The sequence below is a fragment of the Lissotriton vulgaris genome, chromosome 8 (assembly GCF_964263255.1).
Source record: "Lissotriton vulgaris chromosome 8, aLisVul1.2, whole genome shotgun sequence".
In the NCBI taxonomy this organism is placed as follows: Eukaryota; Metazoa; Chordata; class Amphibia; order Caudata; family Salamandridae; genus Lissotriton; species Lissotriton vulgaris.
In genome coordinates, this window is record NC_141696.1 from 80,526,326 (window position 1) to 80,670,504 (window position 144,179).

Here is a 144,179-nt window from a genome sequence, read left to right on the forward strand (position 1 = left end):
CAGACCTCCGTTGCACCGTGAGGATGAATGCAAGTCAAGATCTACTGTTGCACTGACTTGCCATGCTATGAAAATGTTGCTTTTGCTTGTGCAGTCACGTTGCTCAAATGGGTGTAATTTCAGTTATTTGTTTCCCTCCTTCTTTGTTTGATTTTGCTCGTGAGAAAAGTGTCACTCATAGTCGGTTAAATGTCACTCATAATTACTCTAAAATTATGAAAAGGTCACACCTAGCAATCTGAAAACTTGGCAGCTATGCACTTCCTACATTTTAATGAACTTGTTTCAGGAAGTTTAGGCGTTAATCAGTTTTGTTTTTCACTTTTTGAATGATCACTGATTTGGCGTGCGTGGGTTATATTTGGCAATTCCGTTTGATGAAGTGGGATGGACGAACTATTTGAATGAGGTTAAGTCAAGTAGCTCCCTGTTGCGCCCTATGAATATTTGGCGCCCTTGGCCTGGGTCCAACTGGCCCATGCCCAAAGCTGGTCGTGGGCGTTACCTTCTAGTGCACATTAATTTCCAAATGGTTAAAACCTAAACGTCGGAGGTATGTAACGACAATAAAGCCCGGGTTAACGTCCAATATGCAATAAGAAGCCTGGCTAGATAGCACAGTTAACAGCCTTGCTAGTTTGCGAGTATTGACGTTAGGTAAACCTGCTCCTGACCACTGACACATCTGCCAACTGTACCATCTGCTTCATTTTCCTGCTACAGACACTTACATGAAATTAACATCAAAAATTAATCCTTGTAATTGATTGAATCAATCACAACGTCACATAATGAAGAAAGTAAATAACACACATTGACAAAACAAGTAGGCATCGCCTGTGAAACCAGTTGGAAATGGCAATGCTTTTCCCTGCCCACCCCAGCGCCCCAAAAGTCTGCTTGCTGTCTACGTTTGGATGGATGTTTTTACGGTTTAAGGAAATCTATTAAAAAACACCAACATGGGTGTGCATGCATCTGTGGAGTCCATTCTTAAATGGATTTCCTTAAAGCATAAACTAGTGTGCTTACGTCCACAGAGAATGTCTTGAAATACTTAAATATTTTAAAATGTTTACTTGTTGTTGCATGACAGTGCATTAACCAGCCACAATTCAATGTATTCCTTTCACAGCTGTTGTTGTGAACAAAGGCCTCATGGAGCGGGGTGGGGGGGGGGATCATCATTTTGTAAAGGATGTTTTTTTTATTTGATTAAAGTGAGGATTTAAACTTTACAAGAAGAGGTGTCGACTACTGCGCTACATGTATCAATCGACCTCAGCTATTCCTGCTCCCATACCCTCCCCCCTTGGCAATCACGAGGCCCCTCTCAATGGGAATAAAGAATTGGTGCACTCCTTCACACTGTGTATCTCTCTCCGTTTTAGAAGCTATCCCCCTGGCACCATTTACGCGCCGATGCCCCTACCTTGCCACCTCCCGCATTTTAGGAGACGTTGCCTCATCCCCATGCTCTCCTTTCCTCCCCTGGATTACTGACCCACCACGATCAATGACCCTTCGAGCTTCCCTACAGGGATCACTTTCTTTTCCTCTCGGGAATATCTGTCGCTCCTGTCCACTTTGAATTCGTCCCTCATTTGCAAAATATAAGTGGCAAGATACACGCAAAGGACATGGGACATGTGGATTAATTAGTGATCACATGACCTGCCACAGAATGTGTTGCTGTAGAATATGCAATTCGCTGATTTCCATGCTTTAACAGCTGTTTTTTGCTTTGCATGTTTATGGCCCGGAGTTGTGCTGTCCTGGAGCTATGTTTTCTCACAGTGTGTGGGGGGGCTCGCAGTGTGTGGGGGGGGCTCTGTGTGGGTGTGTGTTGGGGGGGCTCTCTGTAGGTGTTTGTGGGTGTCATTTGCGAAAGATAAAGCTAGTGGCATTGCAAATAACATGCCATTTATTTATGTTAAAAAAAAAAAAATAATAATAATGTCAAGAGCATTGCCAATAGCTCAAACTTTAACAAAGGCAAAACCATTGCATTGTAAATGCTTGTTAAAAACTGCTAGCGCTCAGACACAGTGAGACCCGGCCCACTTAAAGCCGTGGCTGCGCTTCACAAATCCATGATTGATTAATTGACATAGCTCACTAACATAACTGCAAATAATCTCTATCACACCCTCCCATTTCTCGATGTTGCGTGGTTTATCTGGGCTGTGTTGGGTGGGTATTAGGAGTCGACTTTAACCTGCTGTAGTGGTCGGACGAGGTTCCCCTCGTGCCTTCTGCACACTAGCTGGAATCGAGGCGCTATATCATTAACAATGATCAACAAAACATGGCTATCTCATTTGCTTGCGACATATTCGGGATGCAACTTTTGTTCTCGCTACATTCAGGATATTTACTTGCTTAGTGACTAATCGCACCCTTTTTCTGATGTACAGCGCTACGATACCCTGGTAATGCTAGTGCTTTATAACACTTTTCAAATAAATAAATACACAGTAAAAAATCGAAAGACATTGGTAGCAGCACTATAGAAACTAACATAACTGCAGAAGAAGAAGAAGGCGCACACGCACCCCTGCCCGCCCCTCCTGCGCTGCGCAGCGCCTTGAAGCGAAACCCAAGCGCCTGCTGTGCCAGCTCCTCGTGGGTCCGCGTGTGTCGGTGAAATTAAAGATACCACTTCCTGCTAAACACCGCCCTCTTCTCGGGTGTGTGCCACCGGGAGCCGGTGCCACCTGGCTGGACGGGCAGAGGCGGGCGCAGGTGGGGGTGGTACCTGGAGAGCACGTGTGGGCGTGGGCGTGCGCACCTGGCAGGAGGAAGCCGTCCTGGTTGTCTGTGGCAACCACAGGCACATCCTGGACGAGGGAGGAACAGGTGTAAACAGAGACCGTGCCCTGTCTGCCTCTGCGCCCGGAGCGGGAGAGCGCTGCGGCGCCTTGATGCCCTCAGCCTGGCAGAGGAGCTACATGCAGGTAAGATCTCCACTCACGCTGAGAGAGAGAGAGAGGAGCGGGCAGGCTTGGGGGTAACAGGGCCCTGACTCTGTCGCCTCCCTGTCTGAGTGCGCCCGGAGCGGGAGAGGGCTGCAGCGCCTTGATGCCCTCAGCCTGGCAGAGGAGCTACATGCAGGTGAGACCTCCACTCACGCTGAGAGAGAGAGAGGAGCGGGCAGGCTTAGGGGTAACAGAGTCCTGACTGTCTCCTCCCTGTCTGAGTACGCCCGGAGCGGGAGAGCGCTGCGGCGCCTTGATGCCCTCAGCCTGGCAGAGGAGCTACATGCAGGTGAGACCTACACTCACGCTGAGAGAGAGAGAGGGGGAGCGGGCAGGCTTGGGGGTAACAGGGCCCTGACTCTGTCTCCTCCCTGTCTGTGCGCGCATGGAGAGAGCGAAGAGCAGCAGGTGCCTTGATGCCCTCCCCCTGGCAGAGGAGCTACATACAGGTGAGACCTCCACGCACGCTGAGAGAGAGAGAGACGGGAGCGGGCAGGCTTGGGGGTAACAGGGCCCTGACTCTGTCTCCTCCCTGCACAGAGAGAGCGTCCGTCCGTTGTCTGCAAGGATCCCTTTTACGGGCGCCTTTTGTCCCTAATTTTGGCCTTTCAGGGGAACAGAGCTGTTCCCTGCAAAAGGCTTCAGCTCCCTGATGGGGCACCTCATCACACTCCCTGAGCACAAGAGCAGCCCCGCCCGCCCTTTGTCATTCTGTGTGCCGGCTGATTGCCACATACAGAATGACAATGGGTCAGCATGTGGTGGCCTCCTCGGTCTGGGGCAGGGCTTTCTGTCACCTGCTGGAAGTGCAACAACGCCCCGGCTGCTGGTGGGCGAGAATCCAGTGCATCTAAGGAAGGGGTAAAGAAGTCCAAAGGAAATAATTAACAGTCTCTCAGAGGCTTAACCTTTAGAACTGACCCATTTTCAATATTATATTCAACAAAATCATGGTTGATGCTTTTTTATTTTATGCAAACAACAACCATTGACCAAGCCAATAGTTCTGGCTTGTGGTAGGTGTAACTTTACTTGTTCTAGGTGTAACGTTTCTTGTTGTATTATATATCTGGATGCAAACAAAAATACTAGTCGAGCACATTATACTAAGCACAAATTGTTAGCTCATGTGTTTTAAGCCACACCCTTAATTACATCGAACACCCTTTTGAGAGACCTCCTAATTTTTTCATCCCACTTAAAGCTCTGGAAACAACACCATGTCACAGTCACCCCATGTCCAGGCACTGTGCATCATGCATGACTCATGCCTTCCACTTTTTCAGATTTGCGGAGGACAATGAACCCCCCCCCACACCCCACCCCTTGCTTTAGGAACTACAGTGAGGGTGGAGTTCTTGATGGGCCTCTTCTGTCCACAACTCTGCAGACAAAGGCACAACTCATAATGTGAAAAGGTGGGCAAGTGAGTAAGTGAAGGGATGGGTGGATGGATGGCTGGATGGATGAGTGAAATGATGGATGGATGGATGGATGGATGGATGGATGGATGGATGGACGAGTGAAAGGGTGGATGATGGGGGAGTGAATGGGTGGATGGATGGAAGGGTGGATGATGGGGGAGTAAATGGGTGGATGGGTGGATGGATGATTGAAATGATGGATGGATTGATGAATTGTTAAGTGAAAGGGTGAATGGATGATGTGTGAAAGGGTGGATGTAATGATGGGTGAGTGAGCAAAAGGGCTGGTAGATGGACAAAAGGATGGATAGATGAGTGAAGGAGTGAAAGGGTGGATGGATGAGCGAAAGGATGGATGGGTGAGTGAAACGGTGGATTATCGGTGAGTGAATGGATGGATGGATGAGTGATAGGTTCAATGGATGGATTCATGAGTGGATGAGTAGATGAGTATGCCCTCGTCACCAGCCGTCTGGACTACGGGAACGCCCTCTACGCTGGGACCACCGCCAAACTACAGAAAAGACTCCAGCGCATCCAGAACGCCTCAGCACGACTCGTCTTGGACATCCCTCAACACAGCCACATCTCCGCCCACCTGAGGGACCTGCACTGGCTCCCCGTCAGCAAAAGGATCACGTTCAGACTCCTCACCCACCCACACAAGGCTCTCCACGACTTGGGCCCCGAATACCTCAACAACCGCCTCACGTTCTACACGCCAACCCCGCCAGCTCCGCTCCGCCAGCCTAGCTCTCGCCACCGTCCCACAGATCCGCAGAACCCCCACCGGAGGAAGATCCTTCACCCACCTGGCGGCCAAGACCTGGAACACCCTCCCCACCCACCTACGACTCACCCAGGACCATCTCTCCTTCAGGAAGCAACTCAAGACCTGGCTTTTCCTGCAGAAGCAGCCCCCCCGCGCCTTGAGACCCTAGCGGGTGAGTAGCGCTCTTTACAAATACTCTTGATTGATTGATTGATAGATGGATGGGTGAATGGAAGGATGGATGGCTAAGTGAAAGCGGAATTGAGAGAGAAAGGGAGGATGGGTGAGTGAAACAGTGGATTATCGGTGAGTGAATGGATGGATGGATGAGTGATAGGTTCAATGGATGGATTCATGAGTGGATGAGTAGATGAGTATGCCCTCGTCACCAGCCGTCTGGACTACGGGAACGCCCTCTATGCTGGGACCACCGCCAAACTACAGAAAAGACTCCAGCGCATCCAGAACGCCTGGATGACTGAATGGGTGGAAGGATGAGTGACTGGGTGGATGAATGAGTAAGTTAAAGGATGGCTGGATAGGTAAATGGCTGGATGTATGAGTGAATGGATGGATGGGTGGAAGAGTGGATGGATGAGTATTCGGATAGATAGGGTGAAAGGGTGGATGGACGGATAATGGATGGATGAGTAAAAGGGTGGATGGAGGGATGGATGAGTGAAGTGATAGATGGACGGATAGGTGACGAATAGGTTTGTAAGTGGTTTATTATAGACATGGATGGGCACACAGATGGAAGGACAGAATGAATGGTGAAATAATGTATAATGGATGACAGTATGATTACACATTGTAAGCCCCATTATCTTAAGCAACATTTCCTATACATTGACTTTCATGTTTATATGAGTGAGTGTCTCTATATATAGGCCCACATGCATCAAGCATTTTTGGAATCGCAAACGGTGCGATTCCTTAAAATCGGCCGTTTGCGATTCCAAAAATGCTTTTTGGAATGCATCAAGCATTTTTTGAAATCGCAACATTTTTGCGATTTCCAAAAATGCGATTGCTTTTAAGAAATCGCAAATTTGCGATTTCTTAAAAGCAATGCATGAATACTTTTGAAATTGCGAATTCGCAATTAGAGGGACAAATTTACCGAGTAGTTGAACTACTCGGTAAATTTGCAAAAAGTGTTAATAACACAGAAAACCCATTTTAAAAGCATTCATGATACGGACACACATGTCCTTAGGACATGTGTGTGTGTGCAACATGATGCGAAAAATACATTTCAGGGGTGCAGGGGGGGTTCATTTGAACCCCCCTCACCACCCTTGAAATGCAATCAGGATTTGCAATTTTGAAATTGCGAATTCGCAATTCCTATTCATTCCTATGGGCCTTTTGGCCCATAGGAATGAATGGGAATTGCGAATTCGCAATTTCAAAATCGCATTTTTTATGCGATTCGGTAGAAATAGCGATTTCTACCGAATTGGATAAATATTTAAAAAATAATCATGCATAGGCTTTTGCGATTTCTAAATTGCGAATCGCTTTTTATCGCAATTTAGAAATCGCAAAAGCCGAGATTGATGCATGTGGGCCAATATGTGTTAATTGTAACACACTCCAACACTCTGCCCCACACACTTGGGATGAGTAGCACTATGGAACAAATTACATACACATGAGAGAGGGTCTATGTGAAGATGAGGGGCGCCGTTGGAGGGTGGTAGCAAGGCTAGACTGGCCAGACCGGGCATCGGACGTTTTCTCTGGGAGCTGGAAAGGTGGGGGCGGTTTTATTACCACTAAAAAGACCTGCACATTTGCTTTAAGCTGCGCACATACTGAAAAACCATGAAGTGCACAATTGTCTCAACCGAATATAAACTTATTTTTACTTGTACTTAAGTGATTGTCTATTTACTTACTTATATACTATTGCGCAACCTCATCTGATGTGTCTGTAAAACTTACCTTTTGTCCTGAATTTTGGCCTTTTGTCCTGAATTTTTACACTTACTGTCCTGAATTTGCACCCATGCCAGTTGGTCACCCTACCTGGGAGAGGAGCTACATGCAGGTGCGTTATCGACACGCACCAGGTAGAGGTGTGGACAGGTGTGTTCTGAACTCCGCTTCAGCAGACACGGGAACTGAGGTGGATGTGGTGGGAGAGGCATAGAAAGGTGAGCCCAGGATCACACAATGTTTGGTTAAGTGGAAATGTCGGTACGGGATCACAACCTACTTCAAAAGGTAGCAAGGTATCTCTCTGCCTCGTCTCACTGAGGGGACGGGATTGGGAGGGATTAGACATTCTGGGCAGAATTCCTTGAGACCTGGGCGGACCTCTGATCCCGAAGGGTCAGGGACACTTGGTAATAATGACATGCCCTGTATTCATAGCTGCCCCAGCCTTGCATTCCCCCACTGTAAATGGCGGATGTTGCTGTTACCCTAGTCATTGCTAGTCCCCTCAGAAGGATGAAAGGCTGAGTCAGTCCGGCCGAGCTCCAAGCATGCAGTCTATGGGTTGCACACAGATCTATTTGACAGGCGCAATCTTACCAGCCTTGATCCTTCAGTCTGGAACCATCAACAGCAACGTTTTCCATACATTTCTTATATGTGACATACATCCTACTATATCAGTTCTACCTTTTCACGTGCCCTAAAGCCAGGTCTGGGTATATGACTTCTTAATTGTGTTTTTGTGCCACACCAATGTGTCGCCTTTCAGCAGCCTATAGAGCTGTTCTGATTAATGGGACACTCTTTGGTTTCCCCAAAAATCTGTTGGCTGAAGAAACATTTCCAAGTTGTATCACTCCCAGTTGAGCTCTCGCTTTGGCATAATGAGGCCGCTGCACGTCATAGACACGCCCACATGAAATCCCCTCAGTATAAAAACCCCTCCCAGCCTCCCCAGCTCTTGTTTAGTTTTCTCGAGCCCTCTCGTACGCAGCTGGCCTCGTGCCAGGAGGGCGAGTGGGAGGGGCTAATTATGCAAAGCGAGCTAGACTGGAGTATTGCAATTACTGGTAAGTAATTGGAGCAGTACCTCCGTGTCGCTCTCGCTTTGTTTAATTAGATAATGAGATACAAGAAAAAACGAGAGAGAACCGGACACCTGAATTTCCACGCTCAACTCAGTTGTGTGTGTGTGGAGTTGGTTCGTCCCGGATGAAAGAACCCTTGACCCCAAAACATCCTTTAGGTCTGTCCCCTGCATCACCGTGTAATGCTCAGTGAAAGTAGAAGGGGCTGCCCATGTTGCCGCCCTGTGAATGCCTTCCAAAGATGCTGCTTGTGACTCTGCCAGAGAAGTTGACATGGCCCTGGTAGGTCTAGCTCCCACCCCTTCTTGGAAGGGTATGGCCACTTCTCTGTATGCAAGAGACATCAAAGAGTACACCCATTTTCCCTGGAGCGATGGCTCGAGTCCCCTCCAAGTTGGGCCAAAATTTAGAAAGAGAGAGGAAGAAACTCTAAACTCAGTGCTCGAAATGGAAGAATATAAGTGCATGTATTCTGAGAAGTGCCTGAACTCTCCAATTAAAAGTATGGTATTTCTCTTGAGAAGTGCCGGTACTCTCCCTCTCAAAATAAAAAAGTGCCGGTACTCCGTACTGGACAGTACCGCCCATTTAAAGCACTGTCTAAACTCCAAGACGAGGTCCAAGTAAATGAGAATCGAGCGCCTCACAACTACAGTGAGCAGGTCTTTATCCCCGGGAGTCTGAGGGTTCGGACAAATACTGGTAGAAGCACCTCCTGGTCAATACGAAAAGCTGAATTTACCTTGAGGACCAAAGATGGGCCTCAGGGTGGTGCAACCCCGCCCACCCCGTCCTGAAACATCCAAAAGAAGGGGTGTCTAACAGAAAAGGAGCCGAGCTCCCCCAATATTTCATCAGTGGTGATTGCCAACAGAAAAAAAAAGTTTTCAAATATAGGCATAGATGCATCAAGGTAAAATCTGCTCGCAAAGGGGCAGATTCTCAGAATCTGCCCCTTTGCGACCGGTATTTTTGCATTTGGGATGCATCATCCCAAATGCAAAAATTGCAAATTAAAAAATCCCAAAATTGCGATTACTTGCATTTAAGGATTCTCAAATTGAGATTCCTTATATGCAATGCATTAAAGTTTAAAAAATAGCGATTTCGCTAATAGGGCTCGCAAATTACCATGAAGTTGAACTTCATGGTAATTTGTAAAAACTTTGAAAAATGCACTAAAGTGCATTTTTCAAAGTTTCATGTTGCGCACACACATGCCCTAAGGGCATGTGTGTGCGCAGCATATGTGCACAGATCAATTTCAGGGGTGCAACAGGGTGTCCTTTGGACACCCCTGCACCCTTGAAATCGTATTCTCAATTTGCGATTCGCTAATTGCGATTCGCAAATTGAGAATGTCTTCCCATTCATTCCTATGGGCCTCTAGGCCCATGGGAATGAATGGGGAGGTATTCCTTAATTGCGACCCGCAATTTGCAAGTCGCAATTAAGGAAATTTAAGAAATCGCAATTTTTTTAGTGATTTCTTCATGCATTGCATTTTGCTATTCCTTAATAGCGAATCGTTATTTTTCACTATTAAGGAACAGCAAAATGGGTTCTTGATGCATCTGGGGGATAGAATTTTCCGCCTCGCTAAATCGAGAGGCTCAAAAGGAGACTTCTTTAAGAGATAAGGATCGGGATGAAGTCCCAAGAAGAATAAATGGGTCATGCGATGACCTGATGGTAATAAAATAACCACATAACCACCCTTTGAGACCGCCTTGTCCAAAAGTGTCCCCCAGGAGGATCTAATGGCCTCCACTGAATGTTAGACGAGACACTTTAAGGCCCAAGGCAAACCCATCTGCAGAAATTCCATAAGTTGTATCAACTCAAAGAGGGGGCCCAACAACAGTCACAGGCTTCAATGCCTCCCGGGCGCGCAGGTGCAGCACCACTAGCTCGTCAGCTAGGGAGGCTCGCGGGAGCCCTTAAACAGTAAACAGGATTGGGCGCACGCTGCTCCACCTCTCAGCTGGATTAGTAATGAAGCCTACTCATCGGCCTCATTACTTATCTCTACTGATGAAGGATATTGATCCAGAAACACAAGTCAAGTCTCGTGTCTAGAGATGCCTGGAGATACCAAGTACCTACTTGCACCAAACTTGGTGAAACACTTACAACCCCTTTCTTTTTCATTTGCGAAGACACACGAACTGCATGACCCAGAATGCACAGGGGCAATCCAGCTGAGAGGTGGAGCAGCGTGTGCCCAATCCTGTTAACTGCCTAAAGATTTGGGGACCCCAAAAGAGTTGAGAGCTTCCCTGAACTGCCTGAGCTATGTCCCTGGGCCCACACTGGAGCCATCAGGATTACTTTTGAGTTCTCTTGTCTCAATCTGATCAGAAACCTTAGAATTAAGAGAAGACCGTAGGTGAGACCATTCGGACAAGGATGTGACAGCTCATCCACTCTCATCGTCGAGCAGAGGATTGGAAGTAGAGCATTCTGTGTCGAGGCAAACGTGCAAGAGTGGGCGATCCCACCGCTAGCAGATTAAAGTGAAAGTTTTTTGACTCATGAAAAATTCGCTGGTGGTAGGGATTTGTTTAGTTAGCCTGTTTCATCTCATATCCTCTGTCCCCTGGATAGACTGCTGTTAAAAAGGTGATTCTGCTCTGGCCTCAAAGAAAAATCTGATCTGAAACCTCTGGCAGGACTGAGAGCTCATGCCCCCTTTAATGTTGATGTAAGCCACCATCATGGTACTTTAAACCATCTTCTGGACATACTGCAACTTTGTTTTGAACAAGCATCTCATTATAACTCTGAGAAAGTATCATGAAGGGCGTAGCGATGGGAAACCCATTGCGGGTAGCTGTGCGCTTTATAAAACCCCAATAATAATAATATGTTTTTGTGGTATAGTTGACCGTTCTGACAACTGCAGCACGGCCAAACAGAAGATGGTAAAAGGCAAGGACTGTCAGCCAAACAGCCCCCAACTCTCTCCAGTCGGGGATCTCATCTGCTGGAACCCTTGATCAGTGACCCTGGATCTGCTGGGAACCCATCCAAGCTCCTCACTCGGTTGCACGGGCATCAGTTGTCCGTATTGCTGGTTACTGAGGGGATAACTGGACCCTTTTCAGAATGTCTGAAGACTCCATCCATCCTGAATGTTCTCCTCTCATGTCTTGTTTCATTAGGATGGTCAGAGCTAAGTTGTGGTCGACAGAGACCAGTGGCTCAATATGTGTCCTACCAGTTAGTTTAAGTGACATCAGGCACATGGTTCTAAGCTAGTCGCTGCTAAGTGACCCTGAACCCAGTGTTTAATTTGAGCCGGCTGTTTCAGGTGCTCGGCACCTGCAATTAATTGTCAACACCGGCTCTTGTGACAGTCTGCCACAAGGTGACACTATCTGACTAATTTAGAGATTACCACAACAAGAGTTAATTATTAATTCAATATACATTAAAAATAACTATCACCTGCTGCCCAAGCCATTCTTATAGCTTTGGGGTCCTGGAATAGTCCGAATTGTCATACTTGTAGGAGAGTGATAATTAGTAGTTGTGTTGTTATTAACATTGGCAGCATAGCAGGGGCAATGTATGGTGCAAGCTGCCCTGGTCTCCTGACAAGAGGCCTGGCACTTATGTTTGTTTTTTATAAATTGAGCACTGCCTGCACCTGTTACCAGGCAGACACCGTTGGATTGTCCATGTACATGAGCTCTGTCACATGACAAATTTTCTTGCGCTTCTTATTGGGCAAGGGAACTAGAACCTTGCTGATCCGGAACCTGGCCCTGGTGAAACTCTGGTCCTGGGGTCAGATGAGATTTATTCAGGCTAACTTGTATTCCATGTTGCTTTCGCAGGTGAAATTACTCTTGTCACCTGGAGCTCTGTGCTGTCTCTTGATGGCAGCGACACTAGAAAATCGTCTGGGTACGGAAGATTGGAGATGCCCTCCTGATGCAGAATGGCCATCAAGAGTGCCGGCCTTGGTAAAACCTCGGAGCGCTGATTTTAGCTCAAAGGGCCGAACCCTGATCTGGGTTCCCACACAACTCAGATGGTTTTTGACGCATTCCAGAGTTACAAGACCACGTAAACCTAGGAATGCACCAAAAAGATACGCCTCCCACGGAAGGCGTAAAGAGGAGAAATATTTTTATTTTGTCCTCGTTTGTTCCTCTTTCTCTGTGAGGAAAAAGCCTCTCGGAATTGTTTTTGTACAGGTAGGTGCACCTTCCTGCTTAAAAAGAATTCTGCCTGCAACTGAGGTACCCTTTCACCATGGTGCAGGGTGTCTGCGTTGGCACAAGGCTGCCGAAACAGTGCCAGCACACGGGAAAAGGACAAGAACGGCACATTCCTGCCCCGTCCCTGTGACTCTGTGTGCTGATTTTAGCCCGAAGGGCCGAACCCTGAACTGGAGATGACAAGGACCAACTGCGAAGAGCAGAAGCTTCTGCTGTCTCCTAGAAGCCAGGCGTCTTGGAGGTCTATGGTGGCAAGAAAATCCTTTTCCAGAATTAACGGAATGACCCGCTGTGGCGACATCATCGTGAGGTGAACGGTCTTCACCCAAGAGTTTACCCACCCCCCTCAGATCGAGGAATGTTCTTTTTTGTTGTCCATAAAACACATTCTCCATTGGAATTAATTTCCTTCCTACGCACATCTTGTGACAATGTAAATATAGGGGCTAATTTACAAGCTCCTTGCGCCACCGGTGCGTCACTTTTAATATGGGAAAAAGACCTGTAAATAAGTCAAACCGCTGCACTTCTCACCCTTACTGCTCTGTTTACGTCTGTATCATTCAGGTGTAAGACAGAAGTGCATAGCAGTGTGTGAAATATATTGCATAATGGTTGTGAATACAAACATACCACTGTGTAGGAGATCACCTCACAGGCACTGTTCTTCCTTGGCCACGTTACAATCCCTGAGAAACGCCCACTTCTACCCACCAAACAGGAACATGAATGTTTAATTTATGCATAGTTTACGCATACATCAGTAACACCTCCGCGTGGGCAACTTAGATGTGTGCTGTTTTTGGACTCTGCAATAAATTATGCAAGTGGAAAGACTTTTTCCTGGCATAAGTCACACCTACATCTGAGAACTCCCAGAATGTTTTTGTGAAACATTTTTTCTGTAGCGCTGCACAGGTGGGTTAGTCTCAGAGTTTTCTTAAGTTTCTTCAGGATGGTTGACATTTTGTCTTACTTATTTATTTACGCAATTTTATTTAACGCATAATTTACCCAGAGGAGTCAGAGCGCTTCACAATAGAATGAAGTACATTAGATCATCACAGTTAACATTGTAGAGGTGACAAGACGTATAACTACTAGAGTTACGCAGAGTGAAGGTTACATATTTACAAAATATAGAGTCACTAAAAAATTACACATTGCAATCTAAAGTTTGAGCGATTAGGGTTTCAAAAGTACATAAGCAGAAGGAAGAACTAGTTCACCAGTGAGGAACATGAAACAGTCAGAGTCAGAGAATTACTGGTAACAGTGTCTTTGGAAGAGAAAGGTTTTAAGGTAGGCGTGGGCGGAAAATCCGTTCCGCTCGCGGATTTTGCGGATTTTCGGGAAATCCGCAATCCGCGAGATTTGCGAATTTCCCGCAAAATCCGCAAATCCGCGAGCAGCGGATTTTGCTCGCACTGCTCGCACTGTTCGCGTGAGTTCGCGCCCCGCGAATAAGTGCAAAATTGCAGAAATACGATCTTGGCAAAACTGAAAGTTCAGGCACATCATTAGTAGCCATTTCCTGTAGTGCTTCCTGAGGGGCCCCTCCAGAGTTCAGTTGCCAGTTGAAACTATTATGTGACCCTGCTCTGAACCTCAGAATAGTTACACATATGCCACAAAGGTCCTGAATTACAGCTAAGGGAGACAAGCAGGAGCCAGGCTGGAAGTTAAAATCCATTAATCAGCCCCTAATTCATTATTGTCAGTTGGGGCAGGGCAGGTGTTGTAACTAATTTTGCAACAATGAAAGCACTTAGCAAGTGCAAAAGATCACTAATCAGGGCGCACTAAGGAAGCAGGTGCCAGCTAAAAAAATATTCTGTGACACATTAATCAGCCCCAAATTAATTCAGGTCACTTGAGGCAGGGAAGGTGTGCTTTGCTTTGCCGAAAATAATGTACACTGGACAACCAGAGGGTGTAGTGATGAAACAGAGGGTGGCATGGGTGGGCCAGAGGGTGGCATGAGTAGTCAGAGAGTGGCAGTGGTGACAGAGAGTGGCAGTGATGAAGAAGAGTGTCCCAAACAGGCTGGACACGTAGAAACAACAAGTTCGCAAAACTTGCGACCCGACAGGTAAGTTCGCAAATTGCGAAATTGTAAAAACCCTCGCGAACTGGCAGAAACACGGGCGAACACAAAAAAAAAAAATCCGCAAATTCGCGGGAATTCGCGGATTTTGCGGATTGCGAATCCGCAAATCCGCAAAATTCGCGGATTGCCAATCCGCAAAATCCGCTCATGCTTATTTTAAGGTCCTTTTTGAAGATGCAGAAAGAGGTGGTAGTGCAGAGGTATGGAGAAGTAAATTCCAAATTCTGGGCACTACCTTGTGTAATAAGCTGTGGTTGCAAACAAAATCACATATTTTAGTTTTTTTGGGGGTCTACTTGGAGAGATATGGTTAGCCAAGAGTAGCAAACTCGATAAGTAGGGTTTTGGAACTTTTAATTTTGTTAATTATTCTTTAAGTTTGAATGTGGAAAAACGGCGGATGCTAAAACACTGTACAATTAAAAATAATGTAAACACAATCATATAAAAGCATCATAAAGATAAACCAATATATCAAAGAAAAAATGATAAATCCAATCAAAAATCCGCCGAAAAACCCAACTGTAATGAGCTTAGTGAAAGATCAAGGCGGGCTTGGTGGTCTGTTCTGCAGAGCACAGAGGTGCCCTGTTGGAGCAGCAAAGAGCAACTGACTCAGCGTTCCACTAGAAATAGATGACAGACTCCTTTCAGCTGCCCATACCCTGGCTGCCCAATTGGCTCAAGACGCTACCCTTGTTGGACTAAAGTTGGGAAGGGACACCAAAAATGGCCAACCAAAGGTATGGCTGTCAGAAGCTCTTGTGAGTCCAGGGGCAAACTCTTTTGTGAGGTCACTCTAGGCAGCATCTCGTAATTAAAAATAACAGGAGGGAAGAGAAAATGCAGAGTTTAGAGGCACGAGATGGTGTGGCTGTATTAGCGCGTCTCAAGGAATAGGCAAGGCCTGTTTTATTATAGCTTTATAGCCCGCCGGAGAGGGATATAGCAGCTTATCGATCTTTCTGAGTCTCTGTTCCCCCTTTTTTTTCCCAGATCCACTCTATCGATCAGGGGGTTCCCCATGGTTCGGCCTTGAGCCCATCGCTCTTCAACCTTTATGTCCAGTCTCTAGCTGCGGTCACAGAGCAATGGGACCTCACAATGGTCTCCTATGCTGACGACACGTAGCTTGTGATCACCTTGGCTGAAGGCTCTTCCCCTTCTGCCTCTAGATTCAAAGAAGGCATGGCTGCGGTAGCTGATTGGATGGCCGCGAACTGCCTGCAATTAAATGCTGGTAAAACGGAGATTCTGCTGGTGGGAAATAACGTCAAACTGTGGAATGACCAGTGGTTGTTAAAAAGGGTTCCAAAGACAACCGGTAACCAAAAACCCTTTTATGTTGCCCGGCGGTATCGCCTCTATGACCCACCAATATTAATCAATGAAGAAGCAGGCGCTGGAGACTGGAAGGCGGGAAACGAGGATTTTATTCTCTCCGGAGGAGAACACATCAATTCAGACAGCAAGTATCGTCACGAGGTGCTCTACCCGCATCTCTGAGGCCTGGCCTCTTATACACAGGTTTACGAACTTTATTGTATGTAACACATTCTTGCAATGCTTTGAAGTATGAAAGGACATCCTCGGAATCTCCCCTTCAGGCCCGTTCCCACACACATTTACAGTTGGATTCCCCACCCCGGTCACAACAGGTGATAGTTGTCACACAGCAGGGCATTCCGCCGATTCACGGAATGCATGGGGTTGATCGGATCTCATGGGGTGGGGGCTTTGATCGGTTCGGGGGTCTTTTGATGGGGAGGGGAGGCTTCCTACTGTACGGGGTAATAAACAGTATCCGCAGAGCCAGGTGGCGGTCTGGGAACAGGGAAGACAAACGGGGATACAGGAAAAGGGGGTTTGCATCAAAAGGGTTTGAGGCCATGAAAGGAATGAGGGGAGGTGTTGCGCTGGGAACAGGATGAGATTCAGTGGTGAAACTGCGCTGGAGAGGGGTTTATGACCCAAGACATGAGAGAGCGGGGGTTGTCAGTGTGCGGGGGACTGCTTGTGAGGTTAAGAGAGAGAGAGAGACGCGCTGGCTATCAGCGAGGGGCAGGGAGGCCATGGCATTCAAAATGGCTGCCGCTTACGCGCACGACTGGGCTCGAAAAGGGGCAAGATGGCGCAGATAATGTTCACCAAGATTGTATTCATTTTTCACAGTCCTCCCTTTAACATTTCCAAGACATCTTGCTGGCCTATTTCCTATCTACACCTATATGCAGCAATCACAAGTAAGGGAGAGGGGACTTAGGCAAAGGAACTGCGCATATACATCATTTCATAAACATCACATTGAAAAATCTCATCATCTAGTAAGCGGGTTCATTGTTAAGTTGGTTGCAGGAAAAATCATCATAATGCAATATCAGACTAGAATTACACAGTGAGGGCGTCGGGTACAGATCATAGAATAAGAACTGGTGAGTTATCATATAAGTAAGTCCTTTGTATACAGCGGGTGCATAGTCAGTCCAATGGCGATTGGGAGAGAAAGGAGATACAGTGAAAATGTCAGAGTTCTCGTTGTCCTTTGTCGTCTTCTGTCAGCACTGTTGAGCATCTGGATTACCTATCAACAGAAATGTTCATGTGGATTGAGTCGTTGGAGGTCTGCGGGCAGGGGTACCTTTTGTTTTGTTTCGCCAGGCCCCATAGGAGCAATGCGTTACGGTTTTGGAACAGGTGCACTTTCTTTTGTAGCGCAGAGCATTGATTTGCAATAAAAATGCGATTGTTCCAGAATTGTGAGATCTGTTCGTGTCTTGAGTCTCTGTGATGGGCATTTCCTGTTGCTTCCATCATCTTCAGGGTGTTTGGTAGCGGGCAGAACCACAGACTTTGTTTATTCTTTTCTTCGGGGGCGACCCTTGGTGGAGTTCTAGGTCACCGTTCTGGGGTTTAACATAGTTCGTGGTCTATTTAGTCGGAGCTCCCTCCCTTCTGACGTAGGGAGTACTCTTCTCTGGGTAGTTCAGTAGGATTTGGAGGAACTTGGGAGTTCGGATGGAAAGGTGCGGGTGTGAACAGTCCTTATGGTAGGTCGGAGGAGGAGGGGATGGAGCAAGGCCAGGTCGGGAACAGATCAGGGGGAGGCGGAGAGTTTTCGACAGGCGAGTCCGTAACCATGTTCAGAGAGCGGGGGCTTTTGGCACACGTTGATCATATAGCAGGGGCTTCAGGTCAGCCCTTTCCGTAGCTTTGTCTGAGACCATGCCCCGTCCGGCGTCTCCTTACTGCTGTGGTCTCGCCTCGGCCTCCGTCGCTGATGTTCCTCAATCCGCTGTCAGGCCGCGTGCTCCCACATCCGGTCTCTTCCTCCTCCGACAGTGATACCCTTAAATGAGTTTTGAAAAGACAGTCTTTAGAGATATTGCAGAAGAAGGTAATTACATAAGTCTAATTCTCTCCCAACACCAAGCAACTGGGGTAAGCACTCGCTACATTGGAGATTCTTGCGGCTAGCGTATAAGCAATTGATGATGGGTTTGCTGGATTCCTTACAACTTCCCTTTGTGGCTAATTCTTTGGCGCTATGATGGTCATTACGTTCATTTGTAATAGGTACGAGGTCTGGTACTCATGTATTGCATAAGTCTATTATAGTAGATGTCAGTTCTTCTGGTAGAGACCTATTTCCCTAGTACGAGTCTTGCAAGGCTAGGCTGGTCTTCAGGGCCTTGTATTTTACGAAAAAAGTGTAACGTGCTATTCACCATAGTCTGATAGGCATCCTTCTGAGGGGTGAACATAGGCTAAACAAGTTTGCATTACATAAAAACATTTTATTATCAACCAGGCTTACTGCAACAAGTTCTTTCGATTTTCAATCTAATTTTCAACTTTGCACACATCCTTCTAACTTTCTATATAAATCCTCGCAACCTGGTTACTACAAAAAAACTCGGGAGGGGTGGTTTGAAACAATAATTATTAAACTTATCCTCCGGGAAGGAGGGATCTTATGGAAAACGATGAGGAACACAGCGAATCGGAGCAAGGGGCATTCTTCAAGTCCTCGTTCAGGGTGGCTGATACCAAACTGGGGGCATTTTGGGCAGATGGGGGTGTTTCAATCATTTCTTACAGCTCGGGGTACGGAGACAATTTTCAATGGGAATGGTCGCATTACCACAGACACATTTTATCATAGAGGCCACTGACAAATAGTTCCCTGAGGGTGGGTCAAATTTAGGGAACCTTAGTCGTCTTACCTGTCCCTTTCCTATCGGTCAATTTAATTTTTCATCCATATTTTAGCAGAAAGGGAGAGGTAGTAACGTGGTGCCGATACAATTTTATTTAGGACAAATTTGTGCAAATACTTGTAGTATTTGGGGCCAATCAGGAGGCGCACCAGGTTCGCCAATTAGGTGCCAGTTGCTAGGAAAAGGGAAAGCGTGGAGGGGTGGAAGAGTGAGTGAGAGACAGACAGAGACAGAGAGAGAGATAGAGTAAGAGATAGAGAGAGAGAGACAATAGGCAAAACAGTACACATGGGACATAGAGAATGACCGTGTATTGTTTGGGCTATTCAGTGCGTTACCCGACGTTTAGGCGTTTCGGGTCTGTGTTAGGAGGTAGAAGGCATGCAGTTTCGGGACAGAAGAGCATTAGACCAGGTAAAAAGGCCGTGAGAGCGTCCTCACTGCGCCGTTTTGCAGCGCTAGTCCGTCTTCATGCATCGGGGGTGACGTGGTTCCAGATTCCTTAGGATACTCTAATCGGGATTCTATCGTAACCTGCAGAGGGAAAAAGGAGGGAAAAAGGGGGGAGTGGGAGGACAACATTCAAACACATCAAATGTATGGGCACGAAAGTCCTTTACTTACTGCATACTCGTATTCATCTCTTCGGGATATAATCCCTTAGGGTTCTGGTTTCCTAAAGTCATGGGGGCAGGTAATGTGATAGGTTGTTCATGGGGAGGTTCGAGGAAGGCATTAAGGATCGTGTGTAGTGAAACGTTAAAAAGAGAGAATCAGAGGTGCCTAGCGTGAGGTACCCGGGTTTGTAGATGTATCCGGCCTTCGGGATCCCTAAATCATCCCCAAAGCTGTGACGTTCTAAGGCATATCAGTTCGTCGTTCAACCCTATACCTTAGTACCTTCGATCCCCATATCTTTATAACATTTTATCAATCACCCCGCTTTTCTTTACCCATTTCTCAGAAGTCGAGGTCCTTCTTCATACGTTAGTTCCTGGGCTTAGTCGCATATTTTGGAGGCAGCGTATCATACCTTTGAGTCGATCATTAATCCAGGGCCGAACAACCGTTTCTTCAGATAACCTTAAAAAGAGGAGCAGAATGGTTGTGCACAGAAAAACCCTCCCACCGATACCCATATTTACAAAAGTATGCGATGCTTATTCATAGTTGTAAAAAAAACCTTTATTTGCAGAATTATTCAGTACGTGAAATGTGAGAACGCAATTCATATTTTGACCTGATATGTCGTCGATGGAAGCACATACAGTAGGGGGTTATTTTGGAGCACAAGAACATGTAAAAAAAGGTCTAATTAATTATTTGCAAGTAACCAAAAACATTTCATTGCGTGACGAAGGTATCAGGGGCATTTCAGTTCATAGATGGAAACACAGTCAAGCTCATCGTAATCACATTTCCTAAATGCAAACCGCGGGCGTGCATCATGAGCGACGTTAGGTATCAGTTACAACAAATATCAAAAATAAATTGTTCATTGAAATCAACATTTTTACAGAACCTCTTCTTAAATGTCTGCCAAGTGAACCCTCCTCCCTTTAACATCGAGTGCGCAATGGTTCGTATATATATATATATATATATATATCTTAGTACATCAAGTTTCATTAGCTAAGGAACACCACGAGGCACCCGTAAGTTCCATTGATACCAGCGCCATTTTGGGCGAGGCCGGTTTAGTCCGGAAGTAGCATCAGGGGCAAAATATCCCCGACAATTGGCGGTTTGGACCAGAGTCCCTTTCGGCAGTTCAAAAGAAAGCTGTGCTAACAGAGGGGCTGGTGGTGTGGACTGTCAATCAAGAGAGGGAGGGAGTAGAGTCTTTCTTACCGGGTCATGTTGATGTTCAGCCGGAACTTACTCAAGTTCGTTAGCCCATAATGTTCCTGGGTGGTTCAGACGGAAGCTGATGCAGACACGAGAGCACCGCCATCTTGTTGCTGTGCCGTGGTTATTTCATTTGAGATCAATGCAACTGTTCCTCACCGGAAGCCTGAAGGGGTCGAGGGCCCTTGGGACTTTGGTAGAATCTTCAAAGTCGAGGGGATGTTTGTCGATGGTGGGGGCTTGCGCCCAGGTGGGCAAGTGCCCGAGTTGCAACTTTGGACAAAAGTTATTCCAGCGGCCTAGACCCGCCTTTTCGAGGGCCCAGACGCCATTTTGAGATCCTTGTGGCAGCCACCTTTGCCGTATCCATCAGGAGTGGAAGGAACTTCTTGTGATGGCGGAGGACAGAGCATCATGCTGCTGGAGCTGGACATTCTTGGTTCGGGGCGCCAGGGTGCAGCAGTGGAGCCTTCGTCTGGGGAGGTGAGAAAGGCTCGTCTGTGCCGCCTTCCTTTCCCGGCGCATCCTACGCCGTCCCTTGGAATCAGGGGCGCACATGATGACCACCCTACACCCCTGATTCCAACTCTTGGGGGACCACTGTACATCCGGTGCTCCGCAAATATGCCCGTCGGACATTGTATGTCCTGTGCTACGCAGGTATACCAGCCGGGTCTTGTATGTCCTGTTCTGAGAAAATATACGAGGCGGGCATTGTATGTCCTGTATTACGGAAATATACCAGCCGGACATTATAAGTCCTGTGCAGCGCAGGTATATGGCTGCCGTCCGGCTGGAGGACATCGGCGCCGGACCAGGGCAGGGAAGCCTCCTACCTGTGGGGGTGGAAGAGGCTCGTCCGCGTCGCCTCTTCCTCCCTGCCCACCCTGCATCCGTTCGATGGAGGAATTCGTGATGGCCGGACCAGAAGATACGAGGGAGGGGGTCATTTGCAGCCGCCCCCTCCCTACCTGCGGCCCGGGGGACGCCATCCCTGGAAGGGCAGTATGGGAAGACCATTTCATTTGCCTGCTTGGTGGAGCCTCCAGGACCTTCTCGCCAGCAATCTCCTTTTTGGCCCATGGTTGCTGGCAGGCCCCGCCCCACACGTGCTAGGTGTTCCGGATGGGCGGGACCATCGAACTGTTACATTGGAGGACTTCCGGAGTGAGCATAACACGTTTTGTATTTTTCCTATCAGTAAAGTTTGTTTTAGAAAGTTCTACTAGTTATTCTATTTACCGTTGGTTGTGTGTTTCCTTTACCGTGATTAAATCCTAAGTTTTTGTACAATAGACGCTTGGCTTCCTTGAGTCTTTTCTTTAACGGGGGGTTGTTCACACTGACCTGCAGTTGTGTTTGTTTTTCAGAGTGGGGGAGCAACAGAGAGCAATCAGTCCCAGAACTCTAACATGTCGTTAAAATTGGCCTGACGAAATCTGTGCCACCGAGCATAATCAAACGGGGTGGTCCTGTCTGTTCTGTCTGCACTAGTCTGATTGGTTTTTATCTCACGTCTTTTTCCTTTCTGTCGGTCCGTCCTTCCCGTCAACCCTCCATTCTTACCTATGCTTTGCAGAATCGGGCATTGGACTTTCCAGTGTCCAAGACGTTTACAGAAAGCACATTGGTTTTGTTTTAAATCTGTCCGTCCTGTGCGTAATGTCGGGGGATTTCCTTCAGGTCGTTGTGTTCCGGGGTTGGCTTGTCGGCACATCCCCTTACACCATTCGCTTTTCATGTCTACTCCTCGGGGCTGTGCCATCGCTGGCCCTTCCCTTTGCCTACTAGACGTTTGGAGGTTTGTCCGTCGTGTCCCTTCACCTTTTCTAAATTCGTCGCTTTCCCTTCGTTGCGTGGCTTCTTTGCGCCACATACCGAGGCTATCGAGCATAATAGGTGTTGTTTTATTCCTACGAAGGGCTATTTCTACTGTTTCTATTTTGTCGAGATCAAAGGATCCTCTCAGTGGCCACTGTCTTTCTCGATCCCTTTTTGTATATTTATGCCACAGCTCACTATAGGCTATAGCAATTAATCCATGCTTCATGAACATGTCCTTATTAGGGGTGCCTTCCAGCGGAGCCGGATGGTTCATCTCTAATAAGCGGTCCGGGTTAAACAGGCTACTGACCAGTGGGGAGAAGACAGGCATGACGGATCACAATGGGATAATAGTCAGCACTACCTATCTTATCACTGCGCGCAAAGACTAGACAGAATATTTCTATTCTACGTTGTTTGCACGTAGTGAATACCTCATGAACCAATTCTGAGCAATCAATCAATGTTAGGTCAAAAATAAAAAATCAATATGGTCAATGGGGAGAATAAGTAGGCTCGCAAAGGTTCGCGTCACCTACCCTTTCACTATCTGTAAAGAGGGGACCTAATCTTCCCTGTTTTCAGACAGAGAATCTCCAGAAAACAATCTATAACAGTTAATCAATGGGGCAAAGGGGCAATTGTTCAGTGGGGGAGAAAAATAGGTCCGACGGGTGCGTACCTATCCTTCGCTGTTTATAAAGGGAGAGCCTGTTGTTTTCTCCGTTTGCAAACAGTGAATCTCCAATAAATTAACAAAGAGTAATACTAGTATTTTCACAACAATTATCAATTTCTTTCAATTATCTATCACTTTCGCAATTCGTCGTGTTTACACGACCTTACCCGGACCGCATGGACAGTTTCTCGTCTTCCGAATCCAGCGCCCGATCGTCCTCTTCTCTCCGTACTTCTCGTGGCACTCCTGATGGTTCCCAGTCAGGACCGCAGATCACTCGAGAGAGGTCTGTTCGGAACCAGTGAAGTTCGGATGATCGGCTGTCAGACGAGGGTCTATCGGACAGGGTACCTTCCGATCGTTGCAGTCGTTCACTCTGTCGTCAGGACCTCTCCCACTGGATCCACGAGTCGCTGATGGGCCCCACGTTTGGGACGCCAATTGTTAAAAAGGGTTCCAAAGACAACCGGTAACCAAAAACCCTTTTATGTTGCCCGGCGGTATCGCCTCTATGACCCACCAATATTAATCAATGAAGAAGCAGGCGCTGGAGACTGGAAGGCGGGAAACGAGGATTTTATTCTCTCCGGAGGAGAACACATCAATTCAGACAGCAAGTATCGTCACGAGGTGCTCTACCCGCATCTCTGAGGCCTGGCCTCTTATACACAGGTTTACGAACTTTATTGTATGTAACACATTCTTGCAATGCTTTGAAGTATGAAAGGACATCCTCGGAATCTCCCCTTCAGGCCCGTTCCCACACACATTTACAGTTGGATTCCCCACCCCGGTCACAACAGGTGATAGTTGTCACACAGCAGGGCATTCCGCCGATTCACGGAATGCATGGGGTTGATCGGATCTCATGGGGTGGGGGCTTTGATCGGTTCGGGGGTCTTTTGATGGGGAGGGGAGGCTTCCTACTGTACGGGGTAATAAACAGTATCCGCAGAGCCAGGTGGCGGTCTGGGAACAGGGAAGACAAACGGGGATACAGGAAAAGGGGGTTTGCATCAAAAGGGTTTGAGGCCATGAAAGGAATGAGGGGAGGTGTTGCGCTGGGAACAGGATGAGATTCAGTGGTGAAACTGCGCTGGAGAGGGGTTTATGACCCAAGACATGAGAGAGCGGGGGTTGTCAGTGTGCGGGGGACTGCTTGTGAGGTTAAGAGAGAGAGAGAGACGCGCTGGCTATCAGCGAGGGGCAGGGAGGCCATGGCATTCAAAATGGCTGCCGCTTACGCGCACGACTGGGCTCGAAAAGGGGCAAGATGGCGCAGATAATGTTCACCAAGATTGTATTCATTTTTCACAGTGGTGGCCTACTGCCTTGGGGGCAATACCAACGCCCAAGAGAGTGGTAAAAAATCTCGGAGTCCTGATGGACTCATCTCTCTCTTTTCAAGCTCATACAAAGCAAGTAGCCGCCATGTGCTTCGGCATTCTGCGAGGCCTTCGACCCATTCTGAAGTATTTTGATCCACCTATACGACAACTCATCGTTCAGGCTACCATCCTTTCTCGCCTGGACTATGCAAGCTCCCTTCTTCTGGGGGCAAACAAGGCGGAAATACTTAGAATGGAGCGAGTCCAAAATGCCGCGGCCAGAGCGCGGGTGGGTTACCGCGCTTCTGCTCTGCCACTAGCACTATACGGAGGCTGCATTGGCTCCCCATTGGAAAGCGTATTTATTTAAAGACACTTTGTCTATCCTTTAAGATCTTGAAATCCTCGAGTCCTGCCCTGTTGAACAATCTGCTTACCCCTTACGTTCCATCTCGTCCACTCCGCTCTGCCGAGCAACATCTGGCGGTTGTGCCTAGAGTCATGCTTTCCCGGATGGGTGGACGCTCTTTTGGATACCACGCGCCCAAGCTTTGGAACTCTCTGCCTGCACATATTTGTGCTATTGACTGCCTACTTGCCTTTAGGAAAGCTATCAAGACCTTTCTGTTCACTTCACTATAATCGGGATAGGTTCTATTGATATTTTTCAGTCTGGTATATGTTGTTTGTGCCCTCTTCGTGGCCAGCGCCGGGACGCCCCTTTGCTGGGGCAGCTGTGCGCTCTATAAAACGGTTAACATAACATAACATAACATATTAAAGGCCCTCTCCAGCGTTAAAGGCCCGAGCCGCAGTCAAGGGCTTTTAACAAAGGCGAGGGACTTTAATAGCCGGTATAGCCCAGCTATGAAGGGCTATAAGGCTATTAGGACATTCTGCCACTAGAGGGCAGAATGTTCTAACAAAAAAGAACAAAGCCTTTTGAGAGCGTGAGGGGATTGGAATCCCCTCAGGCTCCCTGAAGCCTTTGTTCACAGCCAGAGCTGTGAGCAAAGAAACATTGGAATGTTGGAGATCCAGGCTTATTCCAGCCATTATAAGCCCGGGGCACTCCATTGTTTTCAATGGAGCTCCCAACATTCCAATGTTTTAATTACTGTTAAAATACATTTTGCAAATTGGAACTCTGGACCTCAAAAAAGCACAGGACCTGGAGTAAGAGCATGACCGGGCCTCCTCTTGCATGGCCCTGCTGCACATGGAGACGCAGCTTTTCTGGACCAGAAATCCAGTTAAGGATGTCCAATGTTGCTGCAGGAGGACAGGAGCCAGGCCAGAAACTTGGGATTTCCACTTAAGACAAAGCTACAAACAGTGGGGCAGATTTATGGTGACTGGCACATCCCTACAAACCAGCAGAGATGCACCAGATAAGGTGCGTCATGCTAGTCTACCCTTGCACCACCACAGATGCTGGTGCAAGGATAAACAGATGTGTGACGCATCTTCCGTCAGAAGGGTGGCGCATTGCTGGAGTCGCGTCACAAGCGCGCGCAACTCCAGCAATGCTCGTTGCCTGCCCATACACAACTTGGTGCGTCAAGCCTTACGCCTGCTTCATGCAGGTGCAAGGTTTTGACGCAGCAGTGTTGGAGAAGTGACTGAGTGAAATCTTGTAGATTTCACTCAGGCACTTTTCCGAGACGTTCCTGCGCCGGAACGCCCACATGAAACCTGATGCAGGTTTCATGTGGCGTAGGGCTTTACAACGTGACGCATCTCCCTAGATGCGTCACGTTGTAAATCCGTCGCAGCATGGCGCTAGCTTTTTGCCGCCGCTGCATCACAGAAGTGACTCAGTTTCGGCGCAAAAGTGGCGCACGGGGCATGCAAATCTGCCCCAGTGAATCTAAATGTGACTCATTTACATAGTCAATGGTCTTCCTGAAAGTGTGGCATGGAAATTACACCGCTGGTCCTATGGGGGGGGGACACCTGAGTGAGAGTATTGCATTGCTGCCATCTGAAGAATAAGGGCCGTATTTATGACCCAGTTTGTGTCACTCTCACACCATGAAATGTGGTGCGAGAGTAACGCAAACCTTAAGACATATTTTTGAAGCCACGCAAAGCCACTTTGAGTGGCTCCAAAGTTATGGATTAACGCAATACAGTACACATCGCTGCGTTGTGTTACTCTGCCCTGGGTAGGCATTCCATGGGTGTTGTGCCGGTGTACCCATGCAACACTAATGGTTTTAGACACATTCCCAGATTTACAAGACCCTGTAATTCTAGGAATGTGCCAAAAAGATACACCTCCCCAGGAGAGGAGCAACAAGGAGAATTATGTTTATTTCTCCTCTTTTTTTCCTCTTTCTGTATGTGCTGCAGCAGCACACATAGAAAGAAGAAAAAATCTCAGGAAGCTGCCCTTTCCGAAAAAACAATCCTGTTGACAACATAGGGACCCTAACACCAGGGTGCAAGGTGCCTGTGTTGGAACTAGGCTGCCAAAAGGGCGCCAGCGCATGAGAAAAGGCAGAAGTTCGCTGTATTAGATATATACGGCACATTCCTCTCCTTTCCCTGTGACACAGGGCAGTGAATCAAGGTGACCTGCTGCACTGTACCTTTAAAGTCGTAAAGATGGCCTTAAGTGTGGTACGTGAATGTCTACACATTGGATCATCTTCTCTGAGGGCCCGATTTACAGAATGAACTTAAGACTCAATCCTAAACTTACTACTCTTTTGGTATTCACAGAATGAACTTACTACTTTTGGTATTTACAGAAGTTAGGATTTTGTCTTAAGTCTGTCTTAAGTCTGTCTTAAGTCTGTCTTAAGTCTGTCTTAAGTTTGTCTTAAGACAAACTTAAGACAAAATCCTAACTTCTGTGAATACCAAAAGTAGTAAGTTCATTCTGTGAATGCCAAAAATAGTAGTACGTTTAGGATTGAGTCTTAAGTTCTTTCTGTGAATCGGGCCCAATGAGTTTCAGTTTGCCCAAGAATCCAGGAGTGTTGACATATTTCCCTGAAACTAAAGTGCGAGCTTGGAGTTTCTCATTTGTTTTTCCCAGTGTGAGGCATCTGGGACCCATGCCAACAAACCATATGCAATGCCAGCCAGGGAGTGGTTCATCACGGGCTAGTAAAATCTGCTCTTTCACCACACCCAGAGTAATCAGGGTCCGGTTGTGTAATAGAGAAAACCCTCAAAGAGCCTCACAAAGGGAAGTTTGTGAAAGTAGGATGTGGGAGTAAACAAATATGGAAATGTGCTTTGTGAAAAGAAAGGGCACATGAACCGCTGGGCTAGAGCGGCTTTGAAGCTGGGGAGCCAGGTTCGAGTCAGGCGGGAGGCTCTAACGTCCTGTGATTCTGGGCAAATCACTTAATCTCCCTATACCTAAAAATGAATGTGTCTGTCTGTAACGCAACTGGTGTTCATGTAAAGCGCTCTGATACCTTCGAGTTGAGTTAGTGCTACATAAAACTGCAAAAAAGAAAAAAAAAGTTATATAACCATTTGTCACCTACATAACTTAACAGAGCAGGTATATTTTGCTCTGCGTGTCAATTGTGAAAGATAGGTCAAAGTTTGTGGCAACACCAGTTCTAGTACTTATCACAGTGGTACGTTCCTTTGGAGTTTATTTGAGAAAAATCCCTTCTTGGTGTAGGGCAATAGATGCATGCATGCTCCTCTCTAAATGTGCAATGTTGTTATGGATAAACTGAATTAAATGCAGCAACATATGAAAGTATGACTATTGTTATTTAGTGCAGCACTTTCAGTCAGTTTGACAGCGTTGCTATGGTGATTAACCAGAGTGAAGGCGCTGTGCTTGTGAGTAGTGTGAGTGAAACACACAAATCCAATTGTTTCTAGCTGGAATGGGGAAGGAAAGTCCTGATTTTATTAAAGATAAAGAGGCAAATACTTTTTCTTAACTTGCTACTTTTATTACAGCAGGCAAGAATCAAAATAAATAAACTACATTTCCCATGAACCAGGGATCACAAACTGCAGGCTGAGGAGAATGACATCCCCAATCAGTCGTGAGCTTTGTGTATTTATAGCAGTCACCAGGAAGTGAGTCTCTTTTCTTGATGTGAAGACAAATTAAAGTCCATGAATAATACTGAAGCTGTAGGAAGAACCAGAAGTGGTAGCAAATAAAGTGTAAAGGAAGAATCCAGAACATTTAGGGGCTTATTTTGAGCCCCTGCGTCACTTTTGTGCCGCCGGTGCGCCAGGTATAATGTATGCAGGGTGGGCGTGCCGACGCAAGTAAGCCTCGTAGAAGTGACACCGTGAAATCTATAAGATTTCACTGCACCACTTCTCGGACACAAATGCGTCAATATTTTACGCCTGCCTCACAGTAGGCATAAGACTGAGGCAAGCACATTTGAAATGGGACTTGCCCATGTGTAATTACCCATTGCTGGAGTTGCGTCACTTTCGTGACACACTCCAGCATTGCATCATTTTTGAGCCTATAAATACGTCAGAAATACTAACGTATCTATAACTCCTTATGACATGATGGGTCATACAGTAAATATGATGCATCTAGCATGTCGCAAGGAGGGTGCAATGAAAAGTGACGCATCACTGTTTTCACGCAGCGACGCGTCACTTTTCATAAATGAGGCCCTTATAGTATAGAACGATTAATGGGAGGGAAACAAAAAGCATCTGGCAAGATATAATAGACAGTGGAGGTGTAATACTTGCATCTGTGTCTTTAATAAAACCAGGATTTTCCTTCACTATTCTAACTAGGAAAATCTGCATTTTATTACGAGACCGGCTGCTCATAATATGCTTGTTTAGAGCCTATTCACTACTACAACAGAGGTGTGATAAACGAGGAGAGAACAGTCTTAAATTAGTAGTCTTTAATTCACTTCAGCAGCATAAAAACAGGAGAAAGGCTGTGCGCTGGACCAGCGCAGCCTTTCATCATGTGGCCACACAGTTTCCTGAAGCACAGAACATTTCGCTGTTGATGTTCATTGATACATCAGTGGTGACTGGCAACTCGGAAGAGTGGGGTTGGTAAATGAGGGGTGGCTGGGTGGGTGCATGCATGCAAGGGGAGTGGCAACTATAAATAAAAAGAAATAGCCACTTACCTTGCTTGCGGCATGACATACAATGTCCTCCTCACTCCAGTCCGTCTTCTGTCTCCTCCAGCTCCAGCCAATTCCCCTAATTAGTCTTGGTGCAGCTCTCATACTGGTAACCAGCATGAGAGAAGAGTTAGGATTGGCGCAAGCGGCCTCTCTACGGTTCTCAAGAGCACTTTCAAAGACAGCTGGGTTGGACATGACGCTGCTGCCACCAGCATGACAGAAGCATCGTGATTGGTCTGAGAGGCCTGGTTCAGCGCTCAGACAGGGAGTGGGAGCCTGTGCATGTTTTCCACCCAGGCTGTGCAATACAGCCGGGTGAAGAACATGTTAAATGCATATGACTGTTTGGCCGGCCCAAGACGGCTGGCTAAACCGTCATGCATACTTAAGTGCACATATTTCCTCCTCCCCCTGCTCGGACAGCACAGCCCACCCATACCTGGCTCGTACTGAAAAATAAAATGGGAATAACATCATGTTCTCATCATTTTCGTTTTCCTTTTTTGCACTGCTGAAAAGCAGTGCGGCGATGCTCCTCTGCCTTAGCGGCAGTGGCGGCCGGCGTGGCTCGTGGGTGGAAGGGCGGGCGCGGGGTGTGGGGTGTCATGGGGAGGGTCACGTGCGGCTGGGGGATAAAAATTAATAAATAACCTTACCTTGAGGCCGAGTCCTGTGTCTCTGCTCCTGCTCTCCTGTCACCTACTCCAGGAACAGAAACCAGGATCGCAGGCTCCATCCCCAAAGCTAATCACAACGCTGCAATGCAGCATTGTGATTGGTCTGGGCACCATAACACAGCACTCAGCCAGGGCCTGGAGGGGTGGGCGAGCATGACTGGTTTGGGCAGCCCAAGAGGGCCGACCAAACAGTCATGCACACTTAGGAGTGGACAAACCACTCCTCCCCTGCTCCGAGAACAGAGCAGCCCCGCTCACCCACTTGCCTGCCCGCAAAGCAGCAGGACACGAAGCAAAAAATGATAATGTTACCACAACTTATAAAGCGCAACAGCTGCCCCAGCAAAGGGGCGTCCCGGCGCTTCCTAACCTCAAGTTATTATCACTTTATGATTCAACTTTGCATTGCTTAAAAGCAGTGGGGCAACACTCATCCCCCATAGCGGAGGAGTCGCCACTGCTTAGCGGAGGATCTGCCGCTGATTGTAGCTATATTAAACCCGCACCCGTTCCGCAAAGGCCTTTACCACCAGCTTTTAGGTGTGAGAAAGTGGCCATGCAAAACAATGGCAAATCGGCCTGCAGAATTGAAGCAAAAATCGTTTTTTCCACACTATTAACATATAGGCTGTGCCACCGGAATCATGCGATTTAGCAGCCACATCATTTTTCACATAATTATGAATTTGTCTCATTTGCCACATAATCCATCACCTGCTACACAATCTGCAGATAAAAAAGATGAGTTGCTTGCTCAATCGGATCAAAATTTACTAAAAATGTGGCTACATGGGCTGCCGCGAAGTGTAAGGACCTTGTCAAAGGGTGACTAGTCACCTTTCTGTTGCTTATTGCTGTATTTGGATGGTAAACATGTACTTACGAGGGAAAAGCTTTGCCCAGACCGTGTTAGTATGTGTAAAAATAACAAAACGATAAAATAATGTTGTTGTAAAATGTACATCATTGCAACCATACCTTAACTTTTTTTGCTGGATTATTTAGTCAACCCCGCCGCATAATTTGCTCATCTTCTGCTGCATAATTCAAGTGAGCCTGCATATATGTGTTAGTTGGACACAAAAAACATGCCTAGGATCCTATCACATGTCGAATGTTCTTTGCAGATCTGTAGCGCAGAAAGCTCTTAATTGGGTGTGCCCAATGCAGACTGGAATTGTGCGCCTAATTACAACAAGCATTTGCAATGCAATAGGTCTCGCATTAGGAAAGTTTGAGCTATTGGTCTTGTAAATGACAAATGTTTTATTTATGTGTTGGTTTTGAAAATAGCGAAATTAATAGCTTTGTCATTTGCAATGCCAATAGTTATAACTTTCGCAAATGTGACACCTATAGCATTTGTAATGCAATATGTGTTGTATTTACGTGACTTAGATGTATTGATATTACAAATAACAATGGCTTTTAATGTTATTTTTTTGGGATCATGTTTATTTTTATTGAGCTCAGCAGCACCACTCAATACAATAATTGGACAGTCATAGCATTGTACATGCCCCCCTCCCTTCGGCTCCCTTCCTTCTTTAAACATCATATCATTGGGGAGGGAGCTTTTCATTTTTTTAAATAATTAATACTTAAATAAAAGTTCTTGTAATTTATAATGGGCATAGCTTAAACTTTTGTAAATAACTTTTTTGAATATTATGTTCAGTGTATTTTATTGTGACGAAAATCCAAGAACAGAAGTGAAATATTAACATATTTTTGTGACATTTGTAACAAAGCTTGAAACATTGATAGAACATATTTGAATCAGTTGTTGAATCGTTTCACAGATTGATGCTGTGGTAGAGCATAGTGATGCTGTGGTGCCCCTGAGTGATGCTGTGGTGATGCGATAGATAGAGTGCGATAGATAGAGTGAGGGCGATAGATAGAGGGCGATAGATAGATAGATGTAGTGAGGGCGATTGAAAGAGTGAGGGCGGGTGGGCAGTAGATAGAGGGAGGGCGATAGAGTGAGGGCGATAGATATATAGATATAGTGAGGGCGATAGATAGAGTGAGGGGGATAGATAGATAGACAGATAGATAGAGTGAGGGCGATCGATAGATAGAGTGAGGGCGATAGATAGAGTAAGTGCGATAGATAGACAGAGTGAGGGCGATAGATAGACAGAGTGAGGGTGATAGATAGAGGCCGATAGATAGATAAAGGGCGATAGATAGAGTGAGGGTTTTAGAGTGAGGGCGATATATAGATAGATTGATAGAGTGAGGGTATAGATAGAGTGAGGGCATAGATAGAGGGAGGGAGATAGATAGAGCGAGGGCCATAGATAGAGTGAGGGCGATAGATAGAGTGAGGGCGATAGATAGATAGAGTGAGTGTGATAGATAGATAGATAGATAGATAGATAGATAGATAGATAGATAGATAGATAGATAGATAGATAGATGGATAGAATAATTATGTGGCGTGTAATTTTGTGGCACTGAGTGGTATTTGGAGTGTATGTTGCATTGAGTGCATAGTAATTATGTGGTGTGTAACTATGCGGCAATGAGTGGTATTTGGAGTGTATGTTGCATTGAGTGCAGTGTAATTATGTGGCGTGTAACTATGTGTCACTGAGTGGTAGTTGGAGTGTATGTTGCGTTGAGTGCAGTGTAATTATATGGCGTGTCATTATATGGCACTGAGTGTTATTTGGAGTGTATGTTGCATTGAGTGCAGTGTAATTGTGTGGCGTGTAATTATGTGGCACTGAGTGTTATTTGGAGTGTATGTTGCATTGAGGGTGCAGAGTGTGTGAGGGTGCAGTGTGTGTGAGGGTGCAGAGTGTGTGAGGTGCAGAGTGTGTGAGGTGCAGAGTGTGTGGCCTAAAGTAGTGTGTGTGTGCAGTGTGCGTGGCCTAAAGTAGTGTGTGGGCGCAGTGTGCGTGGCCTAAAGTAGTGTGTGGGCACAGTGTGCGTGGCCTAAAGTAGTGTGTGGGTGCAGTGTGTGTGGCCTAAAGTAGTGTGTGGGCGCCGTGTGTGTGGCCTAAAGTAGTGTGTGGGCGCAGTGTGTGTGGCCTAAAGTAGTGTGTGGGCAGCACAGATATAATCAGGCCCATTACATTTTCTGGACAGTAGGCAGTTCATTGTAGGAAGTGAACTGTGGTGAAAACGTGATGTCTGTGACTGTTTGTTTCAGGAATTTTGAAGCGGGACCACAAAATGTGGTGGTGAAGTGTTGGTGGTACCACATGGATGGTACAGCAAGTGGAGGAGGGTGAAGGACTGGGTGGGTGTGAGGGCTAAACAAGTAGCGAAGCCTTCGAAACAGTTAGCAGAGTAGGACTATTTTGAGTCATGTGGTGTACCTGTGTTCAGCAGGGAGGCTGCAACGTGTGTGTACGTGTGTGTGTGTGTACGTGTGTGTGTGTACGTGTGTGTGTGTGTGTGTACGTGTATGTGTGTGTACATGCGGGTGTGCGTTTTTATGTAATTATATGGGACGAGTTCAAGAATGGTAGAGGTCCAAGGGAACCCGAGTATTGTGATAAACAATATACCGGACTTTACAAAAAAGACAAGGTACTCAATGTAAGCTACAAGCCTGTGGGCAGAACGTGCACTGATTAGCATGAGTAAGAGTGGAGAGAGGATGATAGTAAGGGAAAAGGGAATTATCACAACAGTTGAGGGGATTACAAACATCTGCTGGGTACAAGCACAGCGTAGTAACGATCCATCTAGAAAAACAAGCATTGGCCGTGAAAGACACGCGGCCATGAAAGTGAAAGCTCGGCTGTGAGACGCGCTCTGTGGTGGGGGAGGGGGAGGTGCAGGGGCCGTTATGAGAGGTGCAACACGTTTTTCCATGCACATTTAACGAGGCGCTTCTTTGCAGAAAGTGCAGAGAGAAAAAAATGGTGAGTTTGCGAAATTAGCACAACCGTCTGGAAACTGGGACATGAGGCATGGAGAAAGGTTAGGTAGATAAAGCTGAGTGATGGGGCACAAACCACAGAAAACCAAAGGCACAAAAAATACAAAGAGGGCACGGAGTTCAGAGACAAGTTTTTTTATTTTATTTTATAAAGTTTTATATAGCGCGAACCAGATCCCGAGGGATATCAGAGCACGCTACGAAAGGATGAAAGGGCAAATCGTGCAGGGTTGAAAGTATATCATAGGGAAATGTGTACATTCATAGGTGAGCAAACATCAGGGCTGAGCCATAATGACTTTGGACATATTTAATGCAAAGTAGCCATCTAAAGCCACTAAATTATAGCTTTTATGGACACCGGAGCACAGTTAATGATATAGAAATTGAGAAATTCAGTCATCTACAGCCAAACCAAAGCTCATCCAGACCTTATCGAATATGTATGAATATGGGGTGCAGTACCTTACCACTCAGGCCACATTCAAAGACAAAAGAAAGCATTGCATCAACAAAATGTGAGTGAAAATATTTCTAACATAGGCAGTGACTAGCACACAACTATACTGTAACAACTGAGACGCTGCAGCTTATCTACATTTGGTTAAGTACGCAAACGTGAACTGAAGGACATACTTGGCACCAGCCACTATTTAAAGGTGTGGGGGGTCCTCAAGAGAAATAAGTTCAGTGCTCACAGATAACTGCAACTTGTAGACATGTTCATTTACCACTGACAGATCATTCTTCCTCCTAAGCAGATAAAGACTGCAGGACAGCACTAAGATCAAGGGTCACACCTAACGTGTGACCATGATCAAGGCATCTAAGAAGCAAGTATGGATGGATGCCTTGTCATTCCTCTCCCTTCACTGGGATGGATAGCAAAGGCATCGTTATGCCTGAGGAATTGTTACCAATACCAGGAATGTCATTATTCAAAAAAATCAATGGAAGGGAAGAATGTGAGCCTGAAAAACAAATGCCTCATAAGACATTTGTCTGACACTCAATGGGACCTTAGAGATACCACTTTAGCATCCATGGCAGTAAACTCCACAGCCAGGAGTTCAAGCCCCAGACTTCTACAAAACTTTGAAGAAGACAACACTGAAAGATGCTGAGAGTAAGTACTAACTTACAGAGGATACCCAGGACTCAATATCATTTATGACACCCACCCCCATTCAACTGTGGGGTTGAAGGACTGTGCTACTTCAATCACACAAGACTTCACGCACCCAAATTTAAAATAGGACTTTTTTTCCAGAATTATTATTTGGGAGGATGATAGCTGGAGAAATATGTGTCTCTGCTATCTGCTCTTCATTGAAGTAAAGAGCCAGCGCTGCGCTGACAGGTTCTAAAAGAGCTCTGTTAGCGCAGCTTTGGAATGACTTTATCACATGCCAACACTGCTGCTGGCACATCATAGCAGTAAATAAGCCAAGCGCCACTTGGAATGCATTTAGAACAGAGAAAAAGAGGCAAACACATTTTGTTTCCAACTTCTCCTACAATTTAACAGTGAATAGCCGGATTTAGAATACGACATTCACGTTGTTTGTGCTCTGAGAGAGTCGTACATAACATATAGACTTGTAGACCTGGGTGAGTGTGAATAACGAGAATGCTTTTCACTAAGACTCGGACGTTAGAAAACTGTCAGCTGTCCGCGTTTCTCAACGTTCCCCACAGTCTCATCACGCCACACTACAAAACGGCGTTTCACAAGAACAAATCCCACGTGACGCACTATTGTTCCGGTGTCTAATCATTTCGACAGCACTGTAAATTTCACCAATGTTTAAAAGTTGAGTTAGAGTTGAGTTACATGCAGTTGAGGGGATTACAAACGTCTGCTGGGTACGAGCACAACGTGCGAGGTACTTTGAGCCTGAGGCTGCTCTGTGGTGGGGGAGAGGGAGGGGCAGGTGTGGGAGGCATGAAAAGCAGATGGCCACAAAGGAATGCAGGAAAAGCAGATGGCCGCGCGTGCACGCACACATTACCTAAAAAACAAGCTCTCGGCATTGCTGGGGCGGGGGAGCGCATTCCTTTGAAGTCTATCAGAGCAGCCGTGATCGCTTTGATGTTCTTGTCTTACTTTGTGGGAGGGGTAGGGGGAGCGAATACCTGTGCACGCGCCTGGTTCACATGAACTGTATGCGATCCGCAGTGGGTAGACTTTTTGAACCGCTTACTATAATCTCGCCTATTCACCCCTGTGGGATATAATAGGCGAGACCTAAAAATGTGTTGCAGCCCATTAGAGAAAGATGAACATGCTGTTTGAAAGCCCTGGCCTGCCTTTCACTGCAGGCAGCAGACTCAACCTCTGTTTCAAGGAGCTCAGGATTCGTCCTGCAGGCGGTTACAGTATGTGCCTGCAGCCGGCTGTGGTGCAATGCCTAGCAGGTTGCTGGGACCTCAAAGCCCCCATCCCATAGGGCGCCATAAATAAATGCATCAACTATGTTTTGGCTTTCCTGTTTTCAGTTTCTATTTCTTGCCAATTAGGGTGAACGTTTTTCAGTGTTTTCCAATGTTTTAAAAAACTGTAAAAATCAGTGATTATCAGTTTCCACTATTTTGACCCCTTTCTTGCTAGAGAATTTGGCTTTATGTCCTTCCTTTCCTTATTCAGTCCTTCGTTGTTTTCATGCTCGCAATTGCCCTCTTTACCTTGTTCATGAATTTGCTCTTACAAGTAACCTTTGATTAGTTGCCCCACCTCCTTGCCTGTCTCGTTTCCCAACGCTCAGGCTCCTCCAGCCAGTCGTTGAGTCCCACCCCAAGCTGAGGATGTGTTTTTTTCTCATTAAGATTTGATTGCAGCACAAAAGTGTTAATGGTGAGCTGCATTTAGCGCCCCCTTGCTGCTGGTCTTCAGACAAATGAGAAAGATTGACTGAATTAAGATTTCTACTGAGGTCTTAAGACATGAGCTCTGTATTGTGGCTGTCCTGTTATTTCAAGCCTGTGGCACACCACTGAAGCCTTTGTCTCGAGGCACCAAGAGATGCCTGGGCTAATGCATGTGGTGTCTGTTCTGGGCCTATTTCTGATCTACTTGCTGACAGGGGAGCAGCTTGCAAAGGAATTAAAATGCATACTGTTATTTTGGGTGTCTTAAGGTTATTTAATATGCAGGGGTCTTGAGGTATTCATCACCGAAAGGTGGGAGCAATTGACCTGTTTTACAAGCTCTGTAATAACTGCCCTTTTGCCCCGTGAAATTCCCGACACACCACCTCACACTGTATCCCACATGGTTCCAGATTACATAGATTATGGTACAATTTTGCACCAATAGGTTTAGGATACATGTCACTGGGGCAAAATGCACTGACATTTGGCCCAACCAACCACTAAAAATGCTCTTGCACTGATAAATTGGTGAAAATGCTATTTTTGCTCTTTAAAGCAGTGAAACTGTAAGAACAACATAGCCCTCGGCTCGTGATGCCCAGCATGGCAGCCAGGGGGCACAGGCTCGGTGCTGGGGACACCTGAGCTGCTGTTGGCTTCCACTGGCATAACATCTGGTGGTGCAGGTGTGGACTTGAATTCCCTCCCAGAGCATCACTGGTCACATTGATGGACGCCCAGGGCCTCACTGATCTCGTGCAAGGGTTTTCACCATTCCCTTTTTACCCCCTTGAAGCACAACCATAGTCTGTGTGTATATGATGGGGTCGCGGCGGGAGGTGTGGGGATGTCCACACCAGGAAATTCTTAAGGTGCTGAGCCAAACCCGAGCAAGGGTCTTTCTTGGCTCTAGAGCCGAGGCATGGTACGAGCCATCAAAAGATGTCTTGTAAATTGGAGAGAACACGTCATGTAAACATATGAAAATAGGGTATTTCTTTAATGCTTGTGTTTCGCTTCAGTATATTATATTAATCTCCGAATTGACATCTGTTAAAAGCAATAGTTTTTAAACATGAACTTTTCCCTACACCAGCACCCTGACAATACTCCCATAAGTGAATCAACAGATGTCTGTTTGTTATGTGCACAACATATGCACCCAGTATTGTTGAATATGGAGCAAGATTGTGTTATACCGGAAGTTAGATCTTTTCATCGCTCGCACCCTAAACTGAATTTTCTCATGGTGGTACCCAATCTGAAGCTGTAGTAAAATAAGGCACAGTGAAGTAAAGTGATTGTGTAGGATCACAGAATTTGGTCAAGTGTGAAAGATGGGATTTGACCTCTAGTGTTCTGGTTGCACATTGTGCAATTCAGTCGCTGGAAGAATGCCTCCTTCCTTGTACCAAAAGAGGACAATGCTCTGTGTTCAATTATTTCATGGCCCACATTGTGCTCAGTTCAATAAACACAATTTTAGCAGGTGAATTCAATTTTACACTATGTATGTATAAAATATCTGAGGGCCCGATTCACAGAACTAACTTAAGACAAAATCCTAAACTTACTACTTTTGGTATTCACAGAAGTTAGGATTTTGTCTTAAGTTTGTCTTAAGACAGACTTAAGACAAACTTAAGACAGACTTAAGTTAGGATTTTGTCTTAAGTCTGTCTTAAATCTGCCTTAAGACAAACTTAAGACAAAATTCTAACTTCTGTGAATACCAAAAGTAGTAAGTTTAGGATTTTGTCTTAAGTTAGTTCTGTGAATCGGGCCCTAAGTGTCTTAAACACATTCAAAGTTATGCAGAAGGGAATGGATGGGTCTGTGTTGATGTCAATAACACTGCATCCCCTGACTTAACAATCAGGAATAAGGAAGAGGGTTCAGCCCCAGTGACGACAGAGACATCGATTCAAAGGGCCCGATTCACAGAATGAACTTAAGACTCAATCCTAAATTTACTACTATTTTGGCATTCACAGAATGCACTTACTACTTTAGGCATTCACAGAAGTTAGGATTTTGTCTTAAATTTCTCTTAAGACAAACTTAAGACAGACTTAAGACAGACTTAAGACAGACTTAAGTTAGAATTTTGTCTTAAGCCTGTCTTAAGTCTGTCATAAGTCAAACTTAAGACAAAATTCTAACTTCTGTGAACACCAAAAGTAGTAAGTTCATTCTGTGAATACCAAAACAGTAGTAAGTTTAGGATTGAGCCTTAAGTTCATTCTGTGAATCGGGCCCAAAGAGAGGAGGGCAAAGGCTTGCTGCAGGTTCTCTGGAGATCCATGTACATTGCAGCTCAACTCGACTGCAGAGACACACAGCATATTTACAGATATCAGGCCCTGATCTTTAATGCTATTGGGCTTTTTGTCTTTTAAAACTACAGTTAGGACTGAAGAAGATAGCGCCTGGGATGCTTGACTTGTCCCTATTTTGGCTCACAGCCCCCACGGGGGTAGGAGCTCCACAGAGCTAGACATTCAGCTCAAGACTTGCTCACCTCTTGTGTGTGTGCATGTGACATAAAAGGCATGCTCTACACAATGGGGGGTGGAGTCCCACAGAGATGCAGGCGCCCCATGGGATGATGTACAGTGCAGATAATGGTACTGGGGCGAGGCCTGCGCGCAGAGCTGTGGGTGTGAAAGAGGGAGTGGTGTGTCACAGAGTGGGTGTGGAGATCCTTCAAGGAGGTCCACCATCTCGGTTGTGCCCTAGCTGTTCAACCACCCCTGGCATCTCCCCTCTAGCACCCCTGGATCAAATGTGTGGTATGATCAGATGGACGCCCCCCCCCCCCATCATCTACAGAAAGCATCTACGTGAATTTCTAAAGGAGTCTTGTCTCCTTTGTCCTCACGTCGCCGTCTAGGTCTCCTCTCTGCTGCATCCTGATGCAATTCCACTGTCTGGGAAAACAACTTCACCCCCTCCCTGTGCCCAGAAATACGTCTGGGTTGTATAAAAAGGAACCCACAGAGCTACATCACTCTGTTTCTCTTATACATATACTGCATATGCTACAATAGTGTCACACACACACAACATACACTTGAATGAGATTAGGTGACAAAACAGGGTATAAATCTGTTTGTGCATTGGTCAGACACTCTCAGCCAGTGCCAAATAACACATTTTTAGTGAGTGAAATAATAGTGAGGCAAGAATAAGAACTTTTCTGTGCCAACTCCACTTGTGAAGAGTACAGACCCTGTACCACGGTTGGCACACTCCAGACTATGCCTAAAAGGGCAGTCTTTAACTTGGCATGCAACAAGTTAGGTCTCTTAATATTTAAATGATGTATACACTCAGAATAATATGTTCAATCTGTCTGCCCCGGATATGGAACACAATGCATAATGTTTCTCTCTACAGGCTACATTCTCCGACTGCTTGTTGACTCAGAAAGCCTTTTCCCACTATACTCCTAAACCCTGCATGATAAATTGACCATCACCTACTTCCTCTCTTTCTCAGAGTGACCCTCTGCTTACCTTCCATCCTCTGCATGCCTTCTATTTCTGGGAGTACCCTCCTCTCAATCTCCTGCCTGTCTGCCTCAGTCCTTCTTATTGTAATTCTGCAATTGGCTGATTCTTCATTTCATAGATCACGACCTCTCCTCTTCAAAACCCTATCCCTCTATCTAACATTACTTTACCTCCATCAGCCTTTCTATGCCCCCAACCATTCACCCGACACCACATAGCCCCACAGATGATCACACCTGGTATTAATATATCAGAAGAAATGGAGTAAAAGCATGCACTTTTTCATGACAGCACATTACTAACCACAATAACCACTGGACTAAGCACTAACCTTGGGCGCCGGAGTAGCGTGCTACTCTCCGTAAGGTAGTTCAATGTCTCATCAGGGGTAGAAAGCGCTATATGAATCCAATTACAATAGCAGGATATGATTACAATATGATAAATATGATACAATATATCAGGGATTCTTCACCTTTTGACTTCTGTAGACCCCCACTTAATCATTAATTGAACCTGTGGACCCCCCACTAAATCATTATTTTAAACTAGGGACCCCCCACTGTGTCATTACTGGAGTCCCGGGGCCACAACCTAAGCATTTGTGATGATTTAAACCACACAAAAAAAATAATAAAAGATACAGAAACAAACATTCATCAAACAAATACACAAATGATTAAATATTGTATTTAGTTCACAAATGTAAAAAAAATATATATATCATTTTAATGGGAAGGTTCGAGCTTTTGAAAATTGAATCTTGGCCATACTTTAATCTGTTTGATGCACTTGCACTGTTCCCACTAATCAATTTGAGGATACAGAAATTAATTTTTAGCCTTACATTACAAATTCCAATCACATTTACATAACATTTTGATTTTAATTTTGATTTTAATTTTCAACTTTACACTTTGTTCCTTTATTTATATACACTGTTTTCATGTATTAGTATGCTTATTTTTCCAAGCAGTCGGAGACCCCCTGAGTAGGCATCGCAGACCGCCAGGGGCCCCCGGACTACAGGTTCAGAACCACTGCAATATACGACTTGATACATGTTTATATGATATGAAATTTGATATGATAATTTTCCTTGAAGCATGGTATGATATTTGATGTGACATCATATGATGTAACCTTTTAATATGATTCATACCACATTTCAGATATGTTTTAGCTCTGTTGATAACATGTTACCAATGGGATAGATTATGATAAATGTTAAAAGATATGATGCAAGATGTGTGTCAAAATCTGGGTTATTAATGTAGGCAGGGTTAGTCCCACCAATGTAATAAACACAATCAGATTAGGTTACAACATCATTTTAAGAGAATTTCTGCTCAAACTTTGGGAGTTACTGTGGGCATTTTCCCATAGAGAGGTGTCTTGAGTTCTATCAGTTCCAAATCATTTTTAAGTCAATAGCGCACTGCAATGAAGTTCCCAATCCAATTTAGAAAACATCAAGAAAAATGTATTATGCAAAAATGTACATTGAGGCAAATTCACAATTATTCTGGAGTATCTAAAAAAAAGCTTCCGTAGAACCCTTTTATGTACTATTATGTGGCATTGTGAATTGGGCCAAAACATCTAAAATGGGAATATTCATATAGAATTAGTACAAATAGAAAGAACAGGGCCCCTTATATACCTTTTTTAAAAGGGAGTGGGCCATTTCAGGTCGATTTGCAAAGACATGTAAAAATACATAAGAGTACTCCCGTAGTGCTGTTTCCAAAACTCATAAATGCTTTTGTGAATCACCCCAAAATGGTTACATTGGGGAATGTACTGCACCCAATGCTGGCTACTTTCTCTTCAAATTCCCACCACCTTTTTCTGCATTTTCTTTCTCCGTTGACTCAAAAACCTTCTCAGTGTCCTTCACCCAAAATGGTCCCAGCCTTCCTTCACCTGCAGGACCTCTGCTCCTCCATCTCTATCCGCTCTGTCAAAGCTTGCACCATCTTGTTGGCAGAAAGTCGTGGTTAACTTTGGAATCTGTGATTACTTCTGACAGAGCTGTGAAAGCTGCCCTGTGTTCTGCCAGATGGCTAATACTTGCTAAGTCATCCCTTGTTGACACCACCACTGCCTTCCTGATACCAGAGGCCAAGCCATTGTTTTCCAGAAGGGTTATTAACCCCTTCGATGCTGATGACGGCCCCCAGCCGTCATGCACTACGGTGGGCGTTTGCTGATGACGGCTGGGGGCCATCATAAACCCGCCCACGCGTGATTCTGCCGCACAGGCCCAGAATCGCGGCCACGCCCATGGGGTTAACTACCCAGAGAAGGATGTGTGTCCACGGTCTGGAGCAAAGCTGAGAGGTAGACCGATTCTAAGCAAGTTTACTCTCAGGAAGCATGTAGAACACTTTCTTAAAGTTACTTTTGTATAACATGTATTTTTTTTTTTACTACTTCCACCCATAAATTTTGGTTTAATAATAGAAAATATATTTTAATGGTAGCTCTAGTATTTTCCCATGCTTAGATATAAAAAGACAACTGTATTGATCGCTAGGAGAATGCAGTTTTATCTACACAGTGAAAACAGCCATTTATACTTGTTCTATGTGAATTAGTATTTTCCTAATATGTGGTATGCCCTATTTCTTTATATAAAGCACCCAGACCTGTGGTCTTAAAAGGCGTTTTTGGGGGGGGGGGGGGGTAATGTAGCAGCTTATAATTGAAAATAGATTGCATTCATGGTAAAGGCACTACTCCTTTCCCAGTGGCCCTGCAGTGCTTTTAAGCAGCAGAGCAGGAAGAACACAATAGTGCCTCTGGAACCAAATGTTTTTGTAATATGTGGGGTGGTGTAAACACGCATTACAGCCCACATATGTTGCTTCGCGCCACACTTTTGCTATTTGCAAGTGCTGTAAGTGATAGGTGTTACTGGCATGACAGATAATGTAGCTGTCCTTGTGTTCCATTAATATGCTGCCAATAGAGGCCACTGCAGGGCTCTTGTATATGTGGTTTTGCAGTCCCCCTGTCCCTGTTTTAAGATCTGTTGTAGAAGGCCCAACAAGTTCTCAAGGCGTCTAAACCCTACTGCTCTCTAAATGGTGGAAATGTTGAGCCAATGTGCATTGAATTGTCAGATTTATGTAGTGCCTCATGTCCTGACAAAGTCAGGAAGCACTTTGATTTGCAGAGGTCCAGGCCACCCTCTCTGAATACATGTCGGTAATTTGGTCTACATGAGATGTGTCGAGTGAGGTGTGTTTGGGTTTAAACACGGTGAGGCCGTCTGGTGGTTCTGCTTAATCACGAGGTAGAGCAGAAAAATGTTCGAAGATGTGTGGTCACTCATGAGGATACTACAACTTTTTCCTCCTCTTTTTGTATTAAGAGTGGTCTGTGTCACACAGTTTGATGAGTCAGAAGGACTACGGGGTTGATTCTGACTTTGGCCAATGGGATACGCCGTTGCAAACGTGACGGAAGTCCCACCTGCCGTATTAAAAGTCTTTACATCCTATGGCACTTGTGATACGGCGGACGGGATATCCGTTAGGCAACAAAGTCTAACTCGGGCCCGGGGTTTTCAATGCAAGGTAACTGTTCAAGCCACGGCATGAGTGCAGCCAGTCATGCAGTGCACACTGCTTTTATCCTGTGAGTGGACAAAATATTTAACAACAAGGGGTGGTGATGGACAGAGTTTCTGAATTAAGCAGAATACTCTCACCCAGTCAAGAGATCAGGGCTAGATCCAACACAATTTTTTAGCTCACTGCACCATCCCAGCTCAGAACCTGGCTATATGCAAATTAGCCTGTTCCTGTCCCAGTGCATGATGGGAACAGGGCAAACCAAACTACCAAGCCAATTCTTACACTGGGAAGGAAACAAGCTTCCGGGGACCGGTTTCTGGCATTTCAGCTGTCGTCGGCCCGGCTTGCTTGAATCCTGATGGTGCAATGAGCAAGGGACTCACATCTGAGTATACCCTTCCACGCCCTTTTCTCTAACGTTTATCCTGTGAGAGCACCAGCTTAAGCCAGTTGTGTCATTTTATGTTACTTGGCATTTGAACACCACACTCCCACCATTGCTATGACCTTGTAGCGCTATCATTATGCCTTAGCCGCTGTTTTGCACGTAGCCTCAGAGGATGAGAGGTAGTTGGTGACACCCATGCCTTCCTCCTCAATTTGTGAACCCACCAGCACCGAACAGGAACCACAACTTACCAGTTCCAAATTGCCGAAGGTGTATATGTGATGTGAACCACCATGTGGCATCAGAGATGGCTGTTGAGGTTGGTGGGTGGCAGAGGCAAGAGTAACAAAGCATGCACAAAGTATCGATTGAGAAGACGCTATTCCAAGCTGTGTTCCGCGAGTGTAGCGTACCCAGAGTCATTGATGTCCGATCTAAAATCATTACACCACAAAGCCTAGGGTCTCATCACAAGTGGTGCTGTAATTCAGATGGGGCTGGTAACAGGGCGTACCAGCTCTATTGGAATTACAAGATCCAATGTAACCCCACAGGTCTTGTGCTCTTCACCCAGACATTTTGGATCCTTGTTGCGGCTAAAATATCTAATTGAAAGATCAAAAAGAAATTAGGAATAACCGCCACCGAATCAGTGAGGCATTTTTGAACCCACTAATAATTCTTCTTTTCTTAGGGAACTCCCATATAACACCTCATAATACCCAGTAATTCCCCGTCCCTTGCAATTAGCAATGCTCCTGTTATAAGTAAATCATGCGGGGGAAGCACTGGGCCTAATACTGGAACGATCATAGTTAGGCTCCTAAGGGTAGCCAGAGTGCAGCCATTGAAAATGTCTGTCCTCTTTGCTGAAAAATACCACCCTCCGGATTCAGTGATGTTTTTTCCTCCACCTGATGGAAAGGGATTAATCAATGAATCAGGTCGTACTTGTAGAGCTCGACTTGTCACCGGTTGGGTGTTCGGACCTGTAGACAGGCAATTATCACCTCTCTGTGCCCAGAAAACATAGCTCTAAACTTTGCCTTTACAATATATATTCGGGATGCACACCGCATCTTTACAGCAAAGGCGGAAGGAGGAGTAACCCCCCGCTCTGTCTTGTCCAGTGGTCTAACTTAAGCTGTATTTTAGCCCTATGTTTTAAGACAAAAAAGAAGAAAAAATATATATATATATAGGTTTATAACTAGTCGCATTTTATTTTATCAGTGTCACCGATTAGCGACCTATCTTCATGGACTGCGCTTTGGCATCAGTGGCCAATTTCTTAAAATTGTTGGGTTTTATAAGTTTTAGCCGTCAAATGTCAGTATATCAAATCCTCCTGCTCCTTTCTTAAGTGTTACTGTTGTCTATTACATAATTGTTTTAATTTTTAAGGTGCAACATAAATTGAGTAAGAGGTGTCGGTCGATTTTACTGATCAACTGTGGTAAAATATGTTTCGAAATTTTTCAATTACAATGTATCGACTTGAGGATTTACTGTGAAATGCTTTTAAGGATATTTGTTTTTATCCAAATAAAGATTTTCTATCGACTTGTCACCCGAAAGGGTACCCAGGCTCTTGTTGCATGTTTCAGTCGAAGAGCCAGGTCCTGATCCCCTTCCTGAAGTAGTTCAGCGAGGATGCAGTGCGGATATGGAGGGGGAGGGTTTTCAGGCTTTGGCAGCGAGATGGGAGGAGCATCCTCCAGTGCGGCAGCACCGTATATGAGGGATCTGTGCGAGGGCGAGTTGTGCGGAGCTGAGGTTCCTGGGGGGAGTTGGTGGAAGTGCAGGCGGTGGTTCATGTAGGCTGGTCCTTGATCATGGAGGGCTTTGTAGGCGTGGGTCAGGAGTATGATAATTTAAGATTACGCAAAACAACCTGAAACACGCTAAGAGTGACTCCAATTGCACACTTATTCAATCACTCACAAGGATTTGTGACAACTAGGGCCACATTTACAAAGAAGCCATGCAGTGCAGCGCAGTATATGAAGTTGCTGCACAGTGTTGCATGAAAAACAGGGACGATAAGTTTTGTACTTAGAGATTTGCGTCACAGCCCATGGGTGATAGCATGGGAACGCCCATGCACCACTCCTGGAACGTCCCCTCGACACATAGAAATGCAAGGCAGCTCATTGTGCTGTATTGGGTTGCTTTGCGTTACAATCCAACATAAATCGTGATTTGCGCTGGATTGTAAATACGAGGCCAACAGTTTGCATCGGGTCTGCATTAAAAAAGTAGCGCAAATCCGACGCAAAGTCTTTGTAAATCTGGGCCACAGTCCCCTGTACGGAATGTGTGTGCAGATTTTCTTTTAAAGAAAACATTACTTTTGTGGCTGAATTGTGATGGTTGGCCATCGCTGACCTAACTAAATGGGGAGCTTCACACAGAATGGCATTTGGCACACAAACAAGAAGCCTATCTTAGAACATGATTAAATTAAACATAAAACAAAATTCATTGACAAACGCACCTGTGCACATATTGCTTCTTACAAATCCATAATTATAATATACTTGCCACCATCCCATGTAATCCCTCTCTAAACGACGCAATTATGTTCCCCAAACTGGGCTGCGTCTGATCCCGAAAGCGCTTTGGAGCTACACAAATAGTGTGAAAGCGCTATTTGAGAACACTTAACAATTAACATGACATAGTTACTTTGCTAGAGGATGTGCAGTTGAAATATGTACAGAGATCTCGCCACATCTAGTTCTCACAACATTCTACAAAGCATGGACGTGCTGTATGTATGTACATATATTGTATTTCTGTAGCGCAAACATAGCCAAAAGGCATTGGAGAGCTGTACATGGTCAACGGCGGGCTAAGCGTCTGCGAGTTATACGAGAGAGGGAGATGAATTGGAGGCAGTTAATACACTGTGCTGTAGTGTTCCTTAAAGAGATGAGTCTTCAACTCTTTCCTAAATTTGAGCAGCTTTGGCGCGGTCCTGAGGGATGCAGGGATGTTGTTCCCTATCCTGAGTGCATGATGACAAAGGCATGTTGTCTGCAGTCTGATGGTGGCCAAGGCCCACCAGTGATTGTGAGCTTGTTTGCAAAATAAGTGTTGGTGGAGGCTGTGATGGCTTTATAAATGTTGCAGCTGGGTTTGAAGATGGTGCGGGCTGGCAAGGAGAGCCAATGGAGTTCCATCAGGATGGAAGTGATGTGATCATATTTCTTCAGGCCCTGAATGAGACCTGCTGCAGTGTTTAGGATGCTCCTAAGAGATTACTAGTGTGGAGTCTAGGAGGTCATGGAGAAGGGCATTACCGCCTTCCGGGAAACAACCTTTACAACGCAACTTTTACAAAGCACTACCATTACAATGAAACTTTTACAACGCAACATCCATTACAACGCATGCCATTACAACGCAACCATTACAACGCATGACACTACATCGCATACCACTACAACGCATGTCATTACAACGCATACCATTACAGCTATCCAACACTTACCCGACTGTTGCACCCCCTGGAGTTAGAATAGTAATTTTTACCCCTACACTATCCAACACTTACCCTACTGTTGCACCCCCTGGAGTTAGAATAGTAATTTTGACCCCTACACTATCCAACACTTACCCTACTTTTGCACCCCCCTGGAGTTAGAATACTAATTTTTACCCCTACACTATCCAATATTTACCTTACATGCAATGTACTGTTATGCGTTGTAATGGTATGCGTTGTAAAGGTAGTATGCATTGTAATGGAATGCGTTGTAAAGGTAGTTTTTAAAAATTCATTGTAATGGTATGCGTTGTAATGGAATGCGTTGTAATGGATGTTGCGTTGTAAAAAATGCGTTGTAAAGGTATGCGTTGTAAAAGTATGCGTTGTAACGTCATACATCCCCGCCATCCAGTATTTATGCGTGAATATATATGCTGTATACACAAAAGTTATAAAATAACACACTATTCCGCATTCCCACCCTCGCTCACACTTCATGACATAGCAAACAGCCGTTGCCTAGAATATATATATTTGCTTGCTTGTTTAGTGTCAATCAAACATGAAACAAAAATGTGGTGAGATTAAAAGCATAATCCTTCCTTACACAAAGCAGCCCTTGTGCACAGGTGGATAGAAAAGGTTTGACAAAGCAGAAACTTGCCAGGCTATTTTCAGTGGGTGGCTGCTAGTGAAAATGTTTCCACTTGCTGCAACATGGCCTTGTATTTTGCTTCCTTGTCCAGAGTCTGCGGACCTCTGGAGACAGACGGGTGCTCCCAGCTATCACCACCTAGCTATGAAATATAGATTTGGGAACATATTTATCAAGGGTTGTGTTGCTTTTGTACCACGTTGCGTGGTGTGGGGCAAAAGCAACGCAGCCCTTGAAATGCCATTTATCAAGAAGCGCAAGGACCCTTGCATGCCCTCTGTGGCTTGATAAATCCAGAGTATCGCAACGCATTGCAAATTGCTGTGTGGCGTTACTCTGCCACAGGGAGCCGTTCCGTGGGTGGTGGTGAATGTTCCCACGCAAAACCCATGGATGTTGACGCTTTCCCAAATTTACCATGACTGATAGACCTGGGAATGTGCCAACATGCTACGCCTCCCCAGGGGAGGCATAACGAGGAGACATATCTTTATTTCTCCTCATTTGTTCCTCTTTCTGTGTGAGCCGCATTCTGCAGCACACACAGTGAGAGGAGAATGTCTCAGGAGATAGTTTCTGTGCAAGAAGGTAGCCCTTCCTGCAGAAAAATCCTGCTTATAATGCAATCACCCTTGCACCATGGTGCAAGAGTGCCTGCATTGGCACTAGGCAGCACATTGTGCGCAAGCGCAGGATAAAGGCAGGGGTGAGCCGTATTGGGATAAATCTGCCACATTCCTGCCCTTTCCCTGTACCGCAGTGCATCAATGTGTCTTGCTTCTCGGCGCAGCATTACAATTTGATAACTATGGCCCTTGGTCTGTGGAGCTGGTGTTGTACAGGCAAGAGAATCCCACATGCAGATCTGTTCACCCCTGCTCGCCCACAGGCTGCCAGCGAGGGGTGTGCTGCCTTACTGCTTGCGGAGAGCCCCAAGTTATTGTAATGAGGCGGATTCCTCTGGCCCACTGTGTAACAGAGCAAACCATGTTAAAAATTGTATTACGCTGTGTTGTTTTACACTAGCTTATTTGGAAAGTGAAACATCAACCTTGTAAGTGGCCACCCGGTAGTAAGTAGTCATTCAGTGCACAATCTCTGGGTTAAAGGTCATTTCTTTCTCGTCGTCCTAAGCGCCTGATGAACTCTGTAGGACTTACGCTATGTGAGTTATAAGTCATTGGTCCATCTATGTATCTATGCTTAGGTAATTAGTGTGAGTCCCCTCATAATCGCAAATGCACCCCATACGTCTTCCTATCTGCCCAGGTTGTTCTACCCTAAAACCCATCGCGCCACCTTTTCTTTATTACAATCAACATCAACATCAAATGTGAAACAGACTTATGGTATGACATCACAAGACTGGAAAGGAATAGAAGTAATGATGACGACAAACAAATCCATAAAAATCAAGAAAAACCACCAGGGCCACTACTGGAAATTCTTTAAATATATATAGACCAATGCCTGGCTCCACTAATGAGACAATTACCATATATTCTTAAAGAAGGTTACTATATTCTTTTAACATATTCAAAACATACCTTTGCACCCTAATTATTAATTAATTATGATGGACCCGATTATATTACACAATATTTAGTTTATAGGACTGCAAATACTCTGCCCCGGTGAGGTGTTCCATGGGAGTTGCGTGGGAACACCCACGCAATGCCCATGGATTTTGATGCATTCCAAGATTTACCATCACTAGTGGACCTAGGAATAAGCCGAAATGATACGCCTTCCCAGGGGAGGCCTAACGAGGAGAAATATCTTTATTTCTCCTTGATACTTTCTCAAGAACCGCAACACCGCCGCCCTGCTGGACAACCTCGCCAACCTCGGACTCAAGCAACTGGTCAACACCCCCACCCACTACGCCGGACACACGTTTGATCCCGTCTTCTCATCCAGCAACCACATCACCTTCAGCCACTCCACCAGACTTCACTGGACCGACCACAGCTGCGTCCACTTCAGCTTCAGAAGAGCCACGACCCATCACCACCCGCAACAGGTGCCTCACAGGAGCTGGAGCAAGATCACCGCCGAGCAGCTCACCACTTCCCTCAGCCAGAACCCACCCGCCAGCACAACGGACCCCAACGAAGCAGCCCGCTACTTCACACAGTGGCTGACCGCCTGCGCAGACGACCTCGCGCCACTGAAGAACCCTCCCAGCAGACCCAGAACCAAGAAGGCCCCCTGGTTCACAGACGAACTCAAGGACTCCAAGAAGACCTGCCACACCCTCGAGAAAGCCTGGCTCCTCGACCGGACCACTGACAACATGACCGCCCTCAAACAAGCCACCCGCAAGCACCACCATCTTATCCGCACCACCAAGAAGAGATCACTGAAGGAACGACTGGACAACAACGCCCACGACAGCAAGGAACTCTTCAACATTGTCAAGGAGTTCTCCAACCCTAGCACCGGCAACAACGACATCACCCCTTCACAAGACCTCTGCAACTCTCTCGCCTCGTTCTTCCACCGCAAGACCGCCGACATCCACAACAGCTTCGGTGCACCATCCACGCACCCAACCACCGAACCAGTGCACCCAACCGCCACCCTCCGCACCTGGACCACGGTGACCACCGAAGACACATCCCGCACGATGAACACCATCCACTCCGGATCTCCAACCGACCCCTGCCCCCATCACGTCTTCAACAAGGCCGACTCCATCATCGCACCCCAACTCCGGGACATCATCAACATCTCCTTCAACACTGCCACCTTCCCGGAGAGCTGGAAGCATGCAGAGCTCAGCGCCCTACTAAAGAAGCCAACAGCGGACCCCACCGACCTCAAGAACTTCTGCGCCATCTCGCTCCTCCCTTTCCCTGCCAAAGTCATCGAGAAGACCGTCAACAGACAGCTTGCCGCCTTCCTCGAGACGAATGGATCCCTCGACCCTTCGCAGTCCGGTTTCCGAGCCAACCACAGCACCGAGACCGCCCTCATCGCAGCCACCAACGACATCAGAAACCTGCTCGACAGTGGGGAAACGGCGGCCCTCATCCTCCTGGACCTCTCTGCAGCATTCAACACTGTCTGCCACCGCACCCTAGTTCAACGCCTCAGCAACACAGGTATCCAAGAGAAGGCACTGGAGTGGATCATCTCGTTCCTCGCCGGAAGAACACAGAAAGTCCGCCTCCCCCCGTTCCGCTCCAAGGCCACGGAAGTCACCTGCGGCGTTCCGCAAGGATCATCACTCAGCCCCACCCTCTTCAACGTCTACAGGAGACCTCTTGCAGCCATCGCACGCCAACACAACCTCAACAGCATCTCCTACGCCGACAACACCCAACTGATCCTCTCCCTCACCAGAGACCCCGCCACCGCCAGAACTAGCCTACACGAAGGGATGAAAGACGTCGCCGAGTGGATGAAGAACAGCCGCCTGAAACTGAACTCAGACAAGAGGGAAGTCCTCATCCTGGGACCATCGCCCTCCGCCTGGGACGACTCCTGGTGGCCCCCCGCCTTGGGCACCACTCCCAAACCAACAGAACACACACGCAACCTGGGCTTCATCCTGGACTCCTCCCTCTCCATGACCAGACAAGTCAACGCCGTCTCCTCATCATGCTTCAACACCCTACGCATGCTCCGCAAGATCTTCCGATGGATCCCGACCGAAACCAGGAAGACGGTCACCCAGGCACTCGTCACAAGCCGACTGGACTACGGGAACACCCTCTACGCCGGAACCACAGCCAAGCTACAGAAAAGACTCCAACGCATCCAGAACGCCTCCGCCCGACTCATCCTGGACCTCCCCCGACGCAGCCACATCTCCGGCCACCTGAGGGACCTACACTGGCTTCCTGTCAGCAAGAGAATCACGTTCAGACTCCTCACCCACGCACACAAATCTCTCCACGACCTGGGCCCCAAGTACCTCAACAACCGCCTGACCTTCTACACGCCCACCCGCCAGCTACGTTCCACAAGCCTCGCCCTCGCCGCCGTTCCACGCATCCGAAGAGCCACCGCCAGAGGAAGATCCTTTTCCTACCTGGCGGCCAAGACATGGAACTCCCTCCCCACCCACCTTCGACTGACCCAGGACCATCTCGCCTTCAGGAGACAACTCAAGACCTGGCTGTTCGAGCAATAGCGGACCCCTTCCCCCAAGCGCCTTGAGACCCTTCCAGGTGAGTAGTGCGCTATACAAATGTTATGATTGATTGATTGATTCTGTGTGCACTGCATTCTGCAGCACACATAGAGCCTAATTTATGAGGTTTTGGCACAAGACAGCGCCATAAGGAATCTTGCTTCACTGTCCTACGTCAAAACAAAAAGGCAGGAATGCGCTGTATCCATGCGATATGGTGCATTCCTGTCCTTTTCCCCTGCGCCGACAAAGAATGGGCTGCTATCCGCCAACGCTGGCACCCTTGGTGCAAGGGTGCCTCCATTGAAGGGCTGACTGATTTTGTGCAGGAAGAGACACTTTCCTGCACAAAATCAATCAATTCAGGTAATTTCCTCTTTCTATGTGTGCTTCAGAGTGCAGAACACATAGAAAAGAGAAAAAAACAAGGAGACATCAACATATTTCTCCTCGTTGTACCTGCCTAACGCCATCCGTGGGGTGGTGTTAGATCCTGATGGATTTCTAGGTTTACGATTCCTCGTAAATCTGTGAATGTTTCAGTTTCCATGGGGTTTGTGTGGGAACACCCACAGCAACCCCAATGGAATGCCCCTTTCATATAGTGTTCTGCATGAAAGGGGCACATATTTGCAAGTCCATGAAAAGCCACGCAAAGTGGTTTAATGTGGCCTTTTAAATATGCCGAGGCACATTGCGCTACCAGAGTGTCAATAAAGTGCTTTGACTGTGTCACAAAGGGGCTTCAAATATGAGGCCCATAAAAAGAGGAATATGTCTCAGGGGATTGTTTTTGTGCAGGAAAGTGCCCCTTCTTACATAAAACAATCCTCCTTACAACGCAGGTGCCTGCATTGGCGCTAGGCAGCCAAGCCGGCCCCCAGCTCAGGGACAAAAGCAGGAATGCTCCATATTTTTTTTAATACAGCACATACCTGCCCTTTCCTTGAGACGCTGCCCAGACGGCTGGCTTGCTGCACTGCGTGATGTTTTTTATAAATAGGCCCCACAGTATCTAGCTACAAGTTTTTGAGGATTATCATTAGTTTGCATATATAATAACAGGTTAGTAAAAAGTAAATGTGATGAACCGAAGGTGAGTAAACAAGTGTGAAGAAGGAAATTTGAAATGCCAAATGGGAAGGTGGCACTAATCATGATGGAAAAAATAAAGGCATAGAGGCAGCTGTAGAGGAAGGACCATATCTAAAGAAGAGACAAAATTCAACAGAGTCATCCAAGGGAAGCCAGATACCATCAGCCGGCTGTGTAGAACTGGAATAAAACAACACCAGATCCATACACCTAGGAGCTAGAAGGCGATAAGTATTAAACCTCGCCCCGGAAGCCCATTGATCTTGATATGTCACACCTGATAAGGAGGTAGGGCTGGTACCACTCCCTTGCTGCACTCTGAACATCTGGTCGGTGCGCCGCAGAAGGCGGCAGTCAGCGTCAAACATCTGGGCTTACTGCTTAATACTAGATCTCTCGGCCGGCATGCTCTCGATATCTTCGATCTGTTGGAGTCAGAAAAACCACTGTTTCTGATGCTCACCGAGACGTGGCTCGGTGAGGCGTCCAACCCAGATATTGCCACTGCTATCCCGCCCGAGTATAACATCTTCAGGCAGGACAGGCCGAAGGGGCGCGGAGGTGGGGTTGCACTGATAGTAAACAAAAGTGCCACCTGTACCATCATTCCCTCTGACGGGATTAAGGATTGCGAATCCCTTGCCTTTGTTATTGTCCTTTCACCACATCAATCGGTGAAAGGTCTTCTTGTTTATCGTCCGCCAGGGCCCACAGGCTCTTTTTTTGAAGAGTTCCAGTCGGTGACCTCATCCCTGTTACTCACGTCAGAGCATTGTATCGTCGCCGGGGACTTTAATGTCCATATGGACGTCGAAATGGATGCCGACGCAATTAAAATGATGGATGTCACAGCCCCTCTGGGCCTGGTACCCTATCACGTTGGTCCGACCCATGAGAAGGGACATACCCTAGACCTTACTTTCTCTACGACCCCCATAGAGATGTTGGCTCCTATCCAGGTGCTTTGGTCGGATCACAGGCTGGTGAAATTTTATCTCTCTGAAGTCAGGAAGCCTTCTGGTGCCCCCCGGCAGGCTTCCGCGGGATTCAGGGCTCTCCACCGGGTCACCCCGGAACTGCTGGCACAGTCTTGCGCGGACCATCCCTGTGTTTTGACTGGGGACCTAGAGGAGGATGTTGAGCGACTGCAGGCCTGGCTCTTAGAAAGGTTAAATGATCTTGCTCCTCTGAGACCCCCCCGCAAACTTGACAAGGGTGCATCCGCCCCTTGGTTTACGGATGCATTGGCGGCTTCACGTCGGCAATGCAAGATAGCGGAAAGAGCATGGCGCGTGAAATATGACTCGACAGCGAAACTCGCCTACAGATCTTTGGCGAAAGCTTATCATCGGGATATCCTTTCGGAGAAGAAGGCTTATTTCGCGAGAAAAATTGAAGCTGCCTCCAATTCCTGTAAGGAGCTTTTCGCCATTGTGCGGGAGTTTACAACTTCACGCGCGGCACCAACTCAGACCCCCCCCCCCCCCCCCCTCCTGCGCCTTGGGTCAGGGCGATCGCGGACTTTTTTACCTCTAAGATCCAACGGATCCAGGACTCTTTCCCTGTGCAGGAGCCTGTGACGCCCGGTCGGGCGGAGAATGCCGCTGTTACCCTGCCCAGTGCAGGTGTGGACTTGGCAGTTTTTCCTCCTCTCTCCATGACCGCTTCATTCGATCTGTTGGCTTGTCTTAAATCAGGTTCCCCCCGGGATGCCTGCCCCGCAAAATTTCTGGCAAAAATGGCAGCCACCATTAATCGTTATGTGAACCCCCTGCTGAATTGTTCGCTTGCAAAGGGTGTGGTTCCCCAGTCCTGGAAGCAGGCGATGATTATCCCCTTGCTCAAAAAGCCCGGTTTGGATGCGGAGGTGTTGGCGAATTATAGGCCTATCTCGCTCCTGCCTGCTTTTGCGAAGGTCATTGAAAAGCATGTACACAAGGTGCTTGCCGATTACCTGGAGTCCCACGACCTACTGCACCCCACCCAATCGGGTTTCCGCTCCAATCTTAGCACAGAAACAGCTCTCCTGGAAGTCTCGGAGGCGATTAAGGTGGTGCTGGATTCGGGTGGCAGGGCGATGCTGGTGATGTTAGATCTGTCGGCGGCCTTCGACACCGTCCCCCATGAGGGTCTTCTTGCAAGACTCTCAGAGATTGGTCTCCGGGGGACGGTGCTCCAGTGGTTTCGTTCGTTCCTGGCAGGCCGTCGACAAACAGTCTGGGCTTCTGCTTGCTCCGCCGAGATGTCGCCATTGGGTGTCGGAGTTCCTCAGGGCTCAGTATTGAGCCCAACTCTATTTAACATCTTCATGACCCCTCTGGCGGCTCTGGCGGAGTCTTTCGGGGCTCAGATCGTTTCCTACGCCGATGACACCCAGCTCCTCTTCACCTGTGAGAGGGGTGCGGATTTCGATGGAGGTAGGATCCAGGGTTGCCTTGAGGCTGTGTTTTAGTGGTTCCAACATAACAGCCTCAAGTGCAACTCGGATAAATCCGAGGTCCTCTTTTTCGGATGCAGTTCGGATCCGGACTGGAAAGTGTGGTGGCCGGAGAACATGTTTCCACCAGCAAGTTCGTCCCAGGTGGCAAAAAACCTTGGGATTAAGATCGACAATGGCCTCACACTACGCTCACAGGTAATCGGTCTCACTGGCACCTGCTTTGGCCTCCTCCGGATGTTGCGTAAGTTTCTCCCCCTGTTATCGGAGGAACACAGGAAGATCACGGTGCAGGCGATCATAGGTTCGAGAATTGACTACTCTAACATTCTTTATCTCGGCCTGCCAGAATACCTGCTTCAACGGTTACAGGTGGTCCAGAATTCGGCAGCACGGGCCATCTTTGGATTATCTCGCCGTGCCAGAGCCTCGGGCCTCCTGGAGGCACTGCACTGGCTCCCTGTCCGGAAGCGGATAATCTTTAAGACCCTTACTCTGGCACACAAAGCCTTGCACGCCTCCGGAGCGAAATACCTCCAAAAAAGGCTGACCTTCTACCATCCAGCCAGGTCGCTGAGGTCAGAATCCTTGTTTCTTGCTGCGGTGCCTCGTGTGAAGAGAGCACGTATTGGAGGCCGCTCTTTCAAATTATTGGCGCCCCAGTTGTGGAATAAGCTGCCTGTGGCCCTGCGCAGCACTCCAAACCTGTTGGCTTTCAGGAAGGGGCTCAAAACCTGGCTTTTTACTTCTTAGTTTTTCTGGCCTTGTCTGGTTTCCTTCTCTCTGCCTTTTATTTGTTTTTTCCTGTTATGTTATGAGTTTGGTGCGCAATGCAAAGCGTCGGGACACTCTTTCGAGTAGCCGTACGCTATATAAAACCCCGGTATAACATATAACATAACATCTCAGGATCTCAACACATAGTTTTCCTGTGATGCAGGTCTGGGAACCGAACAGTGAAGTTCAAACATGCGAATGCTTATTGGGTAGAACTTTGCATGCGGCCCAGAGACTCTGAAGGGACTCACATCCTAAGTGGAACAACTTGGGAACAAAACAAGGAGCAGCATCCCAGGGTAGGGGAAGTATTTCTTCAGCCAGGTGATCATGTGATCCTCCCATCCAAACATTGACACATGCATTAGCAGTGCATTGTAGCTACGCGATTTATAAATCCGCATAGCATGGTGTGTTCCGCCTAGTTTACAACCATAGAGAAACGCAATAGAAATATAGACGCGTTAAGGGAGAAGTGAGTAGAGTGAATGGACCACACAATATCGAGATATAGAGGATGCTGATTCTACCGATTGTTTAATTGTCACAGGGTGCAGCACTAGTAAAAGGTCCCCGATTAACGCAATTATGTGTACTCTATATGAAGTCACGGTCCGTGCAGGTAACAGCGGTGAGGCGGTGGGGCCGCATGGGGGGATTTTGAGGAACGATCCAAAGGGAAAATTATTTATTTATTTAATTTTCCCTCAGCATCGTCCCTCGAATTGCCTCCCCCATAAAGCCCCACCGCTGTTACCTGCATGGACCGCGACTGTCTATATGTCAACTAATCTCAAAAGGTATCATCTCCTGACATTCGTCATGTGTTGGATATAGCTCGCCGCTACTGTCAGCACTGTAGCCATCCATCCCTTCCTTTGGTTTGTGCCTATATGCCGGACTGCCATTTCATACATCTTACGAAGATGGTTGTAATAGGGTGGAGAGTTCTATGAGAGCCAAAGAAGGTGTTTGGGAGGGGGGATACCTTCCCCACGTGGAGTTTAGAAAAGGATTCCTCCTTGTGTTAGGATTCAATAAGGGAATTTATTTTCTGCTTTTTCTAATTTTAACTATGATCTGGAAATATCTTTTGGCCTGATTACAAGTGTAAGTGGTATTTATCGCACATGAGAAATAACGATAACACGGTATGTTGTTTATCGAGTGCAATAAATACCACCTATTACAAGTTGTTGGGGAATAACATGCAAATGTTGGTGTTTAACGCACCATAATCCTCATGATTTGGTAAATACCATATGGTTTTGCCCTGTTAAATTTCAGTAGGTTTGACCTGCCGAAATTTAACAATGGCCAATAATTATCGGATGCGTTAAATAACTAACAAGTCTTACTATCAACCCGTTCGAAAACATAATTATGTTATCATTGTAAAGAGGGTTTGCTGTCTCTGGTGATTTAAATATAAAGGTATGTTGCTGGAAATGCTATGTTAATCTTTTTTATTTTCAAAACCATTTTTATTAGACGTTCAATCAAGTACAGGCACAGTCCTCCAAAAACAGGAGGAGGCTGTCAACAGTAAGCATGAAAAGGCACATTTATGGCATAGCATCGAACCCCTCGGAAATAGCAATAGTCAAAACAAAAGATACATAACCACCCACCAACCCCCCAAAAACCCCCCCCAATCCCGACTACTGCCCACCCCTTATCCCTCCCTAACCCCGTGCACGTGATCATTAGTCAACCAGAGTAGAAGATGTACATAGGTGGGGCCGGCCAACGGCCTAATGTGCAGGGTCCACATCCTGAAGCAAGGCATCGTCCATGTCCATAGGAGGGTCGAGGGGGAGGCCCCTATAGTCCGCCCACCGTTTCCATATCTTGAAATGTTTGCGGGGACACCCCCGAGCCTCAAAAACAGGCTGTTCGAGTCCCATGATAAAGTCCAGGCCCGCCTTCCAGGCACTAAGGGGAGGGGCTCGCTCGCTTTTCCAGGCCTGTGCCAGGTCCCTCTTTGCCACCACCAGTCCCAGCAGCAGTAGGTGGCGCTTGTACATGTTGCCCCCAACATTTTCTAACACATGCAGAAGGCCCAACCGGGGCGTACGGGGCAGATCCCAACCCAGCACCTCAGATAGGCAATCCCAAACCCCGGCCCAAAACCGAGTCAACCGCTCACAAGACCACACAGTATGAAGGAGGGTGCCCCTCTCTGAACCACACCGCAGACATTCCGGGTTTGCAATTAGGCCCGCCCGCCACAGCCGCTCCCTCGTAAAATAGGCTTGATGCAGATATTTGAATTGGATAAAGCGGAGGCGGACTGCAATGGCAGCCCCCCGGGGGGATTCAAGGGCTTCGCGCCAATCGTCTTCGTCTAAGGGGCCGACATCGGCTTCCCATAGGGCCTTCAGTGTCGAGAGTGAGGGGGAGCAGTGCGTGACCAGGGATCGGTAGATCTGGGAGACTTTTTTGTCACCCAAGTCACCCATAAACAGCTTTGCTTCTATGGGACTGAAATCTGGGAGCTGCTCCAGCCCTACTAGGCTAGGAGTAAGGGCGTGGCGAAGTTGGAGGTAGCGAAAGAACTGGGACCTGGGCATGTTAAATTCGGTGCTGAGCTCCTGAAAGGATTTAAGAGCCGTGCCGGAGAGGACATGCCCCAAGGACGAAACCCCAATTGCGTCCCAGCCGTCAAAGCCCTGCAGCGACGCCAGCGCCGGCAGCAGGCCATTACGCCACAGCGGAGTCTCCGCCGTCAGTTTGCCCCACCACCCCATGCGGTGTAGGGCCCTCCGCCAAACGGCAAACACTACCTGGGTAACACGTGGGAGCGACCGTCTCCTCCTGGCCGAGTACAGCAGAGTGTGCAGGGAGGCGTCGCCCATCAGAGCGTGCTCCAGGGCGTAGGTCGGGTCACTGCGGTCCCCATACCACCACTCATTGAGCACCAGGAGATGGGAGGCCTGATAGTAGGACAGCATATCCGCGGTGGCCAAGCCACCGCAGTAGGTAGAAAGGAAGCACGTGCGGAGCGCCACTCTAGAGGTACCTCCAGCCCATAAGAATCTGCCTAACACGGAGTCAACACTGCGAAACCACTGCGGGTCAATCGGGTAGGGATGATTCTGCAGCTGGTAAAGGAGACGGGGCAAGGCCACCATTTTGAAAATGGCCGACCGGCCGTAGATGTTAAGGGGCATACGTGTCCACGTTTTGATGTCCAGCTGGACCCGGTCCCAGACCGGCTGAACGTTCCGGCCCCACGCCTCTATAGGCGAGGCAGAGAGGAAGACTCCCAAGTATTTCACCCCCTCCACTGCCATCCGAAGGGAGGCTGCCCACTGAAGGTCCACCACGCCATCACCCAGCACCCAGAGAGTCGATTTGCGTGGGTTAAGATAGAGTCCCGACGCCCGGCCGAAATCCTGCATCAACTCCAACACCCGGGGGCCCGTATTCCGAAGGTCGGACATAAAGAATAACACGTCGTCCGCATACAATGCGATGCGGTCCGTGAGGTCCGTATTCCAGACGAAACCCCGATACAGCGCGTCAGCGCGGACCCTAGCAGCCAGCGGCTCCATGGCCAGCGCGAATAGGTAGGGGGAGAGTGGACACCCCTGACGTGTGCCCCGGGTGACCGGGAATCGTGCCGAGGCCGCCCCCGAGATCCGCACCGAGGCAGTAACCTCCGTGTAGAGCAAGCGGACGTAGGAGATGAAGACCGGGCCAAGGTTCAATAGCGGTAGAAGAGTGAACAGGAAGGTCCAGCTGACTGAGTCGAAGGCGCTGTCGATGTCGGCCAGCAACAACGCCGCCTGGTCCTCTGAAGCACCGATAGCATCAATCGCCGCCTGCGCCCGCCGTATGTTGTGCCGAGTCGCCCGATGCGGCATAAAGCCAGCCTGATCAGGGTGAACAAGGGCAGTGATGTGGGGGAGCAGGCGGTTCGCGAGCGCTTTGGCCAAGAGCTTGGCCTCGAAATTAATAAGGGAGATAGGTCGGTAGGAATCGTGACGGTCCGGGGGTCGCCCCGGCTTCTGGAACACAACGATCTCGGCATGCCGCCAGTCCGATGGGAGGCGGCCCTGCCCGCGCGCCGTCTCCAATGCACGTAGATAATGTGGCCCGAGCTGCAGATGGAATTTTCTATAGAACTCACTGGGGAAGCCGCTCGGTCCAGGTGCTTTGCCCACATTCAACTGACCCAGCGCGTCTCCGAGTTCCTCTGCCGTCAGGGGGAGGTCAAGAGCATCCCGCACCTCATCAGACACCGCAGCGGGGGGGACCGAGGCAAGATAGTCAGCGACGGCAGCGGGAGCGAGAGCCTCCCGGGAGGCATATTGACACCTATAGTAATTCGCAAAGCTTGCGGCCAGAGTGGCCGGGTCCGTAATAGCCACACCCGCAGCGTCCACAAGGCCTGGGAGCGTGAGGGGCCGCAGGGTTTGTTGACACAACCGATGAAGCATCGTGCATGATTTGTCGCCCCACTGATATACCCGGCTACGGGTGGCTAGCCACGCTTGTCGGGCCTCATTCAATAAGACCGAAGAGTGTGTTTGCTGCGCCTGCAGGAGTCGTCGCAGGGTGACATCATCCGCCGCAGCTCTGTAGCGAGCTTCTAGTTCTTCCACTCGCTCCGCCGCCGCAGCAATGCCCTCCAACCGTGCCCGGCGAGCCGACGCGCACCAAGCCAGATCGATACCCCGCAATGTGGGTTTCATGGCTTCCCAGACCGTCACCGCGTCTACCCCTACATTCAGATTATCCTGCCAGTACTGGGCAATAGCGCCACGAATATGCTGGGAGTAGTCGGGTCGCTGCAGATGCCATGTGGACATCCGCCAACGGAAGGGCTGGCGTGGTCTGTGCAGGTCTATCTGGACCGCCACCGGGGAATGGTCGGAGAGCCCTCGAGGCCGTATCGCCGCCCCCTTCACTCTGGCGAGGTAGGCCCGTGGGACGAAGACATAATCTAAGCGCGAAAGGGAGCCATGAACCGCTGAGACGTATCTGTACTCGCGGCGCTCTGCATGCAAATGCCTCCATACATCAACCCAACCCAGCACATCCAACATAGCACCCAACCGCGTAGGAGGGGGGACAGGCGCCACCCCGAGCCTCCGCTGACGGTCCACAGCCACATTCACAACATCATTCCAATCGCCGCCAATCACCGCCAGGGAATCAGGGAGTTCGGCCCATAATGCGAATAGCCGTTCAGCCAAAGCCCACTGCAGAGGGGGGGGAGCATACACACATCCAAACACCACCGGCTCCACACCCACTCTCCCTTGGATGAACACAAAGCGCCCCTGAGGGTCAAGCCACTGGCGCTCGTGTGTGTACGCCAGGCGCCTATGTACAAGAATAGCCACCCCCCTGGAGCCCCTGGCAAACCCTGCATGGAACACCTGGTGGAAGCCAAAGCGCTGGAGACTGAGGGCCTTCGTACCCAGCATGTGTGTTTCTTGGAGCATGAGCACGTCAGCAAGATCCCTTTTGGCCCAGCGTAGTACCGCCCCCCGTTTTATCTTATCTAAGAGACCCCGGACATTCCAGCTAAGAATATGCATGGCGGCGCCAGTAGGCGCCAAGCGAGGGACGTCAGCCATCATCTCGATACATCAAACCCCACTCACCCCGGCCCCCGGCCCTGGCCCCAATCCCCACAGTAGCATAGGTCAGAAAGATCACGTGCACCCCAACAAACAGTACCCCAATACACTCACCCCTCATACTGCCAACCCCCCCAACACAGCACCAACCCATCCCAGACCCCCCACCCCAATACCTCAAGAAACAATGAAGTACCTGTCGCGGCATGCTATAGTTTAGGCACTAAACAGAGCACCAAAAGGTAGGCACGCCAATGGATCCCACTTAACCCTCAAATACTAACCAGGCACACACCCCAAAACAAGAACCTCCCCAACCCCAACTGCAGGAGGCAGCCCACCAAACATGCCCTCCCCCCCCCCCAATCAATACGCAGCAGTGATAACATCACGAATACAGTGCATTGGTCCACAGGAGTCCCGCTGAGGCCCGTACAGGCCAAGTAATACTGCACCAGATCTGGCCCGGACCGTTGAACAGCAATCCGCCGTCTCAGCAGGTGGCCCCAAGAGAGATGTAGAGATCAAGGGTCAGCCGTCAGGAGTCACGACCCCCCGCCAGAGTGGTCCGTCTCCGGCTGTGTGTCGCCCAAAAGAGGGTCCCGAGACAGGGATCTCCGCCTCGACCGGGACTTGCGGTGCCGCTTCCCTTTGGCCCGCTGATCGCCCCGCTCCTGAGAAGAACTGCGGGAAGAGCTGGAGTGGAGCCCCGGCTGAACATGCGGGCGAAGCCGGACCGCCTCGTCAGTCCAAGCAAAGACGGCCTCCGGGGTATCAAAGAAGTGTGTCCTCGAGTTATAGATGACCCGAAGGCGGGCTGGATACAGCAGGGAGTATTGGAGTTTTAGGCCCCGGAGCTTGGCCTTGGCCGCCAGAAAGGAGTGCCGCTGCTGTTGAACTAGCTTTGTATAGTCAGGGAAAATCATGATTTTGCAATTATCGAACAGTAGGGTGTCCTTGAGCCTCGCCTCTCGAAGGATGACATCTCTGGCGTGGTAGTTCAGGATCCGGGCTATGATCGGGCGAGGCCGCTCCCCAGCCGGAGGCTTCTGTGTCAGGGCCCGGTGGGCTCGTTCCACCACAAAACAGTTTGATAGGACGTCCGGGGGCAGCCAACTCTCCAGCCATCGGGAAAGGAAGACGTCCATAGGCCCCTTCTCGCAGCCCTCCGGAAAGCCCACAAAACGGAGGTTATTTCGCTGTGCCCGCCCTTCGGCGTCCTCCACCCGGAGCGCTAGGCCCCGCTGCGTCTGTTCCAGATCGGCGACCCTCTTCTTCAGGGCATCGACATCACCCTCCACCGTCGTGACCCGGGTTTCTGTCTCCGTGATGCGGGCCACCGCGTTGCGGAGGTCTTGGCGCAGTAACATCACGTCGGCGCCCACCGCGCCGATCTTCGCGTCCAACATGTCCCGGGATTGCGTGATGGCCGTGAGCAACGCTGCATTGTCCGGGCCGGCCGTCTGACTCCCCCCGTCCACCCCAGCACCATTCCCGGGGCCGGTGAATTTGTCGATGGGTCCCGTTGTGGCCGGGTTGGAGCCGCCTTTGCCCCTCGTCATGGCCGCCAATGGGGAAGGTATCCGCTTCGGGTCACCCTGCAGAGAGAAGCAGCGGGAGGAACGAACACAGGTGCAGGCCGTCCCACGTCGTCGGGAGAGAATGCCGACCCTGGAGCGATGGGGGGCTCCCCCTCTCACCGAGGCGCCGGGGCCACCAAGCCAGGGCCCTACGCTGGATCCTCCGTCTCCGGGCACGCCGCAGTCCCGCTAGGGGCAGGACGGGGCGATCAGGATATGTGGTAGGTTCCCCCAACGACGTGTCGGGTCCTCTCTCCGCAGGGCACGGTCACGAGCCCCTGACTCCGGCTCCAGCGACACCGCCCCGACAGCGCGGGCTAAGATGACTGAGGCCCAGCCGGCCTCGCGGCGCCACCAGCGGGCGGATGTAAATCGAGGCCCCGGCTCGCCACGCGGCAAGTAGGCCCAGGATGGACGGCCCTCGATGGTCGTGCAGGCGGGCGTCTGGGGCGCAAAGAAGCACACCACCGGGATCCTCCGGACTCCAGCAAACTCCTGCACTAGCAGAGATGGGGGAAGAGGAGGTAGGGCCAGGATAAGTTAGCGGATAAAGAACGGGCTGGCAGGAGCTCTACAGAGCCGCGTCCGCCATCTTCGCCCTCGAAGCCACGCCTCTATGTTAATCTTTTTAAAGCTATTTTTATTCAAATTAATTTCAAATTAAAAACTCCTTTAGTTATTTAGGGCCAGATTTACAAACATTTCTCGCAATGCAGTGCAGCAAGTGAAGATGCTGTGTTTCAAGAAAGAGGGAGAGCAGAACTGCGCCATGTTTTCAAAGAAATTATGCAGTTCTGTTCTCTCGATGCAATGACGCATTTGGCCTGCCTAGCAGCAATGTAGGCACTCTTGCGCCGTAGCACAAGGGTGCCTGCAATATGGTCAGAATAGTTTTTGTGCAGGAAGGGGTACCACAGAAACAATCCTTATAGGTGTTTTCCTCTTAGTATTTTGATACAGAATACAGCAAATGCAGAGAGGAAATAGCGAGGCGAAATAAAGGTATTTCTCCTCCTTATGCCAATCCTAGACAGGTGCACCTTTTTGGGGCAAACCCATATCTACAACTCTTTGTAAATATGGGTTTGTGTCACAATTCATAGACCATTCAACAGAACATCCTGGACCACAAACCACAATACACCACAGATCTTCTAAATTAAAGACCGAAGTTTACAAAGTAAAGCCTATGATTAGGCTTTCCTGTTTTCCGTTTCTGTTTTTTAGTTAATTCTGGTGGGGTTTTTTCAGTGTTTTCAAGTGATTTCAATACCTTAAAAAAGCTTTGGTTATCAGTGGTTACACATTTTCGTGCAATTAAAAACAACTGAAACAGTGTTTTTCCGGTGTTTATGGAACGTTTTGCTTTTATTAATGCTTGATTTCTTCACTGATAGCGCATGGTATATAGACAGTGTAAGTATAGTGTATACGAGGTCCAAATAGATTTTTGCAAATTAAACTTATTGTAATACACCATACAATACTACTTCAGTGAGTCTTTAGTCATGTGCGCACACTCTTTGTATTGGCCCCTTCAGGAAAAGAAATATGAATCTTTCACTCTTGTTTTCTGTCTTTGAATGGCATTTAGTTTGTGGTTGTGCAGGTGTTTTTTCAGTGTTTATATGTTTTCACTAGCGAGGGCTATTTCTCTTTCAGTGGGTTTTATCAGTTATTATAGGTTTAGACCTAAAACCGGACAGCCTACCTATGATAATTGGGAAAGTGCCCAAAGTATTTTTCCACCACTGAAAGCCTCATTTATGAGGCTCCTTGCGACACCGGAACATCACTTTTTTGACGTTCTGGTGCCGCAATGTGCCCTGGCATATTTATAAGGCCACGTAAAGCCACTTTAGGTTGCTTTTCATGGACTTGTAAATATGTGCCCCTTTCACGCAGAACATTCTGCCGCACACATAGAAAGTGGAAATTGCCTGAATGTATTGATTTTCTGTAGGAAGGTGTCCCTTACAGCACAAAATCAATCAGCTCGCACTGCTGCATTGGGGCACGGCAGCCCGTTGTGTGCCTGCGCTGGGGAAAAGGACGGGAATGCACCGTATCTTATAGATAGGGTGCATTTCTGCCATAGGACAGCACAGCAAGATTCCTTGCGGCGGTGCCCTATGTCAAAAACTCATTATTGAGGCCTGAGTCTTTGTGAACTCTTTGTCCTGCAGGATAGCTCCTTTCCTTTGCTTCAGCAACTGAGAAAGGACAGATTCAGGATACCTCCTTGCCTTTGCCTCAGAGATTGAGACGGACAGATTCAGGATAGCTCCTTGCCTTTGCCTCAGAGATTGAGACAGACAGATTCAGGATAGCTCCTTGCCTTTGCCTCAGAGATTGAGACGGACAGATTCAGGATAGCTCCTTGCCTTTGCCTCAGAGATTGAGACGGACAGATTCAGGATAGCTCCTTGCCTTTGCCTCAGAGATTGAGACGGACAGATTCAGGATAGCTCCTTGCTTTTGCCTCAGAGATTGAGACGGACAGATTCCGGATAGCTCCTTGCCTTTGCCTCAGCGATTGAGACGTGGCAGATTCAGGATAGCTCCGTGCCTTTGACTCAGCAGTTGAGGCATGGCAGATTCAGGATAGCTCCTTGCCTTTGCCTCAGCGGTTGAGGCGGGGCAGATTCAGGATAGCTCCTTGCCTTTGCCTCAGCAGTTGAGGCGTGGCAGATTCAGGATCGCTCATTGCCTCGGACTCAGCGGTTGAGGCAGGCAGATTCAGGATAGCTCCTTGCCTTTGCCTCAGCAGTTGAGATGTGGCAGATTCAGGATAGCTCCTTGCCTTTGCCTCAGCGATTGAGACGTGGCAGATTCAGGATAGCTCCGTGCCTTTGACTCAGCAGTTGAGGCAGGCAGATTCAGGATAGCTCCTTGCCTTTGCCTCAGCGATTGAGATGTGGCAGATTCACGATAGTTCCTTGCCTTTGCCTCAGCCATTGAGCCGTGGCAGATTCAGGATAGCTCCGTGCCTTTGACTCAGCAGTTGAGGCATGGCAGATTCAGGATAGCTCCTTGCCTTTGCCTCAGCAGTTGAGGCGGGGCAGATTCAGGATAGCTCCTTGCCTTTGCCTCAGCGGTTGAGGCGTGGCAGATTCAGGATCGCTCCTTGCCTCTGACTCAGCGGTTGAGGCAGGCAGATACAGGATAGCTCCTTGCCTTTGCCTCAGCGATTGAGACGTGGCAGATTCAGGATAGCTCCGTGCCTTTGACTCAGCAGTTGAGGCGTGGCAGATTCAGGATCGCTCCTTGCCTCTGACTCAGCGGTTGAGACCAGACAGATTCCGGATAGCTCCGTGCCTTTGACTCAGCAGTTGAGGCATGGCAGATTCAGGATAGCTCCTTGCCTTTGCCTCAGCAGTTGAGGCGTGGCAGATTCAGGATAGCTCCGTGCCTCTGACTCAGCGGTTGAGGCGTAGCAGATTCAGGATAGCTCTTTGCCTCTGACTCAGCGGTTGAGGCAGGCAGATTCAGGATAGCTCCGTGCCTTTGACTCAGCAGTTGAGGCATGGCAGATTCAGGATAGCTCCGTGCCTCTGACTCAGCGGTTGAGGCGTAGCAGATTCAGGATAGCTCATTGATAACGGAGCACTCCTGAGGCGGAAAGCCGGGAGTTAGGCCACAAGAATAATTTTAACTGCCATATATTGCACACCGACCTGATTTTAAAGACTTTTAAAAATTGTTGTTGCTTGTTGTACATTTGCACAGGAGCACTAATTTGGCCAGGGATAGTTGGGGCGCACTACTGTACCCACCTCAGGCTCACCGAGGGCCGATTTTGGGCCGTACTCGGACTTTGACGGGCTTCCCCGAGGGCGACGACTTTGGCCGCCATCTTGGGTGGGAAAGCCCGGTTAGCGCTCTAGCGTCCGGGCGAATCACGGCCCGGGCGCCTTAAAAAGCACAGGCAACGAGGCTTCAGTAACCTCATTGATAACGGAGCACTCCTGAGGCGGAAAGCCGGGAGTTAGGCCACAAGAATAATTTTAACTGCCATATATTGCACACCGACCTGATTTTAAAGACTTTTAAAAATTGTTGTTGCTTGTTGTACATTTGCACAGGAGCACTAATTTGGCCAGGGATAGTTGGGGCGCACTACTGTACCCACCTCAGGCTCACCGAGGGCCGATTTTGGGCCGTACTCGGACTTTGACGGGCTTCCCCGAGGGCGACGACTTTGGCCGCCATCTTGGGTGGGAAAGCCCGGTTAGCGCTCTAGCGTCCGGGCGAATCACGGCCCGGGCGCCTTAAAAAGCACAGGCAACGAGGCTTCAGTAACCTCATTGATAACGGAGCACTCCTGAGGCGGAAAGCCGGGAGTTAGGCCACAAGAATAATTTTAACTGCCATATATTGCACACCGACCTGATTTTAAAGACTTTTAAAAATTGTTGTTGCTTGTTGTACATTTGCACAGGAGCACTAATTTGGCCAGGGATAGTTGGGGCGCACTACTGTACCCACCTCAGGCTCACCGAGGGCTCTTGGCACTACAACATCTCGGGGACCCGGGCTGCCATCAGCACACCCGGAGTGACGCCCCTTTCTGTCGCTGCCAAATCTGCCCAGACCATCAGGAGTCTAACGTTAAGAAGTCAGGGCGATTGGTGGAGATGGCGCTACTCAACTGCAGATCTCTGCCAAAGCACTCGGTAGAGATCGGTATGCTTATTGAAGACTGTAACTTGGACGTGCTATTTCTCACGGAGACATGGCTATCCTCTAACACTGACTTCGATATTATCTCCGCACTCCCAAGCGGCTTTAATATTCGGCAACAGAACAGAGAGCAAGGGAAGGGCGGAGGTCTCGCCATAATTTATAAAGACCCCCTAACCTGCAGACTCGAGGAGGGTGGAATCTCAGATGCAGAAAGCGCTGGTTTCAATATCCAGATCTCATCCACCCTTTCCCTTTCTGGCTTCCTTATTTATCGCCCTCCAGGAAGTCTTAGGTCTTTTTCTGACTCCCTACTAGAAGCCACATTAACAGCTGCAGCCCGGGCTTCCAACTTTATGGTATTAGGAGACCTAAACCTGCATTTTGAGGATCTCAAGGATAAATCCGCCGTAGACTTAATTTCAAACTTTCAAACCTTTGAACTCGAGCTCTTAAACAAGGAAGCCACCCACAATAAAGGCCACCTGCTGGACCCGATCTTTTCTAACAACTCCCAGCTCGCACTGAAATCTCCGCTGCCCTTACCTTGGTCGGACCACTTCGCCGTGCCTTTTTTCTGGGAAATTTTTCCCGAAAAGACCAAGGCTCCTCATCCTCGCACACTTCAAAGAGCCTGGCCTAGGCTTTCGGTGGAAAGCCTGAAAACTGCCCTTGAACAGTCCATTCCCGAAGTTGGATCCGATGTCCTACAAGCAGACACAAATTTCCATAATTGGCTCACGAATTCTCTGGACACGGTTCTGCCTCTTAAATCAATCATAAAAAAGAGTAGCACTTTTAAATCCCCCTGGTTCACGGCCGAACTAAGAGAGCTCAGAAAGGCCTGTAAAAAATCTGAACGGACATGGAGGAAAGATTGGGCACCTAGCAGCAAGACCTCCTATCAGGCAGCTCTGAGGCTCTATAAAGCCGCACGACAGAAATCAAAGGCAGAATTCTTTGAGGAGAAAATCAGACTGTCAGCCAACTCCTCCAGGGAAACGTACAAAATCGTTAACCAGCTTCTTAAAATTCCAGTCCCAAGCACCACGCATAATGAGCCCGAAGCCAGGTGCGACCAACTAGCAGACTTCTTCGACGGAAAGATACAGAAAATTCTTGACAGCCTCCCTCAATCTTCTGCAACACCTTCCATCGAAGCCGTCTCCATCGCGTCTACTAATCCGCAATTTAAAGCGTTTAGCGCTATAACCAGGGAAGACTTTTGCACCACTCTCTCGAACATAAAAAGTGGTTCCCCTTCCGACCCTGCCCCGATGCACATCCTCAAACAGATTCTGAGTACTATAGCCCCTATTGCCACAGAACTTCTAAACATCTCATTTTCCACAGGCATTGTTCCCCCGAGTTGGAAACAGGCCAAAATCAAAGCGCTCTTAAAGAAACCGGGTTTAGACACCTCGGATTTGGCCAACTTTCGCCCCATCTCCCTGCTCCCGGGATTGGGCAAAGTGGCTGAAAAACTGGCGAATAGGCAGCTCTCTGGTTATCTAGAGACTAATAGTCTATTGAGCAGCTCTCAAACAGGCTTTCGCCCAGGCCAGGGCACCGACACGGCCCTCGTAGCGGTGACAGAGGAGGCCAGATGCATCTTAGACTCAGGGGGATCAGCGGCTCTGATCCTCCTGGATCTAAGCGCTGCATTCGACACTGTGGACCATATAACCTTGATCAAACGTCTCGCCAACCTGGGCATCACAGGATCTGCCCTCAAATGGCTGGAATCATTTCTGGAAAAACGATCTTTCAGGATATGGGAAAATGGTTCCATGTCCAAATCCACTCCTCTTCAGTGTGGGGTTCCTCAGGGCTCCTCCCTGAGCCCCACACTGTTTAATGTTTACATGGCCCCGTTAGAGGAGATAATTGCCCCCTTTGGGATCAAATCCATCAGCTACGCAGACGACACACAACTTGTCGTCTCGCTGGCACGCCAAGGGGGATGCCCAGATGATCTCTTCAAATGTCTAACTGCAGTCTCCGTGTGGATGACTGATTCTAAGCTCAAATTAAATGGAGCTAAGACAGAGATCATGCTTCTGGGTAGTCAAGCGACATCTTTGCCCGCTGAGCTCTGGCCCCCCTGCATGGGTGAACTCCCTCCACCTAAGGAAAAAATCAAAAGTCTTGGGGTTTGGTTTGAACCTCAATTAACGTTTAAGACCCATGCAGAGAAAGTTGCCGGAGGTTGCTTTGGCCTTCTCCGAGCAGTACGGAAGGTACTCCCTCTTCTGCCTTTCCAATCAAGAAAGTTACTTATCCGGGGGAGGAGCCAAGATGGCGACCTGAACGGACGCGCAGCCCTCGGCTCCGCCGGCCCTGGATTCCCGCACCACGATCCTGCTTGTCCCGCTACCCCAGTTTGGTTCCAGAAGGTGCGGGAGACGGAGCTGCAGCTGCTGGTGCTCCGCCGACCTCTCCACCCGCCCGGAGTCCGACGCTGTAGACGGACGCGCCCGGCCCGGGATCCAGCTTCCTCCGCAGCGCCCTGCTGCCCTCGCACCCCCTCCCGCAGCTGCTCCGTGACCGGGGTGACACGGCTGGACGGCGCCCCCCTCTGCACTCGCGACCGGCGTGCTATTGGCCGGCGGGAACCGCTGCACACCTCCTGAGCTGCGGGGTGCCGGACGGCTTGGGCGACTCGCTAGCGGGACCTTTGTCTTTGGACGCCATGTTTCTGCTTTGTGCTCCGGGTCCCTCCGGCTAGTGACGGCTGACCTGACTCTAATCCGCTAGCCTCCCCACGCACTGGCTGACCCTCGGATGGTCCACCGAGACGGGCGGATCCTTGCTGGCCGGTGGGTGTCCGGAGTCCGCCTGACCGTGTCCCGTTGATCCCCCCTGCCTTTCCCCGCACTGTGTTGGACAGGGAACAAGATGGCGCAGCGGACGGCCCGCCGCTGACTCACAGTCTACACGGACCCCTTATCACAGTAGCGAGCTCCCCAGCGTTGAGGGGATTGGAACAACTCCCCCCCACGGGACTGCAACCATGGAGTCTTTCCAGCCTACACTCACCCTTGCTGACGTGGTTGCAGCCCTGGGCGAGTTGCGATTGGAGTTAAGGGGCAGCTGCAATGCACTGGGGGCACAACTTGACGCCTGTACCCGGGAGCCCAGCCTGAAACAGGGGCATTATCTTCGACGAGACTCAGGACGGGAGTTGCTACAGCCTGACGCCGCAACACTGTCTCGGGAGACCGCAGTGGAGGATACTGTAGCCATTGCAGGAGCCGGCAAGGGTCTGTTGCCTCATACTATTATCACCAACGAAACAGTGTATCCCCCGTGCTCTATGCTGGACTGTGTGCTGATGTGCGAGGGATCATGGCCCAGGATGCCAGTGTGTTGCTCTCCTGCCTCACCGCCGGCATCCTTGCCTTGGATTTGGATTGCTTTGCTTTGTGAACTGCGTGGCTGGATCATGCCGGAGCGGACAGTGATCGAGGTGGATACTTCTCCCGGGACCGGACACCCTTCTTCCCTCGATTGTGCACCTCCCCCCTCGCTTGAGCGGCCATCTTTCTTTGTTCTCCTGCGCTACAATGGACGAGTGGGCAGTAGGGGTGTGAGACTGAGCCCCAGGACTGGCCAGGGATAGGGGACCCTTTTCTTTGCTTGATTCCCGGGCGGGTGTGCGGAGGTAGGGTGGACTCTGAACTTGGATGGTCTTATGGTTGTTTGCGCATTGACTCACTCCCTACTGTATTGCTTGCTGCAGTTCTACTGATGTTATTATTGGGGTGAGGTTTGCTTATTGGACCGGCGGAGCCTGCGCGCATGTTTCATTGCTCCTCCTCCCAGATCTTTTCTTAGGGACGTTTCGGGACGGGGGTCCTGTTTCCACTCCCTATGTCTTTGGAATTTGTTTTTTTATTTTTACTTTACTTTCGCTTTCTCTTCTACCTCTCTTCTCTTATCTTTCTATATTTCGGGTTTATGGGGCGACAGACACTCTGCTAGGGGGGGATAGGCCATAGCCTCTGCATGTGTGTAGGGTGGGGGGTTAACTGTTAGTTTAGTTTTTATTTCTATGGTTCTTTTTTCCTTTTTGCTCCTTATGATTTTCCCCTTTCTTAGGCCCGTGTTAGGTATGCTGGGGGATGGGTGGTGGTGTCATTGAAGGTGGGCTGTTGAGGCAGCTTCCTGTGATCTGACTATTCTGTGGCCATCCTCTGGTTGGGACTTGCATGTTGCTAATTGCTTTGCCGGTACTTGATGTCCTTTCTTAGGCGAGTCCCGCCTACATGGTCCTTGTTTTTCCTTTTCGTTGTATTACATGCGGAGCAGTGTGACCTGATCCTAATAGTTGCACAGAAAAAAGACATTGAAAATAACCTGCATTGCTCCTTAGCCTAGGTATGACGGCGCTTTCCAGTCTGTTCCTGTATTGTAATTGTTGTCGTACCGCATTACCCTGGCACCGTAAGGCATGCACCAGTGCTAAATGTTTGACCGAGGCCGACCGGATGGTTGTGGCCCGTATTTGTACTGTCTTTGAGCACAATAAAGGTTTTCAAAAAAAAAAAAAAAAAAAAAAAAAGAAAGTTACTTATCCAGGGTCTAATCCTATCTAGATTGGATTATGGTAACGCCCTCTTTTTGGCTGCACCTCAGGCCTCCATTAATACTCTTCAGCGAGTACAAAACGCCGCAGCCCGGCTGCTCATGGGGGCATCAAGGCGGGCCTCAGCTAAACCTCTGTTAAGAGCTCTCCACTGGCTCCCAATTCAGGAGCGAGTCTCCTTTAAATCACTCTGCATTGCACACAAGACACTGCAAGGTAAAGGCCCTCCGGCCTTGAGAGACATGATCTGCCCCTACAAACCAGCCCGATCCCTGCGGTCCGAGGGAGAAAACCTGGCCACCATTCCTAGAGTGAGGAAAGCACGTTCAGGAGGTCGCCGGTTCTCGCTGAATGCGGCAAAGAAATGGAATGCACTTCCTAGGGAGCTCCGGATGGAAGCCTCCTATCCGAAATTTAGAAAGGCACTTAAAACCTTCCTTTTCCCTAACACATCTTAGATCTTTCCCCTCCTGAGTTCTCTGCAATTATCATTATTGTGTATTATTTTAACAGCGCTGGGACGCTCGAGGGCAGCCATGCGCTTTATAAACCCAATTTCATTTCATTTCATTTCATTTCCTTGCCTCTGACTCAGCGGTTGAGGCAGGCAGATTCAGGATAGCTCCTTGCCTTTGCCTCAGCGATTGAGACGTGGCAGATTCAGGATAGCTCCGTGCCTTTGACTCAGCAGTTGAGGCGGGCAGATTCAGGATCGCTCCTTGCCTTTGACTCAGCGGTTGAGGCGGGCAGATTCAGGATAGCTCCGTGCCTTTGACTCAGCAGTTGAGGCGGGCAGATTCAGGATCGCTCCTTGCCTTTGACTCAGCGGTTGAGGCGGGCAGATTCAGGATAGCTCCGTGCCTTTGACTCAGCAGTTGAGGCGGGCAGATTCAGGATCGCTCCTTGCCTTTGACTCAGCGGTTGAGGCGGGCAGATTCAGGATCGCTCCTTGCCTTTGACTCAGCGGTTGAGGCGGGCAGATTCAGGATCGCTCCTTGCCTTTGACTCAGCGGTTGAGGCGGGCAGATTCAGGATAGCTCCTTGCCTTTGACTCAGCGGTTGAGGCGGGCAGATTCAGGATCGCTCCTTGCCTTTGACTCAGCGGTTGAGGCGTGGCAGATTCAGGATAGCTCCCTGCCTTTGCCTCACCAGACCAAGTGGAGACTCCTTTGTTCTTCCGTCTTTCCAGGTTAGATAAAATCTTCTCCTTGTTGCCAGTCTGTTCCCTACAAAGACATTTGTCCTCCTGCTAAAGAACACTCAGAGGTCTCTTAGTACACCTGGAGCGAGGTCCTACGTCACATAACAGCATAGATCTGCTTCTGCAGAGTGGCCCCCTTCATGGATGCAGGTTTACAACTCATTTACAATTCACAAGTCTTTCTTGCTGCCGAGGAGGCTGCGCCAGTTCTAGGATTTTAGGGATACCTCACTACGGTGAATGACGGCCTTTTGAGCTTTTGTGTTCACATTTCCATCTATGTAAATGCACCCTAGATGTCATTGCTTTTGCGCAAAAGCACTTTTTTTGCCCTAGACCCTGTGCAAACCCCACTCACCTATTCTGCCACCAGTTACTGTTCCCCGATCGACTCCGGAAAGGTCTTCTCTCCTTCCTTTACTAGGAGTAAACCTTACTCCTGCCTTTACTGGTTGTAAATCTCCAACTATATCCAGGGTGTGAAAAGAGTCAGAGAGAGGATTGAGAATGCCACAAGCACTGGTGTTTCCGGGTGCCCTCAAATGTCCAGGGACACCTCGCCCTGGCACACCCACGCGCACCCCTTGGGTGAGAAGTACTCCCCTGTAATCTATCCCCAGTGCCGGTAACAGGGTTTACCAGTGCAAAGTCACCTTGTGAGCATGCCGAGCAATCCTAAATATGCATTTGCCGGTGTAATTCAGTATTAAATGCACAGATGCCTCAGTGAATCAGCCCTGGGAGTCAGGGAAAGCCCAGGTCCATCCGCCCAAGGTCACAGGGCTCATGGTCAGCTCCAGGCAAGGACAGGGTTCAGTTTGCAACGTACCACCGAGAGGCGGTGAGCCCTGGGAGCCGCAGCTTGCCCCTGCACGGGCATCTACGTCAGTTCATTAATGTCACCCCACCGCAGCACAGATGTAATTACAATTTAAATCCCAATTGACTGGATCCAATATACGCGCCCTCAGAGCCCTCACCGCCCACGCTAGACTGGCCGCGTTGATTCAGAGCCATGACACATGTGCGGAGAGAGGGGGCTGCGGGCCCTGCCTGACCCACATACACCCCCTGAGGCACGTGTCCTTACCCAAACCCATGTATCACGTCACCAGGGGTCGATAGGTGACTGGTGGCGTGCTGGTATTATGCTGCAAGAGCAGCCCTTGAACCGCGAGGCCTTGGTAGAGATAAACATATGCATAACAAACTACAATGGCTCCCCCTGATACTATTTATCAAGATATACATTCAGGAGGAAGAATGACGTCACGTCAGCAGTCCCATAATGTGAACGTTTCGTCACTCAAACACCACCCTCCTTCCGTATTTCACTTCTATTATGAAGTTCTCTGTCTGGCCGGGATTTAATCACTCAAAATGTTACCCCAGTCAGGGGGGGCATCAGTGTGTGATACCGCTGACACAATGTTACCCCAGTCTTGGGGGGCATCAGTGTGTGATACCGCTGACACAATGTTACCCCAGTCAGGGGGGGCACCGATGTGTGATACCGCTGACACAATGTTACCCTAGTCAGGGGGGGGGGCATCAGTATGTGATACCGCTGACACAATGTTACCCCAGTCAGGGGGTGCATCAGTATGTGATACCGCTGACAGAATGTTACCCCAGTCAGGGGGGGCACCGATGTGTGATACCGCTGACACAATGTTACCCTAGTCAGGGGGGGGGGGCATCAGTATGTGATACCGCTGACACAATGTTACCCCAGTCAGGGGGTGCATCAGTATGTGATACCGCTGACACAATATTACCCCAGTCAGGGGGGGCACCAATGTGTGATACCGCTGACACAATGTTACCCTAGTCAGGGGGGGGGGGCATCAGTATGTGATACCGCTGACACAATGATACCCCAGTCAGGGGGGGGGAATCAGTATGTGATACCGCTGACACAGTGTTACCCCAGTCAGGAGGTGCATCAGTATGTGATACCGCTGACACAATGTTACCCCAGTCAGGGGGGTGCATCAGTATGTGATACCGCTGACACAATGATACCCCAGTCAGGGGGGCGAGGGGGGCATCAGTATGTGATACCGCTGACACAATGATACCCCAGTCAGGGGGGGGGTATCAGTATGTGATACCGCTGACACAATGTTACCCCAGTCAGGGGGTGCATCAGTATGTGATACCGCTGACACAATGTTACCCCAGTCAGGGGGGTGCATCAGTATGTGATACCGCTGACACAATGATACCCCAGTCAGGGGGGGGGCATCAGTATGTGATACCGCTGACACAATGTTACCCCAGTCAGGGGGTGCATCAGTATGTGATACCGCTGACACAATGATACACCAGTCAGGGGGTGCATCAGTATGTGATACCGCTGACACAATGATACCCCAGTCAGGGGGGGGGGGCATCAGTATGTGATACCGCGGACACAATGTTACCCCAGTCAGGGGGGTGCATCAGTATGTGATACCGCTGACACAATGTTACTCCAGTCAGGGGGGTGCATCAGTATGTGATACCACTGACACAATTTTACCCCAGTCAGGGGATGCATCGATGTACGATACCGCTGATACAATGTTACCCCAGTCAGGGGGTGCATCAGTATGTGATACCGCTGACACAATGTTACCCCAGTCAGGGGGTGCATCAGTATGTGATACCGCTGACACAATGTTACCCCAGTCAGGGGGGTGCATCAGTATGTGATACCGCTGACACAATGTTCCACCAGTCAGGGGGTGCATCAGTATGTGATACCGCTGACACAATGATACCCCAGTCAGGGGGTGCATCGATGTATGATACAGCTGACACAATGTTACCCCAGTCAGGGGGGTGCATCAGTATGTGATACCACTGATACAATGTTACCCCAGTCAGGGGGTGCATCGAAGTACGATACCGCTGACACAATTTTACCCCAGTCAGGGGGTGCATCAGTATGTGATACCGCTGACACAATGTTCCACCAGTCAGGGGGTGCATCAGTATGTGATACCGCTGACACAATGATACCCCAGTCAGGGGGTGCATCGATGTATGATACAGCTGACCCAATTTTACCCCTGTCAGGGGGGGCATAAGTATGTGATACCGCTGACACAATATTACCCCAGTCAGGGGGTGCATCAGTATGTGATAGTGCTGACACAATGTTACCCCAGTCAGGTGGGGGCATCAGTATGTGATACCGCTGACACAATGTTACCCCAGTCAGGGGGTGCATCGAAGTACGATACCGCTGACACAATGATACCCCAGTCAGGAGGTGCATCAGTATGTGATAGTGCTGACACAATGTTACCCCAGTCAGGTCGGGGCATCAGTATGTGATACCGCTGAACAATGTTACCCCAGTCAGGGGGTGCATCAGTATGTGATAGTGCTGACACAATGTTAACCCAGTCAGGTGGGGGCATCAGTATGTGATACCGCTGACACAATGTTACCCCAGTCAGGGGGTGCATCGAAGTACGATACTGCTGACACAAGAATACCCCAGTCAGGGGGTGCATAAGTATGTGATAGTGCTGACACAATGTTACCCCAGTCAGGGGGTACATCAGTATGTGATAGTGCTGACACAATGTTACCCCAGTCAGGGGGTACATCAGTATGTGATACCGCTGACACAATGATACCCCAGTCAGGGGGTGCATCTATGTATGATACAGCTGACACAATGTTACCCCAGTCAGGGGGGTGCATCAGTGTGTGATACCACTGATACAATGTTACCCCAGTCAGGGGGTGCATCGAAGTACGATACCGCTGACACAATTTTACCCCAGTCAGGGAGTGCATCAGTATGTGATACCGCTGACACAATGTTCCACCAGTCAGGGGGTGCATCAGTATGTGATACTGCTGACAGAATGAAACCCCAGTCAGGGGGTGCATCAGTATGTGATACCGCTGACACAATGATACCCCAGTCAGGGGGTGGATCAATGTATGATACAGCTGACCCAATATTACCCCAGTCAGGTGGGGGCATCAGTATGTGATACCGCTGACACAATGTTACCCCAGTCAGGGGGTGCATCAGTATGTGATACCGCTGACACAATGATACCCCAGTCAGGGGGTGCATCGATGTATGATACAGCTGACACAATGTTGACCCAGTCAAGGGGTGCATCAGAACGTGATACCGCTGACACAATTTTAACACAGTCAGGGGGTGCATTGATGTATGATACCGCTGACACGATGTTACCCCAGTCAGGGGGGTGCATCAGTATATGATACAGCTGAAACAATGTTACCCCAGTTAGGGGGTGCATCGATGTATGATACCGCTGACACCATGTTACCCCAGTTAGGGGGTGCATCGATGTATGATACCGCTGACACCATGTTACCCCAGTCAGGGAGTGCATTGATTTATGGTACCGCTGACACAATGTTACCCCAGTCAGGGGTTGCAGCGATGTATGATACCACTGACATAATGTTAACCCACTCGGGGGGGGCATCAATGTTTGAAACCGCTGACACAATGCTACCCCAGTCAGGGGGTGCATCGATGTATGATACCGCTGACACCATGTTACCCCAGTCAGGGGGTGCATTGATGTATTTTACCGCTGACCCAATGTTACCCCAGTCAGGGGGGGACCAATGTGTGATGCTGCTGACACAATGTTACCCCAGTCAGGGGGGGCACCGATGTGTGATGCTGCTGACACAATGTTACCCTAGTCAGAAGGGCACCGATGTGTGATGCTGCTGACACAATGTTGACCCAGTCAGGGTGGGGGCATCAGTATGTGATATCGCTGACTCAATGTTACACCAGTCAAGGGGTGCATCGATGTTTGAAACCGCTGACACAATGTTACCCCAGTCAGGGGGTGCATCGATGTATGATACCGCTGACACAATGTTACCCCAGTCAGGGGGGGCACCAATGTGTGATGCTGCTGACACAATGTTACCCCAGTCAGGGGGTGCATCGATGTATGATACCGCTGACACAATGTTACCCCAGTCAGGGGGGGCACCAATGTTTGATGCTGCTGACACAATGTTACCCCAGTCAGGGGGGGCACCGATGTGTGATAGGGGAACATCCTTTACAACGCGGATGTTACCCCGCAGTGCTGTTACGACGTGTCTTTTACAACGCAAGTCGTAAACACGACTTGCGCTGGAGGGCGCTCGAGGCTAAGGAATAGTAGATTTACTATTCCAACACCTTCCCTACTGCACGTAGGCTGGTGTTGGAATAGTAAATTTAACTATTCCTAAGTCCAGCACCCACACAGCGCAAGTTGTGGTAACGACTTGCGTTGTAAAAGATGCGTTGTAAAGTACCGCAATGTAATACATCGCGTGGTAACAACATACATCCTGTGTGATACCGCTGACACAATGTTACCCCAGTCAGGGGGTGCATCGATGTATGATACCGCTGACACAATGTTGACCCAGTCAGTTGGGCATCAGTATGTGATACCGCTGACACAATGTAACCCCAGTCAAGGGGTGCATCACACAAGGGGTGACACAATGTTACCCCAGTCATGGGGGGGCATCAGTATGTGAATCTGCTGACACCATGTTACCCCAGTCAGGGGGGCATCGATGTGTGATACCGCTGACACAATGTTGACCCAGTCAGGGGGTGCATCAATGTGTGGTTCCGCTGACACAATGTTACCTCGGTTAGGGGGTGCATCGATGTGTGATACCACTGACATAATGTTACCCCAGTCAGGGGGGGCGTCGATGTGTGATACCGCTGACACAATGTTACCCCAGTCTGGGGGTGCATCAGTATGTGATACCGCTGACACAATGTTCCACCAGTCAGGGGGTGCATCAGTATGTGATACCACTGATACAATGTTACCCCAGTCAGGGGGTGCATCGAAGTACGATACCGCTGACACAATTTTACCCCAGTCAGGGGGTGCATCAGTATGTGATACCGCTGACACAATGTTCCACCAGTCAGGGGGTGCATCAGTATGTGATACCGCTGACACAATGTTACCCCAGTCAGGTGGGGGCTTCAGTATGTGATACCGCTGACACAATGTTACCCCAGTCAGGGGGTGCATCGATGTATGATACAGCTGACCCAATTTTACCCCAGTCAGGGGGTGCATCAGTATGTGATACCGCTGACACAATATTACCCCAGTCAGGGGGTGCATCAGTATGTGATAGTGCTGACACAATGTTACCCCAGTCAGGTGGGGGCTTCAGTATGTGATACCGCTGACACAATGTTACCCCAGTCAGAGGGTGCATCGAAGTACGATACCGCTGACACAATGATACCCCAGTCAGGGGGTGCATCAGTATGTGATAATGCTGACACAATGTTACCCCAGTCAGGTGAGGGCATCAGTATGTGATACCGCTGAACAATGTTACCCCAGTCAGGGGGTGCATCAGTATGTGATAGTGCTGACACAATGTTACCCCAGTCAGGTGGGGGCATCAGTATGTGATAACGCTGACACAATGTTAACCCAGTCAGGGGGTGCATCGAAGTACGATACCGCTGACACAATGATACCCCAGTCAGGGGGTGCATCAGTATGTGATAGTGCTGACACAATGTTACCCCAGTCAGGGGGTACATCAGTATGTGATACCGCTGACACAATGATACCCCAGTCAGGGGGTGCATCGATGTATGATACAGCTGACACAATGTTACCCCAGTCAGGGGGGTGCATCAGTATGTGATCCCACCGATACAATATTACCCCAGTCAGGGGATGCATCGAAGTACGATATCGCTGACAAAATTTTACCCCAGTCAGGGGGTGCATCAGTATGTGATACCACAGACACAATGTTCCGCCAGTCAGGGGGTGCATCAGTATGTGATACTGCTGACACAATGATACCCCAGTCAGGGGGGTGCATCAGTATGTGATACCGCTGACACAATGATACCCCAGTCAGGGGGTGCATCAATGTATGATACAGCAGCTCCAATATTACCCCAGTCAGGGGGTGCATCAGTATGTGATACCGCTGACACAATGTTACCCCAGTCAGGGGGTGCATCAGTATGTGATAGTGCTGACACAATTTTACCCCAGTCAGGTGGGGGCATCAGTATGTGATACCACTGACACAATGTTACCCCAGTCAGGGGGTGCATCGATGTATGATACAGCAGACACAATGTTACCCTAGTCAGTGGGTACATCAGTATGTGATACCGCTGACACAATGATACCCCAGTCAGGGGGTGCATCGAAGTACGATACCGCTGACACAATGTTTCCCCAGTCAGAGGGTGCATCAGTATGTGATACTGCTGACACAATGATACCCCAGTCAGGGGGTGCATCAGTATGTGATACCGCTGACACAATGATACCCCAGTCAGGGGGTGGATCAATGTATGATACAGCTGACCCAATATTACCCCAGTCATGTGGGGGCATCAGTATGTGATACCGCTGACACAATGTTACCCCAGTCAGGGGGTGCATCAGTATGTGATACCGCTGACACAATGTTACCCCAGTCAGGGGGTGCATCAGTATGTGATAGTGCTGACACAATTTTACCCCAGTCAGGTGGGTGCATCGATGTATGATACCGCTGACACCATGTTACCCCAGTTAGGGGGTGCATCGATGTATGATACCGCTGACACCATGTTACCCCAGTTAGGGGGTGCATCGATGTATGATACCGCTGACACAATGTTACCCCAGTCAGGGGTTGCAGAGATGTATGATACCACTGACATAATGTTAACCCAGGCAGGGGGGGCATCGATGTTTGAAACCGCTGAGACAATGTTACCCCAGTCAGGGGGTGCATCGATTTATGATACCGCTGACACCATGTTATCCCAGTCAGGGGGTGCATTGATGTATGATACCGCTGACCCAATGTTACCCCAGTCAGGGGGGGCACCAATGTGTGATGCTGCTGACACAATGTTACCCCAGTCAGGGGGGGCACCGATATGTGATGCTGCTGACACAATGTTACCCCAGTCAGGGGGGGCACCGATGTGTGATGCTGCTGACACAATGTTACCCCAGTCAGGGGGGGGCACCGATGTATGATACCGCTGACACAATGTTGACCCAGTCAGGGTGGGGGCATCAGTATGTGATACCGCTGACTCAATGTTACACCAGTCAAGGGGTGCATCGATGTTTGAAACCGCTGACACAATGGTACCCCAGTCAGGGGGTGCATCGATGTATGATACCGCTGACACAATGTTACCCCAGTCAGGGGGGGCACCAATGTGTGATGCTGCTGACACAATGTTACCCCAGTCAGGGGGGGCACCAATGTGTGATGCTGCTGACGCAATGTTACCCCAGTCAGGGGGTGCATTGATGTGTGATTCCCCTGACACGATGTTACCCCGATCAGGGGGGGCATCGATGTGTGATAGGGGAACATCCTTTACAATGCGGATGTTACCCCGCAGTGCTGTTACGACGCGTCTTTTACAACGCAAGTCGTGAACACGACTTGCGCTGGAGGGCGCTCAAGGCTAAGGAATAGCAGATTTTCTATTCCAACACCTTCCCTACTGCACGTAGGCTGGTGTTGGAATAGTAAATTTAACTATTCCTAAGTCCAGCACCCCCACAGCGCAAGTTGTGGTAACGACTTGCGTTGTAAAAGACGCGTTGTAAAGTACTGCGATGTAATACATCGCGTGGTAACAACATACATCCTGTGTGATACCGCTGACACAATGTTACCCCAGTCATGGGGTGCATCGATGTATGATACCGCTGACACAATGTTGACCCAGTCAGGGGGGGGCATCAGTATGTGATACCGCTGACACAATGTAACCCCAGTCAAGGGGTGCATCACACAAGGGGTGACACAATGTTACCCCAGTCATGGGGGGGCATCAGTATGTGAATCTGCTGACACCATGTTACCCCAGTCAGGGGGGCATCGATGTGTGATACCGCTGACACAATGTTACCCCAGTCTGGGGGTGCATTGATGTATAATTCCACTGACACAATGTTACCCCAGTCAGAGGGGTTCATCGATGTATGATACCGCTGACACAATGTTACCTCAGTAAAGGGGGGCATCAGTATGTGATACCGATGACACAATGTTACCCCAGTCAGGGGGTGCCTCAGTATGTCATACCACTGACACAACAATGTTACCCCTGTCAGGGGGTGCATCAGTATGTGATACCGCTTCCACAATGTTACTCCAGTCACAGGGTGCATTGATGTATGATACCGCTAACACAAAGTTACCCCAGTCAGAAGGTGCATCAGTATGTGATACCGCCATCAAATGTTACCCCAGTCAGAGGGTGCATCAGTATGTAATACCGCTGACACAATGCTACCCCAGTCATGGGATACATCAATGTATGATACCGCTGACACAATGTTGCCCCAGTCAAGGGGTGCATTAGAATGTGATACCGCTAACACAATGTTACCCCAGTCATGGGGGGGGCATCAGTATGTGATAGTGCTGACACAATGTTACCCCAGTCATGGGGGGGCATCATTATGTGATACCGCTGACACAATGTTCCACCAGTCAGGGGGTGGATCAGTATGTGAAAGTATTGACACAATGTTACCCCAGTCAGGGGATGAATAAAGTATGTGATACAGCTGACACAATGTTACCCCAGTCAGGGGGTACATCAATGCATGGTTCCGCTCACACAATGTTACCCCAGTCAGGGGGGGCATCAGTATGTGATACCGCTGACACAATTACCCACCAGTCAGGGGGTGCATCAGTATGTGATAGTGCTGACACAATGTTACCCCAGTCATGGGGGGGCATCATTATGTGATACCGCTGACACAATGTTACCCCAGTCATGGGGGGGCATCAGTATGTGATACCGCTGACACAATGTTCCACCAGTCAGGGGGTGGATCAGTATGTGAAAGTATTGACACAATGTTACCCCAGTCAGGGGGTGCATCGAGGTGTGATACCGCTGACACAATATTACCTCAGTCAGGGGGGGCATCGATGTATGATACCACTGACACAATGTAACCCTTGTCGGGGGTGTATCGATGTGTGATACCGCTGACATAATGTTACCCCAGTCAGAGGGAGCATCAGTATGTGATATCGCTGACACAATGTTACCCCAGCAATGGGGTGCATTAGTATGTGGTATGGCTGAATCAATGTTACCCCAGTCAGGGGGTGCATCGATGTATGATACCGCTGACACCATGTTACCCCAGTCAGGGGGTGCATTGATGTATGATACCGCTGACCCAATGTTACCCCAGTCAGGGGGGGCACCGATGTGTGATGCTGCTGACACAATGTTACCCCAGTCAGGTGGTGCATCAGTATGTGATACTGCTGACACAATGTTACCCAATCAGGGGATGCATCAGTATGGGATACCGCTGACACAATGTTACCCCAGTCAGGGGGGGGGGATCAGTATGGAATACGCTGACAAATGTTTCCCCAGTCAGGGGGTGCATCAGTATGTGATACCGCTAACACAATATCCCACCAGTAAGGGGGTGCATCAAGGTGTGATACCGCTGACACAATATTACCTCAATCAGGAGGGGTATCGATGTATGATGCCGCTGACACAATGTAACCCTTGTCGGGGGTGCATCGATGTGTGATACTGCTGACACAATATTACCCCAGTCAGGGGATGAATAAAGTATGTGATACAGCTGACACAATGTTACCCCAGTCAGGGGGTACATCAATGTATGGTTCCGCTCACACAATGTTACCCCAGTCAGGGGGGGGCATCAGTATGGGATACCGCTGACACAATGTTACCCCAGTCAGGGGGGGCATCAGTATATGATACCGCTGACACAATGTTACCACAGTCATGGGGGGGCATTAGTATGTGATACCGCTGACACAATGTTACCCCAGTCAGGGGGGGGCATCATTATGTGATACCGCTGACACAATGTTACCCCAGTCATGGGGGAGGCCTCAGTATGTGATACCGCTGACACAATGTTCCACCAGTCAGGGGGTGGATCAGTATGTGAAAGTATTGACACAATGTTACCCCAGTCAGGGGGTGCATCAAGGTGTGATACCGCTGACACAATATTACCTCAATCAGGAGGGGTATCGATGTATGATGCCGCTGACACAATGTAACCCTTTTCAGGGGTGCATCGATGTGTGATACCGCTGACACAATATTACCCCAGTCAGGGGATGAATAAAGTATGTGATACAGCTGACACAATGTTACCCCAGTCAGGGGGTACATCAATGTATGGTTCCGCTCACACAATGTTACCCCAGTCAGGGGGGGGGCATCAGTATGTGATACCGCTGACACAATGTTACCCCAGTCAGGGGGGGCATCAGTATATGATACCGCTGACACAATGTTACCACAGTCATGGGGGGGCATTAGTATGTGATACCGCTGACACAATGTTACCACAGTCATGGGGGGGCATTAGTATGTGATACCGCTGACACAATGTTACCCCAGTCAGGGGGTGCATCAATGTGTGGTTCTGCTGACACAATGTTACCCCAGTCAGGGGGTGCACTGGCAGTGAAGACGCCTAAAAATCTGTGGTGTGTGGACACGGGCTCTCTGTGGCGAGGTGTGTGTAACCTGGCAGAGGGAAACAGAATACAAGCGGCATTAAACACTCTGACTTCCGCTTCCTGTGCAGCTCTCCATGTAGCCCTAGGTGCACAGTGTTAACACACCATCACCTGAAAGGTCATGACCTACCGTTTCAGTGAAGGTAAAACCTGAAAATACCCCGAGCCGTGGTCCGGCCCAATCCAGCAACTAGGTTTGAATATATTAGAAACAACAATTCTAAGAGCAGCTCTCCAAAATCTGTCTTTTGTAGAACTTTCCTGAGAGTCCACCTCTCACGGCGCGATGTTTCTGTTCTTCACAACTTGTTAAATGCTGTGATTAGACCTGCCGTGCCTTGAACGTTAACACAACACAACATGCATTTTAACAAAATGCAATAGGCACACTTTCCTAACAAATTAACTTATCGTGTATGTTGTGGCACATAGACCTGCTCGGAGTTCGTGCAGCCCCCACCCCCATCTAGTGCCCCCCTGGGTTTGTGGGAGGGAGAGGGCCGGTGAGTGCACAGAAACTGTGTGATCTGCTCCCCCTCCCCACATGGACTCTCCCTTCTCTCTCACTTTCAGAGATTGGACCTAGAAAGGAGGCCATTGCAGTGCGGGCCTCGCAAGCGTCACAAACGGATCAATAATGCAGGGTGTGTGAATGTCTGAATATATCAACCCAGCCCCGGTATCCAAGGAGGCACAGAGAGGGGGAGAGGGGGGGGGGGGGGGGGGGCTGTCCGGGTCTTGCGGGGCGAGGGAGCTGCGGCCGGTGCCCCCCCAGCATTAACTAGCGCCTGCCGGTGCGGGGCCCCGCCCCTCCTCGGTGTCCGCTCGGGTCTCTGGTTACCACTCATGACCTGAGGCCACCTGCCCCACTTTCCACCCGCGCAGCTGCCCCCGCCGCACACTCACCCGAGGCACTCATGCAAAATGGATGAGGTACAGAGAGAGCGGATCCGGTGCCGGCGCCATGGCAACAATGCCCCCCCCCCCCCCCCCCCCGCTCCGGCTGTGGGGGCTACTGCGGGCCATCTCCAGGGCGCGCTGCGCTCTGTCTCTCCACCAGCACCCCACGCCTCCACAGCTGGGACCCCACACCCATGGATGGACCTCCTCGCCCTCAAATGGAACCCCACATCCACAGCTGGGCCCGCCCCTCCACAGCTGGGACCCCACACCCATGGGTGGACCCCGAACCCTCAACTGGAACCCCACATCCACAGCTGGGCCCCCCACATCCACAGCTGGGACCCCACACCCATGGATGGACCACGTCACCCTCAAATGGAACCCCACATCCACAGCTGGGCCCGCCCCTCCACAGCTGGGACCCCACACCCATGGATGGACCCTGAACCCTCAACTTGAACCCCACATCCACAGGTGGGCCCCCCACATCCACAGCTGGGACCCCACATCCATGGATGGACTCCTAACCCTCAAATGGAACCCCACATCCACAGCTGGTCCCGCCCCTCCACAGCTGGAACCCCACACCCATGGATGGACCTCCTCACCCTCAAATGGAACCCCACATCCACAGCTGGGCCCGCCCCTCCACAGCTGGAACCCCACACCCATGGGTGGACCCCGAACCCTCAACTGGAACCCCACATCCACAGCTGGGCCCCCACATCCACAGCTGGAACCCCACATCCATGGATGAACCCCTAACCCTCAACTAGAACCCCACATCCACAGCTGGTCCCGCCCCTCCACAGCTGGAACCCCACACCCATGGGTGGACACCGAACCCTCGACTGGAACCCCACATTCACAGCTGGGACCCCACATCCATGGATGGACCCCTAACCCTCAACTAGAACCCCACATCCACAGCTGGTCCCGCCCCTCCACAGCTGCACCCCCCCCCCATCCACAGCTGGGCCCACACATCCATAGCTGGGTCCTAACATCCATGGATAGATTCTCATCCACAGCTGCCCCCCCACATCCACAGCTGCCCCCCACATCCACAGCTGTGCCCCCTTCATTCACAGCTAGCCTCCCTCCTGCAGCCATGGATGGACACCCATATCCTCAGCTGTCCCTCACATCCACAACTGCCCCGTCCACAGTTTCATCACCCTCTATTCTGTTGAGTGCTCCCCACTCCTGCTGTGCCACAGATCACCTTGACTTCATGGCTCCTGCAGTATTTCCGCCTGGCTGATTCTGTGAAACAGTCCATTGGCTGTCTATGCCCCCTGCTTTATGGCACACTTTTGGCCTCACAAGTCAGGCAGGTGCTGTCAAAGGTGAAACACAGAGGGCTTGTCGTGTGAGTAGCTGAGTCTTGCTCCTGTCTCACACCTCAATGATATCTTACCATGGAGGGCTACTTCAGAAAACCTTTTCTTTTATTCGCCCGGCCTTGCCTCAGCCTTAGGTGTAATTTACACTTGTATTTCCAAGACTACGCAAAGCTTACCTACTAAAGAAACTAAGGAATGGCCTCTGCCAAAGTTTCCTAACACTGTCCCGTCAACGGAGACATGTATTCTGGGCAGTGGGAAACATTTGCCACAAATAGTTTAAAAAAGTGCCACAAAGTTATCAGCTGAAGATCAGAACATCTGTGTTCACCGACTGCGTTATTACCATTGGTGGTAATCCTAGCAGGCGGTAATGCAAGGCTGTTTGTCATTGGTCCTGATTCTCAGATCGTCAACAACAGAGGCCATCACCAGCTCCGTGCTGTGCTGTGATCGAAAACCTGCCTGTCCGGGGTGGTTCCTCCAAGTAGCTGGCCAGAGTATTCAAGACCTGCTTTTCCAGGATCTTTGCTAGAAAAGGGAGTTGGGAAATGGGCCTGTAGTTTTTTAGAGCTTTTGTATCCGCTCCTACTTTTTTCAGGAGGGGGATAACCCTAGCTTCCTTCAGATTCACTGGCAGGTACCCTGATTCTAAGGACTAATTTAGTAGATCCAGCAGCTGCTTTTCCAAGCCCGGCAAGACCATTTGAAATATTCTCGGAGGGCAAGGGTCCATTCTGGAGCCTGATTTGATCTGGTGAGCTATTGCCGCCAAACTCACTTCATCAAGGCGTGGAATACTGTTCAGGTTCCAGACCAGGTCCTGGGGATTAGATGGAGCCAGTCCCCTGAGGTCAGCCGGGGTTCTCGTAATGTCCATGATGATATCCTGGACTTTCTGAAGAAAAAACTTCCGGAAGGTATCACAGTCCGGACGATCATTTATCGGGACTTTGCCCTCCATCTGCGTGAGTTCCTTCAGGATGGAGAAGATTTCTTTTTGCTTATTACCAGCTCGGCCAATTCTGTCCTCATAAAAAGCTGCCTTCCTGAGTAGGATATCAGCCTTATATTTACACAGGAGAGCCTTGTAGGTGTCAGACTCAGCAAGGTTATAATTGAGTCTCCACCTCCTCTCTGCTTGGCGCAGAGCTTATTTTTTCTCTCTCAGAGAGTCATTGAACCAAGGGGTTCCTTTCCCTTTTGCTCTGGCCCTCTCTATCCGTTCAGGGGCTAGCATGTCAATTACAGCCTGAAGCCAAGACATTAATGCTGTACTTTGTTGGTCTAGGTTACCCTCACTCATAGTTGGGGGTGGAGTAGAGAGAAGCGTCGAGACTAGAGATTCAGCCTCCACTTTATTCCAAGATCTAAACTTCCTCCACAGAGGATCTGACAGTAGAGGTAAACAGTCACACAGGACCCAACATTTATTCAAGGAATGGTCTGACCAAACACAAGGGCTAATATCGGTTATCTCTACCCGAGGCATAGAAGACCAAATCAAGTCAACAGTGTGGCCCCTAACATGAGTGGGGCCTGTTACCAGTTGTGACAAGTCCAGAGAGGACAGGTTAGTTTCGAACCCTGCCTCTACGAGGTCTCTGGGTGAATTATCCCAGTGATAGTCAAAATCCCCTACCACCAGGAGATGTTTATATCTTGATCCAAGATCTGTTAAAAGCTCCAGAAAAGCTTCATTGAAATCTGGGGAGCATTTAGGTGGGCGATACACTACTAGCAACATAATGCAGGAGGATTTCATGGAGATTTTTATTCCCAGAAGCTCTGCCCTGTCACAATTTTCTGCGACAATTTGGGTCACCAGGAGAGTCTTTTTAAATAAGATTGCAACTCCCCCACCTCTGAAATCCCCATGTCGGTTGTACCATAGCGCATTAAATTCTAGCGGTAATGCAGCCAGAATGTCAGGGGTAGATGAAGCCCCCAGCCAGGTTTCTGTAAGGGCTAAGGTGTCAATATCCCCTTCAAGGAGGAGAGAGAACACTTCAAGATGGTGTTTTTGCAGAGAGCGTGTATTAAGCACAGCTACATTAAGACCCTGGATCGTAGTCAAAAGGGACTGTTTCTGAGCCCGTGTGGATCCTTTCACTCCCCTCAGTAGTGACTTTTCTCGTAGCCTGGCTAGCGTGGTGCTCTCTAATACCTCGTCGCCAGTTTTTAATGCCAGAAGTGTCTCACAAGGATAGATATAGTGTTGGGCAGAGGTCCTGGTCCTGGCCCTGGGCCCGTCGTGGCGCGGATGGGCGCAGACGGGCTTGCCTCTGGCGCGCCTATTGGCAGTAATCCTTGCAACACTAGTGCGCTAACCAAGATGGCATCTTGGAAGCGTGCAGGAGTCCCTGGTCCCTCACCCAAAATGGCCTTTGGGAGCCGAGAGAGTGCGAAGGCTCACCCAAATGGTGAGTGGTGTGGTTCCAATTTTTATGTGCAGGCAATGTGAATGGTAAATGGGCAAAGAGCAGCTTAGAAGTTCCGAAAAGACTGCTAAATCAGGCAACAGCTAAAAAGTATTGACAATTAAAATTAAGAAGTCTCTTCAAACGACTAATTCATTAATAAAAAAGTGCGAGTGCCAGAGCAGCATTGTAAGTGCAAAAGCGGCGTTCCAGTTAGGTTCACCGTGTTAACAATTTCTATGTCAGCGCGCATGCATTCCAGGTCCCTTAATAGTGTTTGACAGTAATCCCTGCAACACTAGTGCGCTAACCAAGATGGCGTCTTGGAAGCGTGCAGGAGTCCCTGGTCCCTCACCCAAAATGGCGGTCGGGAGCCGAGAGAGCGCGAGGGCTCACCCAAATGGTGAGAGGTGTGGATCCAATTTTTATGTGCAGGCTATGCAAATGGTAAATGGGCAAAGAGCAGCTTAGAAGTTTCGAAATGACCGCTAAATCAGGCAACAGCTAAAAAGTATTGACAATTAAAATTAAGAAGTCTCTTCAATACATTAACAAAAAGTGCGAGTGCCAGAGCAGCGTTGCTAATCCTAATGCTAATCCTAGCAGGCAGTAATGCCACACTGGTGCTAATCCTAGCAGGCGGTAATACCACACTGGTGCTAATCCTAGCAGGTAGTAATGCCACACTGGTGCTAATCCTACTGGTGCTAATCCTAGCAGGCAGTAATGCCACACTGGTGCTAATCCTAGCAGGCAGTAATGCCACATTGGTGCTAATCCTACTTGTGCTAATCCTAGCAAGCAGTAATGCCACACTGGTGCTAATCCTAGCAGGCAGTAATGCCACATTGGTGCTAATCCTACTGGTGCTAATCCTAGCAGGCGGTAATACCACACTGGTGCTAATCCTAGCAGGTAGTAATGCAACACTGGTGCTAATCCTACTGGTGCTAATCCTAGCAGGCAGTAATGCCACACTGGTGCTAATCCTAGCAGGCAGTAATGCCACATTGGTGCTAATCCTACTTGTGCTAATCCTAGCAGGCAGTAATGCCACACTGGTGCTAATCCTAGCAGGCAGTAATGCCACATTGGTGCTAATCCTACTTGTGCTAATCCTAGCAGGCGGTAATACCACACTGGTGCTAATCCTAGCAGGCAGTAATGCCACATTGGTGCTAATCCTACTTGTGCTAATCCTAGCAGGCAGTAATGCCACACTGGTGCTAATCCTAGCAGGCAGTAATGCCACATTGGTGCTAATCCTACTTGTGCTAATCCTAGCAGGCAGTAATGCCACACTGGTGCTAATCCTAGCAGGCAGTAATGCCACATTGGTGCTAATCCTACTTGTGCTAATCCTAGCAGGCAGTAATGCCACAGTACCGTTGCAAAGAACCAATTCCAATACAGACGACATTACAACTCAGCAGGGTTGTGATCTACAGGGTCTGGCAAGCAACCTATGGCAGCATTTCTTCTGCAATGGATGGGGTTTAGTCGCCATTCCCCATTTACCACAATTAGTCAAATTTCCTCACGTTCTAGAATAAGGCACGTTGCGGTATATTTACTCACATTTTGCGCTGTGTTTGCATCACAAAAATTATGCAAATCGATACAAAATCTTTTCCTCCCAATTTACTTTGACACACAACTTCTTTTGAGCTGGAAATTCACTTGAAAGTAACAAAGCAGCGCCTCTGGTTCTGGGGTTGAGGGGCATTATTAGGAAATGCATCAGGGTACCCTCAAATCAGGAACTACCAAGGAAACTGTGAATAGAGCACTTGATGCTTCAACTCATTTTGATCATATATAACACCCAACTGTTCACAGTGCCCACTCACCGCAGACCGTTGACTACTGACGCACACAGCCCTTGGCGGCGCACAGCAGGGGTTGGACGAAGGCTGTGCACAGCTGTAGTGCACCCAATTCTTTTCACAGTTTTTTTGCTGGATTCGTAAATTCTGAGACCCCAGGAAGGTTTGCCAGATCCAGGAAGGACCTAGGATTCTTAAATCAACTTCACAAATTCCACACTGAATTATTTTTTAAATATAAATTTTAGTGCCAGGTGAGATCCCTTTGGGTCCCTTCCACATTGGCCAAGGGATCACGGTAGGCTCACTCGTCCCCTTATCCCCATTTTGTTTATTTTTTTCCTAATATGGTGCTTGCTACACTGTGTTGAGTTATGATGGTGCAGAGCACAGAGGATTTGCAAATTTGCAGCCGGATCCACAAATCTACAGTGGAACGGCCAGAGAAAAAGCATGGTATGTTCTCATTTTTTAAATTAGATTCACAAATCACCCAAGAATTCACAGATCCTTTGTGGAATGAATGGTCTAGAAATCTCTATAATTTAGCACCTTCATTCACTCCAATTTTTTTTAAAAAAAGTTAGGGAGGCAAAGATAGCTACTAATAACATTGGCACTGTTCTATTGATCTAAATGACATTTGGCACAAGCAAATTAATCCTGGTGCAGGGCCAGGCGAGCCCTCCATCCCACCCATGCTGAACATAGGTGACTGTGGTTGCACGCACAGGGCCTGGCAAAAGGCTGCGCACATTATACAATGGGTACATGGCATGCTGGTGCAGTGCGGGTTGGGCGATCACAGCACATTGGGCACAGGGCCAGGCCCTGCAGCTAAACCCTGCAGTGCGCACCCAAAGGCGTGTGCAGCAGGAGTTGGGCGTCGACGGCGGGGTGGGGTCAGGGACTGGCCGCCGGCTCTGTGGAGAATGTCCAAAGCCCATTCACAGTGGGGTTTGAAACTTAGGTAAATCATATAAAAAACAATGAATTCATAAAAAAATAAAATCACAGTTAAAAGTGAGTTATTTTTCTGGCTCTGAAATTCGCCTGAAATGGATAGCAATCTTACACACCATAACTCAAGCCACCCACCATGCTCACAACATTAATTTGTCAAAGGTACAGAAACCATAAAATGAGCGATCAAGAGCAACATGGCGCAATAGCGAGCGGTGTGAGTTATGGAGCGTTTTGTGTGCATTGAGAACCATGACTGGTGAATTTCAGTGGTTCGATGAGTTTAACTAATAACCTTGTTAGACCCGGGACCCTGGCCGGCCAAGACTCGCGTCGAGGTCAGTCAGGGATCGCCAGTTCTAAGTGTCAGGGCAAGGGAGTCACACACCAAGGCAACCCCTACTCGCCCTCTAGGTAACGTGGCGCGAGCAGTCAAGGCTAAACTTGGAGGCGATGTAAGTTAAGTATTTGCGCACGCACCCCAGCAACAACACCCAAGGCCCACCACAAAGAAACACTCCACACAAGGTTATGTAAAAATAGCCTTTGTATTATAAAAATATACATCAGATAAAACACACATCTTATTACACTGTGCCAATCAGGCACGGGCGGAATTTACAAGGGATATTTGTACAGGACAGGGCCACTTGGACCACTGTCAAGGGTATCAGCACTTTTAGAAATAATTACTGTAGCACAAAAATATAACAGTAGAGCATACAACCAGTAATCACTGGTAACAGGACCTCTCTAGCACCACCTGTACTAGGGAGAAAACAACCACCTACATGTCACAATACCTATAGGGGTGCAAGGATAAAACACATGATGTATCAACATTCAGAGGTGTAAAGGCACATGACGCATCAGCAATACATTCAGCGGTGCAGAATCACTAACAGTTCCCCCATACTCACAAGTCACCACCTGTGACTGTCCCGGTGTCCCAATGTCAGGGCCTAAACGTGGCAGTTGTCCACTAAGTGCTGGACAACTGGAGCAGGGAAAGTTAGCACAAGGTTGGAGCCTCTCTGGGCTCAAAGAACCACCACTGTGGCACTGGTGAGCCTCGCTTAGGCTCTTAAACAAGAAAGGGTGCTGCTGAGCCTCTCAGGGCCTCAGCGCTGGACAGATGCAGCCTCGCTGGGCTGTGGGGTCCCCCTCTCTGGGGACCCAAAGCAATAATGCTGGCCAAGAGCCACGCTGGGCTCTAATTCAATCGGTGCCCCCGGGGCACGGACACAATGCTCCTCCAGAGCCTCTCTGGCTCGTCGAATCGAGGAAGGTGCGGGACGCTGGAGCCTCTCTTAGCTCTTTGACACCCAATGCCCCCGAGCCCTCAGGCTCCCGACACGCGGGGATGGCAATCGAGCCTCGCAAGGCTCGTCACTAGCAAATGCCCCCAGAGCCTCTCTGGCTCTTCACAGCTACCGGCGCGAGGTCGCGCTACAGAGAGGGGGCGGGGCGGACACCGGCAATGTGTCCCGACGCTCCCCCCCCCTCCTCTGCAGGCAGGCACTCACCGGGCTCGCGCTGGTCTCTCCAGCGGCGGCGGGTCTCTCCCGCTGGTCCAGGCTCCTCTTCTCACTCTCGGTGAGCCTCGGCAGGCTCTCTCGCGGCTCCGAGAAGAAGGCGGGACTTCCGGGTTGACTCTCCCGGGCCGCGCGGTGATTGGACGGCAACCCCTTCACTTCCGGGTCGCCGCGGGCAGCGCGGCGGCTCGCTTTAGGCAGGCAGGCGGCTTCCCAGGATCCGAGGAGTGGGCTCCCTCGTGAATCCAATAACTCGGGAATACCGCAGCAATAAGCGGGGTGGCACCCGCGCTGTTGACTCGCCACACGGGGCGATCGGCCTCTGCAGTCCACAGCGCTCCCAAGCGCTGTAGGCAAATGTAAGCGCTCGTAAGCGCAAAACAGCAACAAAGGCGCTCTCCAAGCGCTAGGCAGGCAATCTCAGCGCTCCTAGCGCTGAAGGGCAGAGAGCAGCGCTCTCAGGCTGCAGGCAACACAGTCCTCAGTGCTCCCCAGCACTGGAGGACAGGACAGGGCTCCAGCAGGACTGGAGGCAGGCAGGCAGGGGGGCAAGGCTGGGCCAGAGCCAGCACACTGGGTCTCCAGGCAGGGAGACTCCCCAAGTGGCGGTCCTTCTGGCCCCAGCAGCGGCACAAGCCCCCTCTGGCAGGATTCCAAAAGAAGAACATTTTCAGTGGGGACACAGCCCCTTCTTATACTGACAAATCCTTTGTTACAATGTGCAGGGTGAAGGGAAAACCAGTCGCAGCTGGTTCTGGAGCACTCTTGATGGCCCAACCACCCATTCCTTTCACTGGGGAGGCCAGGGTCATTAGACACACCACAGGGGGGCGGAGCCAGCATTGTGTGGGGGAAAACCCAGCCCATCCAGGACCCAGGTGCACTCCTCCCACACATCACTCATGCTAATCTCCCACTCACCACCGGGCAGACCCATCCAGACTTCCTGGAGCCTGGCATGCCAGCCAGCTCCAGCCAATCACGCTCCAGCACCCTCACTGTACACATCTCTCAATGTCCAGAAGTAGCACTTCCCAACTAGACACACACATGCCGCAGACACCATCTTGCAGCATTCACTCTCACGAGTTCAGGCATACCAAACTCGAGCCTGCACTCCCCACGCATCAGGAACTACCAGGGACACACACATTCCCCATGCATTCCTATGGGAGGGCAGGCCAGCCATACTACACGCACGCACTTTCACTCTGGGACCCAGGGGAAAGTGCGCAGAGACCCAAAAATCACTAACACAGGGTCACAAATAAGGCAAAAAGTCTAGGGGTGAACCTGCCCTGCGGGCCAAGTCCAACACAACCCCCTTCCAGCCAAAACGCAGGGGAGAACAATCACCACCGTGATGGACTTCCCTGCTTGGGGCGATAGAACACGGACGCAGGCCCGCCACTGCCGGGACACTCTCCTGTTCTATGCCACGGTGAACCCCTAGGGTTCCTTCTAAAGCTCCTGTAAGGACCAACTGGGCTACCCCACTGGTACTCCTCAGCTGTCCGCGGCCAGTACCCGGCCCTGGGCCACCCAGGTGCCCCCGGTCCTTGCCAATTCGCAGAGCGGGGGGTAGTAACCCCTGGCACATAGTGTCCATTCTCCACTCTCCCTGTCTGCAAGACAGGACTAGACTGCCACTGGTTCACCAACCTTTGGCCTACAACCTCAGGCGGACCAGGAGTCTCAGAGAAGGCTTTCCTCCCCTTACCTCTTCTTCCAGGGTTCCTCCTCCTCCTGCGAGGGGGACACCCCGAACGCCATTCCACCCTAGGGTTTAACCCCTCAGGTTGCACCGGGGTCAGAGGTGGGCTTTCCCATCCTCTGCACCCCCTTCCAGAGGTCTGCCCTCTCCCAACTGGAGAAGTTCCCCTGGAAGAACCGGTCAGGACACTGCTTACAGTCGTCCTACCCTTCAGGTCAGGCCGAACCTGCACCTGGCCTCCCAACCTCCGGTCTAAAACCTTTGGTGGAATAATTGCCTGGCACTCCAGGACTTCTGGGGACTCACACGCAATCCCCCTGAGGCTGACACATGACCCATGTGTCGTGTGACGGTCTGTCTGGCGCAGATCTCCCGCCTCCTGTCCACCTGACAGGGCGCAAAGATCCCCCAGACCAGAAGTGGCGCCACCCGGGTCCACCCAAGACCTAGCCCCACTGGCTAGTCTCTGGTCCACTGGTGCATCCACTGGGAAACTCGTCCCCCAATCACTCCTCGCTTCGGACTTCTGTGCCCTCCCAACTGGAGCGGCACTGCCGGACACTGGAACCCCTGGAGTTCTGGTTACAGACACTCCAGGTTCCCTAGACACTAGGAGATCCTCCTCAAGTGTACTCACAGGACAGCCTAGGTTCCCACCCTGGTGTTCCCTCAAGAAACCACCCAAGTTCTGAGACAGGGCTTCGGGCCTCGGGGTGCTCTCAGCCACCCCCTGACTCCTGCTCCACTGAGCCAGGCAGTCAGCCCCTTCACCCTTCTCACTATACTGGGACCTAGCTGGGCTACACTGAGCCAGGCAGTCAGCCCCTTCACCCTTCTCACTATACTGGGACCTAGCTGGGCTACACTGAGCCTCTTCCACCACGCTGGGCTGGAAGCTCCCTGTACCACTACTGTTGGATTCACTCTCTAATGACTGTACAGCACCTCTGGCCCTCTCCCAGCGGTCTGCTTCCAGTGCAAGCTCCCATGGTTCAGACAATCCACACCCCATCAGGTGTTGTCGCAACCCTGGGGGACAACAACTGAGCATCTGCTCTCTGAGAAACACATCGAACAATATGTCCCAATCACATTTCGTGGGCTCCTGTACCCAATCGCACAGGGCTTCACAACAGTCCTCCTCAAATTCCTCCCACGACTGGTGAGGCAGCTTCCTACTGCCCCTGAATTTCAACCTTTTCTCCTCCTCTGGAGAACCAGGAACCATACTCTGGGAACTGGGAGTGGGACTGTCAACATCAACACTTAAAAAGCTGCCACCACTGGACTCCACCCTCCCTGGGGGATCCAGAAAATTCGGACTGCGGGCAGGGGATAACCTACTCTCTAGGGCTATCTTCTCCCTGGCCCAGGCCCTCTCAGCCTCTGCAATCCGCTCATTCACACCCAGCTGCGCCATCCTCCAGGCATACTCTAACCTGAGCTTCTCCATGGCCAGCTGGTGCTCCCTCTCTTCTCTCCTATCCACCCACTCTTCTGGGGACAGGGAAAGGGATGGGGGGCTACATCTGACACGGGACCCAGCAAGGGACTCCCTATCTAGGGGGTACTCGCTCTCTGCTGGCGCCCATCCACTGTCAAACTCACTCTCCACATCAGACTCTACAGGGTTCCCCTCAGACCCACCACCCTCATGGCGTGCGGTCCGGGCCCTCTCCCTCTCACTGTGCTCACGCTCCCAGTCACTCTTCTGCCGCAGGATCATGTTATCCCTAAGCTTGGACTGGGTGTCTGACTCACTCACTGGGATGTCTCTCTCCTTACATAACCGTACCAACTCATGCACACTGTACTTAGACAGGCCACACAGGTTAAAAGGAGATTCCATCTTGACAGGATGCTCACAGACACGTGCAACACAAGGGAACTAGCAATCTGAAGTAGAAGTACACAATTCCAAAACTTCCACTCTCCTTAGAAAAGAACTCACTCATGCGTCCAGGAAAACACACCATTCATCCACACACACCCTCCCCTCGGATCGGTAAGGCAGTTTCTACCACCCCTGACTTCTCAACCTGACCACATGTGACACAGGTACCAAACTCTGGAAGCAGGGCGGGGGACAAATGTACTGAACACAATTATCAAATGACACTCTTCAGGAGAAGCAATAATGGAACTTCACCAAAACACAATAATCCCCAAAAATGTGGTCATCTAAAATGTAGAGCTTTGTAGTGGCCAGTTGCTACTGTGGTACAACGCAAACACAAATTCTTATCCTCACCGCTTGCCGCCAATGTTAGAACCGGGACCCTGGCCGGCCAAGACTCGCGTCGAGGTCAGTCAGGGATCGCCAGTTCTAAGTGTCAGGGCAAGGGAGTCACACACCAAGGCAACCCCTACTCGCCCTCTAGGTAACGTGGCGCGAGCAGTCAAGGCTAAACTTGGAGGCGATGTAAGTTAAGTATTTGCGCACGCACCCCAGCAACAACACCCAAGGCCCACCACAAAGAAACACTCCACACAAGGTTATGTAAAAATAGCCTTTGTATTATAAAAATATACATCAGATAAAACACACATCTTATTACACTGTGCCAATCAGGCACGGGCGGAATTTACAAGGGATATTTGTACAGGACAGGGCCACTTGGACCACTGTCAAGGGTATCAGCACTTTTAGAAATAATTACTGTAGCACAAAAATATAACAGTAGAGCATACAACCAGTAATCACTGGTAACAGGACCTCTCTAGCACCACCTGTACTAGGGAGAAAACAACCACCTACATGTCACAATACCTATAGGGGTGCAAGGATAAAACACATGATGTATCAACATTCAGAGGTGTAAAGGCACATGACGCATCAGCAATACATTCAGCGGTGCAGAATCACTAACAGTTCCCCCATACTCACAAGTCACCACCTGTGACTGTCCCGGTGTCCCAATGTCAGGGCCTAAACGTGGCAGTTGTCCACTAAGTGCTGGACAACTGGAGCAGGGAAAGTTAGCACAAGGTTGGAGCCTCTCTGGGCTCAAAGAACCACCACTGTGGCACTGGTGAGCCTCGCTTAGGCTCTTAAACAAGAAAGGGTGCTGCTGAGCCTCTCAGGGCCTCAGCGCTGGACAGATGCAGCCTCGCTGGGCTGTGGGGTCCCCCTCTCTGGGGACCCAAAGCAATAATGCTGGCCAAGAGCCACGCTGGGCTCTAATTCAATCGGTGCCCCCGGGGCACGGACACAATGCTCCTCCAGAGCCTCTCTGGCTCGTCGAATCGAGGAAGGTGCGGGACGCTGGAGCCTCTCTTAGCTCTTTGACACCCAATGCCCCCGAGCCCTCAGGCTCCCGACACGCGGGGATGGCAATCGAGCCTCGCAAGGCTCGTCACTAGCAAATGCCCCCAGAGCCTCTCTGGCTCTTCACAGCTACCGGCGCGAGGTCGCGCTACAGAGAGGGGGCGGGGCGGACACCGGCAATGTGTCCCGACGCTCCCCCCCCCTCCTCTGCAGGCAGGCACTCACCGGGCTCGCGCTGGTCTCTCCAGCGGCGGCGGGTCTCTCCCGCTGGTCCAGGCTCCTCTTCTCACTCTCGGTGAGCCTCGGCAGGCTCTCTCGCGGCTCCGAGAAGAAGGCGGGACTTCCGGGTTGACTCTCCCGGGCCGCGCGGTGATTGGACGGCAACCCCTTCACTTCCGGGTCGCCGCGGGCAGCGCGGCGGCTCGCTTTAGGCAGGCAGGCGGCTTCCCAGGATCCGAGGAGTGGGCTCCCTCGTGAATCCAATAACTCGGGAATACCGCAGCAATAAGCGGGGTGGCACCCGCGCTGTTGACTCGCCACACGGGGCGATCGGCCTCTGCAGTCCACAGCGCTCCCAAGCGCTGTAGGCAAATGTAAGCGCTCGTAAGCGCAAAACAGCAACAAAGGCGCTCTCCAAGCGCTAGGCAGGCAATCTCAGCGCTCCTAGCGCTGAAGGGCAGAGAGCAGCGCTCTCAGGCTGCAGGCAACACAGTCCTCAGTGCTCCCCAGCACTGGAGGACAGGACAGGGCTCCAGCAGGACTGGAGGCAGGCAGGCAGGGGGGCAAGGCTGGGCCAGAGCCAGCACACTGGGTCTCCAGGCAGGGAGACTCCCCAAGTGGCGGTCCTTCTGGCCCCAGCAGCGGCACAAGCCCCCTCTGGCAGGATTCCAAAAGAAGAACATTTTCAGTGGGGACACAGCCCCTTCTTATACTGACAAATCCTTTGTTACAATGTGCAGGGTGAAGGGAAAACCAGTCGCAGCTGGTTCTGGAGCACTCTTGATGGCCCAACCACCCATTCCTTTCACTGGGGAGGCCAGGGTCATTAGACACACCACAGGGGGGCGGAGCCAGCATTGTGTGGGGGAAAACCCAGCCCATCCAGGACCCAGGTGCACTCCTCCCACACATCACTCATGCTAATCTCCCACTCACCACCGGGCAGACCCATCCAGACTTCCTGGAGCCTGGCATGCCAGCCAGCTCCAGCCAATCACGCTCCAGCACCCTCACTGTACACATCTCTCAATGTCCAGAAGTAGCACTTCCCAACTAGACACACACATGCCGCAGACACCATCTTGCAGCATTCACTCTCACGAGTTCAGGCATACCAAACTCGAGCCTGCACTCCCCACGCATCAGGAACTACCAGGGACACACACATTCCCCATGCATTCCTATGGGAGGGCAGGCCAGCCATACTACACGCACGCACTTTCACTCTGGGACCCAGGGGAAAGTGCGCAGAGACCCAAAAATCACTAACACAGGGTCACAAATAAGGCAAAAAGTCTAGGGGTGAACCTGCCCTGCGGGCCAAGTCCAACAAACCTTAACTCACTTTCTAACAGCGTTTTTTTCAGTTAACATATATATATATATTAGTTATACACTGGCAATAGGTCAGTGTTTCTATTAAAAGGTTATTTTTATGTTTTCATTAAAAGTTTGACGAATCTGAACAAAACGTTCTAAAACAAAATGTTCATCTCATTTGGATTTAGCATGGCATGTTTCGTGCAGATATGCCTAGGAAAGGTCGAAATAAGGGGGGGGGAAACAAAGTGAAATATCCCATTTTAACTCCCATAGGATTCTTTGGTTTCCTGTTAGGAGAGAAAATAATGGCAGAACGGAATTACACAAAACTGTATGTCAAAGTTGAACTTTACTCAAGGACATGTGTTTGCTTGGTTTCGTGTAAATGTATTCATTCGTTTTTTTTAAATGAGCATTTAAAACTCTGAGAAAAAGTTAGAGATATCTATTCCGTTAATTTGTGGAGGATCCACTGAACCAGCACTGCGGATATTTCATAAACTCAGAATTAAAAAAATATTCAGTTCTGATTGGCTTTTTCTCCCTTTGCCAGTCGGTACCACAGATCTGGAGAAAGATCAGGGTAACCGGAACTATGTGAAGAAAAGTCAAGAAAAGTTATATAAAGGGGGCAGGGTAAGGACACCCGTTCCCCCTGGCCCTCAGGGGTTGGGGGCGGGGGCAAAATGACCTCATTTTTTTTTGTAACATCATTTTTATTGCATCACCAATAGAAATGTACAGACAATATATTTAGCAATAAGATTACAACATGTACAGGCTTAGTGTGATCCAGTCGATCTCTATCCGGGAGGTTCACCTCGATCTCGGCTCGGGCGACCTCATCCCTGGCCATATCCTGTAACTCCTTACAATGTCCGACCGCTTCATCCAGCACATAACCCTGGGATGCTTTTGTGGTTTTCACCCCTCCCCCTCCCCAAATTTCGGTACCCCAACATCCCTCCAAAACAGCCTCCTACCCGCCCTCCCCCGTGGTCGCTCTGCACTTGGTTAATAGTGTAAAAATGTCCGGTGTGTTGCAGGAGGAAGTGATCTTTCGCTAAGTTGTGTTCTCCTGTGTAATGTTAGGGTCTGCTCCATCTAGGTCGCTCTCGCCATCCTGCTCCTCATCGTCCACATCCCGGAGCGCCTGCACCATCACCTCCCATGCAGTCGCCCTTTCCAGTGCCTTCTCGTCATTCAACCTCCAGGCCATCTGGTATCGTAGGGTACTTTCACACGCGGCCCATCTCAGACACTCCCCATACCATCTTTTATACGTGGGCCCCACTCTGGACTTCCAGTTTCTTGTGATCTCTCGCTTGGCCAGGATAAGCCCTAGATCTATAAATTTACTAGTCATCTTATTCCTAGGTGTGTGCGGGAACCAATGAAGGACGCCAACTGCTTTAGTAAACTGGATATCCCTGTCCGTCGCGGCGTTAAGGGCCCGCCCGACTTCCTGCCAATAATCGCCCAAAGAGGGGCAATCCCACAGCATATGACACAAATCCGCCCCAGCCGTGTTACATCTGGGGCAAGCAGCGTCGGTCGCCCCAAAATACTGTTGGATTTTCCCGGGGGTGAGGTATGCCCTGTGAATGACATAAAAATGAATCAATTGGAACCTGGCATTCCTCGAGCTCTTCCGTGCCCGCCTTAGCAACTGGCCCCAGGTCGTGTCTGGTATCTCCACCTGGAGGTCCAGCTCCCACTTGGCCTTCAGGGCTGCCAAAGGCTGCAAGGCCTCCCGCTGCATCCTAGAGTACAGGCACGTGACAGCCTTAAAGGTTCCCGCCGCCATCATGGCGTACTGGCAGGCCATCGAGGTGCCCGGTTCCTGCAGCCCTTCCCCCCAGTGGGCTCGCATGGCGCCCGTGACTGCTGCGTGTAGCAAGTAATCGCCCCTCGGGAGGTCAAATCGCTCCTGCAGGTCCCGAAACGGCAGCAACACCCCATCTTCGTAGAGGTCACCCAGCATTTGTATTCCCGCCTCCTCCCATCCTAGCAAGCGCGACCAGTCACCTCCATGTGGGAGGGCGGTGACCATTCCCAGCGGTATTTCGGGGGCATACATAAGGCGGACACCCGCCCGCTTACGGGCCCGGTCCCAGCAAAGCCGGAACGTCTGCTCCTCGACCGTCAGGTCTCCCACCCGGAGTTTCTGGTGCAGCGTAATATAGGCCAGAACGTGTCGCGGGGTGCCTTCCACTCTCGCGTCCTCGGGGCCTCTATACACTCTCGCCACCTCCTGAGTAAAAGTCTGCAGCTGCGCGGCTAGGTAATATCCTTCAAAATCCGGCACTGCCATACCTCCTTCATCTTTGGGGCGCAACAGCGTGTCGAGCGCTATGCGCCTCCTACCCGTGCCCCACAAGAACGCTATGACCAGTGACCTCAGGCGTTTGAAAACAGAGCTCGGGACCCATACCGGTAGTGTCCTAAAATAGTACAAAAGCCTGGGCAGGGCTATCATTTTAAGCAGGGAAATTCTACCAGCCAGGGAGAGCGGTAGAGTTGCCCAGAAGTCCATGGACCCCCGCAGGGCGTTAATACAGCGAGTGATGTTGCCATCCAGTAGGTCGGACGGGGCGTGGTAAACATAGACCCCCAGATAATGCAGACAGCGCGGCTCCCACCGGAGTTCCTGAGCAGTGAGTGGGCACGGTTCTCCCGGCCTCAGGGGAAACAGACAGGATTTAGGCCAGTTGACCCTCAGGCCCGACAACCTACCGAACTGCCCCAGTAGCCGCCGCGCCCCCTGGAGCTCGGGGCCCGCATCGGCCAAAAACATCAGCAAGTCATCTGCGTACAGGGAGATGAAGTGCGGTCTCCCCCTGAATGACAAACCTGCGTAGTGGCGGCCCAGTCTGGCTTCCGCAGCGAAGGGTTCCATCGCCAACGCGAACAGGAGCGGGGATAGGGAACAACCCTGTCTAGTGCCACGCCTAATCGGGTATTGTCTCGAGATCAGTGTGCCCACCCGGACCCTCGCTACCGCCTCGGTATAGAGGACCTTGGTCCACCTTATATATCCGTCCCCCAGCCCGAAGCGACGCATCACCTCATACAAGTATCCCCATTCGAGGCTGTCAAATGCCTTCTCAATATCAATGGATAGGACAAACGGGGAGACGGCGTCCGGCCAGTCCGCACCCATCAGTCTCGTGAGTCTACGGACGTTATGAGTGGTGTTGCGTGTCGGTATGAAACCGCACTGGTCACCGTGAACCAGGCCTGTCATGTGTATCAGCAATCTGTTGGCCAGAATTTTACTGAGGATCTTGTAGTCCGTCGTCAACATAGACAACGGACGATACGAGGATAGCGCCGCACTCTCTCTGCCCGGTTTCAAGAGCGGGATCATGAGAGCCTCGCACATGGAGCCCGGGAGTCGGCCCTTCTCCTGTGCCTCGTTGTACACCTCGCGCAGCCGTGGTGCAAGGTACTCTAGGTATTTGCCATAAAATTCGATCGGTAGTCCGTCAAGGCCCGGGGTCTTGTTCCTAGCCATCTGTTTTACAGCACAACCTATTTCTCCCAGAGAGATGGGCCGCCCTAGTTCTTCTGCCTCCGAGTCCTCCACACGCGGCAACTGTAACCCGTCCAAGAACTCCTCAAGCTCCTCCGCCCCTCCCGTTCCACCACTCTCATAGAGCCCCTCATAATAAGCACGAAACTTATTCAGGATCCCGGGTTGAGTGCGGCAGGGCTCCTCCCCTGGCTCCTGGATCCCCATGATCGGCACTCCCCCCCGGACTGGGTTAGCAAGCCAAGCCAACATCGACCCCGCCTTATCACCTTCCGCATGCGCCCTTGTCATGTACGCCTTGTGGTCGAAGCTACGCAGCCGCTCTAGCTCTACCGCCAGCCCCTCCCGTGCCCCGCTAAGCCCCTCCTGCAGTTCAGGGTGATTCGGGCGCCTCTTCTCGAAATCCCTCAGCCGTGTCTCAGCCTTATCCAAGTCATCCAACAGAGTCTTCCTAGCCCCTGCCGCTTGTCCAATACAGTGTCCCCGCACCACCACCTTGAACGCATCCCATTCAACCGCCCTCGTGGAGGCCGAGCCACTGTTCTCCTCAAAATACCTCTCAATGCGCTCACTCAGGGCCTCCCTGAACAACAAATCGTCCAGGGTGTCAGGTTGCAGACGCCATGTTGGCACGCAGTTAACAGTCACCATCCATTCCAGAGACATGAACAAGGGGTTGTAGTCCGATATCGTCCTGGCCAAGTATTCCGCCCCTCCCACCGCGGGGAGCACACACTCCGAACAAAGAAACGCATCCAGCCTCACATGCAAGTCATGCAGGTGCGAGTGAAAGGAATAGTCCCTAGCGGTGGGGTGCAACGCCCTCCATGCATCCGTGAGGGCCCAGCTCTCTTGCCATTCCAACCTACGCTTGGCGACCCTATGTACTGGGGACGCGCGCAGCGGGGGATGGGACCTATCTAGGAACACATCCTCAACCGAGTTGAAGTCCCCCCCCAAGAGGACCGGCCCTGCCAAATAACCCGCCAATTTGCCCGAGATGGTAGACAAGAAGGCGGGCAGGTCTACATTAGGAGCATACACATTACAGAGAGATATCACCCTGCCTCTCAGCCTCCCCTCCACCGCCACATATCTGCCCTCCAGGTCCACCGATGACTTTGAGACCTGGAAGGGGACCCCCGCCCGTATCCAAATCAATGCCCCCCTTGCAAATGCCGAAAATGTCGTGTAGAATAGCTGCCCCCTCCAGCGCCTTTGCAAAGCCGCCCCTTCTTGCTTATTTAGATGTGTCTCCTGCAGGAACGCTATATGAACCCCCCTACGCTTGAGGTACGCCTGAACTTTATGTCTGCGCGTCATGGACTGCATACCCCGCACATTCCAGGTCACACATTTCAACGCCCCAGTACTAGCCATCCCCCCCTACACAACCGGACCATACAGCAAAGAACAATGTCCGCACAAGTCCCGCGACCACGGGCCCACCCACCCACCCTCTCCAAACAGGAAGCCGAACCCCTCCAACAACAACTACCCCTCGAGCCACCCCAACTGCTCGCAACTCCCACCCCCCCAGGACAGGCCCCCCCGCAACTGGAAGTACCCCCATCCAAACCAACACTCCCGACCACCCCTCAAGGAAAGGTGGTAATGGTCGCAGTCCCCACTGCGATGACCTTAGGGGCCAGTAAGACGCGGCTCAATGCGATAGGACCTTAAAACAAATCAGCCCCGCGCGCTCCACCCCACAATCCCCACATTACAGCTCCCCAAAACCTCAATCAATAATGGTCTACTGCTGCGGGTCCAGTGCCCCGGTGTCCAACCAACGAGTCCACTCCACCAGTTCAGTTCAACACGCCTCCAGTATCTCCCCCGAAGTCTGCGGCGTCACAATAGGGCCCCGGGCTCCACCAAATTCCGATTGTCCTGTCTCCGAGCCCGTGCCCGGGTCCTCCGATTCCGTGCCCTTCCCGGACTGAGTCCTGGCGGTCCTAGATAAGTCCACTACCGCCTGTAGCGCCGCCTGCCTCTCCGCCTCCGTCTGCGACACCGAGGGTTTCCCGGTTCTCTTGCGGTTTCTCCTGATCCGTTGGGACTGCCTGATCGGCTTCGCCACCTTAGCCTCCTCCTCCCTGGCCTTAGCACCGTCCGTTCCCGATTTATAAGTGTCCCACCAGTCCCAAGCGTCCGCGGAGGTCGTGAAGAATAGTGATTTCTCATCCACCACCACTCTTAGCTTGGCAGGGAACAACAGGGAGTACTTGATGCCTTCCTGGCGGAGCTCCCGCTTGAGGGACAGGAAGTTTGCCCGGAGTCGCTGCGTCTCAAATGTGTAGTCCGGGAACATGGTGACTCTGTTGTTATCCACTTGAAAGGGCCCTGCCTCTCTCGCCCTCTGTAAGAGCCAGTCTCTGTCCCGGTAATGGAGCAACTTGAACACCACCGGGCGAGGAGGAAGGCCCAAGGCTGGCGGGCGCGCTGGAACTCTATGTGCCCGTTCCAGGGAGAAAAAGGGGGACAGACCTTCTGGTGCCACCTCTGTCCGCAGCCAGTTGTCAAGGTAGCCCACCATGTCGTCGCCTTCAATTTTTTTCCGGCAGGCCCACTAGGCGTACGTTGTTGCGCCTGTTTCTGTTTTCGGCATCCTCGGCCCTCCTTTCCAGCACCTTCAGGCGGTCCATCACGTCTGCCATCTGGGCCTTCATCGTTTCTTGGCCTGGGGCTAATTCCTTAACCGTGATCTCCACGGATTTCACCCTGTCTTTAAGTTTGTCGTGGTCAGCCTTCAGGAGGCCCAAGCCCGTCGCCACCTGAGCTATATCTTGTTGCAGGGCGTCCTTTGTGGTGGCGATGGCCTCCAGGATACGATCCTGCATCCGCTGCAATGCCGCTTGGTCTCGCTCCGCTCCCTCCGCAGCCTCAGTATCGGTCGCGCCATCTCCCTTCCCCTTCGGCTTCCCCATCTGGGCCGGGTTGGGCAGTGGTCTCCGAGTAAGTTCCTGGTCGCCCTCCGAGTGTCGTCGGGTTCCGTCCTCCGGCAGGGCTCCCGGGCCCAGATTTGTCACCAAGAAGCAGGAAACACTGAGCGATCGCACCCCGGCCCGTGCCAGACGTGCCAGGGGCCCGGGGCTCTCGTCACCGGGTCACTGCCGCACTGTCGTCGCCCCTACCAGGGGGCGGTCCTCAGCCACCGCCCGAGGGTGCGCCCAAAGTTCACTCGGCACCCGGGGAGAGGCGCGATGCGGCCGCCAACACCCTTGATTTGTCAGGGAGCAGTCCTCAGTGGGTCTCCGGGCAGATGTCTCCGTCGCGTCTGATCTCATGCCCTCGCCGCCATTTTGGGGTCCGCGACTTCTCGCCTGGGTCCAACTTTCAAAGTCGAAATATTGCTGTGGGATGGCTCGGTGTCGTCCTCCGTGGGACCCGGACCCTCCGCAGTACCTTCCAGTACCGGATGGTATCGGTTACCTCGGGGTCCGATCAAATTTTCAGGATATTTTCCGGGATCGGGCACGGAGCTCCGAGCTCACGCTGCCTACCTCCTCGGCATCCAAGCCACGCCCCCCGGCAAAATGACCTCATGTTGTTAAAAAATAATGCAAAAAATGATTGTCACAGTATCCACAATACTACAGCGGATCCCAGCGAAGCCCCCACGTGTCATGCTGGAGCAAGTGTCCCTGCTATGGTGATGCGGTCCCATGCAAGCTTCTCTACTTTTGATCCACAGTACAAGAACTGGTTCTATGCATCTGGTAGCAGTGAAGTCCGCTTGCATGGCACCACAGCACTATGGCAGGGAAGCTTGCTCGAAAACGATGGACCCCTCTAAAAAAAAGCAAAAAAGGGGCTTCTGGATTCAGCTGTGCACAGCGAGGATTGGTCCTCACAAAGGATTGGTTGCATGTAGGGCGTGGCCAGAAGCTGGGCTTTGTGGCCAATTCCTGCTGTGCACAAATCCAAAGTCTGTTTGCAGTGTCACTTGGCCATTCGTGGAGGGTTGGAGGGGGATCTGGTGGGCCTTAGCCATAAAGGGATGCAAGGTCCAAAAAAAAAAAAAAAAAACAATTTAGAATATGATTTAAAAAAACACAGAAAAATACAGAAAGTTAAAATGATGTTACAGTTTAGGTTTGGTAATAAGATCTTATCATACCTAAAAAAAAAAAACCCAGAAAAACAGGTAAAATGCTGGTATAGTTAGAAAACCAAACCAAAAATGACTGAAATTCACCTATTATAGTTCAGTGAAGTAACTATAACTCGCGCCCTGTCATGCACAGCTTATGACTTCACATATTACATCACTGATGACGTTAAATGACATAATTGATGACATCTCAACATCACTCATTAAATCAACCATGGTAGTATCATTCCTATTACTCAGTAAACCCAACAACATCTAAAAAATGAAAATTGCTAGTAAAGGGCCTACAGTCATATTCAGCATAAAATTACTGTGTACATGTGTGGCTGCTTATAATGTACATAGGGTACAGCCTAGGGCCGAGTGAGGCTGTGCATGGCAAATATGGCCCTTAATCATGTCTTATTGGCAACAAATGCATGGGTGCCAACAGCGTAAAGCTCTAATGCACAGCTGTTCTGATCCCAGGATAAGCAGATCTACAGTGCATTAACAAAAAATGCTCTTTAAGAAGGGGATAGTCTGCTTCTAAAATACCTCCAATAGCTCTGTTTATTCAGTAGCATTGCTACAGTTCATTTCAAGCGAATATAAAAGTCCCCCTTGCAGTCTTCCAAGGCCAGTGTGGCGCAGTGCTCCTATTTGAGCCCTAGGTGGCGCTGCAGCTTTACTTTGGTACCTACTGCGGTGGTCTGAGAGTCTGCGTCAGGGAGAGTCCTGTTATGCTTCAGCTACTCAGCATCAGTCCCCTGGCCTGACATTCCTCTAGCCTAGCATGTAGGGCACTGGTGTAGAAGGTCGTGCTGTAACAATGTTCACAGTAGTGGAGATGGCGTCCATGTTACATCACTTGAGTCGGAGGGATTGTGAAACATCCAGGCGTCACACACAGAACAAGGGAAGCAAATAAGCCACGCCCATTCAACAGGCAGTGGTGTGGGTGTGGCAGGCAGCCAGTGGGGCATTTTTGGAGCACACTCTGGCAAATATATTACTGAAGCTTGGCGTGGCAGCACTCAGTCATTAACAGACTGCATTGAAATGGCCACAAAATTCCTGCACTTTTACTGATAAAACTATACAGTGCACATATGATGTTTGAAATATGATAATGTTTGAAACTGGGGCCCTGATTTATGGGTAATTGATGTAGGGCAGCCCTGTATGGCTTCTAGCTGCGCTGCCCTACGCCAATGAGAAAGGGCAGGATTGCACTGTATTTATGAAATACAGTGCCTTCTTGTCCTTTCTCCCTGCGCTGGCGCATCATTTGCTGCCTAGCACCAGTGCAGGCACCCTTGCACCATGGTGCAAAGATGTCTGTGTTGCATGCAGGATTGTTTTTGTGCAGGAAGGGGCACATTCATGCTACAAAACAACCCTGAGAGTCGTTTTCATCTTTCTACGTGTGCTTCTGCAGCACACACGGAAAGAGGGGAAACGGGGAGGAATAATATTTATTTCTCCTTGATACGCCTGCTCTGGGGAGGTGTAAGATTTTGGCGCCGCCCCATGTTTCCGTGATTAAGTCATTCTGGGGCAACATTAAAATCCATGGGTGGGAACCCCATCATTAGGCCCATGGACTGCTTGGCTCTCGGGCGCAGAATAAGATAATGCAGCAACTTATGCTGCCTTGCCGTACGCCATATCTATGAGGTCATTCAAAGCCACACAAAGTGGCATTGTCTGGCCTCATTGATATCATAGAGAGGCCTGCGCAGCCGGAGCGTTATAAAAGTGTCCCTCTGGCGGCGCAAGCCTCTCATATATACCCTCCTGTGTTTCAGCAAATATGTCCCCTTTGAACATCAACACGTAAAGTGTCTTCATTTGCTTTGTTTCTTTTAAAACCTTTGTTTTCATCACACTCCAGAATTAATAAAAAGTACTTCTTTCATGCAATATTGCGCGCCGATATATTTTGAAATATTTGTACAGTTCTTTTGTAAACTATATAAATGTTGTGTTAGAAAAAAACTGCTTTCCTACATATTTTCCTTTCACACACCATATACCCCGGGAGGATTGTCAGGCAGCTCCCCTTACAAAATCCTCTAACTTTGCTGCCAGAGAAAGAAAAGTAAATATCAATCTCCCAGACAAAAGAATAAGTCGAAATTTGTCAGAAGAGATATCCTGACATTTGACCTCTGTCTTTGAACACACAGCAAGTGTGAAAAGACAAAAATCAAATGTAAGGGCATCTTTAATGCTTATTCACCTTCTGAACCCCAGCATGGTTATTTTGCAGGTGCTGCGGCACCCTCTGCAGCCCTACTTCCACCACCTATGCTTTAAGATGGTCTGTGGGGCTGGGCATTATTTTCACCATAGAGTTAAAAGTCCTTATAAGGAGTTTTGATGTCATAGCATGCGGTTATGCTACAGTATGTTACGCTGTAATACTGCCAGCACCTGCACAACACACTTCTGCCATTTGCATGGCTTCAGCATTTTGAAGCTTCGGCTACCAGATTGCAGTCTGTGTTGACATTTAAGCATCCAAACATGTACACAGTAGTTTTATGCTAAATATGACTGTAGGCTCTTAAATAGCAATTTTCATTTTTTAAATGTTGTATGGGTTTACTGAGTAATGGGAATGATACTATCATGGTTGATATAATGCCTGGTTATTTGAGATGTCATCAAAGATGTCCTTTAGCATGTCATGAGTGATGTAATATGTGAAGTCATAAGCTGTGCATGACAGGGCGCGAGTTATAGTTACTTCACTGAACGATAATTGGTGAATTTCGGTGGTTTTAGGTTTTGTTTTGCATCTATACCAGCATTTTACCTGTCTGTCTGGATTTTTTAAAGGTATGTTAAGATCTTATTACCAAACTTAAACTGTAACAGCATTTTAACTTTCAGTATTTTTCTGTGTTTTTTTTAATCACATTCGAAATGTTTGTTTTGTTTGGATCTCGCCTCTGTTTATGGCTAAGGTACACCAAATCCTGCCCCAACCCTCCACAAATGGCCAATTCACACTGCAAACAGACATTGGATTTGTGCACAGCAAGGATTGGCCACACGGCTCAGCTTCTGGCCGGGCCCTACATGCAACCAATCCTTTGTGGGGACCAATCCCTGCTGTGCACAGCTGAATCCAGAAGCCCCTTTTTTGCTTTTTTTTGGGGGGGTGGGGGTCCATGGTTTAGGAGCAAGCTTCCCTGCCATAGTGCTGTGGTGCCATGCAAGCTGACTTCACCGGCACCAGATACATAGAACCAGTTCTTGTACTGTGAATCTACAGTGCAGAAGGTTGCATGGGACCGCATCACCATGGCAGGGACTCTAGCTCCAGTGTGACTGTGGTAGTTCAGCAGGACCACACGTGGGGGTTTCACTGGGATCCGCTGTCGTATTGTGGATACCGTGACACAATCAAATTTTGCATTATTTTTTAACAACATGAGGTTTTTTTGCCCCCCGCCCCTTGAGGGCCATGGGGAAGTTCACAAGCTAAATGTAAACTACATAGATGGTTAAAATATTGAACTGCATTTCTTATTCTAAATGTTCAAAACTAAATTAACTTCGACCTAAATCTTTCCTTCAAATAATCTAGATTCCTGCAAACGTTCTTTCTTCTCTTCTTGCGTCCCAGTGATTGCTTCCTCCCATTCTCAAGTTCCTCTTTAAGCAACAATCCCATGGCTGCCTCTTTTCCCTCAGTGCAACCTTTAAACCTTGGCGTCCAGCCCACTGTGATTGGACAAACGTGGGTCAGATGCTAAGATTTCAAGAAGTGGCTGAGAGGCCCATACAGATGTTAATTCTTTTGGAATGAACAGCTGCTGTTACCTTCCATCCAATGGTCCTGCATTTCAGTCTATACAGTGGTGAATTAGAGCCTGGTTTAGATCTTGGCGGGCAGGTTACTCCATCACAACGGTGACGGCTATCCTGTCCACCGAAACATAAATTCCAGAGGATATAATAGGATTTAAATTTCGACGGACGGGATCAGGCACTTGGAGATCTAGAATTGTCCACTTTTGTGTCTCATCACTCACGATTCTGCCTAGTACACATTCTAGCGTAGTGAATGAATCTGTCCACTTCAAACCCCTGAAAGCACCTTAGGGGAAGCATGGTGCACCAGAATGTTGCTATACCTTTAAGATGCTGTTCATTGGGTTTAATTGATGTGTAGAAGTACAAGTGTAAAATATAATGTATGTTTAATTAAAAAGAAGACAGACTAACTGTTTCCTTCTTCCTTTTTAGGCTTGAAAGTAATGAGATGTAACCTTTAGACATGAGACCAAAAGGAAACCATCTAACCACAAACAAATTCAACTGAAGTAGACATGGACTCGGCAATGGAAGATTTTGCTGCTTTGCTGGGGAACCTTAGCAGAGCCTGCCAGGAGCTGGAGGAAATTAAGCAGGAGCAGGCCAAGGACCACCAAAGAATCTCCAAGTCCTTTGAGCGGGCCCTGCTGTGTATCCTGCGACAGGAGCAGAGCATCATGAACCAGGTGGAGCAAGAACACGGGCAACTCAGGGCAAAACTCACGTCCCTCCAGAGAGTCAACGAGCAGGCGCTCCAGGATGGAGTCTCCGAAATCAACAGCATGGTCGAACAAATCGGCAAGGTCTCGTCTCAGCTTCAGGTCACGAACAGCACTAAGTGCAATGCGGCCACCATACAGGAGATCCAGAAGAAGGTTGCAGAGATATTTGATAGGAAAAAGAGCATTATCATCCGACTGAAGAATGTTCAGTTCTCCCCCTGCCAGCTCCAGACGCCAGCGCTCGGTGAGGTCCACTATGAGGAACAGACCTTCGGCTTTTCCATCCCATATTTTGAGGGGCGAGGACCTACAGTTTTTAATGGCTCTGAAACATCAAGCACACCACTCTTAAGTGATGAGCAACCCCCATGGGATGTCACTTCATCGGATTCTGGATCGACGGACAATAGTGGTACCTCTAGTCGAAAGAAGAATCTAGAAGAAAGAGACGGAGATATCGATGAGCTTAAAAGAAAGAACAGCAGAAACCAACCTATCCGGAAGAGGATGAGTAAGAACACCACCGTTACAGGAGAGAAGACATTTGTCATATCCCCCACAGCCAGCCTCACTTCTGATTCTGAAACCAAGGCACCAGGTTCAAGGACTGTGAACAAAATCAGGATTTCTGAATCTGACAGCAGCTCTTCTGTGCCTGTTTCAAATGGAAAAGCAGCACAAGCCGGTGGAGCAGACCCAATGTTTCTGAGGCGCACGTCTTCAAAAGATGACAGAACTGTACAAAACCGTGGTCAAGCATTCCACAGACATGTTAGTGAAGAACCTATGTTAACAAAGGCATCACAAAGTACAGGAAGGGGTGTTTCAACACATCCATCAGGACCATATACTCAACAAAGAGATGCCACAATTATGAAGGAACAATCACACACCACTAAAAGTGCATTATTGGATCCAAACAATCAGTCAAATTCCGCGATGAACGCCATGAAAGATATTATTGTGGGTAATGCCCAGATTAACGTGAAAAAATTACAGACTGGGGTATCTAGCCAGAATGTGATAGGCTCCCAGTTCCCTAACTGTCTGGATGGAAAACCACCACAGTGTCTTGAAAACACTAACATTCATCTGTCATCATCTAACTATTCTAAGGCTTCAAAGCGGGATCAGGACGAATGTGACTTTGACACAAAACAGTATAGAAATGGCGAACTCACTGCGCACATCACCAAGCAACAAGCTCAAACCAACAAGATGCAACCTCTCCCCATCACTGAAGAGAAGCAAGATGGCAGAACAATGCATGGGATACCAGTGGGTTTGGCCTTAGTGCCCAACCAGGACTCAGTGTTCCGGGCAACAACAGCATTTGTTTACGAGGACGATTCTGATAACTCCGATGATACATCAGATGGAAAAAGTTTAAAGACAAGTGAGAAAGACCCCAAGGCCTGTAGAGTAGTAGCCATCCGGGGCAGCAGGGTACCATCAGCCCAAAAAGTTAGTAGCATTGAACAGTTATCTTCATGGAATTCCATGGAGTTGATCAGTAATGTGGAGTTATCCTCTCCAATTGAGGACTTTGCCTATGATTTGACTGAAAGTCCCTTCCCCCCGGACTCAATTAGTTTCCAGGCCAACCTGCTTGGTCAAAACTATAGAGATCTACTGTCTCAGAAGAAAGCAAATCTTCGTCCCCAGATTGAGCAAACAAAATCCTCTGAGAAATTCAGCATGCAGGCGGCCGACCACAATTCTGCTGTTGCAGAAAGATCACCATCTCCGACAGAGAGCATTAAGTCATCCTACACATTCATCCTTGACTCACCCAGAGAAGACATTTCTCAAAATTTAAATTCTCGGCCGTATGGGCTCCCCATCTCACAGAGGAAACGGTTACCTCCAACGCCCAATCAAAGGCCAACAGGGGGACGGCCAGTCATTGGTTCTACCGCAGAACCTAAAAAGGACAAAACCCCACCACAAACCTCTAGAAAAAAGCAGCTGGACCGAACTCTTTCGGATGTTGCAAACAGTCAACATCCTGGTGCTCCTGTGGTCAACACTAAAAGAGACCACTATGCAAATTTTAACAGATTGTCCCAAAACAAATCACAAGACATCTCCTCTCAATTTACAGTAAAGAAATATGTGGGAAGATCCACTTCAATGCCAGTTATAGATGGGCTACCCAAGTCAAAGGTAGAATCATCAAATGACTTTTGCTCACAGTCTGTCAATGACAGAAGGGACTCCGTCTCCAGCAGCTCAAGCAGTAAGACGTATTCAAGACCCTGCAGCAGAGCCACGGCTTCCAGGGCTGTCAAATCCGCAATTAGCAGAGGCAAAGCTTCTCAATATGGGAGAACGAGAACCCCGTCTTCCGAGAATGTTCATCGGCCCTTCCAAAGAACAAAAGGCCTCAGTAAAAGTGAGTCTAACCTCATTAGCTACCCACCAGAGGAAGATGAAGGTCCTTACCTTAACAGGTTGATTGGACAGTTCAGCAAGTATGGCTCTGGCCGAGGAGAGTTGAATCTCCCTCACGGAATTCACACAACGCTGATGGGTGCCCTGTACATAATTGATTACGGCAACAGGAGAGTGCAGGTGATGGATTGCAAAGGTTGCATAATGCAGCAAATCACCCTAGAAGCCAAGAACTACTTTGATATAGCAGTCAACAATAAAGGCCTGGTGGCACTGACCAACTCTTCAGACAGGACTGTGGAAATATACAGCAAGCACGGGAAACTCTTACAGGTCATTTCGAAGAACCTAAATACACCTCGAGGCATCACCTCCAATTTTCGGGATGAGTTTGTTATTGCGGACATGAAGCTGGGCACCCTTTCTGCCTTGACCTTAGATCTAACCACTGGGAGAACATTAGAAAGTACCATCATGCCAGGGTTCAACAAACCTTATCTAGTTGGTGCTAACAGCCAAGGGTTGTTGGCTGTTTCTGAGCGAGGCTTTGACGGGGGCTCCTGCGTTAAAGTCCTAAATGATGACTGGCAGGTCTTACGGGTACTGGGCCTAAAAGGTGGGATTGGCCCTGTGCTTTCTAACCCCTGGGGGGTGTGCGTGGACAATCAAGGGGACATTCTAGTGGCAGACTGGGGATCGACTCACTCAGTTGTCCACTATCCCTCACAGGGATCTCCAATGGCAGTAGTGACGGATGGACTCAGCAGCCCAAGAGGGATTGCCGTCTTGCAGAACCACTATGTGTTAGTAGCGGATAGCATGCACAACTGTATCAAAGTGTTCCAGTACAAATGAAAATGCTTTCTGTGTGGAGGAGCCTAACGAGATGGCTGGTGTCTTTCTAGAAACTATTTCACTCCTCTTGTAACAAATTTTAGAACAATATTAGAAATTACTTCTATGAGTGAGCTGGTATTTATTTTTACCTTCATTTATTTAACCTTTTGGCCTACAGTACCTGATTTGAGTTTAAAAATAGCACCATAAGAAATTGGAGAATGATTGTCTCAATCAGTTTGGATCCAAATATATGTAATACTGGGTTCTAACAGGAGCATCTATTAGATTTTATACAGTGGATCAAAGTAATATATAATATCCATAATCTGCATTTATTAGATTCTATTGAGCTGATGTAAGTAATATGTAATATTGGAGTCTAAAAGGCACATATGTTAGATTCTACTAGGTGGGTCAAAGTAATATGTAATATTAGATTTTAAAGATGCATCTATTCGATTTTATTAGGTGGATCAAAGTCATATAGAATATTAAATCCAATACTCTGCATCTATTAGATTCTATTGAGCGGATCCAAGTGATATGCAATGTTGGATTCTTAAAGGTGCATATATTAAATGCTATTAGGTGGGTCCAAGTAATATGTAATATTTGATTCTATAAGGTGCATCTATTAGATTTTATTAGGTGGATCAAAGTAATATATAATATTACACTCAATAATCTGCATCTATTAGATTCTATAATCTGCATGTATTAAATTCTACTGAGTGGATCCAAGTAATATGTCATATTAGATTCTAAGAGGTGCATAGATTAGATTCTGTTGGGTGGGTCAAAGCAATATGTGATATTAGATTCTATAAGGCCAATCTATTAGATTTTATTAGGTGGATCAAAGTAATATATAATATTACATTCAATAATCTGCCTCTATTAGATTCTATAATCTGCATGTATTAATTCTACTGAGTGGATCCAAGTAATATGTCATATTAGATTCTAAGTGGTGCATAGATTAGATTCAGTTAGGTGGGTCAAAGCAATATGTGATATTAGATTCTATAAGGCCAATCTATTAGATTGTATTAGGTGGATCAATGTAATATATTAGATTCTAAAATCTGCATCTATTAGATTCTATTGAGTGGATCAAATTAATGTGTAATATTGGATTCTAAAAGGTGCACATTTAAGATTCTATTAGGTGGGTCAAAGTAATATGTAATATTAGATTGTATAAGGTGCATCTATTAGATTATATGACATCAATCCAAGCAATATGTAATATTAAATTTGATTAGGTGCATTGTCTGCAGAGATACTGTTGAGTGTCCTCTGTTAACTCATTGCAGATACTTTCATCAGAAGTATTTCATGTAATACCTGAAGCACAGCCTAACAGCACATTTTCATGGGTTCCTGTGTTTTGGGGTCAGACATTTTAAAGGATCTGCATGGGATTTCACTGCAACACAGAAAATCTTTCTACGAGTTTGTCTCTTCAGCAACACCTTTTCAGAGCGACCTGAGATCATAATGAGGAGATTGGTTAACCAAGATCACTACAAGCCAAGCATGTCACCGTGTCCTTCTCGTGCCTCACTTCACCCTGCTTGTTTGGTGGCCGGCACCACCTCGGCTGTCCAGTACAGAACCTCACCTTGTCTACCTAGAACTCCCACTTAACTGTGCCAATCTAGTGCTCCATCTACTGCCACCTGTCATCTTTCCAATCTAGTGACACATGCCATCTTGTCAGCATTGTCACCATAGTGCAGCATTTCACCTGATCGCCTATTTCATCTTCTTTAGCGAGTACCCCATATAATCCCCTGTATCCAGCACTCCATGTCAGAGTTTCTATCCATCCATCAAGTCCCAATTGCTACTTTTTCTATCTAGTGCCCCATCATCTTGTCTTTCTCTCACCCCACATTATCTTTTCTGCCTAGTGACCCATTTACTTTGTGTATCTAGATCACAACGTTGCCTTCCCCATCTTCTTTACCATGTTACTGTCCCTCCCCAGTTCACCTCGTCTTTTTAGTGCCCTATTTCTCCTTCCCTATCTAATGCAGCGTGTCTCCGTCTCTACCTATCTAGTGTCTCATGTCACCTTTCTCTCTCGTGCTTGATGTCACCTTGTCTGTCTAGTGCCCCATATGATCTCTTCCTTCTAATGAACCATCCGGTCTAGTTTATCTGGATCCTCATCTCCTGTTGCCCCACTAGTGCCCATTTTAAATTATATATCTAGGCCCAGATATACTAAGCCCTTGCACTGCCATTGCGTTAGGCAAGGGCTTAAATGAGATGTACTAAGCCAGGCAAAGTCCCCTTCCGCGGCTCTGCGTGGCTTGGTAAATCTAGAGTAACGCAGGGCATGCTGCCCAAGGGAAGGCGTTCCATGGGTGGAGAGCGGGTGTTCCCACGAATCCGCCCATGGATTTTGCTGCGTTCCCAGATATACTACGATTAGTGGGAATGTGTCAAAAAGCTACTCCTTCCCAACAGAGGTGAATGAGGACAAATATGTTTATTTCTCCTCGTTATTTCCTCTTGCTACATGAGCTACTTTGTGTGCAGGAAGGTGTCCCTTCCTGCACAAAAACAATCCTGCCTATACACCCTTACACCATGCCACAAGCGTGCCTGCATTGTCGCTAGGCAGAACTCAGTGCACCAGCGTAGAAAGAGAGCAGGAATGCCCCAAAACGTAGTAAATATGGTGCATTCCTACTCTCTCCATGTGATGTAGTGCATCAAGTTGTCTGGCTGTGTTCCATTGCATTATATGTTAGTAAATATGGGCCCTATTGTCCAATTCAGGCTCATCCATCTAGAGTCCTAGGTTACGTAAACACCATTTTAGTGCATCCATTTAGTGTGCCCTGCCTAGTGCCCTATGTCACCTTGTCTATCTAGTACATTCTGCCCTTTACTTCGCTTGTGCCCTGAGTCACCTTGGCCGTCTAGAATCCTTGCCTACGCACCGTCTCAATGTGTCCATATAGTGTGACACAGCATCTTGTTTCGCTTGGGCCCCCACATCACCTCCTACGTGTATTGCCCAATTATCGCCTTGGATTTCATCTTCTGTCTAGTACCAAATGTAGAATTGTCATCTTCTCTCTATAGTGTCCTACGTTGCCTTGCCCAGGCTATCTCCTGTCTAGTATCCAATGTATATTGTCCCTCTGGTGTATCATTCCCCTTTTGATATCTAGTGCAGAATGTGACATTGCTTTTTTGAGCAACACATGTCCCCATCTCTGTTTAGTGCACCATGTCCCCTTTTTTTATCCACATAATGAGACATTGCACTAAGTTCCCTTATCTATCACCTTTCTGTTCCGGTGTCCCATGTTGTCTTGTCTGTCTGGTTACTCAATCTGTCTGGTCACCCAGCCTTTATTGGTTTATGTGCACTGCTTGTAGGAGTTGTAAATGTGCAGAAGACCAGATGGATACAAATGGGTCAACGAGCCGCATGAAGCAAGACAATAGTCAGGTCTGCGCCCAAGAGAACAAAAACACATTCTGATAGATACATCTACCTGCAGATTCCTCACCATTTGAATATCTGAATGCGCTCGCATTTCATGGAAACCTTTCTTGGTTGCTCCCCCACGTCAACGAGGACGTCACAATGCCCATGGCTCCGCACCCGGCTCAGCGTCATGTCATTGGAGCCATAAGAGTCCATCGCTGGCGTGCTGATGTCAGTTCCCTTTTTTCCGTGCCTTCAACGCTTAATGTTTTTTTGATACATTCGCCATAGAGTTAGGACACTTTTGACATTTTTTCTGGAAATTGCAATGTTGTCCCCTGAGGAAATCTGGGTCCAAACCGTGCACAGAGTGTGAGGGTCAAACGTCAATCACTGATCCTCATGATGATTGTCTTTGGTGCCTTCGTTCAGACCACAATGTCGTTGCCTGTTCATCACGGCAAAAGATGAACCTCCATGCGCTGAAGGAAGGAGAAGCAAAACTCTTCATGGCCAAGGCAAGGAGGGAGAAGAGAGGATGTTCAGAAGTCTGGTCTTCGCTTGGAGTCACAGTCTCCCCATTCCTCAAAGCTCTTGGGGCAAAAACGATATAGTACCCTGACAAGATACAGCTGCTGTTTTCATGTGGCAAAGGAAAAGAGTTGCCAGGAGCTCAGATTAAAACCCGTCTGACTACTGTTTTTCAGTGGATGGCCATACACCAACTCAAGTCTAACGTGGATAAGACAGAAATTCAGTTTTTTGGTAACAAAGCACAAGAATTCTGGAAAAGCTTTTGGCCTGATGATACCTCCCCTCCAGGCTTACAAGAGGGCTCAGTTAAAAACCTCGAGCTTTATTTACAAGCCGCTTGTGCCACTTTTGCGTAATTTTTTGCATGGGAAAAGTGACGTACGGGTGGCGCAAGGGGCTTGTAAATACCCCCCCCCCCAAAATTTGGTTTTAGTTGCCCGCCTGAGGTAGATCCAGTTCCTCCTCCTCCTTCACTCCTCAACAGGAACAGGAGTTGTGAACTTTCCCCGCTCCAGGGTCCAGCACTTCACGTGTTTTGACTGCTCTGTACAGCATCTTCAGCAGGGCGATGACTCCATCTGGCGCACCTGCGGCCCCCGCCCGGTAAGTCTGCTATCATATTCCTCTGGATGTTTTCCAGCGCACTATCAGCAGGCACCATTCCTGACTTCTATGCTGTTGGCCCAGGTATCCTGCCCTCCTCCAGTGCTGAGGAAGGCAACACCGTCAAAGCACTGCCCGCCAGGCCAGGACCAAACTCTTCATCTGGCAGACGTTGTGCCGATGGCTTTGGCGTTCTTGAAGCGGGCACTGGTGTATCACCCCACTGCGAGACTGTCAAAGTCGCAATAAGGCCCATAGTATTGAATACGATGATTATAAAAATAAGGAAGTACCCTGAACCTCATAGACCTTGAAGAGGGTGCAACAAATGCTTCAATACAGAGACCATCGAAAGCATGGATCCCCGCGTGTCGCCTTAGACAACTATCACAATGAAGGAGTAAGCCTTTGTATTCAGATGCCACTTTAAGTTTAGAGGTCATTTTCGAACCCAGAACAGGCAGCGTTTCCTTTTCCAAAGGTGGTAACTCTTATCTTTGAATTGTTCATAACCAAGTACGGTTTGTACTCGTAGTCAATTAGGGAGTCAAGTAATCGTTGTAACCGGTGCTCAATGTGTAAAAAACGCATAAGTGCTGGGGCCCTCGTCAAGAGGCCACCGCAGTGTGCACCAGACACTGACACTGTACTTACAAAACTACTATTCACACTGCTACAAGTGTGGCAATTCAGACACTTCAAGGCTGCCAGAGCTTTAAGAATGGCTTGGGTGGCAGGAATGAACAAACAACAGTTTTTTTGCTCTTCTTTAACACCTTGGCTGCTAAAGATATTCCCCTGCTGTGCTGGTTCATAATAGAAATGGGTGTGGTCATGACGAGCTCAGCTCGTCATTAGCACACGAGCACCGTGCCTCATAACCGAAGGGGCTAAATTACACAAGCAGCGCCACCCTGTGGCAGCTGTCATAAGTGCAGGTTCTGGCAATGAAGTACCGGTGCCGGCAATTAAGTGCTGGAGCCGAACACCACTGGCTCAAATTAAGCACTGGTTTTAAACATGATTAACTAGGAAGGTATTGACTCTCCATTCCCACCCTGAAAATGCATGTTGTTCTACCATTGGCAAGGGAGCCTGCATTTTCAGGGCTTAGTGTGTGAACACCGAACAACTATTTTTGCAGGTAGAGCCACTCAAAAATGCTGATCATCCCGGTCCAAACCGACATTTGTGTTTGCTGAAATCACACCTTCCTGTGGATGGCTCACATTGGCCAATTGATTGTACTTGCGAAAAATCCCAGCAAGTCTGAGCATGTGAATCCAGTGGGAATTTACTTTAGCCTTGGAAATCGCCTTTTAACTTGTGCGCGCACCAATCCTTCGACGACCAGAGCCCTAAGATAGAAGGATGATCACATTCTAGTACCACAGCAGCTGCAGCTTGTGTAATGGGCACAATATATTAAAGTCTACACAGACTGATAATTGCAACATGTAAAACATTATAATTCTGTGAATTAGAGGCACTGACAGGCAAAAGCACACAGTCAATACTAATGTGCATTGTCATTAGAATATACAAAATTTGACCGCACATTTACTAAAGATTTGTGTTGCCACAGTGCAACACAAAACATTGCATCAATTGAATAACTATGTGTTTCTGGTACTTATACCTACCCCATTGTACAATTTGTACTTGACATGTTGTGTTATTATCACACATATGCATTCTGCCAACCTACTGCTTCCTTTCCTAGGGGGTGAATTACTGATGTTGGTAACTCTGTTCGGGTTACTCTCTTATTGGTGTCCTTCATAATAAGCTCTAAGGGGGTATTCACATAGGTAAATTAGACTTGTGAGTGATTTACTTGTGCAATTTACTCATACATGTTTGAATAACTTTACTACTTTTGGTTATACAAAAAATCTGATTGCAAAGTTACTCACGTCTCCGCCCCCTGAAAAAGGGTGTGGAGTCAAATTTATGTGTTTAAACAACTACAAAAAAAAAAAACAGTAGTAACTCTAGCACCGCTTATGGCCAACCACTGCTACTGCAACACCATTTCATAGAAAACAATGTATTAGGGATGTATAATATCTTACCCTGTGCTGTTGCACTTATAGCTGAATCGCGCCCAGTATAAGGGAGCGTAAGGGATGTAAAGTATAGGTTTTATACTGGAAGAGTACCCTCCAGGACAAAATACTATGCTCAAAAGAAGTTTAATACTTTTCTAACTTTGCATGTGTGCTTTACAGTACAGAACACATGCAAAGTTGGAAAGGTTTGGAGAAAATAAAACTTTTCTCCAGAGTCATGGCTGCCTCAAGGAAACATTATTTTTTGATGTAATGTTGGTAGGTAGAGATTTGTTTCACAACCCATGGATGGCAGCATGGAAGTGCCCAGTTAACACCCAGGGTACACCCCCATTGAGGCAAAGTAGCACACAGCACTACGTGTTACTTTAGGGCTACTTTCCAGTGCAAAACAAGTTTTGTACTGGAATGTAATCACCAATTCAACCCTACAACGTAGCGCAATGTGTCAGCAAATCTGGGTCTAGAAGGGCCTGCGCCAGTCAGGGGCAGAGCCCTGTCGAAGCAGAGCAAAAACAGATGGACATTGAACTAGGCTCCATGGGTCCCTCTCTTTCTGTTCTTCACTGGCTGAAGAAAAAAAAACTGCACCTGCCTGCCTGTCCCATACCAGACCTGAAGTTACCTTTGTGACACAAGGATGAACCAACCCCGTGGATACTGTTATTTACCACTGAGGTTCCCGGGTATAAGATACTATTTCATTCCCTTGAATAATCAAATTATCCTATATGTCCACTTGACTCTCTAAGGGTCGCAATAATAAGCAGACAAGGACCAGCTTATTAGGTCGAGCATTCGAGACCTCTTGTATATAATTTATTATATACTTATTACATACGTAAATGTGTATGTACTCTGTGGGCTCTGGAGATCAGCCCTAGGACTTGTCTGCTTCTGCTTAGGGACTTATTTTTTGTTCAACTCCCTCTATTTAAATGTCTTGATAGAAAACGACCAGCAGAGGTCAGTAAAATACCAGAATTGCTTTCTGCTGAGGGACTTTCTTTTTTTATTTTTCAGGCAACTGCCTCTATTTAACTTTCTTGATAGAAAACGACCAGCAGAGGTCAGTAACATACCAGAATCACTTTAGCATTCTCTAGATTCCAGTCCATAGAAATTGTCTTCCACAAGCACCCGTAGACAATATTTTTTCAAATCCTCTATTTTCAGTGATATAACCACCGATGGCCATGATTTTATATTAAAAACAGAGCTTTGGACTATACCATTTCCCACCAAAAGGCAATATTTCTCTTCATGTGTTCCCATACCTGGTGTGCTACGCAGTTTGGTGCTTACTTTCCCTCCATGTTAAAGGACAGTAGATGTTTCAGCACCCAGGCTAATGTGCTGCACAGCTAAATACATATAAGGTCCCAAAGGTGAGACCGATTGCATTGCAAATGCTTGTTTTTAAATTTCCCTTGTCAAGAGTTGTATTGCTAAGGACCTTGGGTGAGGCTACTGTAAATTGTTCATTTCCTGTTGTCTCCTTTCTTCAGTTCTTTGTCCAGGAAGACATTATTTCTGAATTTACCGAGCACAAGATTGTATAAGAACACGCCTATATTGGAAGTTCCTTAACCTCTTCCATGCTGTCGGCCAATGGCCAACGGAGCCTCGCCCACCTAATAGAACGCCCGCACTGCGCCGAAATAACGACCGCAGTTAAGGCGTTAAATGCCCTTCTTAGGCCACACCCATTTTACAGCCCGCAGCCTTTTTTAATCCACTTAAAACACTGTCTTGATCTGAACAACATGTGACCTAAAAGGATATGAACAGCTCCGACAAGAATTTGTTTGGATGTAACTTTGCATAATCTGTAAAGAGCGCCTCAGATGAAGAATTACAAAATTAACAGGTTTACCAGCTATTCAGTTATTCAAAGAAACCGATTTTGACTATGCTAGTTTTTTGAGAATTGAGACCTAGCATGTAGTGCAAAATAAAAAATAAAAAATTGAGCTGAGGCAGCAGTAAAACAAAAGACCTAAGAATAAAAAAGAAAATTGAAAAAAACCTTTTTCTGGCAGAGGAAACAACCCAGGTCACAGCAGGACAAAGAAAAAAATGGAATTAAGAACACATTGAAAATCACTGTGGATTGAAATTCTATCATTCTGCCGAATTGATTCGTAAAGGAACTACCACAACTCACTTTTGGAGTACTTGATGTTTTGGCACAAACTTGTTTATAACATTGCAGTGTTTGTTCCCATATTGTTTTCTTTTAATTTAAAACCTGTGGATAGGTGGCGCAGGCTCCAAACGTTTGTCGAATGTCCACAGTTCTACCAGTTGAGCTGGTTAGCACTGTACTCAAGGGACAATATTCCTTTTAGCCTTATATTTTTAAGAAGTGAGCATTAGTCATTTTTGGAAATATGGAAATGGTCAAGGTGCCTATTGAAGCTACCAAAGAGAAGCTGAATAGAAAAGCAAAGAAAATGTTTAATGATTGTATAAACATGTTGAATGTGTATATTTATATTTACTTGCCGTGTAATAAAAGTGTGAAAATATAGTAACTAGGGAAATGTGCATTTAAATGTAGAGAAAATGTGTCTGTAGATACCAAATACTGTCAAATGAAGTTGTTGTTATGAAGACACCGTTGTCAATCACAGTTGTGAAGTCGGGTAATGAGTTTCAACCACTGCAATACAGATTCAAGGTCTTCTTCAGGAATGCTGGAGGGCACCTGCTTGAATGTATTACTCACTTATTTAACTTACAAGAAAATAATATATATGCACAGTTACTTACCATTAAGAATGCTTCTCTAGCATCAATTTCTTCTGTAGATTTACAGGATTGTTCCCATCATTTCGATGAATGTCAGCTGCATATGCTAAGGAGGCACTTTCTTACTTGTGGAGTGATCTCTGGGCTCCACCTTCAGTCGCTTCTTCCTGCATCGAGAAGATAATCTGGACAGTTTGAACAATCTACTTGCCTTTAGTATTTCTTGTTCCCGTCAATCCTTTGCCACGTGGCACATGTGCAATAAATAACTATTGTGTCTTTTAGAAAGATTTTGTCTCTTGCACATAATTCATCACTGCCCTCCTTACACCTGAGGTATGAAGTGCCTTCTTTACTGATGTTCTTGCTTAGTACAAACATAAAGTCTGGTAGCTGCATGGGTTGGTTGACATGAACATCAGAAACTACTTTTGGAATGAACTTAGGGATATCTCTCATTCTCACCATTGTCTGTACATATAGTTCTCGGATGGTCAGTGGTTCTTCTCTTACTCTACAAGGAGAAGTGATGGCAATTCAAATACTGTTTTAATGTACAATGTGTGACTGTGCCCTTATGCATTGGTTCAAATGGGGTTTTCAATTGTGATAAAACCAGACTGAAATTCCATGCTGGTGCAGGGGTTGAGCATGGAGCAGACATTCTCTTTGCTTCAATCTAATAAACTTTTACTCATTGAGATGCAAAACAGATCCTTTTAACAGCTCCTCTTGTCTATGCTCCTATCACTGATAAATGTACCATTAGCAATGGAGATGACACACTTGTCTCCTCTGCATTGTTGGACTGGGGAAATGTTACATTTTTATGTCATTGTTTCTTTTCATAATCATGAGGTTTGAGTACCGTGTTTGAGGAGCCCATTGAGGAACCACCAAATGTCATTGTTATCTTTGTATGTATTTACTTGTTGATGACTAGAGGTGTGATCGAACCTGGTGGGAAAGTCTAGGTAAATGTTCTGCACCAATCTACTAACATTTGAAACAAGGGGTGTGGATTCCTGGATGCAGACGTTCAGCATATTGCATTTTCTTGTATTGCAAAGAGATCTATATCCCATGTTTGAAAGAACATGTCTACCATCTACTGATCCATCACCCTTTTGTGTGATATGCCTACTTGTTCACCCAAACTGTCCTCCTCTTTAATTTTTGTTCTTCTGGAAATAGAAGTAATAGACCCAAGATGACAAGGGTGTATAACATTAGTGTGCAACTATGTCCTCTTATACTTACCTTTGTCCTGATGATGACCCTTCACTAAGTTATGGGTTGAAACGTCATCGGCAACCACTGGGCTCAGAGAGACTTTCATTTAATGGTCTTTTGTGCAGGAGTTCTTTTGTTCCTTCTAGGGCTTCGAGTTTTCCTATATTATAGACTTTGCACATGTTGTTATGTTCTTACCGCCATTCCTTGATTTTATTGTGATCACCTTTTCTGCATCACTTGCAAGAATTCTTGAGCACTGTGTGTTCTCATCAACCGAGCACTTATTTCTCAGATTTTTACATCTATGTATGCTGCATATAGATACATATGATTTGAAAATTTTTGTTATGTAAAATATTGTTTTGGTCATATCTTCTGTGTTGACTTGTGGTGCTGTACTTCTGAACACTGGCACACTTGTGGCTGCCTAGTGCCAGTGAGGCGCTCTGTGTCGTATCACAAGGGTGCCTCCATTGTGGTCAGGATAGTTTTTGTGAAGAAAGTGATACATTCCTGCACAAAACCTGTCCTTTGAGCATTCCTCCTTGCAAGTGTGCTGCTAAATGCAGCACACCTGCAAAGAGGAAATAAAGAGGAGAAATGAAGATATTTCTCTTCGTTGTGCCAGCGGGTGGATACACAGGAGCCCCCATGCTCCACCCATGCAGTGCCTACCTGACATAAGGTAAAGGAAGGCAGGGCTATGTGCTGCTTTGTGTTACTTTTTAAAAATAAATCCAGACCAAGCTTCGCAAATCTGACTTTGCGTAGTTTAGTAAATAACACAATATATTTTGTGTTGGGGCAGAGTCAAAAGAATTGCACAACCAAACGCAAAATCTTAGTAAATCTGGGCCCAGATCTTGTTCCTCCCTGCTTGGATATAAAACATTGTAGTGATGTTGCTCAGCTGGAATTTACTGCTTTCCCTTCTACTTGCTTTTAGAATGATTTTTAATGACAGTAAGACAGCCTTGCCCGCGTGCGCACCCATCTCACTTGTGATGCGTCTGTGGTTATGGTCATTTTGAGGATTGGGCTTTTGAAACATCTTCCCTTCATAATGTTGTCTTGTGTACACCATTTTAACCACCTCTGTAGTTTGTTTGGGTCAGCAACCTGATCCCCCAAATGCATTGTTGCTTGTGACTATTAATTTGAGAATTATTCTTGCACAAGGACATTAAAGGAATGCACGATGGCATAATTCCCAACATCTTCATCGCTATGCTCTCGGTCTGAGACTGTGACGTTTGGTAAAGGTAAATGTTCCTGTAATGTCACGCTTCTCTTCTGTATCAACATGGCTTTTGCTGTGCCTAGTTCTGATTCAAAAAATACCTTCTTCTGTGCGGGGTGTGAGGATGTTTTTTTCTTCAAAATAGCCTGTGAAACCTAATCTGAATAATGTGCTAACTAGCAGATCTATGCTCCTCTGACATAATTAGTATACGCTCTTCTTCATCGGGCATTCATCTAGGTAGTGATATGTATGGATGGACTTCAACCTCTGGTGTGCTGCCACCATTGCAAAAAAAAAGTTGTGGATTTTCCTGGTGGTGACAATATTCTGAAAGGCAAAACTTTGAACTGGTAGGGAAATATTACGATCTTGAACAATGTAGTCTTACGGCTAGAGCGGTTGACCTCGAAGCTGGGGCACCGGGTTCGAGTCTAGGCAACGACGCTCAACATCCTGTGATTCTGGGCAAATCACGTATTCTTCCCGTGCCTAACAAAAATGAATGTGTTCTTCTGTTAACGAAACCACTGCTCATGGAAAGCGCTCTGATACCCGATGTCTCGGGTCTAGTTTGTGCTATATAAAACTCTAAAAAATAAAAGCAAACATTTTTAAAAAGTACTTTCGATATTTCCTGGTCATCGGACTGTTGAAGTAGGCCTCCCTGAGATCCAATATCACTAATAAGTCATCCTCTTCCATCAGTGGTATGACAATTGTTACAGAACGACTGAGAAACTGACTAACTGAGATCTAAAACTGCTCTCAAGGTGAGGTCTTCATTGGAGGTGAGGACACAGATAAAGTGAAGTTTCTCCTTCCATTTCCTCTATGGCACTATCTGTATTGATTTCTTGAGTAACTCTTCAACTTCCTCCTCAAGCACATCTGGTTGGTCTTTCTTTGTAGGTTTGTGTTAATGGAAGTCTTATGGGTCTCTTACTGTGCAGTAACCATTCCTTATTATGCTTATTACCCATTTCCTGCCATATTAGTTTTTCCCCTACAGTTGTTTTGGGTTCTGGGATTGATTGTGATGAATCATTTGCTTGACTGTGCAGACCGTTGAGAGGTCTGTACCTTCCTCCTTCGTCGCTGATAAACGCCTGTCTATTGAGACGAGACAGTGCCACTGGGCATAGGTTGTGAAACATGTGGCTTGAGTAGTTTGAAACTGCTGTTGAGGAAACAGAGTGTGTACCTGTCCTCTTCTTAGGATTAGTGACCTCTCCTGACTGTTCCTCGGGTCTGCAGAGCTTCCATGGTCTCTGCCATTTCAATGCATCGGCAGCTACACTGCCAAACAAGTTGTTTCCCATGAAAAGCCTTTTGATGATGTTTGCTTCATGTCTGGCTTAAATCTAGAAATTTGTACCAAGAAGGTCAGCATTGCATAGAGCCATCCATCTCCTCCCACTTCCATTGGTCAGATCTCTGTATTGACGCATTGAGGTTTGATGTTCACCACTGCACGGCTGTGGCCTTTTCTATTGTCTTGTCCATTGCGTTCTGTGTTTGTTGTTGTGTGGTGTTGGAGTAGTAGGTGTGCATTGGCCCTATTGCGAGCCGTACTCGCTATTACATTTATGTATATCATATCCTGAGGGAAGGATTTATATTTTCCTCTGCTCTTGGTGATACCGGTGTGGATGACACCGGATCTTTAAAGGATTCTCCATACGGTTGTAATACGCCTGGGAGCATTTACTTATATAGCCTTACAGCCCAATGTAACGGGCTCTACCGGCCATTGAATGCCCGCTCCAGCGTTGAAGGTCAGAGCCGAAGGGCAAGGGCCTTTAACAAGGGAGCAGGCCTTTAATGGCTCGTAGAGGCCACTAAAGAGGGCTCTAAGATTATTAGTACATTCCGCCCTAGAGGGCAAAATGTTCTAATTTGTAAAACAAAGGCCTTGCGGAGCCCAAGGGGATTGAAATCCCTTCGGGCTCAGTGAGGCATTTTGTTCATAGCAGCAGCTGTAAACAAACATTGGAATGTTGATGCTCCAGACTGCTACCGGCCATTAGAAGCCCGGAGCACTCCATTGTCGTCAAGGCAGTCAGTGCTCAATAATCCAGTGTTCTAACATATGTTACTTTTCTAATTTACCCTTAGAAAAAAGTCAATGTCTACAAACACACTAGACATTGCACATGATAGATTTTTTGAATATCACAATGCTCGTCTTAATGAATGTGCTCAATGTTACTAAAAATAAAACTCCTTTCGCAGGCATCAAGTGATTTAAGATTGTGCTTAAAAACAAATTCTCTGTTGTAAGAAATCAGCCTTTCCACCACCCTTGAAAGGCTTCCGACTTCAAGACTGTAGTAAAGGAGTGGTAGTCATGAGTCGCTGTATGATGCAATGGAAATATTTTGTAACTCACCAACTGCAAATGTTTTTTTTTCATCCGGGGTAAATCGCAGAGGAGTGAATTGGCAATGGCCAGGTCAATATGTGTCACAATATTGTTTAATACCCGGAGGGATCGAGCATCAAGACCTCTCAGATGAACAAGTCTCTAAAACATATAATCATGAAGTCCTTGTCGCCCTGCAAGTAATAGTTAACATAACCTGTGCTGACTTCTCCCCTCACAAGCCCAGAAATACAGGGGCTGATTTATCAAAGTTTCTTGCAACGCAGCAAGACACATTGCTGCGCTGCGTGAAAGGGAGCGGGCGGGAATGCGCCATATTTATCAAAATATGGTGCCTTCCTGTCTTCTCCCTGCGCTGGTGCACAATGAGCTATTTTGCGCCAATGTGGGTAACCTTATGCCATGGAGCAAGGGTGCATGTGTTGTACGCAGGTTTGTTTTTGTGCAGGAAGGGACACCGTTAGCAAAAAAGCAATCCTCCTAAGCATTTGCCTCTTTCTTTTTGCACTGCAGAATGCAGCACACATCGAAAGAGGAAACCTCTTCAAGGTAAGCACAGCATTTTTACACATTCCCATGTTCCTTGGTATAGATACTTTTGTGAGGGCGAACCTCAGTGCCTTTACCCCTAACTTTAGGACTCCTAAATGCCTTCTGTGAATACCAAAAGTCTTAAAGTTAGGATTTTTCTCAATTTAGGAGTCTTAAAGTTAGGACTCCTAACTTCTGTGAATACCGAAATTAGTAAATGCCTTCTGTGAATACCAAAATGGTAGTAAGTTTAGGATTTTGTCTTAAGTTAGTTCTGTGAATCGGGCCCGTTAATTGCAGGCACTAAGGTCCTGGATATGGTGTTATAAAAGCTTCCAATGAAGCAATCTTGGTCACGGGTACTATTGTTTTAAAGGGCTTTATTCACACTTGGTGCTTCAGGTCTCATAATGTGGACTCGAGTGATCTGACATTCTTCATACATCACCCAGAGCATGGGTCTAACTCCGATAGACGGACAACTGAATAGAAGAAGAAATAAAAGTTGCAAAACAACTTAGTTTTTGCATAATAATTCATCGTACTGTAATTACTACAGAAATTTTAAGGAACTAGTCAAGCTGAGGGGATGCCACTTTATTAACCGGGTTAAAAGCTGTTTACTAAAGATGCACTAGGGCCATTGCAACGTTGAATATGGTAAAGGCACTGAGGCTCGCCCTCACAAATGTATCTATGCCGAGGAGGGTCGCGGTAGGGTTGGACCTCTAGTCAAACTCTGTTTTGTGAAGCTCATCTTCATATTTATTGTACATTCTCTTCATACCTCAACCAGTTAGGCCCTCCTCTCCAGACTACTCCTATAAGAACTGCATTAGTATCTGCAATGTTTCCCTCAATACCAAATCCCCCAGTGAAACAGGCTGTGGGATACACCTCAGTTGTCTGGGCAAACATTAACCTCATGCGCGCTAGCGGAATTCCGCTCCTGCGCTGAGATTTTCTAAAACGCATGTTATGTGACGAGCTGGGCTCGTCATCAGCGTGCGAGGAGGCTACGCCATGACGAGCCCAGCTCGTCATCAGCGTGGAATGGGTTAAAAGATTCAAATTTTGGGCCATGCTTAAGCCTAGTCACTGCTGCAGATCGCTCCTCCGTGTGAGCCAGACACACATCAGGGTTATCTCCACCCCGCATTGCCTTAGTAGCAAGTGTGTGCTAACTTCTGCTCTGTTCATATTTTAATATCATGCACCTTTTCTTGCACTCATGCACAGTCCTGCATGTAGGTGCTTCTGCATTTATTTTCTCAAATATGCTTGTCCACAGGGCTCCTTTCTTTGCTAGAGGATGTGTGGTATTGGGTTCTCCAGGCCTACATACTCCGCAGAATACCCACTACACCGAAAGAACTGTTGGCACGGAAACTGAAAAATGCAGGTTTATTAAGACCCCATGGGGTGGTGGTACATTCCTACAGCACCCTTCGGTAATGCAAGAAGTATCACACCGAACTTCGGTGCGAGTCCTTCTTTTATACAGTTTTCAAACATAAGAGAGGTAGGCGGTACATGGTTACAGAGTTTTCGGTACATATATGGTCATTTTTGGAACACAGCCAACTCATGGGAGGGGTTACAACACCACTGGTCAGTTTGGCGGAACATTCCTAAGGGGTGACTGGTCAGTCGGAACTGCGCATGTGCAGGCTTGACCGTTACTAAAAATAGCCTGTTGCTGGGCAAACTCGAGTGGTCAGTGGCACGGACAAAGGACTAAAGGGCACGCTGACCACGAGGCTGCTCATTTCCTAAAATGGATGTCGTAACATACAAAATGGCGTTTTCGAGTAAGGCCAAGATAAGGGAAATAACGTGTAGCAAAGCTAAGCGCTAACCCAGCCATCGTCAAATTACGACAGATGCATGAATGTGCCTTAGGAATCAATATTTCAACCTCTTCCTGCATTAACCTGTGCTTACTTTTTCTAATTCCCTCCTGTGTGGCCTCCAAGGCTGTAGTCTAAGTTCTCTGCTGAGTTTGGTGTAAAGCTCCATGCTGGGTTTCTGGAGGTTGTTGGTTTCTGGGGGGTGTTGGTTTCTGGAGGGGTGCCTGCCTCAGTCTGCCACTGACCTCCTCCTTCACTCCTCAATGATTTTGGTAGTTTTGGGCTGTGTGGTTGTGTTTTTTTAGCTGTGCGTGCCGCATTGATGCATTGTACAATGCAAAGGTTGCGTATTGTTGTTGTGCTTTGCGTGCCATTGCGCACCGTCTCTTCACAAATATGACGCTGTCTCACAAGGGCCTCGAGCGGCATTGCTGTTTTCTTGGGCTGCGCTGCATTGCAACAACTGTAGTAAATCTGCCCTTGGCCATGTTGGATGCATACCGTTGATTGTGTACCAGTATCCTTTTAAGCCTTGTACTGGACTTCTGCCTTGTCTTTCTTTATATGTATTTATTTATTTATTTATTATATTTCTAAAGCGCACTATCATCCTGGCGCTAGCAATTCAGAGTCACAACAAGTATTAGGCAGCACTGCAGACAACCGCCTAAGTCTTCGGAAACAACCATGTTTTTAGTCTCCTTTTAAAAGGAAGGAGGTCACTGACTAGTCTAAGTTCCAGAGGCAGAGCATACCAAAGCTTCGCAGCTGTAATCCCAAAGGATCTGCCACCTGATCTAACCTAAATCTAGGTATCTTTACTAGCTTTACCCCTGAGGAGCGCAGAGTTCTCGTAGGGACAAACCATTCAAATTTTCTTTGGAAGGAAACGGGCCCCGGCCCATACAGGGCTTTGAACACTAAACAAAGAGACTTGAACTGAACTCTCTGTCTCAGTGGGAGCCAATGCAACTCAGCCAAGGCCAAGGAAGAGGAGGACCTTCTGGACCAGCCTAGCACTAATTTGGCTGCCGTTGACTGAATCCTCTGCAGCCTGTCAAGAAGGAAGTTTGGAGACTCAAGTAACAAGGCATTGCAGTAGTCAAATGTGCTCAAAATAGTACTGCGTGCTATTAGCGCACGCGCCAAGGGGGGCCGCAGCGGGAAAATCTTCCGGAAAGATCTAATAACGGCCAGACAACAATCCACTGTTTTCGTCACCTGTATTCACATTTTATCATTGAGTTTATTTGCACTGTGTGAGCACAGGAACACTGAGCACTTATATGTATAAATCTTTATGAAAAACAAATATGTTTCAATTAAAGCAAACATTTTTATAATCTTATGAAGGTATCTGCATCGTATTAAGTTTTAATGGAAAATGTGACTTGTATTGCTTAGTTACAATGAATACATGCAACATAATGTCTTTACAAATACTGTAATTTGTGCATACCACAGTGAACAACTGTTGTTCACATAGATTTATAGACCCAGGTTCCTGGTTGTTCTCAGGGCAGCCCCTGTTCATTTTCGACAGGACAGATCTGGCTTTGTGGCCAAACCGCTCTGCCACAAAATCCCCCATCGTATAAATGAACAGAGGGTGGCACCAGGCAGTCTATTGTCGCTGCTCTTTGCATCACTTTGTGATGCCAGCCAACCCTTTTCTCTGTCTGGCTCGTGTATTCTTTTGCTTGTGCCAGGGCCTCATGTCCCCAGCACTGAGTTTCATGGACCTTAAGGGTCCAATATATTCCCTGCTCTAAAGCCTTGGACCGATGGTCCTTGCAGAGGTTGTAAACCTGGAGTGTGTCCTTTGTGCCAGTTTATGGTGAATGGTGGCACTTTGAGCAGAGCTTAAACAGAGTATGTCCATGGTTCTTTCTTATTTTCATGAGGTCGAGAAAGGGTCCAAAAATTACTATTGGCCCCAAAACATGTATTCTCCAACCTGCCAAGGGTGGGAAGCAAAAAGCATTACCTGTTTCTTTGGTGTTTTCCATGTCAGCGTCATCTGTCGTTCTTGAAGGAATTGATTTCAGTCAGAGGTTCTTTCTCCACCTTCATCCCGGATGATGGGTTTTATTCCGGATCTTCTATGTTAACTCTTCAGGGTAAATTCCTGTTTTTGACTCTAAACCAGTGAAAAAAAGGATCTGAAGTTGGTGCCACCGCCCTGGGGCATTTTGGACATATGCTCAACATCATAGTCCGTCTGAATCCTGCTTTGACCGACACTAATAATGAGAAAGGTCGATTAAGCACTTGAAGATTTACAAATCAAATAACTAGATGGTGGAATAATGCACAGCGTGTGAATCTAGAAGAGGTTCAAGCTGCAGAATTCTGAGTTTCAGGAGGGGGCTGATTTAACATCACTAAGGCAATCCCCTTCTCATCCATCTTGCCCAGATGAGTGAGTCTTATGCCTCACTTACCACTTAGAAGCTTGAAACACCACAGGGGCAATCTCACCCCTCAGCAACCTTTGACCCCTGTCCCATGACTTTTATAGAACAAAGATGATGGACCAAAAAACAGGGTGAAGCAAGATTTCAGTGCCACTCAGGATGCAGCAACTATACCTCTGGGTTGGATTTGACAAGCAAGCAAGCAAACGTTTAGCCTTAAGGACATGAATACCTGACCTTTCACCCAGAAAACCTGTTTGTCTCTTTCCCTGAGTCAGGCTGTGGGGTGGTGTCAAGACTGACTTCGCTGACCAGTGATTCTTGTGGAAGTGAAGCGACTCGCCACACCCAACATGACTCTGACCGCGACGAGGCTCGTACTAGTCGGTGTTGATGGGTCGCAGAAACCTATGACACGCAACAGAGGATTAATGGCAAACTATACGCAAGAGATACTCTGGTTCAGGACTGCTGATGTAGAGTAATACCTGCACATTACAATATCTCTGTGTATTTGCAGAGGGTCACTCTGGTGACTCCATAGCACTCTACTTTTTTGTTAGCACTTGGGGAGCTCAGTGTTCAGATTCTAAAAAATCATATTGATATCTTTTACCATTTTGGAAACGTATACAAATGTACTCCTGAGAAGAGCAGGAGAATGTGCACACCGTCTCCATGGTGGGTCTGTAAGTGGATGAGTTTGTCTGGGCCATGCATTCGAGCCAGGAGGTGGTCATGGCCACAGCGTGAGACTGACTGTCCTCCTTCTGATCAGGGACCTCGGTGAGTGCTGCTTTATCCACTCAGTCGGTTCACGTGGTCCTCCTGAGAGCTCCATGGTGGCACATACAACAAAAAAGGATTTCACCTCATTGCTTGTGTTTTGGCCAGTCTGTGAGCCACGCCCTTTACCCTCAAGTGCTTGAGAACACAACAGCTTCTTGATGGTAACTTCTCGGGCATCTTAGTAATCATTAAAGGGCTTCTTTATGAGTGCTTGTGTCGCTTTTGCGTCACTTTTTGTGAAGCACCAGCAGCGTAAAAAATGTGTCTTGTTGCACCATATTTACAAAGTGACGCATCTAGGTAGATGCGCCGGGTATAATGTATGCAGGGTGGACGTTCCCACGCAAGTAAGCCCAGTAGAAGTGATGCAGTGAAATCTATGAGATTTCACTGCGTCACTTCTAAGGTGCAAATGCGTCAATATCTTACGCCTGCCTCATAAGGCGTAAGACTGACGCAGGCACATTGAACATGGGACTTGCTCGTGTGTAATAACCCATTGCTGGAGTTGCGTCTCTTTTGTGACACACTCCAGCGATGCGTAATTTTTGCACCTACAGGTACGTCAGAAATACTGACGTATCTGTAACTCCTTGCGACATGATGCGTCATACTGTAAATATGACGCAAGGAGGGCGCAATGAAAAGTGACGCATCACTGGTTTCTTGCAGCTATGCGTCACTTTTCATAAATGAGGCCCTAATTGGTCTGGTCTCATCTTTCCAGTCCTTTGGTAGGCCATGGCTTGCGTAAAGCCTAGTTTCACCGTGTACACTGAGATGATACCATCTGCGTACGCTTGGTGCTCTGCTGGCCTCCAGGTCTATCTGGAGAGGGGGCTGGAAATATGGGGGATGGAGTTCAGCTCAGGACAGCTCCTCTTCATGTGGCGCTAGGAGACGCAGTCCAAGCAATCACCTCCAGATGTGGTTTTCGCACCATTGCTTGCTTTGCAGTTCTGGCCCTGCTGTGAGGATCCATCAGAGAGGAGTTTTCTTGTTCGGTGAGTTTGATTGGAGGTTCTGAATTCTGTTGCCTTTGATCTCCTCAGCACCCGGTCCTTCCTGCAAACTCTGTTTGTTACCCAGATATCAGCTCCTGGGGGTTTGCATGCAACCCACCAGCGAGAGTCCGTCGCAGCTCCTGTGGGACAGTCAAACAAACGTCACACAAGCGGCCACTCCCTTAAAGTCAGTCTCAATTCCAGTCTTTGCATTCCTGGGTGTTTCTGTCCTTGTGAGACGCTCTAGAATCCATCATTTCCATTGAGGACGGGCACTCAATGGAGCTGCTGCCTTCTCTTCCACTTTCTGCCCCTGACGTCTCCATGAAAGCAACATGATGCCATGTCTGGTGGCCTCGTGAACGAATGCGTCCACTCTAGGGGCCAGTCTATGACCTCATAGTCACAAGTTCAAATCCTGGGGTCCACTCAGCCTTTCATCCTTCTGAAGTCGATAAAAGGAGCACCATTGAGCTAGGTAACAATAAACATCTGTTATTCAGCCCCAAGATATCCTTATGGGTGAATATGCAATTACAAATACACGTTATGCTATGCATTGCACAAGGCACTGCGGACAGAAGGCTGTGCTGTGTGAGGGTAAGAGCACATTCCTATTGGTGCTCGGGTCACGGCAGCCTCTAAAGTTTCTCTACCTCCAAGTCCTCTTCAACCTTCTCTCCCTCCCTCTTCCATTCTTGCTGTCCATGTCCACATGCAGCATCCGAACCTCTGTATCCCAAACCCCCTGCAGCATCCTCCATCATGTTTGCATTAAGCATCAGCAGCTCCTGCTCCTTACCCCCAGGGGGAGCCTTCTCTGGGTCATAAATAAGAGGCTACCATGCAGTTTAATTAAAAGTTGAGGGGTCGGATCTGTGAAGATATTGTGGCTCTCAGCAGGGTCCTGCAGCATCCCCTGGGGTCTGAGACTTAGGAGACAGCGCCTGGTACATAACTTTCCTGGATCTTTCTCACATCAAGGGCCATGGCCCTGGCTGGTTGGCATCTTTTAACTGGATCCTATGACCCTTGGTCGGCCACGGTTTAAAAAAGAAAATGATTACAGCGTGAACTTGGCCCAAGGGCATTGGGCGCTTTACACGATCACTAGTTACATTACACAAGGTCCCATTCATTTTTTCAGGCACAGCGGGTTTACGTGATTTGCCCAGAATCACAGGACCTTGAGCTGACGCTGGGACTCGAACTTGGGGCCATAGTATCAAGAAAGCTTTAGTGGCAGAAAACTGCAGCTAAAGCGGCGATAAGGGGATTGATAATATGCCCTTGAGAATTCCGATAGAAGCCCATGTTCTGGTGTGAAGGACATCAAACCAGGGCTTCGATGGGGAATTCACAAGGGCATATTATCAAGCCCCTTATCGCCACTTTAGCAGCAGTTTCCTGCCACTAAAGCGGTGATAATGTTATCGCCGTTCTTGATAATATGGCCCCTGGTTCCCTAGTGGCAAAGTCAGCAGCTCTGGCTATAATGCCACATCCTAGTTCTACTTCATGAGGGAGAAGCAAAGACTCCATTGGGTGGGGACTCGGAGCCACGCCCCCACAATGACTGATAACAAGTGAGCACGAAGCCTCAACGAGGCATGAAAACAAGGAACGCGCGTGGGGACTATCCTGCAGCTGAAAGGGTGTGTCCCACTTACAGGTAACAAAACCAGAGATGTAATCCAAGATGAAATAAATAAATATTTGGCTAGAGGACAAAATCGATGCTGAGGCCTGATGTTTTATTATTATATTGTAGCGTGTAGCACTACGGCCCTCACAACGCTAAGGATGCCTGGCCTCCACCTTGGGGGCGCCCAGGAGTGGACGCCTCACAGGGAAAGCCAGGATGGGTTCCACAGCGGTATTCGTACAAGCGCCTTGAGACCCTTGCGGGTGAGTAGTGCGCTATACAAGTATCAATTTACAATTTACATTTACATATGGAGAGCGCTGCGTGTGCTCGGTGAGGTTATCCAGGCGCTTAAATCCTATCTTACTAATATTCACCAGGCATCCTTTCTGTGCATCCTTGTGAACGGCCGTGAACGCTGAGATGGGGTCCTCCAAGAAACAACAGACCACAGTCTCTGCATTTACTTTCACGGGTGTGAAATTTAATATGACACGAGGTACAAGGGAAAACAAGCCTTAGCAAAGCCAATAGGTCTCACCTATGGGGTTTGTCAATGTCTTTTATCCATGTTAAAACACGAACAACGGGCAAGGATAGAGTGGGTAAGAGAGATAAAACCGCATAGACAACAGAAATATTACATGAATTAGAGTGCGAAGAGCGGAAGGACACCGCTCCAAACGAAAGAACAGGAAGTAGCATCACAAGCGCTGGACAATTAGGAGGTTGCAAATATTAGGAGGCAGACAACAGAGCCAGCGGAAGGAAAGCAATGGACACGCTCTGAGCACCTTTTAGTAAACAATACCCCTTGGAGTGGCAGCATGGGCGAGATTGGTAGGCACCCAGGCTCCCCTGACCAATCACAACACTGCAATGGTTTTGAGTGTCCTGGTTTGCGTTGTGATTGCTTTTGAGCGTCCTGGTTTATGGCTCAAACAGGGAATGGGGGTCTGGGCATGTTCTCCTTAAAGGCTGTAATGCAGCCTGCATGGAGAACGGGGAAAGTGTGCATGCCTGGTCTGGGCGCCCCAGAGGGCCGACCAAACAGTCATTGCTCACTTAGGAGCGGACAAACCACTCCGCCCGTGCCCAGCTCCGAGAGCAGAGCAGCTCCACCCGCCCTCAAAATAGCACAAACAGAATGTTATGATTTTATGTTTCCTCTTCTCGCACTGCTTGAAATCAGTGGGGCGACGCTCCTCCGCTATATTCAGACGAGCCGCCACTGTGCAGAAGGGACATCGGGGAGCATGCAGTGTTCCATGGAACGGCCGTCTGTCCTGCCAGAGCATGCAGCTGCCACTCGCACAGTGAAAGTCGTCCCATTGGACAGCTGCCACTTTGTAAATGGACGCAAACGGTTGGAAACCTGCCAACCCAGTGTCACCACCTTAGAGCTTTGAAACCATTTAAGCACTCACTTCCGGTGCTCCTGCGGGAGGTTCACAGGGTGATTTCCCACCAGAATACCCCATCCGATGCCATCCCGCAGGCGATAAGGGCCTGGGGAGCACCGGTGAGCTCTGATGGAACCACTCTGGGCCCCCAGTGTGGAGTGTCCAGAGAAACGAACAGCGCTGGTTTGGGCAGTCAGCGGCCGATGGCTACAGAGACGCGTGTGGGCCTCAAGATGGTGGAGGAGGGTTGTGACTAGCGGCTGAGCGAGACCCATCGGCACTGGAGACCTGCTGCCGAGAGAGGTCCGGAGCCTGAGCCTAGCGGCAGGAGCTATGGAGTATCGCGAGAACCCCCCTAGGGGTGCCTCAAGGACAGACCCTGCAGCATGGAGGTTGGGACCCAGTTGCGCTGTGGCTGCTTGAGCCTGGCGGGAGGCCCGACTTTGTGGCTCGGATCCGCCTGCCCTGAGCATCGGCAGCTCGAGGTGGAGGGACATAGGAGATGCCACTGCTTGACGCGAAGGGGTGGTGCCGACTGCCTTTGAATGCAACAGCACCCTGAAGGCCTGGCTGAACGAGCACCGCAAGAACCCCAGCAACGGCGAGAAGATCATGCTTTATAAATATGTAACATATAATGGTCCAACACTAATCGCTTCAACTCTTTTTAAAATGTAATCTTGAGTGAATTTGCAACTTTTATACATGGAACTCTAACCACTCGTATCTGTAGTAGACATATGTACTTACTACCATTTTTTCGTGAATTTAGAGTTTATCTGTTTGTATCTTTTATGTAATTCACGTGCTCTGAAGTCCTTATGTAATGTAACTGGTTCTATTGTAAAGCGCTCTGACACCTTTTGGTGAAGTTCGCGCTATATAAAAATGCATAAATAAATAAATACATTGATACAATACTTAAGAATTGCAGGAGGAGGAGGGAGGGTCCATTTTTCGTTGTGATTAATGAAGTCTTACACTGTGTTCCTTTCAAGTTTTACTGACAATTTGGATATGTGGTGCACTTCATCATAATACATTTGAGATCTTCCATTCATATAGCCTGCTTCTTTGAGGCTTGGAGGCTTTCCAGAGGAGCAAACTCCTATGAGCACATCTACAGAAAGAGCATTAAAAAACCTTCAGGAGAATGCCTATCCTAGCATGGGAGAGAGACCAGGACACCACCAGAAGCTCTCTGGGATGGAGTCCGCCGGACTACTTGAGGCGCGACAGGATGTTTGTGGAACAAAAACTCTACCCTAAAGAGGACGTGCTATGGCTTCCCCCAGAGCAAAGCTGCAAGACACCCAATACAAACAAGCATTGTCAAAGCCAAGAGGTCTTGCCTTAGCCAATGCTTTTTTTTGAAGGTGGTTCAACATCGGCAAAATGAAATAATAAATATTTATTGAGTATGCTGAAATTGCATTACCAAAAAAAAGTCCCAGTGCGATGATGAATATTCATGAGTCATTAAGTGTGTGCATGTATGTGTTGCTAAGCTACAGCTGTCATTTTCTTTTTGCTTTTACTGTTCCAGAATGGCATATTTCCATGTTGAAGTGATAAATTGAGAAAAACATATAAAAATAGTGCATCAATTAGAAAGAAGTAGCCTGGCAACATATTTCAGCTGCTGGGCCCAACAAAAAAATATGAATACATTTTTTTTTAATGCAATGGGTCGGGGTTGGGAGGAGGAGCGGGTGGGCAGCAGGAAGGTTAAGTCAATGCTGCTGATAGGCGGGACCAGCAGGAAGCAGGGTTTGGAGGGGCAAATGAAGACCTCAGTGGAGTGTGGTTTACATTAAAAACAAAAAAGGCCCCAAAAAAAGCGGAGTAGGACAAGATGAGTGGGAGAAGTAACGGATGAGCTTCAGTGGGAGGGGCACAGAGTGTAGAGGTCAGGGATGCAAGGGGTAAACAGAATACAGGGCGAGAGCAAGAAAACGCATGCATTCCCCAGGAGTACTTAAATAAAGCAGAAGTAGGTTCCTGGTGTGGAAGGATACATGACATCCAATCACAATGATGGTGAAGAAGCAGTGCTCCAGGGGAGGGGTAAATACGAAAAGAGCCATTGAACAAGAAGCAAATCAAAGAGACTGACAAGAAATCCAACCAATGGTAAGCAATGGGCGGGCCCACAGCCGACTCTAGTGACTGCTATTGCGCACAATAGGCCTTCGACAACAAATAGCTAAAAGCGGACTGTAAGCTAGACCTAAAATGAAAAAGCAGAACAGGAAAAATATCCAAAGGCTGTCTTTGCAAAATCTGGTCATTGTACCTATATCGTTTTTGTAAATTACTTTCCATCTGCTTGTCCCATGGTCTGATCTGAATTTTGGCAGCAGCTGCAAATAGTCACATTTTTGGAAGGATAATAAATATAGAGGAGACCCCTTCAGCTGAATATCCTCCCCTATAGGGTCAGGATACTGGAGTGGATTCTACGCTGTAGATAGCATTTCCTACAGACACTGAGGCTTGTCGGGTACCAATGAGCTCTGGATCTGGCCCAGGGTTGCCACCTTGGGTTCCCATTCTTGTTTTGGACTGTGACCAACTAAAGAGTGGCTACCTCAGAAGGTCCAGCAAAAGCTGAACTGCCCCTCAGGCTGCAAGGAGTTCAGAATGAGGGGGGCTCCTCTCATGCGCCCATCCCTCCCACATCCTCTTCCCCACCTACCAGAATGAAACCTCCTATTACTGCAGGTCTTCTGTTTTACCCCAATAAGTTTTGTCCAGTTCCTGTATATTACCCTTCTCAGTGCTTATTCTGGTCACCCAAATGCTTAGTAAGAACCCCGAAAAATAAAGTACTTATGATTGCAGGGAAGTGGGTTTCTTTAAGTAAGTAGTAAATTTACATTGTACTTTAGTTACAAGTGCCTCATGCTTCCCACTCCTGATGAAGCCCTGAAGTTCATAAGAGGACGAAGAACGCGCTGAGCTGTGAATGAATGCATGATTGAAGGAATCCCAGTGAAGCCTGTGTGGGAATA

The 144,179-nt window shown here is 48.5% G+C and overlaps 1 protein-coding gene across 1 annotated transcript; it reads left to right on the forward strand.

Annotated features, from left to right (window-relative positions):
* The first annotated feature begins 2,856 nt into the window (after positions 1–2,856).
* Positions 2,857–119,070, forward strand: LOC147693445 (uncharacterized). Its single transcript, XM_086933727.1, has 2 exons — positions 2,857–2,957; positions 113,724–119,070. Exon 2 carries the CDS (start codon positions 113,807–113,809, stop codon positions 117,260–117,262), a length of 3,456 nt encoding a protein of 1,151 aa, XP_086789853.1. The 5' UTR covers positions 2,857–2,957; positions 113,724–113,806; the 3' UTR covers positions 117,263–119,070.
* Positions 119,071–144,179: the final 25,109 nt, after the last annotated feature.

Excerpts from the sequence above, each read along its gene's own strand:
- LOC147693445 (XM_086933727.1), top strand. The coding sequence starts at position 113,807 with ATGGACTCGGCAATGGAAGATTTTGCTGCTTTGCTGGGGAACCTTAGC.